At 38.0% G+C, this 121,896-nt stretch overlaps 9 protein-coding genes, 3 long non-coding RNA genes and 1 other non-coding gene across 21 annotated transcripts in view; 6 read left to right on the forward strand and 7 right to left on the reverse strand.

Moving 5' to 3' along the window:
* The window catches only part of filip1l (filamin A interacting protein 1-like), a 73,303-nt gene extending 62,241 nt beyond the window's left edge, over window positions 1-11,062 (reverse strand). The window contains exon 1 of the mRNA XM_051427409.1: window positions 10,739-11,062. The gene's annotated coding sequence lies outside the window, so the exon portion shown is untranslated. The remainder of the gene's footprint in view (window positions 1-10,738) is intronic.
* Window positions 11,063-18,319: 7,257 nt separating this feature from the next.
* On the forward strand, window positions 18,320-21,867 carry si:dkeyp-34c12.1 (uncharacterized protein LOC570187 homolog). The gene is made up of 8 exons (XM_051427428.1): window positions 18,320-18,674; window positions 18,776-18,845; window positions 19,002-19,114; window positions 19,210-19,308; window positions 19,667-19,851; window positions 20,633-20,690; window positions 20,764-20,826; window positions 20,963-21,867. The coding sequence occupies exons 1-8, from the start codon at window positions 18,531-18,533 to the stop codon at window positions 21,524-21,526; spliced, it is 1,296 nt and encodes a 431-aa protein (XP_051283388.1). The 5' UTR covers window positions 18,320-18,530; the 3' UTR covers window positions 21,527-21,867.
* An 8,907-nt stretch (window positions 21,868-30,774) lies between these two features.
* On the forward strand, window positions 30,775-59,269 carry col8a1b (collagen, type VIII, alpha 1b). Of its 2 annotated transcripts, none has more exons than XM_051427418.1 (4): window positions 30,775-30,846; window positions 52,061-52,243; window positions 55,230-55,518; window positions 56,180-59,269. In XM_051427418.1, exons 3-4 carry the CDS (start codon window positions 55,233-55,235, stop codon window positions 58,126-58,128), a joined length of 2,235 nt encoding a protein of 744 aa, XP_051283378.1. In that variant the 5' UTR covers window positions 30,775-30,846; window positions 52,061-52,243; window positions 55,230-55,232; the 3' UTR covers window positions 58,129-59,269. The 2 variants fall into 2 exon arrangements, with proteins under 2 accessions (XP_051283378.1, XP_051283377.1); XM_051427417.1 differs by lacking the exon at window positions 30,775-30,846 and adding an exon at window positions 39,554-39,727.
* Window positions 59,270-61,621: 2,352 nt separating this feature from the next.
* jagn1b (jagunal homolog 1b) lies at window positions 61,622-64,266 on the forward strand. Its single transcript, XM_051427435.1, has 4 exons — window positions 61,622-61,699; window positions 63,059-63,156; window positions 63,237-63,309; window positions 63,424-64,266. The coding sequence occupies exons 2-4, from the start codon at window positions 63,068-63,070 to the stop codon at window positions 63,811-63,813; spliced, it is 552 nt and encodes a 183-aa protein (XP_051283395.1). The 5' UTR covers window positions 61,622-61,699; window positions 63,059-63,067; the 3' UTR covers window positions 63,814-64,266.
* Window positions 64,267-68,308: 4,042 nt separating this feature from the next.
* LOC127378539 (uncharacterized) lies at window positions 68,309-71,684 on the reverse strand. Its single transcript, XR_007888072.1, has 4 exons — window positions 71,612-71,684; window positions 70,709-70,756; window positions 70,472-70,512; window positions 68,309-68,473 (listed from the first exon to the last, which is right to left on the reverse strand). It is a non-coding gene; the product is annotated as an uncharacterized LOC127378539 (long non-coding RNA).
* Window positions 71,685-72,758: 1,074 nt separating this feature from the next.
* LOC127378537 (uncharacterized) lies at window positions 72,759-85,109 on the forward strand. 4 transcript variants are annotated; one of them, XR_007888066.1, is made up of 9 exons: window positions 72,759-73,024; window positions 73,278-73,368; window positions 73,475-73,521; window positions 74,030-74,101; window positions 74,663-74,748; window positions 74,933-75,029; window positions 76,384-76,455; window positions 76,636-76,701; window positions 84,938-85,109. It is a non-coding gene; the product is annotated as an uncharacterized LOC127378537 (long non-coding RNA). The 4 variants fall into 4 exon arrangements; XR_007888067.1 differs by having other exon boundaries at window positions 72,760-73,024; window positions 73,278-73,363; XR_007888068.1 differs by having other exon boundaries at window positions 72,760-73,024; window positions 73,278-73,359.
* Window positions 85,110-85,829: 720 nt separating this feature from the next.
* On the reverse strand, window positions 85,830-90,881 carry LOC127378540 (uncharacterized). The gene is made up of 7 exons (XR_007888073.1): window positions 90,695-90,881; window positions 89,364-89,411; window positions 88,647-88,778; window positions 88,459-88,523; window positions 87,580-87,625; window positions 87,402-87,450; window positions 85,830-87,164 (listed from the first exon to the last, which is right to left on the reverse strand). It is a non-coding gene; the product is annotated as an uncharacterized LOC127378540 (long non-coding RNA).
* Window positions 90,882-91,054: 173 nt separating this feature from the next.
* Window positions 91,055-95,832, reverse strand: nfkbiz (nuclear factor of kappa light polypeptide gene enhancer in B-cells inhibitor, zeta). 3 transcript variants are annotated; one of them, XM_051427425.1, is made up of 12 exons: window positions 95,536-95,832; window positions 94,821-95,113; window positions 94,617-94,646; window positions 94,412-94,494; window positions 93,748-94,064; window positions 93,381-93,486; window positions 93,145-93,291; window positions 92,936-93,002; window positions 92,684-92,853; window positions 92,423-92,533; window positions 92,171-92,338; window positions 91,055-92,026 (listed from the first exon to the last, which is right to left on the reverse strand). In XM_051427425.1, exons 2-12 carry the CDS (start codon window positions 94,894-94,896, stop codon window positions 91,988-91,990), a joined length of 1,314 nt encoding a protein of 437 aa, XP_051283385.1. In that variant the 5' UTR covers window positions 94,897-95,113; window positions 95,536-95,832; the 3' UTR covers window positions 91,055-91,987. The 3 variants fall into 3 exon arrangements, with proteins under 3 accessions (XP_051283385.1, XP_051283386.1, XP_051283387.1); XM_051427426.1 differs by having other exon boundaries at window positions 94,821-94,955; window positions 95,028-95,829; XM_051427427.1 differs by lacking the exon at window positions 94,617-94,646 and having other exon boundaries at window positions 95,536-95,819.
* A 731-nt stretch (window positions 95,833-96,563) lies between these two features.
* Window positions 96,564-107,629, reverse strand: gk (glycerol kinase). 2 transcript variants are annotated; one of them, XM_051427420.1, is made up of 21 exons: window positions 107,437-107,629; window positions 106,310-106,383; window positions 106,103-106,209; window positions 105,921-105,998; window positions 105,755-105,834; window positions 104,908-105,045; window positions 104,622-104,731; window positions 104,156-104,222; window positions 103,855-103,872; window positions 102,041-102,076; window positions 101,874-101,941; window positions 101,730-101,772; window positions 101,576-101,656; window positions 101,382-101,460; window positions 101,057-101,153; window positions 100,874-100,958; window positions 100,624-100,744; window positions 99,790-99,933; window positions 99,599-99,685; window positions 98,757-98,843; window positions 96,564-98,480 (listed from the first exon to the last, which is right to left on the reverse strand). In XM_051427420.1, the coding sequence occupies exons 1-21, from the start codon at window positions 107,527-107,529 to the stop codon at window positions 98,470-98,472; spliced, it is 1,704 nt and encodes a 567-aa protein (XP_051283380.1). In that variant the 5' UTR covers window positions 107,530-107,629; the 3' UTR covers window positions 96,564-98,469. The 2 variants fall into 2 exon arrangements, with proteins under 2 accessions (XP_051283380.1, XP_051283381.1); XM_051427421.1 differs by lacking the exon at window positions 103,855-103,872 and having other exon boundaries at window positions 107,437-107,627.
* Window positions 107,630-108,184: 555 nt separating this feature from the next.
* Window positions 108,185-108,256, reverse strand: trnae-uuc (transfer RNA glutamic acid (anticodon UUC)). The gene has a single exon. It is a non-coding gene; the product is annotated as a tRNA-Glu (tRNA).
* A 208-nt stretch (window positions 108,257-108,464) lies between these two features.
* wbp4 (WW domain binding protein 4) lies at window positions 108,465-111,734 on the forward strand. 2 transcript variants are annotated; one of them, XM_051427424.1, is made up of 11 exons: window positions 108,465-108,591; window positions 108,764-108,836; window positions 108,951-109,013; window positions 109,362-109,488; window positions 109,587-109,814; window positions 109,907-109,980; window positions 110,096-110,171; window positions 110,292-110,494; window positions 110,616-110,690; window positions 110,721-110,893; window positions 111,018-111,734. In XM_051427424.1, coding segments are annotated over exons 1-11 (1,296 nt in total). In that variant the 5' UTR covers window positions 108,465-108,589; the 3' UTR covers window positions 111,220-111,734. The 2 variants fall into 2 exon arrangements, with proteins under 2 accessions (XP_051283384.1, XP_051283383.1); XM_051427423.1 differs by having other exon boundaries at window positions 110,616-110,893.
* Window positions 111,735-112,135: 401 nt separating this feature from the next.
* Window positions 112,136-114,559, reverse strand: mtrf1 (mitochondrial translational release factor 1). Its single transcript, XM_051427422.1, has 9 exons — window positions 114,038-114,559; window positions 113,789-113,886; window positions 113,621-113,702; window positions 113,362-113,469; window positions 113,065-113,237; window positions 112,850-112,967; window positions 112,604-112,740; window positions 112,418-112,516; window positions 112,136-112,299 (listed from the first exon to the last, which is right to left on the reverse strand). Exons 1-9 carry the CDS (start codon window positions 114,450-114,452, stop codon window positions 112,186-112,188), a joined length of 1,344 nt encoding a protein of 447 aa, XP_051283382.1. The 5' UTR covers window positions 114,453-114,559; the 3' UTR covers window positions 112,136-112,185.
* A 278-nt stretch (window positions 114,560-114,837) lies between these two features.
* LOC127378952 (coiled-coil domain-containing protein 122-like) lies at window positions 114,838-116,887 on the forward strand. Its single transcript, XM_051428332.1, has 6 exons — window positions 114,838-114,865; window positions 115,167-115,279; window positions 115,596-115,994; window positions 116,086-116,202; window positions 116,415-116,488; window positions 116,798-116,887. Exons 1-6 carry the CDS (start codon window positions 114,838-114,840, stop codon window positions 116,868-116,870), a joined length of 804 nt encoding a protein of 267 aa, XP_051284292.1. The 3' UTR covers window positions 116,871-116,887.
* Window positions 116,888-121,896: the final 5,009 nt, after the last annotated feature.

The following is a 121,896-nucleotide window of genomic DNA, read 5'->3' on the forward strand; positions in this document are numbered from 1 at the left end:
TAACCTCTGGCCTTTCACTAAATGACTGTCAGGGACTTTAACAGTGATGTAGAAGCTACCATACCAGCAATACTCTCTTCCCTTTCAGACAAACCCCTCAAACAAACACCATAGTCATCACCACGCACCCATTCATTCACCGATGCATTCCCAGTCTGTCCATCCATCTGTGCAGTGACCCAGGATTGACAGTAGAGGATTACAAGGTCACAGCATCCATCTGCTAGTGCACATGCTGTCACTTTGCCCTCAGTTGGGAAGAGACTGAAGTGTCAGTCAAGTTATCATTGATTCATTGACGGAAAGTGTTTTTAGATAATGCGAATTCAAGAATAAAAAGCATATGCAGCAGATAATGCATCATTCAATGGCAGGTCAGGTACGTCAGTCAGTTGGTCCGCCATTAGGGTGTCTCAACTTTTACATGAATTGGTTTTATTTAGAGATACTCATGTTACTTGGATGAACCTCTGACTTTTCTTCCAACGCCATCAGCATTTGTGCTTTTGACAGAAATATCTCAACAGCTATTGAAAGGACATGAAATGTTATTCTGACCATAAATATACTGTCATAACACAACCCATGAAGAATAGTTAATAAAAAATGTAATGAAAATAAAATATGACTAATAAAGATCACATTCATGACGTTTTTAGATGGGCAGTTGGCGGAGTGTCGCCTCTTCACTGGCTGGTTTTCTGTCCTCCCCTGTGTTTATGTGCTTCAGTTCAAATAATCACCATCAGTTGCTGCACAGACTCTTTAAGAAAAAGCTGGTCTTAAAGTGTCGACTGACAAATAAAGCAGAAATATTTTGGTATTCCTCATTATCTCCCCAACTAATGCCCGTCACGTCCTCTCCTTTTTGCCTGTAATCCAATCTGTCCAGTGGCCAACAAACTCGGAGCTAAAATTAGGGGTCATCCAATCCCCTGCACAGTAGAAGCAAGAAGAAGGCGAGAGCGGTGTTGGACCACGTCCTGTTGGAACTGTACCCTAGTCTGCTGCATTTATCTTTCAGCAGCCAAGGTTTCGTTTATTTAAGTGTTAAAGGCACTTTCCACCAATCAGCCTAAATCACAAATACTGTGGGTTTGTAATTGAGATGCTTCACATTTGTTGTTTAAATGACCTTGAAGTGTAACTGCACCCGTCAATTGCTCCCTCTCAGCAAATTTAATAAATGTATCAGAGACCTGCAAAAGGACAGGCAGTGTAGCGGGCGTGGCCTCGACCCCGACCAGGAATGTGGAACAGCATGCAGGTAGTCGGAGCTAACCAGCCAACACAGTCCACAGTCCACTGGAGCACATTCACGTAGAGGGTTAGCAAAAAAAAATAGCATAAACTCCTGTGAATGCAGCAGCGGTTTCACAGGCAGACCTTTTTATATTAATGTCATGATGTAAATAAGTCCCCAAAGGTCAACTGTCACTGGCCTTGTAAGGTTCAGGGTGATTTAAAACAGTAGATGGCGTGTTGACAAATTTCCAACCCAAGAAATGCAGATTTTAGTCAGTTTTGCAAGAATGTCTAATGTGTTTCATCAAAGTGCAGTCATATAGTTTAGTTTACAGCTAAAGTGTGAGGTACCTCTTGAAATGGGAAATTCAAAACAATCACTTTAACAGAAGTGAGCCGAGAGAAAGTCTGAGTCAGCAAGGATGCTCTTCACCACCTCAAGCGACTAATTTGTTTCTGTCCTACATGACCTGCACCTGCCAGTAAGGAGGACAGCCAAATCACAGACTGTGGCAGTATACATTTTAAGTTTAATGCAGAGTTCTGTGTGTGTGTGTGTGTGTGTGTGTGTGTGTGTGTGTGTGTGTGTGTGTGTGTGTGTGTGTGTGAGTGTGTGAGCAAAGTCAAGGTGTGTATACATTAATTCGTACGTGTGTGTCCCTGGATGCTTGTTGGTATAAAGGTATGAAAATCTGCAGGCAAACTGAAGAATAGATTATCTGCTCCTGTGTCTATTTATTCTATTGAATTATATTTGAATGTACATTTCCTTTGTGCATTATAGTCTGGGATAATATACTCAAAGCCTGAAGAGAATTAGTATGTAGGTCCGTTGAAACGTCTTCACCCAGGGAACAACTCTCTGTGGATGCAACTCCCTCATCAAAACATATTCAGAATGATAATTAAATGACTTAACTTTGCTTCCTTACACCTTATTGTCTCTGCAGGGGAGGGTCCCCAGCTCAGTTGCTCAGCAACCTCCTCAATAAGCTGTCCAATGAGTCACACCTTGGGCTATTTACAAGTCAGTTGACTAAGCTGTAATTAGAGCATCGACTTTATGAGAGCAGGATAATGCACATCAGCAAATCAATTAGGCAGACTGTATCTGATTTACAAACAAACAGGTAGATGTGATTTGTTTATAACGAGCAATTATTCGATTTTGTGCATCCAAAATCTCCTGAAGCATTATGTTGGCACATTATTATGGTGGATCAAGATCTCATTATCTAGCAGCGTTTGAATTTCTCAAAGGGAAGTTGGTGATTTTAATATTACCTGAGCTAATTACCAGTGATTTTGTTTTCTTATCCTCCATCTCTCAAATAATTACAGCTCCAGTTTCCTGCTCCATCACTTCATCAGACAGCGTGCTAACATCAGAAGTAGAACAAGGTTTTGATAACCTAATAGATCACTTAATAACATCAATCAACTCAATGAAGAAGAAAGAAAAGTCCCCACAAGCTCATCAATGTCTTGTCACAGCCGATCTGGCATTCAGAAAGTAGTTGGCAACAAACAATTAAATAGCCGCAACATAATTAACAATATATAATACTTATAGAATAAGAATAATATCAAGGAGAGAGATTTTATTACCCACCTCCCTCTGTATTATTAATCATGTTCAAATATGGCTTTAGACTGAAGTCCAATAGAAGAAAGAATAATTACCTGGATGTTTTTGTCAGCTGCTGTACACAACCATTGTGCACCCTCCAGTTATTTTCACTTGGACTGTGTGGGTGTGTACAGACTGAGCTTGACTTGTTAGGTTGGGACAACTTACACCTTTATCATTATTATTAGTACATATAAATTATTGACATCATGTAATTATTGGCATACATGAGAAATATGGGTGTGCAGGTGTAGAATAAACACGCTGGAAACACAACACTGACATTATCACCTTCTGATTTGATTTGGCAAATTTATCAGATTAATGTTCATCCAAAACTCTCCTTTTAGTTTTGTTTCTACTGTTTTTACTTTGTTTTGCTATGTGGTGCTGGGCAGGTTGTGTAAAGTAGTTTTGGTCCCTGAAAACAGTTGCTGTGTTTGAAAATTAGAGGGTGAGAATGAACCAGAACAGTAAAAGTTCCAGACCAGAAAAACAAAACAGGAAGAAATAGGAAGACAAAACCCCAAATCTTTGTCAAGAGTTTGTCAATATGAGAAAATAGAGAATAATATTGCAGTTCTCTGCTCTTTCTCTTTGTTAATATTCAGTGGCTGTGCTGTTTCCGAGCAGCAAAACAACATTTCTCAGTAAGCTGACTCATGTTTTCTTTCTGAAAAATAATCATTGTACTTCAAGCACAAGCAGCGCTGCAATTCTGTTTTTTGGCAGAGTTTCGGTGCATTGTCTTGTACAAAGTTATAGTGTGAGTCATCAGAACAGAGCGTACATCAGGTGAAAAAATTACCTTTCCTTCCAGTGAGCTTCTTCAGAATTGATGTATTTCTTCTCATTTTTATGCATAGCAGACAGAGTTAGTTAGAGTAGAGTTCGTTTTTGTATCTAGATCGTCTAACATATTGTGGGTTAAGGTCTCTGCAAACCCTAGATCCATGTAGAAAGGTAAAACCAGCCAAAGAGAGGATGCAAAGTTGTTTTGAAATAAAAGTGCTAAATTTTTAGGATGAGCTGCCCAAAACCGCAGTTTATCCTTCACGACTTGGACACCAAACTCTACAGCACTAATGTGGTTTTGGCCCCCTGCACTGCCTCCTTCTCTTGAGTCATCTTGGCAGATGGGTGTAATGCACCCTCCTTCACCCTCACCGACACTATGTGCTGTCGAGCCCTGGGCCTCATCCCAGCAGCACTCCTGCCAAAAACAATCCCACTCTGTACAAATCACGCCCATTTAAGACATTTCCCAAATCTGTCCAGTGTTGTTCGGGCCAAAGTGAGTAAATTAACTGTCACAGTGTGCGACACTGACATTTCTCACCACTGTAATACGTCTGTCCTTTCCTCCTCTGTCCCTCTTCGCTCTTAACATACCTCACTTCTCTTAAATCAGAGGCAGCAGGGAAAATGTCAGTGGGTCATCAGAAAATAGCCCGATAATTGACCCTGTCTTTTAGTGAATGCAAAAGCCCCACAAAGTCACAGAGCCATGCTAAGCCCACTCATCTCAGCTGAGTTCATTACTATAGCAACAGCACAACACAGAGAGGGGCAACAATGGAGGCTTAAGCTCTAAGAGGAGTGTTCACAGCAGGGTTTCTTGGTGCCTTTTATTTTTTTCTCCGGTGCATATTTAGCGTCAGGCTGCCACCTGTGTCGTTTTATCTAATCATGTTACATATGCCAAGAATTTCACAACCAAAGCCGAGTCTCTGGTGGGCATACAATGCAGAAATAGTAGCAAGATGTGAGCTGGTTCACATTGAGGTCGGCATGATACAGAGCTCTGGAAAAGTTTCGTTTACATAATGTATAGCAAGCTGTGCTAAGCTATACCTATGGAGAACTCTCAGTAGCAACGTACTACCATAATCCAGAGTGCTAAAAAGGTGATAATAACACACTACACGTTTATACTTTATTTTCTACCATCTTCCAGCTATATATAAGGCTGCAGCCCGGCAGTCAGTTAGCTTTGTATGAAGACTGGAAACAGGGGGAAACAGCTAGCAAAGGGAACAGATCTGCCTACCAGCTACCATGTTACCTATATGTCATTTGTTTAATCCTTAAAAACACAACAAGGTGTGAATACAATTAATTGGGGTTTTACAGGAGTCTGAAGTCTTTGTGGGTTGCCCGGCAACCTTGTGGCGCCTTCTCCCGGCCAAGAAATAGTCCAGCACATATCTCCCAGTAAACAACAAAGTGTTAATTAGTGAGCTTTAGAGGTGCTAGTAGATGGATTTTGTGACCTTTGGACGCAGCCAGGCTAGCAGTTTCCCCCTGTTCCCAGTCTTTGTGCTAAGCTAACTGCAAATTATCTGCTTCAAACTGCAAAATTGCTGTAAAATGCAATTCCAGATCTGCAAAAACTGTCACTTATTGACCCAAAACTGAATATTCTCGTGTGATGGCAGGTGATTTTACAGAATAAATAAGTAATATGCGTCTTTTTCGCATTGACTTTTTGTTTTTAAGTAGACTAGAACTCTTAGAACTCTACTTATTGCTTACAAAGTAATCTGTCCGCGGCTGTGGTCTTCATTGTGCACATGGCCCTGACTGTTTCTGCTGCATCATGGAAAGCATTGGCTCCATCAAACAGCTTGCAGAGGAATCTGAGTTCAGTGGGCCCTTGCTGTATATTTAACACAGAACATAAGCACTAAGTAAAGTAAAGGCGGTGACGCACGGCCAAATCCGAGCAATGTGGATGACTAACATTAATAGCATCAGGAAATGAAAAGACAGCCGGGGTTAAAAATCTATTTGGGAACTAAAGTAGTACGTTTTATTTCATAACAATGCAGCACGGAGCATTTTCTCTCCGATTAACTCTGAGTGTGATCTCTTTATTGTTGCAGTAACTTGAATAAGTTGTTGCCACGTACATTATAATTTACAAATAGTGAAAAAATAGAGTAAAATCAGCATCCGTCTAGTTTTTAATAGATATATTTTAATATAATTTTATATTTTTCAACTTGATTTTGTTAAAGTTTTCAATCGGGGTTGGCATGAGTCTTAAAATACAAGGCCAGTTTCTTCATTACAGTTTGTTTAATTGATAATCGCAGTCCAGTTGTCCTTTGTTGAACGTTTTCCCAGCTTTCAGTTTGTCCCTGAGAAACCTTTTTATATAACTTTTAATGTTTGAGTCAGAAAACTCTCGCCTTTCATATTCTTTCCTCTCCTTTCTAGTTGTGATGCATAATCATGAATCTCATGAGAGGCGGCACAAACCCTTTTTACTTGTTCTGCTTCTGATAATCTCATGTTTGCTGACTCTCTTGCTGACTCTCTTCCTTTCGTGTTTCCTTATTTTTCCTTTTAAAAGTAAAAATAGTAAATGCAGACGTAATGTCAACGTCATTTGTGTTAAAATTTTGATCTAAGAACAGATTCTCTAAATTTACAAAAATATGACTCAGACATGACATAAAAATTGATTTGAGCTGCCTGAATGAGTAGGTTATTGAACTTTAACTTGTCTGTAGAGGACAAATGTAAACTTCAAAGCCAGTTCAAAGAAAAACATTGGATTATGTAGTTTTTGCAGCTATTCTACTTCTGGATTTCACCATGTTGCATTTTCATACGTAAAATTGGAGCCTCCAGCTATCATCCCCTGCTGACAGTTTTTAATGCTGCATAGGCAGCCATCCATCACTAATGCTCCATGGTGTACTGATGCGGCTACAAGCATTACTCACTTTTACACTTCCACAGATATGAGCAGTGACTGTGTCTGCTGCAGCAAATCACACTGTAACCACTCAGTCCAGCACAGGCTTAAAGATATGTATGTGAATTATTTATGCACCTGGAGTCAAGCTGTTTCTGTAGTGATGCACCTGGGGAAAAGGCTCTGCTGAAGTGAGGCGTCAGCAATAAAATGCAACATAAAGATAATGGAACGGCTATCTACAGTGTTTTTATAAAATGTTTTAGTGTAACATCCTGACTGAACGATATGAGCTGATGTTGAATTTTATTTTGACGACTGCTTTAAAGATTTAAGAACTTCTCACGACGATTCAGGAAACAGTATCCCGGTGACTGAGTCATATGTTACTAGCCGTTCTTCCTAATACAGACTTTTCCCTTTTTATAGTCATCTGTCCCTGAGCCTCTTGTGCTTGTCTTCACTTGCTCTCATGGGAACGGGTTCTGCGAAAGCACCTTCTAACTGATCCTTCAATGTCCACCCCGCTGTACAAACTGATCTCAGCTGACTTATTTTGACTCCACTTGACAGCAGAAGGCTGCGGGTCAAGCTGTGGGACACAGAGAGGGACTAATGTTGGACAACATTGGCGTTTCTCTCATGATATATATATAGTGCTGTTTTCCCAGAGCTCTGAGCGGTTGGTATTCTGTGAGAGAAACAGGATCCCCAGGACTGAAACAAGTTCACTGTTCCCGCAGCCAAAAGCCATGTGTCCCTCAATCCATGCTCTACATGTACTGGTCGACCCCACATCAGCCAATCAGCGCTTCAACGCTACAATACGGCTACAAACATTATCGTCATCATCATCAAAACTGAGCAGGCAAATTAAAGTCTCTGCTACATGTCTTTGAAATTCTCTCTCCATCTTTTGCTGACTCAGCTCCTTCCATTATACAAATGAATTAAAGTCCAGCAACTTCAAATCTTAAAATAACATTAGCTCTAAACTGTTTAATGGCAGGCAGCTAAATAGAAATGAGACCATCCATTTTAAAATGAACAAAATATTTAGAATATGATACAATTTTTTACTCTGGTCAAAGCTCACCTCTACAACTGTCCTCATCATCTCAGCAAGAGACCACTCAGGAATTCTGATTACCCGAACCGAAGTTTCATTACACCTTGATCCAAAAAGTAATGTGACACTTTTATTGATTCCTGCAGGAGAAACGCTCCTGCTCAAGGACATTTCAGCAAGTCTTTGGTGGTTACGAGGAGTCACCGCATCTCAACGAGTCAGAATGACAGTTACGACCCATGAACTTCTCGCCAAGCGTCTCATGTGTTGTGTGTTTTGTGGAGCATGTGTACGGGTACCCTATCAAGAGGTGATGGGAACAGACAAACTGTGGGAAAGCTTTTAATCTCCACTTGAATCATCAGAGAACTTTAAGTTACTTTCCCCTCAAAATCCAGTTGGGTTGTGCTCTGTCGTTGCCAAAAAGTAGTGAGATATTTGCAGCGATTTACTCATTAGAAAACTTGAAACTTAGTTCAAATCCAGGCGGGATGGAAAAGCATTTAAAGCAAGTTTGATCTCTTTTTAAGGGCTAGTCAAGGAGAGATTTGCTTTGATTCGTTCACACACTCTCATCCTAGAGTGGCATACCCCGCCAACGCACTCCCCATTGATGAATCAAACACCTTCAATAAACCCTCACAGCCAGGCTTTCTAATCCAACCTACAGCTGGTAGAGCTCAAGGTGCCAGGAGGTTCGTCTTAATGCGTGTCTTGTTTAATGATCTCTGTCCCACTACCCTCAATCTGTCAATCACCCTGAAAGGAGAGAAGTTTGCAGTGAGGTGCTGCCAGAGAATTATAATCAAGATATAAACTTTTGCTGTGATTTTATACTTGTGACTCTAAATATGAAGTAATGTCTAACTGTGACGCCTCGCCTGTGGTTGCATACTGTTTGCAAGTATTTAGAAGTTCAACCAAAAAGCGACATCATAATTCTTTCATTTTTAGAAGCCCAAAGAGGTAAAACTATTTCAGTGTTTCACAAGAAAATAGCACGTTTTGTGTAGCAGAGGAGAACATGAATGTGTGTACCAAATCTTATGGTGATCCATCCAATAGTTGTTGTAGTTTCAGTGTCAACCTTATGGTGTTGTCAGAGGATAACCAAACTTTATGAAGGCTCATCATGTATTAAAGCAATGGGGTGTTCCATATGACAATAAAAAAAAAAGATTAATCTAGTGGAAAAGTTAGAAATATGAAGAGCTGGCCAGTCCATTCCCATCTCTATTAACATCTATTGTTGTGACGTTAGAGATGAATTCATACAAAATACAGCCAAAGAAACACTCCACTTCAACTCTCATCACCCTACAAACGCCATTCACCGTAAACTTGCTGATCAATCTGTTGGTCGGCTGACTTCTCGTCGGCTTATGGCGGATTATCAACACCAGAAGGCTCTCCATCCCGCTATCGTACGCTGTACTTAAACAGATTAACCTGTCACTTCGAGTCACATGCCAAACCCCAAGCCTTTTAAAGCTGCATCTGGAGCGTGCTTGGGTGTCCTTCTGTCAGCCCAAATATTTACCCACAGGAGGGAGGTTTGTGGGACGAAAGCTCAAACACCTGTTGATTCATTTTATGTTTATTGTAGTTGATGAAATGTCAGGAGGAAAAGGGAAAAGGTTTTATCCAAATAACAAAATCCAAATATTTTATGTATAATATAGGTAGAAGCAGCAGCTTAATATGTGCTTTAAGCCCTTTACGTAACTATAAATGTAACTTTCTTTATTCATAACCTGCAAGTAACTGCAAACCTCAATGCAGGGTGATGATCTTTGAGAGCTACAGTAGGCTAAGCCTTCTTTTTTGCTATGCTGACCACCACATACCAACACATCATCAAACTATATGGATACCAGTGCAGGACATCCCGTCTGAGCACGCGATAATAGCTTTGGCATTTTTTTTTTAAGCTAAAGTGGAAAATACTAAGTCTCACAATTAAGTGAAAATGCTTCATTGGCCTGACATTTAGCTATCGTCCATCTCTCTCTCTCCCACTCCCCTTAGTATGTTTCCAAACTGAGACGTAAGTGCAGGCCTGGTAACTTGACCCCCGTCCCTCCCTCACCCGTCCTCAATGCACTTAGATACTGAATGACACTGTTGCGGGTTCTCATGGACATGCTGCCCTTTGGAAATTCCCTGCCTGCAACCAATATGACTAGACGTGCAACTCCAGCGTCCGCTCAAGACAGTATCACTGCACAGGAGCGGATGAATTATCACCCGCAGCTTTGATGTGGTGGGCGAATTGATCATGGGGCGTGTACCACTGCCAGGATGATATCATGTTTTGCCCTTGTCAGCAAATTCAATTGAAGAGCAGGGGCGATTTACTGTAAGTCTGCAAAACACAAGTATGACTCAAGTGCTCCTTTATTAGCCAAAATTCACATGTGCAAATAAAGGACGAATAAACGTCATAGTTTAGATCTTTTGTCTCCTGGCCAAAACAATTCAAACCAATTTGAGCAAATTAAATCGAGTTAGATTAAATTAAGATCCTCAGAAATTCCCTGTGACCCCAAGACCCTCCGGTAGTCTCTCTCTCTCTATCTTCTGGCTTCTAATCTCTATATCTGTCTAATTAGCAACAACCTTGCAGAAAATCTGCCACAATGCAGATTACATCCCGCTCACGTAGTGCTCTGTAAATCCACTCCAAGTTAGACATTTCAGTGCATCTGTACTTTAAGCTATTGTTCACAGCAAACTGCACCATGTCCTTGCATAATTACAAAATAATACAGAGAAAAGTTTTTGATTAAATGCGTTATTACACATATGTTAAAACTACAGCATGTGCAATAACGCAAAAACATTTATAATGCCAGGCTGAAGCAGCAGTGATTTATTTTTAAAATAAATATTCCAGATATATTGCACATATCACTTTGCATTTGGCAGGCAGGTGATGTGAATGCTGATGAAACCTTAACACACAGAGATGCAGCCTTATGCATTTACATATTTGCCTCCAAAATAAAAGATATGATGTGGATGTGGTGTGTGAGCATGTACACACATCCCCTGACACACACCAAGCACACAGTGTCTCCAGCCTTACCTCTTGCAGTGAATCTTTAGCCCACTGTGCTGTTGTGCCTCTGCAGTGCCACTGGCTGTGTGCCTTCAGCCTGCCGGCTCAGATGAAGCGTTATCCTCACTGTGAATGTTTGCCTTCCGACGGTCTCCTTTTGTCTCCTCTGTTGCGTCCTCAGCTGGCCTCTTGTACAATCCAGGTGGTCTTATAGGTGGGAGAGAAGAAGAGGACGAAGGAACGTGTCCTGACAGACTGAGAGAGCTGCTGTGTGTGTGATGATGTCTGTGGCTTGGGACTGTGAAGACAGACTGTGTGTGTGTGTGTGTGTGTGTGTGTGTGTGTGTGTGTGTGTGTGTGTGTGTGTGAGAGAGAGAGAGAAAGGGGGGGGAGAGACACGACCTGCCATGCAGATATCAGCCCTGTTGCAGTTAAATTTAAACCACCCTCCCTTCTGACACCTTGAGCCACGGCTACCCTCCCTCCTCCAGCAAACACAGAGCTCTGACGGTACCATATGGCCCTTGACAGAAGACTGAGCCCTTGGGAGTCTGTGACGTTCCCTGAGTAGAGAAAGAGTAATGGGGTGGGGGGTGGCAGGGGCAATATTTAGACAGGAATTTAGATATTTGTTTTTCAGTTGTTAGTGGGACTAAAACTGTTATGTTGTGCATTAATTTTACCCTGCAGTCGGACTGTTTGCACACTTAAGTAAAATATGATGTGTCACATAATATACTTGAAAAATGAATGTATCTGATGCGTTCGATTGACTACTGTAACATCGTCGGAGTCGCGATGCAAAATTTAGAACAAAAAAGGACCAAAATCGATGCAGCGGAGCCAAAGATGTCATCTTCTTTTCATCCCATGCGTTCTTCTTTGTCAGAAACATGGCGCCTACATTACCCACAATGCAACTCAATGCCGAAAAGTTCCAGTCGGAGATCCGGGTGCGTTAATGCTAGTAGTGGCTCATGTAGCCTCGAGCAGAGATAGGGGGCCAGCTTCTAGGGATCTCACTTCTTTCTACCTCCACATCACCAGATTTAGTTTAACTTTCAGATTTGTAGTCTTCAGCCGCTGACTCAAGTGACATCACCTGAGGCAATTTTTGCGATTTCACACAGCTTCAACAGGAGTCAAAAAAAGGATTAATATAACTCACATGTGTAGTAGCGCTCACTGAGACCTGTAAACAGTTCTTGGTTTGTAACATCAGTGGAGCTCCCCTTTAACAAACCCCTTCAAGGGATTAGAGCGGGGTGGGGTTGCACCAAAAATAAGTGCCCGACACTTTAAGTGCTGACCGCTGCTCTGGTTTAAAAAACTAGGTTGCTTTCTGATGCAGTATGAGGCAGAAGGGTCACAGACGGTTGAGTCACAGGCAGCGCCTTTTTCTCAGCAGACGTCAGAGCTGTAATAGAATTATGGGCATTGTTCAGCTTTAGATGTCGTGCAGAGCTCAAATAAAGGGCTTCTAAATGAATTGATTTTTCTATTCAAAGGCTGCTTGTGTCTCAGAGCAAGGTAACCAAATAAGGATTGACCTGTGGATACGTACGATTGTGTGTTTCTTTATGCGTGTGTGTGTGTGTGTGTGTGTGTGTGTGTGTGTGTGTGTGACCTGAATTGCGTCAAGACTGAGCCAGAGTCCTCCAGCTGTCAGTGGTTCCTCTCCTTGACACGCTGCCATTAATCTCACGGTCAACCCTTTTTTCTTTCACCTTCATTTACCCAGGTGTGTGTGTGTGTGTGTGTGTGTGTGTGTGTGTGTGTGTGTGTGTGTGTGTCTGTGTGTGTGTGTGTCTGTGTGTGTGTGTCTGTGTGTGTGTTTGGCATGAAAGTGCATGTTAGGTGCTTAATAATTACTTTATTACACACTATGAACTTCCCCTATGCCAGTTTTAATGTGATGTATGTATACGTTATTGTAGAAAGGGAAAGTCTATTCTGTTTTTGTTTTTTTTACATGTATTGTGACTTTTCCCTTCAACATTCACATCTACATTTTACATTTATGCAAAATCTGATGATTATTTTCTTATTTAACCATTTAAATTGTCAGAAAATAATATTATAATTTGCCTACAAATGTCTTGTTTTTTCTCACCAACAGCACAACACTCAGAGATTCAGGTTTGTGTCTTATATGATAAGAGAAGCTTTTGCTTTTTGCTCTCCTACACACTGATCTGAGGTCATCAGCGATTTTCCGTCTAATCCAGTAACCCATGTCTCTTTATCAGTTATTTGAAGTTTGCAGTTAAAATGTACAGTGAGTACAGCGCAGTAGAGTAGATGGGAACAGAAAATATTTCAGAGCTAGTGGAGTGGAGCAGAGAGGAAACGATTCGGAGAAAATCATGTTAAAAAACATGGGTTTTTCAGCCTACAGTGGAATATGGGAAGTGACTCAGCTGTTCTGACTGCAGCTGTAATGAAACGGGGCGCACACCTACGCAAAGAAAATTGCTTCAATGTTAAAAAAACAAATTGGATATGATTGTCATAAGCACAAGAACATGTAACGGCAAGAAATGGTGTATGAGGGTTTGCAAAGCGCTGTAGTGATATATAAGATTTGCTATATAGTGTGTGTGTATGTGTGTGTGTGTGTGTGTGTGTGTGTGTAAAACGATATACTAGGAAGAGATAATAATATGCCACAGAGGGCCAAGAGTATGCAGGGTTTTATTCTGACACCTTCGCTCTTGGCACTCAGTGGCACATAGTTGTCAATCCTTGTCATATATGTTGTCATTCTATGGTGATTATAGCCATACTGAATATCTACAATTTAGCATTTTCCCACCACATTAAGAGCAAATCCATCAACGATAAAAAGCTATTCACACAGTATTTTTTACTCTTAGTAGAGCTCCTCACAAGACAAACCGCTGCAATCACAGGGGAGGACTTTTATGGAGTTAAGGAGTTTCTTTATCAGAAGAGAAAATGGCTGCAGGAGAGAAAAAGGGCAGAAAATGTTCTTTAAACACTGTTTAAACCCAAGTGTTACAGATTACATTGTGCATGGATGGTATTTATGGCTGATCTTAACCTCAGTAGAGCCGTGATTTTTATTTCCTACTCAATGAATCAGACCAGCACAGCAGTAAGTGTTTCACAGCCTCGATTAATTTAATTTCCCTTGTGACCTTGCAAGCTGACAAAACAGCAATTAGGGATACATGTAGATACTTTACGAGTGTTGTCCTAATCCTAGATGGCACATGAATCCACATTATGGGCAGTCTAGTCCTAATAGCTTTGTTATTATACTGCCGTATAACCTACAATGATTATGGATTTTGTTTTGAAACAACCAAATTCAACCAAACCGGGTGTTTCTCTCTGTGTCTTATATTGAGTAGAGTTGTTCCAACACAACTGCCTATAATGTGCCTATATCATGTATCGTCAACTACGCGTCTGTGCACCAATGCCACATCATTTATTATCCCCAAAATGGGACCCTGCCACTTCCCAGCAGAGTCCTGTTGCCATTTACTTCCCCAGGATAGCAAAGTCATGACCTGCCGAACTCTGACGAAGGGTTTAACTTGAGCCAGACGCCATACAACAATCATACAGGCTTCGTAGTATATGCTTGTTGGGTGATACGCAAAGTTCAGGGATCAGAATCGGTATTATTTTGGATAAGGTTTACAGCTTGGGGATAAATGTTGTGCCGATACATTTCACTGGCAGCTCTGCCATGTGAAGTAATGTAAGTAGGTACTAGAAACTAAATGTGTGTGGTGGAATTTCATATCCAATGTAGTCCAAAATACACGTAAACCTGAAACAAGCCTGAGCTCAGAGACTTTATATGTAGGAAAATGTGTGTGGGGAAGTTTGTTTAGGAGCAAGGAAATTGAATTTGAAGCTTTAAGTGCAAAAATGGATCTTTCATAAGGTGCTAGCACAGCAGATGTTTACAGAGGGAATAAACAACAAGCCAGAGACTCAACCTGAGATTACACAAACATCTGAGGGCGCATTACTGCACAATTTACACACTCTAACACACATTATTGTCAAGTCCATACATTTTTTTAAAAGCGTAAGTCCCACGCTGATCTGAGGCGTGCTGTAACTGTACACTGGTCACTAATCACAAACATCACAAAATTAACCTCACTGACAGCTCTGAGAGTGGCACGACAGAAAGTGCAGGCCTAGAAGTTTCCAACTAGCCATCTCTCATCACTTGTGTGTGTGTGTGTGTGTGTGTGTGTGTGTGTGTGTGTGTGTGTGTGTGTGTGTGTGTGTGTGTGTGTGTGTGTGTGTGTGTGTGTGTGTGTGATTTGGACGTGTATATTGCACATGTATGTGCACGTGTGTGGGAGTGTCCTCTTACTTTACGCTCACACTAGTCACTCACTACCATATTCAGTCATCTAGTCTGTTTACTTTGAGGGTGTAAAGAAGTTGGTGAAGTATGTAGTATGTAGTATGTAGTTAGAGAACTATACAGTAAATTACCCTGGAATAATATATAATCTATGAATTTAGTTTTTAAAAAAGTAAAAATTACAATAAAGAATACTAAGTGAAAATATTATAAAGATATAATAAAAATATAAAATATAAAGACCATAATTAAAAATATATACACTATGTGCAGTATGCAAGTAAGAGATATGGATTGCAAACATATTTAAACAGTGTTAACTAAACTATACATGTGCAAATTGTTACAAGTTAGAGTTTATTATCAAAATATTATTATTATTATAATATAGCTGAAATTCAAAGTTCACTCTTGACAAAACAGTCTCACTGCAGGGTCTGATCAGTAGCTGTTCTGAAGCTTTTGATCATTTTGCATCATATTCCTTCACTGAGGAAGATAGAGTGATACAACGGAGAGCTTCAAAAGAGACCCCGTCATGAGATTTTGTCTTTGTTTTGTTTAATTTGCCGTTGTTTCTAATTTCTGAACCTTGAAAATCACAGCTGCTTTATATTTCTTCTAAACTGTCCATCTTATGAATAAATCAGAAAGAATCATAGTTTTTTTTATTATAGCTACTTTTGAGAGTCAGTAAGTAACTGAACCAATCTGAGGGGTTGTGAGATGATTAACGACCCAGGAAACTAACTTTCCTCTCATCTTTGCCATTTCCTACTCAGATTTTTATTTCTTTTTTAGCAAAGCAAAGAAAAAGATCATTTCTCTGTTGAACTGCTCACAGCAGGCAAACACATGCAACCAGTGATGAGGGATTTCAAATATACATTGCTTTGCTTAAAGGGGTCACAAACCAAAAATGATGGGAACCAATGTTCTTAACACTGATCTGGTACCTATTTGATTACTCAATCAGCTGTTGGATGTTTTATATGCTTAAATCTTGAAGTAAAAGCTGTAAAAAGCTTATGTGCATCAAATCATCAACATTAATATAGCAACAATGAGTGAGACACAAACACTAAGACAGTCTAAGTCTTCATACTCATCCTGCAGTAAATTATATAATTTCTTTTGTTTCCAAAAGCTTTTTATTTTTCTCACAGTAATGCCAGTAACCAATGTTACATTAGTCCCTCAGTAATTTAGAACACCTGTCTCCATCCAATCCTCGCTGTCTTGCATCTACAGCCACCAGGGAGCTGTTCTGTCCCTTTACGACCTGTCTGCTTCGCCTGTTCAATACGCTACATGTCGGAGCAGCTGTAAATGGCCTTTTTGGGACACTTCTCTCGGCACTGGAGAGCTTTTACAGGACACAATGGCCGCTGTGGATTTGTTATGTGTCACTGCATGTGTGTATGGGCTTTCAGAGAGAGTATGTGGTCTGAATGATGTCTGGAAGCTTTTGATGTCCGTGAAAGTGGGATTTGAGTGTGCTCGTACATACGCCTGTAAGTGTTTTAGGGTCATTTGGGTTCTTTATTTTCAAAGCATGTGGAGTCCAATATGAAAAGGAAAAAGTCCAATTGTCCCTTGATTTAAGTCATTTAGATGTGTAATGGACCTGATCAGTGTGCATCACTACAGTTTAATGCATTCCTCCTGCTTTTGGCATTTTTTTGTTTTGGAAAACAAATAATTGATTAAAATTAAGCTCAATATACACCAATTCAACGTAAGGAGGAATCTAAAGCTTGCCTGGTTACGGTTGATGAGCTACAAAGTATGATATCTTTGCTGTGTGATTTTGTGTGACATCTATAAGGATGTTGCTGTTAAAACAAGTTTTCCGTAACAGTAAAAGTCACAGTGGCCCACTTAACATTTCCTCCCAGTGTAAAAACATATGGTACACGGTAGAAAGAGATACTTACACCAGAGAGGAATTGTCGGTATGAAGAAGATGAGAAAAGTAATTTTGAATTTGATTTTTATTGAGGAATGATTTGTTAGCTGCAACGTAAGACCATGCAAATGTTTTCCACTCGGCTATGCCAAGTTAGTGTCATAAAACACCAATTTATCTCCGATGCACACACTCTCTGACCTTCTTCCTCCTTCCTCTCTCCCTCGGCATTATGGGAGCGGGCAGTTTAAAAACAGAGGTATTTACGACTCAGCACTCTCCTCTAGAGTTCCTGGAGCTCCACAAACATGTGGGGACTGGCAGTGTGACACCACCAGCTCAGTTTAAAGATAGACAGGTTGGCTATCTGGCTATTTTGTATCAGGGTCCATCTGTCTGTCTGCACACCTGCCTGTCTATCTGTCTGTCTATCTTGTGCAGTTAAAGCAGGGCTGAATATCTTCCAAAAGGACTGTGAAACTTACTCAGCATATGTGAAACCCTGTGACACAATTATGTAAGAAAGAGAATTACACAACATCTTCTTCTCTAGAATTGGATGGTGCACGCTTAAGTTACTTAGTTTTTGCACCTGTGCACTCACGTATATGAAATAGTGTTAATGTGATTCCTTCTGCAGTGGTGTAATACGTGTTTAGATCCTTTAATTACGTAAAAGTAACAGTGAAACAATGTGAAAATTAGGAATGAGCACCATCATCTGTATCTGTTCAACCAACTGAGCTATCTGTATTTGTGCCTTGAAATAGGCAGTGCTTAAAAAGTGGGCAGGACTAACCGGAAGTTGTTAATTTAAGCCTGATATTGATACAGGTTAATCAGAAGTTGCTATTTTTATTAGAAAATTATTTACAGAACAGCCTCAGCTTTTATGAGAACCATTTTACTCGTAAGACTTCATGAAAGGATCATATTTTGTAAATGTATCATTTTAATCTGCAGAGTAAATAACTACAACTGTCAAATAATAGAGGTGAATTACAATATAAAGGATAATATTTGCCTCTATAATGTAGGCCTACTATAGCAGAAGTATGAAATAACAAAATGGTAATACTAAGATTATTAAATGTACTTTCCAAAACTGTCCTTTTGTATTTTATTCAATTTTTACATTACATTTATATTCCATTTCTGCTATACACATAATAGAAACAGCAGGAGTAAAATTCTGGTAGTATTCATATAATAATATCTATTATAAATGTAAAAGATGACCATGATTCACTTGCAACTGTTTAAACTATATAAGAAGTGCACATTTAATCATTTGACTGCCTTTTGTTGGGCTGATTGTTATCTGATGTTATCTCAAGTTTAAAACTTTTACTTCAAAACTAAAAGTATCTGTCGCCATCTACTGGTCAAAATGAGTAATCAGTCAACTTTGAGCAACAGGTGAAAACAATGCAGTGATGACAGAAACGCATCAGCTCCTCCTGTTTAAATGAGAGCAGTGTGGGCTCACCTGAACTCTACAGAGTTGAACTGGTGAGATTCATGCAGGACCTGCAGCTTTCTTGTCAGACATGGCAGACAGATCTTTATTTCTGAGAGAAGGAGGTCATATCCCATCCGGTCGACAGCTCCACAGGACTCCTCCTTTGCCAGATGTAAAGAGACACCTGGATTTTTCTGATGATGATCCCAGTGAGAGCTGTGAGAATATGGAGGTACATGCAGAGATTGTGCATTATTTCACTGCCTCTGTTCATCAGGCTTTGTCTCATTGGCCTGATATGTAATCCTGTCCTCTTCACCACTTTATCAACAGGCAGGTACTAGAGATGAAGCTAATGACCAAAACAGGACGTTTGATTTCAACACTCTTCAGACAAAAACAGGTTCAGTCTGCGTTTAAGATCCCAGGGAATAAAAACATTCTTGGAAACATACTTTTTATTAATTAGATCTCAAGTATTAATTTGTTGTTTTTTTTTTCTTCATTAAACGTTTTACTCGAATGTTTTTGTTTTTTTTGTTCTCTGAAAACATGTCAGAACCAGATGACTCGAACTCCATGCTGAAAGGGATGACTGGGTATGAACCGACAGAAAGTGACTTGGAGTTTATTGAAAAGATGAAACAAGAGAAACTTCTTAAAAAACTGCAGGTAATTTTGGCTTTTTTCACTGACCGCTTGATTACAATCATGTTCTTTAGTTTCAGTGTGCTGCTGGAATTGGTTCTTCTGTTTTCTGTCCTCAGGGAGACCTGGAAGAGGTGCAGAGGTTGTTACAGAAGGAAACGATGGCCGCAGACCTGGCGTGTGCTTCCCTGGGGAAAGCTCAAGCTGAGCTCAAAAAGGTGGGTCTATCTTAATTCTCTGTTGTATATCCTTGTAGTTGTATATACTTGGGCACATCTGACCTTTTTTATCATTCTAATAACTCTTTTTGAACGTTCAAGCCTGTGGTTGGTACAGGCATTTTTATAAGCATTTTATATTACCCCTGAAATAGCATTATTCTCCAAAAAATGTCTTTCCTTTAAAGATCAACGATGGCATAAATGTATAGTTAAAGATGATGGATCTTTTAAGGTCCTTCCTCTGGCATTTACAGTCTGTTAGATAACAGTGGAAATTCACAAAAAATGTGAGGCAGATTGAAATGCAGTTGAGAAGAAGCTCAAAATTCTCCGGATGAATCTGTTTTTCTGTCAGTTCCCATCCTGTGAAGAACTCACCGAGTGGATGAAGGTGGTGCTCAAAATGACATCGCCATCGGCCGAGTTAACAGACCTGGACGCCAAGTCTCTCCTGGCCATGGTGACCAAAGAAAACGTCCAAAGAGCCATAGAAGAGAAGATGATTGAGATCACACGGCTGGAGAAGATGCTGGCAAACAAGTAAGCTGTGTGCCCTTCTCTTGAGTCACGGTCAATGTCTGTTTATTTTCTTTCTACCTTCCAGTTGGTGATTTGTTTCTATTCCATACGGTAGGAAAAATAACCATGGAGACTAAAAACTGTCTTAAAGTAATAGGTTGATGTTCCTAGCATCAGTTGTACCAGTACTGGGGAGTATTTCTTCAAACCATCTGGCACAGTCAGGTTACAAAAAGAGGGGGAACACAGGGGAAACTGAGTGAAAACATGTTGTGGTTTCCAGTCTTTGTACTAAGTTAACTGGCTGCTGGTGGTAGCTGTGTATTTAACGTACAGACATGAATGACTTGTCTAACTCTGAGCAAATAATTTCACAATGTCGAACTATTCATTCATCCATTCAAGGTCCAGTGTGTAACATTGGGGGAAAATATATTATTCATAACTACTGTATGTTTTCATTATTTTTATAATCATCTGAAAATAAGAATCATTAGGCTCGTTGGAGATGAGCGAGGCCAGGCCGGTTAGATTTGTGTCTGACTTGCTGCTGACATGAGATCGAGGCAGTCGCTCTCCATCGCCTGCAAGACCAAGGGCATGATGGGGAAACGCCTGGCTGTTGTATCATCCTTTTAAGATACTGAAAATCCTTGTGGAGAATTCCTTTTTTATGAAATTTATCTTAAAATACCACACTAGGGGGCAAATATGGGTGTGTAGCCTATGATTTTGTGTCCATTGTACATGTTGTGACATTTTATATACGATAAAATACTAACGGATTCCTCAAAAAACATAGGAGGAAGAAAGAGTTAAAGGAGAGAGAGCAGCTTGAAAAACTAATGGCCAGTCAACAGGTAAGAGAGGCTCCAGCTTATACAACATTTTATTATTGTTAGGCGATTTTTGACTATTTCTATCTGCTTTCAGCTGAACATACGGGCGTTAATGAGCCAGTTAACTGACCTGAAATCCGAACTTGAACAACTAGAGGTGAGAATCTGATTTTATCTTATGTTAAACCCATTAATTTTTGTTTCCACACTTGACTGAATGGGGCAAAAACAATGTAGTAACTGAAGGCTTTTAAGGATTTACTGTACTATTAAAGAAAAATTTGGTTTCCTAGGAAGCTTATAAAGAGATTCAGATCAACACCCAACAAGCACCAGAAAACAACGTGGAAGCGGATACCTCAGAGGAACTACAAGCCACTCGGGGCCAAGCTCAACCTCGAGGAAAGGGGAGAAAAAAAGCTGTATCTACTGAAAAGGTGCAAGACGTAGCAAAAAGTGAATCAACAAAGACGAGTGTGAAAGGTGATCATGCAAAGAAAAACACAAGTGAAACTCTGAAGACAAAACAGAAATCTGGTGCTACGGCAGAGAAGCCAGTAAAGTCGGTTAAAGCAGCCAGAGGGCCACAGAAGAAGAAAGTCATGGAGACAGAATCAAATCCACAAGAGTCTGTACAAGCTGTGAGAGGCCGACGAAAGCCTCCTGGAGCGACTCAGGCTGTAGCTTTACAACCGAAAAATCTAAGCAAAGTGAGAACTGGGGAAGCTCAGTCCACGTCGCAGCAGGCGGCTCCGTCGCGCAGAGGACAGAAAGCTGCTGTGGCTGCAGATGATGCTGGAGAGGAGGCACAAAACTCTGGGCTGAGGAGATCCAAGAGGATTGCCAACAGGAGGTGAATGTTTATGGATGTTTCAGTCCACCACTTTGCTCCTCGCACCACCTTGAGGTTGACGTTTGTGGTTTTCACCGAAATGTCTCCACAACTGCTGACTAAGTGCGGCCTCACAGAGCTGCTAACATGGCCACTACTTGTAAATGTGTGTTGTGTATAATTTGAATGGTGGGGTCAGTCATTCTGGAGAAGATGGCTGATTGCTGAGTCTCAATCAAATCTGCATTTCATGGGAATAAGACTTGATTAGCTATCTTTCTCCAAAATGACTGAAAACACCTTGAGAATCTACAGTGTATCGGCTATTTTTATTTTTACTATGAAAATAAAGGAACCTTAACAAGAGATTCACATCATGAATGAGTGTTCATTGGCACTCTGAAGCTGAACTGTTTCCATTAAGGTGACCATTTTAAATACAATCCTTGCTGTGATGGACACTTGTTTCCCAAAGAGTTTAAATAATGTAAAACTTGATTGTGGGAAAGATCTATCAGCCTGTAAGGAGTTCAAAGGTCAGTCAGTAGCAGCATTGGAGCTTGTCAGCACAGAAGCCGAAACCCTCATGACAAACTTGACTTAAATGTGATGTTTAATTTGTGGTTAAAGGAATTAAACTCTTCTGTGCTATTTTGACTGATTTACCCCTCCAGCACATGACACGAATCACTCTGGAACTTCTACATTTTTATAGATTTTTCTGTAGATTAGTAAAGAAAATCTAATAATATTTGATTGTATTTAACACTAAATGCTTTGATTTGTGAGATATGAAATGTTTCCGAAGCTAAAACCCAATTTCTGCCGGAGCCAACAGACATTTTATCACACCTCATCTCTCTTGTTCATCGTCACCGCTGGGAATGAGTCACGAGCGCTTCTCTCAAGTAGTTCTTGGACGACTCAGTGGCAATTTGGGCGTAACATTGTTAATCTTACATTAACTCCCAATCAATCGGTCTGAGGAGTCGGAGAGGGGGGGAGAAGGAAAAACACCCCACATTTGCTGTCTGAGTCTGCAGTGGGAAAAATGTGTGCTGACAGTTGGAATGTTTCATAGCACCTTCTTAAATTACAAATTAAGTTTGAACTGATGGTCAGATTTGTCTGGCATTTGCCAGGATTTGCTTCACAAACAGCCGTAGTCCTGACAACTGGAGTAACATCTATCTTAAATTCTACAATGTTTTTCCACCTTGGGTCTTGATCCTTGACTTTTTTTCTGCAATCTGGGAGGCTCATTTTCAGTCTGACTGTAATCCCCAGAACCTGATTAGGGATTTCCCTTTCCTCCCCCCCCACACACAACTATGCACGCGCACACACACACACCCCTGATGATTGAGATATTTGTCTGATGGTCAAGCACGATGACCCAGCCAAGACCAAAGTAATACAAGCACAGGGCGGGAATCGTGGATTCATATCCTGCCATTAAGTTTAATAGACTAATATCAATAAAGTCAAATCGCCTCTACTGCAAACTTATTGTGAGCAATGAGTTTACTCTAGGAGGGGTTTAGTTTTGGCTGCAGTGTGTTAATCTCTCCTTTTTTTTGTTCCTTATTATTCCTGTTTTCTTCTCTGTGGCTCAGAGTTTCTCTGCTTGTGTTTGCCAAACCTGGAACCCTGAACTGCTTTTCAGAATCGAGGCATGGGAACGTTCCCTCAAACACGTCAATTTCAGAAATCAGATCTTGTTTACGGAAGGAGTCCAAGCAGACAGCCGGGATCCTGGCCCAAGGAATTGTGGGTCATGGATTATATACAAATTGCTCATGTCTTTCGCCTTGCGGCTGGATAAACTTCCCTCTGTGTTCAGGCACTTATGAAATGTCTTCTCAACATTTTTCCTATTTACAAAATAGTTGTATTGTCTCAGTGGCTTCATTATGTTATTGCACAGTTTAGTATATTAAAGGCAATACATAGAAAAATCTGTAATACCTTTTATAATCTATATATTTTAGTGCTATAATGTGCAAGAACAGACTTAACTGATGATACTTTTACAGCATGCTACTTTATGAATTGTATCAATAATACATTTTGCATGGATGGATTTAGTGTCTGTCAACACTAGGGGGCAGTGCTATGGACCATAACCTCCTGCTGCACACCATTACACTGAGTCTCTTTGACCCTTTTACCCTCCCATTTATAAATATGTAAGTACATTTTGCACGCTTCTGATGAGTTAAACGAGATGAAGTGGAGATAATGTTGCATTTTCAAGTTGTTTCAGAAAGCAGATGCTCACAGGGCACAGTGCTGTAGATGCTCAGATAAATGTGACTTTTGAACACCTTGTGTTGTGTTGAACGTGCATAACTCTCTAAAAGCATTTTATTGCGTTGTGTTTTATTGAGTGCAATTCCTGCAATTTGATAAAATGGTTTCTTTTACTTCCACTTGTTTCAGAGGGAAATACTTTAGTTAGTTATTACCTTACAAATTCAGATTTTTGCACACAAAATGTATAAAGTTCTTATGAAATACTGTTGTAAAGGTAAATGACCCATGTAGACATAAAAGAAAATATGTTTTTAAGGCAAAATGCCAAACACATTGTTACAGCTTTTAATTTTAAGGTTTGGACAAGCATTAAGAAGGTGTCACTGGGTAGCTGGGACTGCATTCCTCACTATTTTATCAATTTTTATGAAGTAATCAATCTATACTATTGATAAAATAATCAGCAAAATGAATCCATAAAGAAAATCATTTGTTGCAGTTTAAAATGAGCTCCACCTCAACCAATTACATTCGTAAAATCCTGCTTTAATATTAATGCATGAGTCAAAATAATCTAATCTTAAGTAAGATTTTAAATTGTGGGACTTCCTCTACTACAAGAATTAGTACTTTTACTGAATTAAAGTATCTGAATACGTCCTCTCATAGAGTTTTATTTTTGTATACATTTACTAAACAGTGTGTTTCTGTTTGTTGTGCAGTTGGGCTACGTGTTAGGTCAGTATGCATCCTCAATGATAGAGATGTGTTTTGATGTAAGATGATGGCCAATGCTTTTGCTATAATACTCACTGGCAATAGTGGAAACAGGTACATTTTATGGTGTGAGGGGGCAAAAGGAACCTGATATATTAGTGTTTGGGTTGTTTTCCTGCTGATTGGGAGGACAGTGAGGGAGAAAGGAACAGTTTGAGAGGCAGTTATGTAGGTTTACCCACACAGAGATATCACATATTCTTGGTCTTGATATTCCCTAAACCAAGAATGATATATGTTTTACAGTATTGTGTGAAATGGAGGGTGGGAATAAGAACCAGGAGAGAAAAACATGTAGCCACATTGTAGTTATTATGCTTTATATTTCACACAGGCATGAAAAATGGTAAAAAAACAAAAAAAACAAGGGACTATATGCGTGTTTCAATACAACCTTTTAAATGCACATGTTTGCTTTCACTCAATATTTACTCTACAGGAATCTTATTTTTCTTGGCTTTTGTCCCAAGGCAAAAATATATATATCTGGGTATCGGCAGGGTTTATCATAAGACACAAATCTTGCCAAAAAAATAAGGGGTGAAGTGTTATTAATGCAAAATAGGGCTAACATCTGTTAAAACACTAGTGTCAAGGTTAGGAGAGCGCCATCCAGCAGCACAACGTCTTTGGTATGACAAAGTTATTTAGTTTCAGACTCTTTTGCGTGCCGTCCTGAATCATCTGTCGTCCCCTGTAACGCTTCTCTGTTTAGCTTGGACGCCATGGCAAGACGGTCCCCAATCCTCTGCCAAGGAAAACCCTGTAAAAATATATTAGTGAGAGCGAGGACTGAGACCAGAGGAGGAGAGGCCTGTGACACATGTACGAGCAGGCGCGCCAAGTCTAGCAAGGCAGGTTTGCGCTCACTAAATGCAGGCAAATCTCAGTGTGGAGGAAAAGTGTGAATCCTGCTGCTCAGCTCTTGGGCCAGTTGCACTAAAAATCTAAACTGAGAGAAAGCAATTCACAAGAGGATACTCCTCTTTGAAGCAGTTTTTGAAGCAGAAAAGATGACCACAGACGCGAACAGGCTTTGGTTTAATCATTAGAGGGAAAGGAAGGAATAATGTGTGACTGCACATTTTTAAGAGTAGAAAGCTGTAAATTCCTAATTCATTTGGAGGTCGACAACTTCAAAAGTGTCACAGCAGCTTATTAAATATGTTATAAATCTGTTACAGAATCTGCAACAAGAGAGCAAAAAGGGCCAAGCTAAAGTCATTTGTTTTGCTCCGTTGAGTGGAATCCACCAGGAAAGGGGAAGACAGGAAGGAAGGGAGTCTTGTAGGTGTTTCGGAAGACACACTGAATAATAAAATGTCGTAGACTAAACATTTGGACAAAGCCTGCATTTGCACAGGCAATTTGTGGATAGTGAACATGTGAACAAGTTCCCAAACACTTTTGTCAAACAAGCATCCACCTCCCTAAACAAGGGTGAAAAAGGCAAGTTCTCCACTGGGAGCAACTTACTGCGTCACCATCAGTTTGTAGGCTCTGTAATGTGTGCAGGCATGACTGAAGTGTTGTCAGTGAGGAAAATATCTGAAAGAACAAGAAATCTGATGGCTTTTTGTAGCCTGAGAAAGACTTTAAAGTTTCATTTACTCTCTGACTTCTTATTTCTAGAAGTATCTTTGGGCATCAAAGCTTTTACAGGACACAGTCTTCAGCATTATACTGACACATATCACAAATACAAAAACAGTTTTCAAAATGCATTTCTCTCGGTAACTAGTAATGTAATACATTTTGTAACAAAGTTTTCAAATTAAATAACGTAATTACAGTTACTGAAATTTAAATGGGTTCATTACTTGGTTTTCCGGTTATTTATTAACTAACTACTGGAGCAAAGCTCTGTTAATGTTTACTAACCAGGACAATAAGTGTAGTTTACAGGTGGGAATATAAATAGCTAGATAAATTTGTCTTTGCATGCAGCAACTTTAAAGTAATACAGCTGACAGCTGTGTGGATTAATAAGAGAACTGAAGCAGTAATGTATAAGTTACTTTCCCTAGTAACTAATTACTTTTATATGCAGAAAATGAATAAAGTAATTCAATTGTTTTTGAGAGAAGTAACTAGAAACTGTAACTAACTACTATTTTTCAGTTACTTGCCCAATTTTATTCCCATTTTATTAAGTACCTTTCATGACCCTCTGTGTCTGTGAATCCATCACATCAGCTTCCCTGGTAAAGGACATCTGCGTTTCAACGTCTGTGGTGGTCTGAATAAGGCACATTCTTTAACCTGACATTAGGATGTCCACAATAGGCCAGCAGTTTTTTGAGCAGCTCATGTGAAAAATACCATAAATACCAGTAGCTCTAAAAAGGAAGCCAACTGCCTCCCCACACACCTGCAGTCAGTTAGTCCCTCTGCCTGCTGTATCTCATGTAATAGACTCAAGTTTACTTCAATCAGCTGAGCCTGAATTCTCACACGCAGGATGACTTGAATCGACTGTACAACGCGATGCATGCCAGGCAGTATTAGACCATGTCTATCTCATTGTGTGTCCCATCACAAAAGCCATCAAATGTGTAGATTGTTGTCAGATGTTGCATTTTAAAATCTTTTTTTTACTGACAATCAAACATTTGCATTAAAATCCTCAGTAAAAAGCTGCACAGTTTCTGCATCCTTAGACCTTAAATGCATCCCCCCTTCTCTCCTCCCCCAAAAAAGACCTGCATTATGAAACTAAGGTATTTAATTATAGTTAATAATTAGTAGCAGATGTCATTTATCAGTAAAATTACATAGTGGAACATTCAGAGCAGCTTCACAATAGGAAACAGATAGCACATTATATAGCAGCTGTTGACAATGATTGACACATATTTTGAAGTTTTTGTATTGCATTATAGTTATAGACAATTAAACATAATTTCAGTCCTAATTTACCAAAATCAAACAGGAGCTCTAGACTTTGTGCATGGGAACCATGACTGTTATACAGCGTCCGTATATCTGAGACAGGCGGGAAAACTTGTGACTCTTTGGATTTAGTGTCTGTAATGGGTTCTCAGCAACGTCCTTCTCAGTCAACACAGACTGTGTCTCCGCATGTGACCAAATCGAGCCAATAAAAACTTGTCCCCCTGGCAAATGAAGAGAGAGCGCGCTCAGGCCGTCAAAGCTGGACAAACATGGTCTAGCTGCTGAGGAGGCACAGACCCACTGCGAAGACCAACAGTAGTCTTCTGCCTTTCCTTTTCTGGCCTGGCTACGTTCTTATTATTACTCCGTCTCTGTTTAGACTCGGTCTTTCTCTCACAGTCCTTATTCCTCGTCTTTGAAATGACACTGAAATGACGCTGCCAGAATCCTCAGCGTGATGTGAGGCAGGTTGAGATTAATACATCAACACTGTAGCTGTTGTGAGACGTAATAGAGTTGATAAAGTCTCCCAGAGACTGCTGACTTCAGCTGTTTCCATTGCTGGAAGTCATTTCGCTGGATGTTAAAAAACAGTGAAATGTCAGTGAAGAGGTCAAATACTTACATTCTTTCGTATTTAAGGGCTATAAGGTGTCCAGTCGGGCCTCCCACCAGCATAAATTAAGACACATTTTTATTGTAAAGATTAGAAAGTTTTTCAAAAGAGGCCGTAGTAATCATGACCTTTCTCTGTCAGGAGCACAGGAGGAAGAAGTGACCACAATTGTTGCTTTTGTGTGTAAACCTAAGCAAACCGAGAGAATAAGTTGAATGTGTCGATCTGTAAGTTTTATGGGAGCTCTGCAGATATGCCAGATATCCAGGTGTGAGTGTCTTTACTACAAGGAAGCAAAATCTTACTAATTACCCGTTTTTGGTGATAAAATCGTGACAAAACTCACACACACTGCACTAATCCACACTCAGGCATCAGTGTCTCTGCCTGTGTGGCAAAAGAAAAGGCTGCGGTCAGTTCACTCTGCTCCTCAGAGGAATGCTGGGAATTGTTTGCACTGTCTGCTTCCACTTCTACTGCTTCTGGATTTTTTGTTTCTGGATGCAAACACACTCCTTTTTTGCCTGTCAAGAAATGTACGCATGTGTGTTTTAAGATGCACCCTGCAGAGAGCACAGTGGCTTCGACGTTATGGCTGCAGCCTGTTTGTCTTAATGGTGTCTGAGAAGCTTGAAGCTAGAGTGAGAGTGTGTGTGTGTGTGTGTGTGTGTGTGTGTGTGTGTGTGTGTACGAGGATGGAAGTGCCCTGGTCTGGTTGGCGAGGCGTAAAAGTGAGCCTGTTTGGAAGATTTTAATGCAAATATTTTGCCAAGCGCAGAAATGAAACAGGGCTTTGTGGCTTCATCTGACACACAAGCAGGAAGGAATTTTATTTTTTATTTTTTTTTGCCTCAATCACGTGCGCAACAAAGCATTTCTGCTCAACATCACGCTCTCACATTCGACAAAAGTTCCCGAAAACACATGACAAAACTCTCTAAGGGTACGCTCAACTGTTTCACAACATGGGGCCAAAATACCTGTGGTTCGGTACTCTTGGTACTTCAAAGTGTGTAATGTGCACTGCAATTTACCCACAGAGGAGGTGGCTGTAAATTCTCACCCACCCACTACAGCATGACCTACAGAAAGGCAAAGGAATCCATCATTTATGTGAAAATGATCCCTTAATTAGTCTGGACAGCTCTGACAGTCATGTTTCATGGAAAGGAGGCAGGATTTTGGCTCATTGTGGAGTTTTTTAGGCTATTATATTTCCTACCTTTGCCTCCAACGGTGTGAATGTCAGACAGCTGCCATTCCTGACTCTGGAGAACCCACATGAGCTCGTTCACATTGCAAAATGAAAAGAAGTGTGCACGCACTTCTTGTGAATTAATTAAAAGAATTTTGGGTGTGCATAAACAGCGTGTACTGGAGATTTAACTTGCTTGTCGTATAGTGGCTTGTTTTGTTTGTGGCAAAAGGGATACTTGAAGAAAGCTATATTGGTGCAGAGCAGGATTATATAAATTGGCTTCTTTCATTTTTAGACTCACTGGTTTATTTTATTCCCTCAAAGGTGACCTCTGTTGAGATGGTTTTGAATCGGTCAACAGTGCCAATCTATTTGATGAAATTAACCAAAGTTAATGTGACTCTGGCAGTTAAATACAACTTATTAGTACAACTTATTAAAAGAATTTTAGTAACATGTCAGTAGTAGAGACATGCCTCTAAATCTTTCAACAAATCATTGAAAAAAATATATTTCATGCATTTTACACAGTGATGGAAAGTAGATTTACTCAAGTACTTTACAACTTTGAGGTATTTGTACTTTGAGTATTTCAATTTAAGCAACTTTACGGTTCTACCCCTCTGCATCTCAGAGGGAAACATTGTACATTTTACTTTTACTTACAGATTCCAATTTTTCATACCCCTGTCCATGGGAAACCATGTATCTCCAAATGTGTTGATTTTTAATGTTAGTGATAAACTGAAGGATGAAGTGTTCCTTTTTAAGGGGTTGAGGTAATTCTCCTACTTCTAAAGTAATAATAAACTGTCTAAATAACCCCTTGAGTTAGCTGGAAAATGTGTCATCACAACGCTGAAAACAGAGCTGTTTTTCTGTAGATTAAACAACCCAACAGTATATAAAGTAGTTAAAATTAGCTCAACCTTAAACGTTAATGCAGCAGTACAACACTTAAGTGTTTCTATTTCTTTTTGGAAACATACACCGTTACCCAGAATGTATGTTCAATGAGGCCACTATGAGACAAATATGCTTCTTATTAATCTGTCTTATATTTAGCCGTATTAAGTTTGAGTGTGGGAATGCAGCGTTCAACACTTGTCTGCTGTTCAAAGAAAACATTTATTCGATCCCCTGGACATGACTTCTCATTGCAGGCTAATTCCTGAATCCACACTGTAATGCTCTGCTAATACTACCAAAGGTACTGCTATTAAACTCGTGTTTATGTTCTGTTTCATGCCGTCTGGATCCTTTTAAAATTGCATTGCATGAGGAAGGTGAAAGACTCACATCTTTGTGTTAAAACCTTTATTGCTGAATAATTTCTGGTCTTTTGCTGGCAACTTTTTAAATTAATTACTAAATCCAAGCCATTATATACAGTACGGTAATTATAAGGCAAAGTGTTGCATGCCATGATCATAAATGAATAAAAAAGACCAGTTGTATTTTAAAGTTAAATAAACATTTTAAATATTTCTTAAATATTTTTCACCAGCTTTGTTTCCCTTTATTTCCCAGGACAGCTTGAGAGATGGACAGGAAAAATGACACACTGCCACAGCAAGGACTCAACCCTTACCAGCTCCGTCAGGTGAGACACGATGGCGCCCCTCCTGTTCACTCTTATCAAGGTAGCCAACTTTTGTGTTTGTAACATTGTCTGTTGACATCGAGCTTGAACACTAATATTGTGTCAACCTCCAGAGCAACATTAGCATTGCTGAATCTTCTCCTGAGTGAGGTCGCAGCACGCCTCCAGACACTCAGTTAGCACAAAGCGAGAGAGAGGAGAGGATTGGAGTGGGCTGTTGGGTGGGTGTGATGAGAATCATGAGTGTATATTGAGACACCTGTCTGGTCTAAGTCAAACAGCATTCGCATGAGAAACTCAACATGAGGCCCCGACATATCGGTCTGAAAAACTTATGACCCAAAACTGACAAAGAGTAAAACTGAGTGATAGATGTAGGACTAGGCTAAGGTGTACTCACAAATGTGTATGTACATATACATCCTGCTTGACACTTTAACTGCATAACCTAAGAAGTGTAAATGGTGCCCCTTTAAAGCACAGAGGGGGAAATGCTTTTGAGCTCTAAGGGCACTCTCAAACTTTTGTCCCAAACCCAGTGGGCCCAGACTTTGGCCAGACTGTGGACCAGATGGACAGACAATGACTCAGCTGCTTTTCAAGCTGTGAGCAAGCTCTTCCTTTTTTGGATCCACCTAAAAACTGATTAATCTACTTCCCACCGTCAAACACCGGGGGTTTCCAGTCCACACATATCTGGCCCCCGTTCCAAGGGCAGCAGAGGAATGAAATGCAAACCAAAGAGTTTGGCTCAAACTTGCAGCCAAATAAATAAAACATTTGAGAGGGAGTCTCTCCCAAAGCTGTGGTATTCTCTCGTATACATGCAGTAATCCTGATGGACAGAAATTACCTTCATGTCCAAGGCCGATGAAGTGTGCACTCAGAGAGTCAGATGACAACATAATGTGGATGAAAGAGGGGAAAGTGCTATAATTCTGTGCATATGTTTTGGAAAAGATACGACTAAAGAGTTCAGTTTAGGTATAATTAGAGGCCATGAATGTTTATTTCTAAAACATTAAAGAGTAGAAATAATTGAGTCCCAACTGATTTGAAGACTTAAATTCTTCCAGAATATAGACTGTTATAACTAAATGTCCTTATCCTGTGATTATATTAATGAATATGCAGCAATATGGACCATTCATTTCACTATAATGTCATCCTTTCCAATAAAAATACACTTGACAAATGCATGAAATTATTTAAAATGTTTACAAAGTTGTGTATGTAGTCTTAAAGTCTAAGTACTCTTTAAATGTGTACATGAGTATTACTGAAAGTGACACATTCTTCCGGTACTTTTAATCTTATTACTGTCTAGTCCGGTCAAATTTATTTATAAAGGGTTTTTGGCAGGGTGTGTTCAGGTGTGTGTGTGTGTGTGTGTGTGTGTGTGTGTGTGTGTGTGTGTGTGTGTGTGTTCAGGTGTGTGTGTGTGTGTGTGCGCGCATCAGGCAGCAGCCAGGCAGTGTGTAGGAGTTTATGACTGACTGAAAAAGTAAACATTTATAAATCATATTCGCCATTTTCATAATGTAATTACTCTAATCCTGTTCCTTCCCAGAAACACAGGCCATAAAACTGCACACAGTTGTTCTATTGATGGGAATACCTGCAGGAACTGGGTGGGTGGTTTCTCTTTATGAAGTCTTTGTGCACAAAGTTTCACTGGAGTTCAAAATAATGCACGTTGACAATATATTATGTATTTCTATAAACTCTGGGTTGAATAAAAAGCACTTCTGTGTTAAGCTGGAAATATCGGAGCTGTCTTGGACGTTGAAGTCAGAAACTGACAATTATGCTAATTTCTTTATACATGGCATGCAACCGCTATTGAGTTGCATTATGGGACGTGTAAGATGCTGGATTTTTGGATACTAGGGACTAAATGTCAAGATATCTCAGCCTCTGCAGCCTCAACTTTGACTGTTGACGCTTGACTTTCTGTTTTTAATATCTGACTCTGGCGTGTCCTCAAACTTTATGGAAATTTATTAGAGATGAAAAAAACACATCTGAAAACCTTTAAGTCCTATCCAAAATTAGATTTTGCTGGTCTGCTTTGCATTTCTGCACCTGTTTTGTTGTTGTACAGTGTGTTTTCTTTTAGAGTAGAATTTTATTTCCAATCAATCCAGAATTTAAAGGCTAATAATAAGTTCTCTGCCTGTCTCTGGGGCTGCATTATGGGAAATTCAGAAGGTCAATAATGCCATTGTTAGGCGAGGAATTTTTGATTGAGTGAGTATATAAAAAAGTTAATAACGACACTTCTGGAAACATTTTACATCACAAAATGATAGTATCTAACAGTGTAACAGATTGTAAAATGACCCTGCGATACTCCCAGAACCGAAGCTAACCCAACCATTTACTTTAGGCAGAAAATAGGCGTGAAATATTACATTTTTCCTGGTCTGCTTAAAGTTAGATGATTGCGTCAAACTTAGGAAAACATCCACACAGGGATCCTTACACATTCCACACGTTAACATGTTTCCAGTGCAGTGACAGACAAAACAAGAAAGGGGGCTTACAGCACTTTTGCCCTCATACAACCCTGCTTTTTCTGCCTTCACTGCACACTTAATGACCACAGGAAATGTTGGTAAAGGCAGTTAGTGGCTAATGATCCTTTTCCTGTGATATCACGTGGAACTGGCTCACTTTTGTTTGCTCTGTAATTGGCCTGACTTCACCGAAAAGGAAAACATGCGATGACAAAATGAATAAACGGTATTCTGTTGCCTTTCCAGAGGTGGCACGACCACTCTTATGTCTTATGTTTTCACAAGCTGCCATGAATGGCTCACTCACGGTGAGATGCTAATGATAACATTAGACCTTCTGAGCAATTATTGTTTTTTAAAAAGCAGGTTTGGTGTTTGTGAGGGTTCTTTCTTTTCTCAAAAAGCTTACCACACTCTACTGTAAATTAAAGCTAAAAAAAACATTATTAAAGTGACAACAGTGTTTCAGTCTGTTTGGCTACAAAAGTTTCTTTGGTGTTCTGTGCCACCATGAAAATATGTTTGATCTCACAAGCACATGTGTTGCTGTTCATCAGAAACAGATTTCTTGTGATTTAATAAAAATCACACTCTTGGAAATACAGTAAGACCGCTGTGACCCTGTCTCTGAACTCTGGTGTTCAGAGGCAGAAGGTAGAGGTTTGGAGCTTAAGGTGTGGTTTGGTCAACCATGTTTTTTTTAGCCACACTGGCATTGGTTAGACCAATGTCTGGTCAGTCCAACTATTGACTGGATATTGGACTATTGGTGATCCCCTGACTTTCCGTCTAGCACCACTGTTGGATGGATTTCCATAATATTTGATTAATAATTTGTCCAATACTGGAGCCTGACCAAATACCTGCAAGCTAATTCATCATCAGCCAGTGTTGGCATGCCAAAAAGCTAAACATAGACATTTTACCTGCTTACCGTCTTCACATTATGACTTTTAGCATACTGACTTTAAGCTCAAAAGCACTGTACAGCCTCACAGAGCCACTGGCATAACTGTTGATGTTTCAGCCAATTAAGCTGTCTCATGATTTCATTCCACTGCTATCTGTCACTCACTTGTGCCAGTTACAATAAGACACACTCAAGAGCTCAAAGGAAAAGTGAGAGGGCTAAATGATTTTCTTTGAAGAATGCCTTTGCCAGACCTTGTGCTTTTAACACAGCCCTGCTGGCTTTAATGAAGGGATGAAGACAATCTGTCGTCTCCAGAACCTTTTGTATCCGGTTGCTCCGAGCTCGCTGTCCCTCTGCCAAGCTCTCAAACCTTCCACCAAAGATGGAGAGGAACATTCGAGTTGCAGCCCCGAATCAAAGCGGGCTCTGAGACGACCGGATTAACAGCCAGACAGAAAAATTCAGAGGTGGTCATGAGAGAGCAAACAGCTCGTCACCACATTAAGTAACTGGTTCCAGCAGGAATCAGCTTGTTTCACTGTGAGGAAGTACTCCAGACAGTGTTGACTGATGCATAACCTTTACTTTGTTCACCATATGTACGTTTTGACTGGAAACGTATACATAGTTCTGCCTCATCGCATTAGGACCATTAGCCTTCTTGCCCCGAAGCTGTAACTGGTATTTAGTTTGCATCGTTTCATGCAATGACATCATGTAACCACAGTCAAGACCCGCATCTGTTGACGACTAAAGTCTTTTGGAGCCAAAAAATTGAAAGTGCACTCCACACAGGACAAAAAACAGATCCAGAATGTAAGACCGAGTTCTGTTAGCCATTTACAAATTAGTGCATGTACACGTGCATGCACATCAAACATGGGAGACTCGAGTTGTAGGGAAAGTTTAAAGATGTCAAATTTCCACTTTGGCAAGGTTCCAAACAGAGGTGACAACAGGAAATCCCTCCATATAAGCTTCATGTATGAACATTTCGTGCTGGCAAGGCAGGAAATCCAGTGAGAGCTCATAAATCTCTCCACAAGGCTTTGGGGTTAATCGTAGTCGAAGGCCTGTATGATGGATGAGGACTCAGAGGTACAGTATGTGTTTCTGCTGTTGTATTTCTCAGATTTACATCTGACTGTCTGGCAGTTTGAGGGGTATTAAAAAGTGTATAAATGGGATAATCTTCCTTTTTGTGCAGATACTTTTTGAGTCATGCATGTATTTTGCAAGGATTGCATAACCTCCGAACCTCCTCCGATATGGCTGCTACACAGCTGTCAAGTTTTTAGGCAGGCAGATTTACCACTTAAAATTTAAACAATGGGTCTATGATTTCACACAGAGGCAGACAAAAGCAGACTCATTTTGTAGCTACCTACCTATTTAGGCCAAGGTTTGTTCAAAGAGTTAAAGGCGCCAACCTCTGGCTGACTTTTTGTTTCAAGCTGACTTATTTTAAAATAAGAACCCTGTAAAAGAGATCTTAAATATGCACTCGATGGCCATATGCATACTCTATGAAAGTCCAATAACTAGCAGGATAGAGCGGCTAACATTATCTTAAACTCACTCAGATACAATGGAGAAATACTATACAGTGAATACGCTAGTTATGATTATTATTAAAAATGTTCTCATGTTCAAAAGAAAGATTACATTGTCGTTATTTGTCAAAAAGTAGAAATGAGGCCTTGGGAAAAAAACTGGAACTATAACTCACTGAAATGCAAAGAAAGAAAAACTCTGTTCTTAATTTTTATTTACAGACACATTTGCCAAGTCAGTGGTCACATTTTACAAAACCTGACTTACTGGTTGCTTGTGAAATAGGTCATTGGCTCCAGTCTGAATTCTCACACTTTTCCAGGGATCTATAATAAAATGCCTGCACACAAATTTTAACCACAGTCTCTCAACACAAAACTTGAAGCTTTAACATTTTTCACAGCTGATCCTTTTTTCCCATCCTCACTGCTATGGTCAATGACTTCCTGAGTCCTTTCTCTACCAAACAACCAAGAGTTAGCCTACGCTGGAGGAAGGGGAACGTCTGCATTTTTCTGAGTCGTTAGGTGACTTTATGAGATGTTCTAACAGACGGGTCCAAAATCGACAGCTGTGGGTCAGCTAGAAGAAAAAAACTCAGGCAATGTGAACAGAAGCTAAGAGAGGTACTCAAATCTGTGGTGGCAGAACTGGAGCCAGGGTACTCAAATTTTGTTCCCTTCTCCAACATCTGGGTCTTGTCTTTCCTTTGAGAAATGCACACTGAACAAACAACCGTACTCTGAAACCCTTTGAGGCATCAGAGTGAAGGTTTAAATCTGGTCTTTGGGCCTCAGTTTGGAAAGCTGTACTCCAAGATATAGTTGTGTCAAATGCATGATCATACTGCTGTGAAAACCATGTAGATCAATTTCAGGAACATTTGTGGTGCGTCTCTGTGGACAGTCACCACTTTGGTTCCAGACTGAAATATCTTAACTATTGGATGATTTGCCATACAATTTTATACATTTATGTCCCCATTAGGACGAAATAACTTTGGTGATCCCTTAACTCATCCTCTGTCGTGACATGTGTGTGCATGGCTGTTGACTCCTAAGTCTTGGACGCATCTGCAGAACTTCTTGGTATTTATTTTGGCGCCAATTCTTTTCTTGTATTCTGATCAGTCGAGGGTGTTATTTTATTAATATCTTAAAATTTACATGATTGTTTCTTCGTTTTGAATTTTATCGTGAAGTATTTGAACATGGGTTGTAAGCAAGGCAATAAGCTTTAGGAATCACCATTAAAAGAAACAAGCAGTAGTGAGGTGATCAAGGAAAAAATACACAATGTGTATGACATGACCTCCTGTTATCCTTGAATATTCATGTCAGAGAGAGGTGCCAGAAAAATAAATAAAAAGAGTGCCTCCATTGACAGTATTTTGCGTCCACAAAGAGTTGATTTTTTGTTTCCGATGTCCACTTCACTTAATTTCAGTGTTTTGTTGGTTTGGAGCACAGCATATTTCGAAAAAAAATGCCCACAAACAAATTATATTTATGTTGATTAATCACATTTCAGTCAGTCGCATGGAAGCCATTTCATAGCTGCTGCAGCATTAGAGAAAGTTAGGGCTGTTTGACACAGTAGGCTTTAAGTTTGAGAAGGATGCCCATGCACAGTGCCGATGTTTGTATTTTCTGTAGACCAAAATTTCAGCAAATAACATGAGAAGTGGTACCTAGTGAAACAGCACATACAAAACCAAACTCATGCTATTGTAACAGTGCATTCACCTGTTAGCATTACTCATGACTACAAGCTGCCAATCCCCAGATGAAAGAAAGTTGATTGAGGAGCAGGAAACAGGGAGTAATAAGAAGTCATTGCCAAGGTTGTCTGCGTTTTTCACGTTGCTGCGGCAACTTGGCCTTGACATCTGAGTCGCAGGTTAATAACATGAACAGGAAGTCTGCATGCAGACAGGTATGAGGTCAGTGTTTCCACACAGCTGACTACTTGTTGTTCTCTCTGGTGTCTGTTGGGAACACAGTTTGCTGCTCTGGACTTCATTAAATTGAAAGTGATGACTGCGAGATGGACAATGAAAACTGAAGAATAGGTTAATCTATTAGAAGTTTCTAGGTGAATAAGGGACAAAAGAATGGCGTGACTGTCTTTTCTGTCCATGTTAACTGACCAGTAAGTGAAGTCATGACTATTTGCACTGTAAATTACTTTAACAAGCACAAATTAGCTCAGTGAATTTCAGCACAAAGAAACTGTCAGTAAAATCAGTCAAGGGGGAAACCAAAATGTTTTCTTTATAAGCAATCCCTGCATGGGGATAACATGTTAAAAGAACTGAAATAGCAACATAAACAAAAACACAAAGAATAATTCCTCAAATGTGAACCAGCTGTTGCGAGTGTGAATGTGTTCCCATATGTCTCTGCTTGTTACTTCCACACAGTGAAGGATCTGAACAAAAGCTAAATATTTTTGACATTTTGCACCCACAGCTCTGGAGAATAGTGCAAACCAGTGTTGCCAGATTGGGCAGTGGCTACTTTTTCTTTAATGATGTGGGTATAAAATGATTTGAGCAGGTTCATAATAACTTTTTGGCCAGTTTCCACCAACAAAAAGTTACATTGAATAAAGTGTCCCCTCCTCTTATCTGAGTAAGTTAAATTGGCTTAGACTGATCACCGTTAAAACTCTTTTAATATTTAATGTAAAATGATCTTAAAGTTGTATTTTATTTAAGTAATGTTTAATTGTTATAACTTTTATTTTGAGTTTGCCTTTAACTCAGCCTAACTCCTCCCATTTGGTATGTTCATCTTGACTTTCATTGGCAGACCGTTGATTCTAACTTTACTTTCCATGGCTACTTTCAGTGTTACCTCTTATAAACATCTACCTGCCAAAGCCTGAGATAAAAGGTTTTCTTGAATCATCAATTTTAGCCACTTGGGTTTAGACTGAAAACAAATATTGGATGCATTGTCATGAATTTGGCAGCATATATTCATAGGCCCCAGATGAAGAATCCTAATGACTGTGGTGATCCCCTGAACCTTCCTGTAGCGCCACCAGCAGGCTGAAGTTTTAAGTCTCAGCTATACACTAAACTTGGTAAACTTATACCTGCCAATCTGCATGTTAGCAATCTGGCGTTAGCTGTCAGTTCAAAGCATTGCTGTGCCTCACAGAGCTGCTGGCCTGGCTGTTACTGCAGGAATAAAGGGAGAAAGAACAAAGAGAAATTAATATTCCAATACTGAGTGCATGTGAGAAATAACCAGGTCCACTGTCTTGTGGCCTAAAAGTCCTGTACATGTAAACAATCTACAAATCTATGGCAACTGGGAAAACTCCATCCCCCTGAGGAAGATTGTGTAATACAATCGAAAGCTCCAGAACAGCTTGTAAATGGACCTTGTGGTTTTGTCAACTACTGTGTGTGCACTGTGGCAGTCACAGAAAAACTCTCCTCTCAGCGAGCTCTTGACCTCAGCCAAAACCAAAGTGAGACCCTGCCCTTAAATCTTTCTGCATGCAAAGAATGCACTGAGAGGTCCAAGTCAAACGAGAGTCTTCCTCCTTGTGATCTAAAGCTGTGCAGCTGATTGGGCTCCCTCTTTTGCCTCAGTTTGATTCTGTCTCTAATAACGTCTATTACTGCAAACATGCAGTTCCAGTAGTGGTTTCTCTCTATCACAGATCCACTTTTTTGTTTTCCTCCCTTCTCCTCTCGCATGCATGCACAGATCCAGTGCTTCTCCGCTCTCTGCTCGTGCAGCTCCACCCACCTGCAGATAAAAGCCAAACCCTCACCAGAGCTGCTGTTCAGTGTCTGTCCCAAACTCCTCAAAGCATTGTGATACTTCCACCCTGCAGCAGCAGCAGCAGTTGCACACACACACACACACACACAAAGGTAAGTGATGCGTCACCACTGGCACAGCAGGATTTGATGATGTTTTGGTTGGCATGGCTATCATGTTTAGACTTTTTGATGCAGCAGTCATTCATGTATGAGCTTTACAGGCATGATTAAGATAAGCTTTTCAATGTGTTGTGTGGTTGTCTGATTTCAAAGCCTTACTCTGGATAATTTTAACTTTTCTCTTGGAAAAAAACTAACAAATCATGTTTTGAATTGTTTGAATTTTTGGAACAATACCAGAGTAACTTTTGGGATGGCACGTGATTCACAGAACTGGGTCTGAGGAAAAGAAAACAGAGATAGAAAGGCAAAGCAAAAAAAGAAAAAAAGATTAATTTTCTTCCAAAATGTTTCATAAGACGTCCTACTGCACAGAGCTCACTGCTGTGAAACCTCTGCTGACAGAAGTCTCTGCAGAAAATGTCTGAAAGTTTTCCAAATGCAAAGAAAATCCAAAAGAGACACCTGGGAAGAATAACTTGGGCTTAAGCTTGTTAAAATAAATGCACGGTGCAGCATCTTGACAGGATTTAGCACCAGTTAATGGAATGCCTTTACATTTTAGAAATGTTAGTTGCATGTCTTTAAACACAAAAGGAAAAATGTAGGCCCTTTTTATTCAATGTGTGAGAAAGAAAAGGATTCTTAGATAAAGGTATTGTAGTTTTTAACACAAAAGTATGGATGAAAGCTTGAGAAAGTGGCTTTCTGGCAGCACATTAACAGAGAGAAATGAGTCAGAGATGGAAAGTTTGGCCTCTGGGAAATCTTCTAGGCAACTTTTTTTTCTACCTATCTTCTATCTTAAACATGCAGAAGTGAGAGTTTTTAACCCTGAGCTAGATTTTAGATCCGATATGTGTCCCTTGCTGAAAATGGATTTTTTACAGACATTGCCAATCAAACTTAAAATGGCTTTGATAATGTGATAATTCACAAACGTCTGTCCAATGCAAACTTACCAGAACCTCCAAAGCAGGCAGATTTTTTTTCCTCTCCTGTCCTTTCAGCATAACTTGATCACAGAATATCTGAGCATGCACCTGCCAAGAAACAGTTGGGAATCCCTGCTTCACGCCCGACAAGGATTTATCACAATGTTAAACATGTCCAAGGTGAAGCTGTTGGACTGTTTTCTGCTGCAAGTAGGTGGAAACGTGCTGTAATAGCTACTATATGTTGCATGCAGACGTAACTTGCAGTAGCATGAAGCCGGGTATGTTTTGATGCGAGTAGAAATGTGGAAATGTGCTTCCAGCTAATGAGCTTCACAGGCCTGTCTCATGAGCTGATGTGATAAGCTTCTTAATACAATTTTAGATACCAAAAAGGCCAGTCTTTAAGGAACTGAGGGAAAGTTTGTTAGATTTTCTGCGGCTGTTTCTAACTTTTCTTGAGTGCCATTTAAAGTGATCATGTTTTTCCTTTCTTTGGGAGAAAACTCTTAATTAGGGGAAAATGTGGTAACCTCACATAGCTGAGGTTGAACAACTTGTACAATTAACTTGCTGATAGTTTTTGATTACCGTAACTCTCACAGTGTAACCCTTGTTGCATTCAGAGGACTGTTGCCATCAGCAAAATGTTGTTATGGCTTTTTGTCATTCAGTGCTAAGCAGCAGCACCGTGGAAACACACACAACACCGTCCTGCAGATGTGAGGAAGTCCAAGTTCAAATCAAGGAAATCTAGAGCTTCACAATTTTGGGTTTTGGGTTATGCAGCTGTACTTTTGGTTTATGCTTCTTTTAGAAAATGTTATGGATGGTCTATCTGTAGAGGTATCATCTTCTACATCTGCATGCTTTTTCCATATTAGAAAGAGTAGGTGGATTCCCCACTTCATGCAGTTAGTTCAGGGGTACAATTTTGTTGTTTTATTTTATTATTTTATTATTTTATCCATTTTTGTGTGTGTGTGTGTGTGTGTGTGTGTGTGTGTGTGTGTGTGTGTGTGTGTGTTTTTGTTGCGCATTTCCAAGGGCCTTAGGGTAGCTGGACCTTGTCATGTGAACTCTGAGTTTTGGCCACAGAAAGGCTTCACCACTCCAAGAACTTCACCACTCCTAATTCTCCAAATGTTCTACATGTTTCTTTAAAACCAACCAGCTCTTTAGGAGTTGACTGCATTTGCCATCTCTTTAATGAAACAGCAGACAAAACTAGTGCAAATAGCAAATGGAGTGTTTTATTGACTATTGTTAGAAGGTTTGCTTTAGCAATATTTTTCATTTGCACAAGCTTGTGTGATTGTGGAGAAAAACCTAAACTTGATAGATATAACATGTTGATTAGCGAGCTTTAGAGGTGCTGGTAGGGGGGTTTGGACAGATGAGAGTGGCACCAGTCCTCCCCACATCTAATACTGAGCAAGGAAGTGTGTTAAGGTTGCAGTTATTCCTTTGTTTCAGATAAGCAACATTTTTATATCACAGTGGGAGCTGGAAACCACAATAGAGGATGTGAATGTCTCTTATATAGGTTGTTGTGGAGGTTGCAGAAGCGAGCTGGAAGCTGTAATCCCAAAACGGTGTCGGAAAATCTGTGCAAGGAGGGAATCAGATGCTTCTGTAGGCAGGCTGTGACTTTATATATTTGTTATGCTGTTAATGTCTCTTGACAGTATTTTCCCTGTCGGTCTCACACTCAGGCCCCTTCACACTTCGCACCTACTGAACAGGAAGTGTTTATGTAGCTGAAAGGGAATGTGTCTCTTGATCCCTCAGCTGCAGCCTCTGTGATTTGAGACTGTGTGTCCGGACACTCTCCTACTACCGTGCAGAGGCCTGTAGGTTATGAAACATCTCAAAATATGAAATGCAAATAACTTTCAGACTGCGGTTGTGGCATTTATTTATTTATTTTTGCAAGGGATTAATCTCTCACATTAGCTGCCATAATGATCCATTTTACTGCCTTTGTGTGCAACAAGTTGCAGCTCAGATTAAAAGCACCACTCTTGAATTACAGCTTCAAATTTAGCCGATTTATTGCAAAGTATCTTATCTAAAGTAGACCGAGTCGTAGTTCTTATTATCCGTCGTAAATACTCCACTGTAAAAACATCTGGACAGTAGGGAAAGGCAGGATCATATTTTTTCTCTGAGTGGCATATTTTACGGTGTGACTGTATAACACATTATGCTCCCCGGGACTGTCGTCATATCCCATTACTGTCACCGGTCAGACGATGCATGCATGTTGCAGCAAGCCCTAAATGATCCCTGGCCATTTTACGATCTCAATAAATCGAGATTTCTTTAAGAAAGTAGAAAGTTTGCAGACAACCAAAAGCCTCTGTGATTGATCACTCGTAGGGGTGTGTACATAAAGTAGAGTTACAGTTGCTCTGGTGAAACCATCATCAAAGTGAAATTGTCTCTAATTAGCTCAAAACAACACATAATCACCACCTAGTCATTTTTTAATACTGCTCTCATGCTCCAAAATTCACCAATTACTGCTCTTCTGGAAGGTTTCATTTGCCCACTTGCGCTGTATTTTTGACATCCTGTGTGTTGGAATTGCAAAAGTATTCATCTTAGGATGTTGGAAATCTTCCGAGGTATTTGTGGTCAATTTGGGAGCTTTTTTGTGCCTTCATCAGATTCATTGGCAGTGGTGGAGGAAGTATTCAGATCCCTAATTTAACTACCAATGTAACATTATAAAACATACTCCATTATAGAGGAAAGTTCTGCATTCAAAATCCTACTTGGAGTACAGAAGTGTTATCAGCAAAATGTACTCAAAGTACTCTGTGATATATTATTGACATTAGATTGTTAATACTGTTGCATCAATGTGTAAGCAGCATTTTACTGTTGTAGCTGCTCGAAGGGGGAGCTAGTTTTAACCACTTTATATGCAGTTGGGTAGATTAGTCCTTTGGTTCCCAAGCCTGGGGTCAGGTCTCTCCAGAGGGTCACAAGATAAATCTGCAGGGTTCTGTTACACAAATGTATTTTTAGACTTTTTTTTAGAGAAGTTTACAGGAGAAATCGGTATCTGCTTGAATGGAGATGCAAGAGTTTATTTTTTTTAAAAGGGGAAATGTCACAAAAAAGTTCAATGGAAACAGACTTCAGACTTGCGATGCAATCATCAGACACATGACCACTGAAGCCTATGCTCTACTGAAAAATGTAATGCATGTGGAGTAAGAATTACAATATTTCGACTGAAGGAAGTATAGAACAGCACAAAGTGGAAAAGGTACAAGTACTTAAATTTGTATTTATGTGTAGTACTTGAGTAAATGTACTTAGTTCCTTTCCACCAGTGTCCTTAAGGTTCAGAAAACAGAAGACAGGAGGCGACATGTGGCCTCTTGCACAGTGTGTGCTGTTCTTTTCTGATTTACACAGTACACAAAATATATTTATGCAGCTGCAAACTGCAGAATTCCCCACTGGAGTCTGTGGTTTAAGCATAGTATAACCGATCAGATCTGATTATTAGCCAAATGTTTTTATTGCCCATAAAAATAATCATTCACTAGTGGAGTGTCCCTTTGAGAGCCAGCGCAAATATGAGCGAGAGCAAGAAAAAATGTGGTAAGACCACATGAAGTTCAGGCGAAAACTTGGATTAAGTTTGCGAAAGTCTAAAAAGCCTCACAAGTGTTTCCTTCCTGCTGAACGAGATAGTGGAACATGTCATGTAAAATAAGCTGTCTTCAGAGTAAATATTTTCAGATTCAAAAATGCATTCTTCCCATTGATCTTTCTCTCATAGCATTTGAACAACTTCTGTAACGACCTGAAGTGCTTCTTAGTTCTTCATTGTTATTAATGCTGTCCGCAGACACCAGATACGCTGTTTTGACAGAACTCAAAGCTAATAGGAAAATAATTCTCCTTCTGTTCCCGATCTTTGCCTGAAAAGAAAATTGTGGCCAGACACTGGGTGAGCTGTGGTTCCCAGAGCTGTGTGAGAGGGAAAATCTGTCAATGGGATAGACAAAAAGGTAGGACAGACTGTGTGTGAGTGGGGATGGGTGTGTAGGTGCAATTACGTGCATGTACGTATGTGTATGTCAAAGGTTAGAGGAGCAGTAAGAAAACACTGCGTTGCCAATTTGAAACTCATCCGGATGCTGCTTGCCTTTTGCGGTTACTTGGTTATTTGGAGCATCTGTTTGAAATGTGTTGCCATCTTAAAAATAAGGCTTTTCAATCCAGATAAAGGTCAGCTGACCCCTCGTCTGCCTCGTCCAGTTTGAGGCTATAGACGCCCCCGAAGGCGACTCCGGCCTTCGCTCTGCAAAGAGATCAAGTAGGTGTGAAGGAATGCTGAAAAAGAGCAAAATAGGTTGCAGAGGAACTGGAGCGTGTGGAGCAGACGTGCACTTTTTGCTTCCTTCTGCAACTTATTATGAGAAAACTAAGTGACATTCCCTTCCCATCAAGATAAACTGAGCTGTGGGAGAAAATGAAAATGTTACGTGATGATGGAGGCGGGATAAATCACCTGCTTGGAGACAGAAAGGGCAGTGAATGTAGAGAGGAAAAACAGCTTCAGGTCCAGAATGTGCTCAGAATATGACTTGTGGTTTGTGAGAATAATGCAGCGAGACTGTTGTTGCTCTGTGGATTTTACTGCTGGAAAATGGCAGGCGTGATGCACATAACCAATGTCCAGTATTAATTACAGACAAAACAACAATAAATCTGATTGTACAAAAGCGTTTAAATCAGCCAGAAAACACAGTTTTTCTCAGGATATTTTGCTCTTTTCTTGAAGCACATTTCGTTCTCCACCCAGTCTGTGGCAAACATCAGTAAACAAGACAGATTGATAAAAGTATTGATGGGTTGAAAATCAAAATGGACTTTGGCGCCCTCTATTGAACGGCCAGCCTCATTACTGGCTTTCTGACCCAGAGCCCAAGAAGATGTCAAAAAACTGCTTGTTTTGTCCGGCCAAATATCCAAATATATTTCATTTTATATCATATAGTTCAAAGAAAAGAAGCAAATCTTCACATCTGAAAAGCTGGAACGAAGAATTTTAATCAAAATTGCCAATTAGATTTACTACCAAGATTTACCTCAAGATATGAGTTATCTCTTGTGATAGCTGCCCGAGAGAATCACTGTGGAGTGTTTTTATAAAGGTTAGGTCATAACAGCAACATCTCACACACACATGCATGCAAATAGTCACACGCACTCACACACAGGTGCATTCCCCAGATGTTGTCTTGGCGCTTATTTGACCTTCTGTCAGCTGATCGTTGCATTCCTGTGTGTGTATTTGTCTGTGTGTGTGTGTGTGTGTGTGTGTGTGTGTGTTTTTGTTTCACACTGTGCTGAACAGTTACATGTATTTTGCATTATTTCGTGAGTACTGCTGTTAAAAATATTGAGAGGGCTTATTGTTTGCCAAATACTGGCATGTAAAAATACAGGGTTGTCGCAAGAGTTGATAAAAAAAATAGTAGTAATATAGAGCCAGTACAAGAGGTTGTTGTTCTTGGGTTTGCTATAGCTCAGGTGATACAGCGGTTCAGCTATTAATTTTAGGGTTGGTGGTTCAATCTGAATGGGAAGAATTTGAACAAGAGTGTATGCCAAATTAATGTAATGTAATATTTGCAAATACTTAGTTTTTCCCTGAACAGATTTATTTGTTTATCAGTGCTGGAAATGTACTGTAAAACACTGTACTAATTGTGAGGTACTTGTACTTGAATACTTAAATTTTATGCTGCTTTATGCTTCTACTTCACTACATTTTGGAGCAAATATTGTACTTTTACTCCACTGCAAATAATTCACAACATTAGTTACTTTGCAACAAAGATACATTTGTATTGATCCCTTGGTGAAATTCATGTTATCTGCAGTGTAGATACAAAAAAATTAGTCCCACCTTTACCAGCTGCACAACATAGTGCATCAATAATTATAAGCTATCTAGTTATGGCAACTTTTCAACCATCAGCAACAACTGCAATGCTGGATGGCAAGCTAATGTTAACTTGTAAGAGTGTATCCATTTTCAAGTATTTGTACTCAAAGTGTAAATGTTACATACGAACGCCTTTCAATTTGGTGATATTTGTTATTTTATTATCATGTAAAAAAATATAGATAACACTTACACGAATCAAAGTAAAGTAAAATAAAGTAGTGGTCACAGTAAAGATTAAAGAGGTGTCTTCATTTAAAGCAGGTATAACAGTGTTTTGAACCCTGTCCTGCAGCGTTGTTGTCCTCTCTCTTTGGAAAAGAAAGACCCTCTGCAATCTGTTTAAAACACAAAAGCCAGGCCTGACCACAAGCAATTGGGATTGGCACCCGTATCTGTAAGCAATGACATGCCTTCGTTCCTCATCGTTTGTTTATCGAGCGGGAGAGTCCCCCATCTGGAATCGGTCAGGAGAGGAACACAGAGGAGAAATGGAAATTTGATTATTTTCAAAGGCAAGCTGGAGGTGATAAAAGACTTGTGGCTCATCACCAAGTGGAGCCGACTGTGGTTGTAACTGTTGGCAAAGAGGTTCAGAGGAACCAGCATCCATTCTGGGGCAGGCAATCTTTGTTGCATGGGATTGTCATCAAGCGAGTGGTAGTGAGGTGTCTGAAGAGGTTTCATCAAAGTCGAGTTCATGCGCACAATAAAAAGGCAAAGAAGAAATAAGCAAGACAGTTGTTAACCCTGTTTAGTCTCACGCAGTGAAGTTACACACTGCAACTGACTGAACACCGTTTGCGTCTGTATTTGACGACCTGGGAATGTGAACGGGCTGTGAAGTGTGTAGAAGAAACTAAGGTGGTTCAACAGAGGTAAACACTTTCTCTTCTCAGAAAGTCTGGAAACCTTCTCCAGTTGAATGAAAATACATTTTATCTGGTCCGTACACACTACAGACTACACACTACAGACTACAGACTACAGACCTGCAGCCATAAACCTCTGATTTGATATACAAGATGAAATAAAGTCTTTCATGTCTTATGTTGATCACAAAAAGGTCATACAGTCTTTATTATCATCATGCTCAGCTGGTTAGCAATACTCCAAGAAGAAAAAATACCCCTAAAACCCACAACTTGACCTTTGTACATTTAGTTTTTTGTACAAATTAGTGAGATTTAGAGGCACAAGTAGGCAGGTTTTGTTACCTTTGAGCAGAGCTGGGCTAGCTGTTTCCCCCTGTTTCCCCCTGTTTTCCAGTCTTTGTGCTAAGCAAAGCTAAGTGGCTGCTGGTGATAGCTTCGTCTGTGGTTCATGTAACTAACTCCTGACTTAAACTCCAGTTTAATTTCTAATATCTGCAGACTGTATTGACTAAACTGAGGTTGCTGAACAGCACTCTTGCATTAAGTAATCATCTCTTTTGTTCAGGTTAGGGTTAGGGGATGTTTTGGGTGATGAGCAAACTATATGATTTACAGCAATTACTGTAGGCCATTTTTAGGTTGAAAGCAAAAAGGGTTCAGTTTTATATGATCATTGGGGTTTTTAGTAGTAAGTGCTGAAGCAAAAACTTTTACTCTGTTGTTTTACTGGCCCTATTCTGATGTTTTCTTTGTTTTATTAAACTGGTAAACCACGGAAAACATACAGCTCCTGATATGTCCACATGCGTTTGGGCTGCATTTATTGAAACAAAATCTTAGAAGATTCACTTTTCATTTACAATTTTTGTCTAATGGTCTCTGATCAGTCTCCAACACCATGTGAATGCCTAAACTTCAGTGCCTTGATGATATCCCAGACTAAACTCTCCAGCAAATTCTGGTAAGAGTTATTTTGTCAGACCGTGAAAGATCAGAAATGACGTGGAATTTCTCCTCCACAGAGCTATTACTTTAAATAGTTCAATCAATCCTGCCCCATCATCACTACACTGTCTGATCAATAAGATACAATTGAAAGTTCATGTTGTGCTACAACAGTTAATTACCTGTTAAAGAACCACAACAGGCATATTTAACTACCTGACCCCAAGCCAGACATGGATGATTTAGCTAAACACCTTTATTTGTTGCGTTGAAACGTTTGCCATACAGAGTACTCAAAGCTAAACATACAGAGAGTGTAATGTCCTCATAATTCAATACTTTTCCCAGTTTCAGCCTGTGGTCCAGACAATTGCCTTCCCATTACACTGTCTGGAAACCAAAAGATGACTGATGATATGGACTTTCTGTAATCAAAGCCTCTCTCTTCAAAGTAATTGGTAGCTACATTGGAGTAAATAGCATTTTTGCTTTCACATGCAAGAAGCACTCAGGCATAATGTTCCAATGGAAATATTAAAGTACAAATACCACAAGATTGATCCATTTTTTTTAACCACTGTTATTTAAAAAACAAGCACCATGTTTGTGTATGTGATACCGCAACCAAGCTAAGACTCTCCATTGGCCGCTGGACACAATAACACATGTTCTTAAAGGATGAATGTTTAGACAGTTTGTGTTAGGCTGTTGACTCAGTTCTGCAGCTGCAGATTGATGCATGTGCAGAGTTTGACACTAGGGGGATGTTTTCGCATTCAAAAGTTTCTCTGTACTCATTAAAAAAATGATTTTGAGGGGTTAGTCTTGGTGCAATTTGCATCTGACTCACCTTCAGTTTTACCATATGTGGGGCGAATATTATATTGTAGCCCTGGGTTTTGGCTCTTAGGCTGTACACAAGCCACCATATCTTATAAGTGAAGACCGTCTGGGATATAAACCTGAAATTAGTACCTGCAGACACTACCCAGAGCTTTAAAAAGTCACTTTCTTTGGTAATATTCTTAGACTTGTGGCATGCAACTAATGCTTTATTATATTATATTTTTTCTTATTTTGTATTGATTTATGCATTTTCTTGTTTAATTAATACTGCGTTAAATTGTTTTAAAATGTTTTTTTTTATTGTTTCTGTTCTTGTGTGGACCCAAGACTAGTGACCACTTTATGGAAGCTAATCAGGATCCAGTTTAAGAATAAAAAATGAAGTTGAAGTTCTGCCAAAAGCTGCATCCAACTTCCCAAATGAGCTCTGTTACTCATGCAGCTCATCCAGTAAATGGAGTAAGATGTGTTTTTGTCTGCTGTGTCTCTGTACACCATGAAGACTGACGTATCCTTGCAGGTTGGAGGGAAACATGTGTTTCAAAGCACAGGCCTGTCCTCTTTGTTTTGCTGACTTATTGTAGTCTCGTTTCTTCGCCAAGCATATGTTCCTCCTTTATCTGCAGAGAATTTGTTGCATTGTGGGAGTACAAGAGGGTTTTGACTACAGCGATGATCAGTTCAACATCCCCATGTGTGAAATCATGTTCAATTTAAAAGATCAATACTTGAGGATCAATCCCTTGTGGATTTATATTTGAAAAAGATGTTTGACAAATTTGCTCCAGCACTTGGGAAACACATAAAAACGCTATTTAGTCTGGCCATAATAGCTGTATGTGGCACTGAAACACTTACATGACCGAGTTTTAGTCAGTTGACAAGCTGTTTTCAATTAAACTTTCAGATTGTAACTTTTCAGTGCAGGAGCAGATCTGGATAAATATTCTTGGGGTGGCCAGAGGGTGGTATGCAGACATTAAGGAAATAGAAATATATGCTGATTTAATTAATGTCTTAAATCTGTCAACGAACTGGAGTGGCAAAGCATGCCACCCCTCTATGTTTGCCCCTGTTTCATTGTCCCATTTTTCTCGTCCTTTCGCTAAGCCCCCCACATTTCTTGGCCTTTTTACAGCCAGTTAGTACTTTAGATCTGACACATGCAAACTATTCTGTATAGAGCTGTGTGGCTGCAGGTTTCTGTTCCAACCAACCAGCACATGAAGACTGAAATCAGTTGATTAAATGAGTCGATCCGGGTGTGCTCGTGCAGCCACACAGCCTTGTGTGGAATAGTTTAGACATGCCAGTTAAATCTAAAGTACGAACTGTTTTGACGTGCATTTCACTAGTTTAAAAAGTAGCGAAGGAATTGCATCATTTCTCTATTATTTTTTATTAATTATATGATCAACTAATGGTCTTATGCTCGCTTGTTTTGAAGTTAAGCCAAAGCATAAACGATAGCAGTGAGCTTAGTTTTTTTTAAAGGAGCCCTGCAAGATGTGCAAGATAGAAAAAATATTTTAAAAATCTATATTTAACTACATTCATAACATCAATCAAACAAGGCAGACATAAAAAATAGAATTTAGCTTATATATGAATACAAATAAGGAACAAAAAACAGTTAAAGAAAGTCCAAGTAATAATAATAAATTAAAGATACATAAAAATAAAAAATGAAAAGGGACAACTACCGTGTTAAAATTTTTAAAATGTAATAATATAATATACTGCATTACGGCATACACATTCTGTATGTGTCTGTGCTGCAAACCCCAAAATTCTCAAACTTAAAAATACTTTGTGTGCATTTTCATTAACACAGGAGCTATGGAGGAATGATACCTTCATCCTGTAATGTTAAATCCATATTCTGCTGCTGTGGTTATGAAGTTGACAAACAGTGAAATAGATCAGAGGTCAGTCACAGAGTGTACAGACTTTACAGTGTTCAGGCTCTGTCCATGGTGCTGGATTTATACATCGTATACAGCTTCTTTCACTTTGAGAGTACGTTCAGTCAGAGGTGTGATTAATGATGATTGAGTCTTTCATTTGAAGTTATGCCTTTTTAAGACAGTTTCTACATAGTCCCCTTCAGTGTAGTTTTCTTGACATTATTTATATGAATGTATTTTTACTGTATGATTTAACACTGGCTATGATGTACAATACTGAAATGTGACTAAGGAAAAATTCCCATATGACTTAAATTATAAAACTTAAATTATAAAACTTATAAACTGCTCCTTTTTATTTATCTTATTTTATTCACATGTTAATCTGGTTTTCATTTCCATATGCATATACATATTATTGTGTGTATATCTTGTAAATATATGTATAATTATTCACTTATTTATTTATTTATTTGTGTCTTTTTACACTGGATTATGTAGTGTACACACCTCTAAAGAGCGTTGGGGATTTGTCTGCAGTGTGGGCTGCAGTAGATAGGGGACTGAAGAGAGGATTATGTTGGTTGTCAACTGGAAATACTTAGCTCTGAGACAGGTTGCAAAGATACAGTTTTATGATTTTACTGTCCTGTTACATTTATTTTTAATACCCCCGTTCCTACATTCCTCAAGGAAAAAGGCGTGTCTCAGCATAACTTTATCAAGGCCAAAATATGTCTACCAGGTGGACATTGCAGCTTAGTGTTACAAACCCCAGGCCTCTGCGAAAGGTCACCACCTGACATTCATCTAACCTGACATTCATATTTTCACAGATCCCAGCAGGACTGCAGCTAACACCTGGCTGGATCCTGTGCATGGCCACCGTCCCACTCATGCCTTGGAAAAGACCCAGAAAAGCGGCGTAAAGAGAGGGGAAGAGGAGGAGAAACCAGAGGAAAGAGGCGCCGGCCAGAGGGAGAGACAACCTTCAGTTTGAGAGGAGGAAAAATCAGAAAGTAAGAGAATTTGTCGTTTTGCTTGGTGGCTGTAAACTGATGAATGAACACTGCACTCAATACAAATCAAATCAAATAAAAAAGATGAATTGCATGTCAAGTTCTGTTTTGAACATTAACATTAATATCTACTATTTGAAATTGAAATATTGTACAAAAACATAATCAATTGGGATATTTTAACGGCAACCAGTAACAGTTATTGGATCGAGGCTTATATTTATTGCTTTATGTAGGTACCCATGGGTTGATGGTAAACTAGGAATTGCAACAACATCACAAAAGTACAGTAAATATGAAATTGATATGATTGATAATCAGGGCCACAGCTATACATTTAGAAATGCTGTCACCAGTCTTAAATCCCACCCACAAACCCAAACAAGTAAAGTAAAGCCACCAACCAAACTCTGTACAATTTTCTGAGAATATAAAATTTTTAGCAATAAAATCTCAATAAATTAAGATCTAAATAATACGCAGATTAGGAAATGTGTGCTAAAAATATTCTACATTTAACATATTCAGCCAGACATTACTTAGCTTGCCTTTTTTTTTTTTTTTTTTAAGATAATTGCTCAGAATGTAAGCAAGTCTTATTTCCATTATTTTGGCTCTCCAAAAACTTTGATCTCTTTGGGACTGTTTCAGGACGCACAAATACCACAGCAGAGGAAAACATACATTCACCCATCGCCGTTTATTTTTGCACCGTGCTCTTGGCAGCACTTAACCAATCTCTTTAGCACAGACATGTTTAAAGGATTAAGGATTATGTTCAAAAGTGACCACGTCCCCTGTGGGGCCTCTTAATTACAATATAGGATTTAGCAGCATGTGCTCTGTGTAATTCACCTCAAGGATATGAGACTCGGGCTTTTACACAGTATGTTTGAAAAGATGTGTAAACAAGAGGAAGTAAGGACGACAGGGAGACTGACCAAAGTCAGGCAGCGGAGGGGTTTTTGTTTCTTTATTGGTTTGACCACAGTGGGTCTCATAAGAGCCGCTGTGTTGGCTTTTGAAATTATTTCTTGACTCAGCTGCAAGATGGAAGAGCACAGCCTGCTGGTCGAACACGAATGCTGGTTCTCTGCTTTAATGGCAGGCTGCAGGACTTCTAGGTTGCAAACAATGAGCTTGAGTGACTTCAAGTGGTGAGAGAAGGAACATCAGTAACCATTTAAAGGGGCACTGCACCTATTTTACAATTTAACATCAGTTTACTAGTCGTGACAAGTTCAGCTTTCTTTCTTTTCATTTAAATCCTTATTGATTCACAGTTAAATTTAAACAATATAACAACATATAAACAAGTTTAAAGAACAAAAACTGGACACAAAGTGCAAATTCAGTTAAAACATAAAAACTAAATCAAACTTTCAAAACAATATAAAAGACTTAAAGGTCCAGCATGTAACATTTAGGAGAATCTGTTGGCACAACTGGAATATAATCTTCATAGGTATGTTTTTTAATTAGCGTGTAATCACCTGATAATAAGAATCATTGTGTTTTCATTACCTTAAGAGCTGTTTATCTACAGAAGGAGCGGGTCCTTTTCCATGGAGGTTGTCATGTTGAACTGCCAGTACTACAGTAGTCTAGAACGGACAAGCCAGACACTGGCTCTAGATAGGGCCTATCATGTTTTTGTGAGTTTTGTGGCCACAGTTTCTCCTACACACCTGGAAGCTGTATTCTAATGGTTGCAACCTGAAACTTCACATCTAGATCTGAGCACTGATCGTTCAAAGTCAGGATGTCTTGACTTCTGCTGCTTTGATTTTCTTTCAAGTCTCCTGGTACAACCTTTTAAATACAGGACTCTGGGTGTTGCTATGCTAACGAGCACAAGTGCCAACAATTAAATACAATTACACAGAATTAGGAGAACACTCAAAATTCACTCAAAAACACTCAAATTAAATGCTGAAAACCGCTGATAGTATTTCTGAATCTGTGGGGTTGTCATGTTCATCAGTCACTACTATTAGTATAGTTGTTGCTAGTGTTGTTGCTGTGCACCTGTCTGTCTGTCTCTCTCTCTGTCTCTCTGTCTCTCTCTGTCTCTCTCTGTCTCTCTCTCTGTCTCTCTCTCTCTCTCACCCCAACTGGTCGAGGCAGACGACCACCCACCTAGAGCCAAAGGGTCTGTCCTAGGTTTCTGCCTCTTAACAGGCAGTTTTTCTTTGCCCCCGTCCCCAAGTGCTTGCTCATGGTGGTACTGTTGGGTCTCTGTAAATAATGTTATAAAGAGTTCGGTCTAGATCTGCTCTATTTGAAAAGTGTCCTGAGATAACTTCTGTTATGAATTGGCGCTATACAAATAAAATTGAATTGAACTGAATGCTTAAAGAGACTGCAGACCTCCACCCATATTATTTTTAAACTTGATTTATTATTTAAAGAATTGGTCTTCTCTTCGGGTACTCCCACAGTGCCATCCCCCAAAACTTCCCCTACTGATCCCCTAACCTCTTTAAATTTCTCTCATCCCACACAGATTTTTAATACAGATTAATATGGATCAAAATCAAAACATCTGTGACATTTATAGCTTTCCAAATGGACATTTTAAGCCAGATTTTTGGGGTTTACTGCATTGTCTTTAATCAGTTACCAGAGCCAGAGAATCATACAGACTTTCCTTGTCAGGCAACCACTGGTCATCAATTCAAATGTCTCTCAAAACTTTACATTTTGAATTAAACTAAAATTACATTTTCCATTAGTTAGGAGTTGCAAAAGAGTATCCGGTACAGAAAATGTGGCCTACTTTTTTCTAGTCGGAGGGTAAAATGTGTCAGTATCCATACAATTTACAATTAGTCCCACCCTCCTCTGGTTCACCCATTATGAATATGAATACAAATACAGATAATTTAGTTTGTTGAACAGATACAGATACAAATAATGGTGTACTCACACTTCCATACTATACGACACTGTGTTACATGTTTACTTATTTCCTTCTCTACTGCAGAAAATGGTGGCCATACCCCTCCAGTCTTTCTATCTGCTCATCACAGTGTCCCAACTGTGTTTATCACGCCTCGCCCATGGCGGGGCGTATTATGGACACAAACAGCCGCCTCAACAGCACCAGCCTTTGCCACAGTACAATGATGGGTATCCTCAGCAACAGTTTATGGGGAACGAGATGCCACACCTGCCTTATGGCAAAGAAGGGCCATTACTGCCTCAGTATGGGAAAGAGCTTCCTCAGCTGCCTTTACAGATGGGCAAAGAGAGACCACTGACTGATGGCAAAGGTGAGGTCAACTCGAGGAAAACTGCTATATGTTATTCTTGATGTTTGATTCGATAAGTAATTTAACTAATATACTACTGGTCAGACAATTTAATTATGTTTTCATTATTGTCTGAAAATGTGTACCAAAGTCAGTTATGGTGGTTGATGGAGGTTAAAGAAGTTATGAAGTTCTTTATTGTATTCAAGTCTTTAAACTACAAACATTATATGCTGTTTGTTATTGGATTACATTTATTTATTATTATTACTGGTTGCTTTTATTAGTTAACAGTACGATAAAATAGATTATAGTCCTACAATCTAGTTGTGTAGTTTACAATCATTATATATATATATATATATATATATATATATATATATATATATCTTTAGCTGAAATAGAAGAAAGAAACTTTTGATCAACTAATTGATAGACGTGCTCCTGATTAAAGGGCCTCTTCTATGGAGGCCACCATGTTGAAACGCCATATTTGTACAGTAGCCCAGAATGGACAAACCAAACACTGGCTGTAGATAGGGTCTTTTGTGTTTTTTTGAGTTTGAGTTTGAGTTTTCTTGATAACACAAATAAATAGGATATCAGATCACATCAGGACCATTTGTGATGGATCTGTTTTCAGTGTTGATTGATGTAGTGAAATGTTCCTTTTTTTTCACAGGACAAACATTCCCCAGAGGGGCTAAAGGTCCACCTCCCCTTGGTCCTGGAGGAGAAGGTCTCAGGGAGGGACCACAAGGAGTACAGGGCCCCCCTGGACCAACAGGGCCACCAGGACCAAAAGGCCCCCCTGGTCTACCAGGCCAGGGACTGCCAGGGATGCCAGGAAAGCCGGGGCCTACTGGTCCTCAAGGATACCCAGGAATTGGAAAACCTGGCATGCCAGGATTGCCAGGAAAACCTGGAGGACCCGGATTACCAGGACCAAAAGGTGACCTTGGTCCTGGTGGTGGTGAAGGACCAACTGGACTTCCTGGGCCTCAAGGACTCCCAGGTCCCCCTGGACTCCCTGGGATTTCAAAAGCAGGAGGTCAGGGGCTGCCTGGACACACAGGTCAGCCAGGGGAGCCTGGCCTAAAAGGAATACCTGGACTTCCTGGTCCTCCAGGCCCTAAGGGGGACAAAGGACTTGGTCTACCTGGTTTTCCAGGTTTAAAAGGACCTAACGGACCACCAGGGCCACCTGGAAATGTGGGCAACCCTGGGGTTGGTAAACCTGGTCTGAATGGTCTCCCTGGACAGCCAGGGATACCAGGAAAGCCTGGTCCTTCTGGAGAGCCAGGGCTGGCAGGGCCACCTGGTGATAGAGGGCAACCAGGACCACCAGGCTTGCCAGGAATTGGAAAACCAGGAAAAGATGGTTTCAGAGGGCAACCAGGGCTCCCTGGAGGGAAAGGCGAACTGGGCCCTCCTGGTTTACCAGGGGGTCCAGGCTTGCCAGGCTATGGTAAACCAGGGTTTCCAGGACCTAAGGGTCACAAGGGACATGCTGGTCTCCCTGGACCTCCAGGCCTAAAAGGTGATAAAGGTCATGGAGGTATTCCTGGGGTCATTGGTCCGACAGGTCCTAGTGGTATGCCTGGCCCACCAGGTCCAATAGGGCCTCCCGGTAGTCTTGGCTTCCCAGGGCAAAAGGGAGAGGATGGTGTTGCGGGACAAAAAGGATATCCAGGAATGAAGGGTGAAATAGGGCCTCCAGGTCTTCCAGGACAGCATGGTTTATCAGGAGCAGGTGGACAACCAGGACCAAGGGGTTTTCAAGGGCCCGTTGGCCCCAAAGGAGCATCTGGTATGAGGGGTCTACCTGGTGCCCCTGGAAATGGAGGACTATCTGGACCAAGAGGAGAGGGGGGGCAACCCGGAGAGAAAGGCCACCAGGGACCACAAGGTATTCCAGGGCTTACAGGACCAGGGGGACCAATTGGACCTCCTGGGCTTCCAGGGCAAAAAGGCGAAATAGGTCTACCTGGTAAAGCAGGCTATCCTGGTGAGGGAAAGCCAGGACTCCCGGGTCATATTGGTCCTCAAGGTAACACTGGCCCAAGTGGCCCCGCTGGATTTCCAGGGCAACCAGGACCACCTGGACCCCCTGGTCCTCCAGGGCTACCTGCTACATCTCCTGACCTCGGACAGATCCTCCCTGTGAGTGGTCCATACAATGGCCAAGGTTACAAGAAACAAAAGAACGGAGGCGAAATTGGTGGAAACGGCCTGGAGATGCCTGCGTTCACAGCTAAGCTCACAAATCCGTTCCCTCCTGTTGGCTCTCCTGTCATCTTCGACAAACTCCTGCACAATGGCAATCAGGACTACAATCCCCAAACCGGTATTTTCACCTGTAGCATACCAGGGATCTACTACTTTGCTTACCACGTCCACTGCAAGGGGGGTAATGTGTGGGTGGCACTGATGAAGAACAATGAGCCAGTAATGTACACATATGATGAATACAAAAAGGGCTTGCTGGATCAGGCGTCAGGGAGTGCTGTACTCCCGTTACGAAATGGAGACACTGTAAATATACAGCTGCCATCTGACCAGGCTGCAGGACTTTATGCTGGTCAATATGTCCACTCCACATTTTCTGGGTACTTATTGTACCCAATGTAAGAAATGTGCATAAATAAAGGCGACAGTAATGACGTATTGATGGTAATTTTTTACTATATTTGTGGTGAAGAAAAGGTACAATGTAGGTCAAGTTAAATGGTTTTCAATGATTGAATGCTATGCATTACATCTGCATTTAAATACATCAGTGGAGTCTAAGTCATTGGTTATGATATGTAAGAAGAAAGGTTTCTTGTGAATGCTCTTGGTTTTGGAGAGCAGAGGTAAAAAAAAAGATACAAATATCTCAGTTGTCATAATTCTTGTATGTTTACATTGTGCATTTATTCTTATATCCGTCCACATACAATATATCATGACATGGCTGGAGTAATTTCTGGAACAAAGAGGCTTTAGGTTGCAGAATTGTATTCACTTTTCACTCATTTCTTTTTTTGCTTTACAGTTATATACTGTATACTGGGCACATAAGAACGTATTAGTTTCATTGTACACTGCATTTACTCTCAGCTATCAGTACATAATGTTGGGTTATGTATTTGGGTCGTCATACAGTTAAGTTATTGTTAGTCTTTTTATGTTACTTTTAAACACAACTTAATCTTAATACAATTCTTTACACATTCATCCGACAGTAAAATATTCAGGCGAGTTTTTATTCCAATTTCAAACCATATTTCAGTCCAGAACAGAATGGAAGAAATGCTTTGCAGTTTTTCCCACAATTTGGCAGTTAAACTATCTTTTGATTCTTTGTTCTTGACCATGATTTGTCTTGTTTTGTTTGTGATAGATATGAATTCTTTGAAAGGTTTTTGTCAGTTTGTCAGTATTCTCTGTAATTTATTTGTTTGACTACTGATTACTTGGGATTGTGTTATTTCTGTGTGTTGACAGTAAATGACAGGAATTCACTCCAAAATGCAGAACACAACATACACGAATAATCACAAATATTCAAAAATATGCTCATGCTCATACCCATTCATACCTCTGTGTCTGTTTTTTTTTTAACTTTATTTCTTCAAACTGTGGATGTGCAATTTGTGTTTTTTCACTTCCTTTTTTGCTTTACTTTGGACAATCGTGCACAGCACTAAATAAGAAACTGTGCCTAGAGTATGTGAATTTTGATCTTTGTGAATGGTTAGATATTGGTTTAATAAAGAAATAAAAAACATTTGTCTTGACTTGACTTTCTTTTTGTTACACTTGAGCTTTCAGTTATATTTATGTGCGGCATACAATGGACATTGTCCCATCAGAACTATTACTTATTACAGTTATACAAAATTTTTGATGCATTGTTAGAAAAAAACAAAACAGTTGTCTTCTTTATCAACACAATGTATCAAGTTATAAGTTAACACCTGGAATCATTTAGTAATATTACCCCATTTCTTTATTAAAACCAGGTCACATCACACTTACTTTATTATTCTCACCTGAGATAAAAATCCTTTGCAATCACTACAATGTTGTTATTTTTTTTTTTTGGCCTTTTTGATTAATGGTGATAGGAAAGGTGGGGAGAGAGGGGATGACATGCAGCAAAAGGCCACAAGTTGGATCTGAACCCTGGGCCGCTACAGCGAGGACTCAGCCAACCTCACCTCCTGACTACAATGTTACAATGCAACAATGAAAAAGGACTTGAAGATTGGACTGCTGCACCACATATTAATGGAGCCTCAAATTGTTCGATATGACACTGTAACAAGGTATCAACTGCTGACCCTGCAGAGATATTTCAACCTTACATTTGCACATTCCTGCAGTGTATCACAGCTGCAAATGTTTAGTACCTCTGCATATTCTGACACATTCACATGAAATCTCCACTTAGTTGTTAAATGTTTTGCAATTCATGTTTGGTATGTGGTAGCTGTAGCAAAAAGAGAAGTTGCATTGCATTTGCAGTTTTACAACTTAAAGCGGAAGTAGGTAACTTTTATTAAAAAAATACTTTTCGTCATATTTGCTTAAATTTTCTCTATATCCTGACAGTGGTACGTCATCAAATACCAACGTTTTGGGTCCCTAGGAACGAGACTCAGCAATCAAGCTATCTTTCTTGGCTCTGATTGGTTGTTTTCAAATGCCACTGGGAGCACTAGGAGGAGAAGGAACCTGATTTTACATGATTATCTCTCATGTACCACTGAGAGAATTTTTTCCCAGTTGAAAAGGTACATCTTAAGTTTTGTAAAAACATACTTAGATTTATAGAAACTGTCCAAATCACAGTTGCAGAGCAAAGCTGTGCCAATTTCCCCTCTTAATTAAAATGATAAAAGAACAATAAATCAATTCATATTCCCATCAACACAGAGCATACTTAGAACAAGAAAGTCCAGTCAATAAACAAACTAGAAAGTTCAGACAAGTTTTCTTACCCTTCCAAAAAGACTAACTCAAACTCTTATGGGAGAAGACAGCATGACTGTAAAACTATCAGGAGAATAGGAGTTACTGCATGTCAGTGTTTTATTTAATTTAATAATATTTTTATATTAATAATTTTATATTATGTATTTATATATTATTTTATTATTTATTTCAGTACAGTATTAGCAATTATTTCAGTATATTATTATCATTTTTTTTAATTGTATAGTAGTATTCATTTCATTGTATTATTACTATTTATTTTTGTGTATTATTACTATTTATTTCATTGTATTATTAGTATTTATTTCAGTGTATTATTAGTATTATTAGTATTTATTTCAGTGTATTATTAGTATTTATATCAGTGTATTATTAGTATTATTAGTATTTATATCAGTGTATTATTAGTATTTATATCGGTGTATTATTAGTATTATTAGTATTTATATCAGTGTATTATTAGTATTTATTTCAGGTTATTATTAGTATTATTAGTATTTATGTCAGAGTATTATTAGTATTTATTTCAGTGTATTATTAGTATTTATTTCAGGTTATTATTAGTATTATTAGTATTTATATCAGTGTATTATTAGTATTTATTTCAGTGTATTATTAGTATTTATTTCAGTGTATTATTAGTATTTATTTCAGTGTATTATTAGTATTTATATCAGTGTATTATTAGTATTTATTTCAGTGTATTATTAGTATTTATTTCAGTGTATTATTAGTATTTATTTCAGTGTATTATTAGTATTTATATCAGTGTATTATTAGTATTTATTTCAGTGTATTATTAGTATTTATTTCAGGTTATTATTAGTATTTATATCAGTGTATTATTAGTATTATTAGTATTTATATCAGTGTATTATTAGTATTTATTTCAGGGTATTATTAGTATTTATATCAGTGTATTATTAGTATTTATTTCAGAGTATTATTAGTATTTATATCGGTGTATTATTAGTATTATTAGTATTTATATCAGTGTATTATTAGTATTTATATCGGTGTATTATTAGTATTATTAGTATTATTAGTATTTATTTCAGGTTATTAGAGAGCGAGAGTAGCTAGAGAGAGTCTGACCAATCAGACTTTGAGACGTCATCCTTCCTGTCTCCCCCCCTCCCTCCCCCCCTGTAGAGAGTCAGCTCTGCCTGTCAGCCAACACATCGATGGTTTAATGCTCCTGCTGAACACCAGATAAAAAGTAAGTGCCATCATTAATCCGACATGTCTTCACCAACGTTACCGGATAGTTTCTCCACCGACCTTCCCGTGTGTCTCTCACAGCTACAGTAACCTAGGCAACTCTCCCCTCAGCCCGCAGCTAACAGTCAGCTAGCAGTAGCTTGTGAGCTCAGCCGACGTATCCCCGTGCTTAAACCATTTAAGTTATTATTATATATATATATATGAGTGAATGCACCTGGGGTGAAGTGAAACCAATGCGGATACATCTGGGCTGACATGCAAACGATTAGGATTAAAAATCCAGGCGTTAATCCGTGCTAACCTAACGTTAGCTTCCAGCGGTGGAAAGCACATTTTACTCGAGTGACAGCTGAGGTTACTTTAGTCTTTTCTTCTCACGACACCACTTCTACTCCACATTTTCAGAGGGAAATATTGTAGTCTTTACTCCACTGCGAGGGTCCGTCAGCTACGACGCTGAAGTTGGCCTCCGATTCGGCACTTAAGGGGAAAGTTAAGGGGAAATTAATTTATTGTGCAGTGCGACTGTTTGTCCACTGATTGTCTGTTTTTTGTGACACTTCTTGATGTGAAAACGTTTTAGACATTTTAGGTAAGACATCAGCTTCGCCTGACACCTACGATTGTATCTGTGAAACTTTTATTTTATTTGGGAAAATGCTAAAGGGGAGATTTCACCGTTTATGTTTTACACCAAGACCTCATTAGACCAGGTCCAGATCCAAAACCACTGCACCTAGACCTCTCAAATCTGGACTGGATTGATGTACAGACCCTGTAGATTCATAAAAACACATCTCTGATTTGTGAAACCTTTATTCTATTTGTGAAAATGCATTAAAGACACATTTCACACTTTTTCAGCACATAGACCGCATTAAACAAGGTCCAGATCCAAAACCACTGCACCTAGACCTCTCAAATCTGGACTGGATTGATGTACAGACCCTGAAGATTCATAAAAACACAGTCTCTGATTTGGAAACCTTTATTCTATTTGTGAAAATGCATTAAAGACACATTTCACACTTTTTTCAGCACATAGACCGCATTAAACCAGGTCCGGATCCAAAACCACTGCACCTAGACCTCTCAAATCTGGACTGGATTGATGTACAGACCCTGTAGATTCATAAAAACACACTCTCTGATTTGTGAAACCTTTATTCTATTTGTGTAAATGCATTAAAGACACATTTCACACTTTTTTCAGCACATAGACCGCATTAAACCAGGTCCGGATCCAAAACCACTGCACCTAGACCTCATATCTTTGTGGTTTTCGAGGCTGTTGTGGTGTTGCAATTGGACAGGGACAACTCTTGTGTTACACTTTGTTATATTTTGATTTCAGATATCCATCATGGCTTCTCGAGCAGGTCCGAGAGCGGCAGGCACAGATGGCAGCGACTTTCAGCACCGGGAACGGGTAGCCTCACACTACCAGATGAGGTAGGAAAATCAAACTAGTAGAAACATCAGATCTGTTGATTAAGTTTGTTAACCGTACCTATCTGTCTCATTTGGCGCAGTGTTGCCTTGAAGTCTGAAATCCGTAAACTCAACATTGTCCACGTGCTCATCTGGGTGCTGATGGCGGCTCAGGTAACGACAAACCTTTTCGGAAACTGTCTCGAACCTTGAAAATAAGAGTTGTTTTTGACTGACAGTTGTAGCAGTGTGTCTAGCCGTGACTCTGTGTTGTCTCTCCTCTCTCAGGTGACAGTGAGTCAGCTGAGCTTGGTGTCCCACAAGGTTGTAGCCTCTCCGTACCAGTGGGAGTACCCCTACCTCCTGAGCATAATCCCTACAGTCTTCAACTTCTTGGCATTGCCCCGCAACAACATCAGCTACCTGGTCATCTCCATGATCAGCGCCGGGCTCTTCTGCGTGGCCCCGCTGATCTACGGCAGCATGGAGATGTTCCCTGTTGCGCAACAGCTCTATCGGCACGGCAAGGCATACCGCTTCATCTTCGGCTTCTCTGCCGTGACGGTCATGTACCTGGTGATCGTCATCGCTGTGCAGGTGCACGGCTGGCAGCTCTACTACAGCAAGAAGCTGCTTGACCAGTGGTTCACCAGCACGCAGGAGAAGAAGAAGAAATGAGTGCACCCGAAGCACACTTAGCACTGAGATCCTCTGTGTTTGTTTGTTGGCTCACGTGGACAAAGAGGATCTTAGAGCTGAGGAAACTAGTCGCTGAGCTGGTGAATCGAGCCAGCCAAGACTAAGAGAAGAGACTCCCAAAAGTATTCTGGTCCTTCGTCATCTTTTTCTATATTTATATTTGACAGTGAGAATATCATTGTTGTATTGTGTGAAGAAAATCAGTCCCTAGACGGCTTGTGACTGCTTCCACCACTCTGTACATTGTTCCTCCGGGAATTTCATCATTCATAAATAATAAACTGCAAATGTTTTCTGTTTGTATGTCTGTACCTTGTTATTTCAGGTACTTAAAGTATAAACAGACCAAGGGTAACTGGAAGAAGACTGTAATAACATGTGAGTCTTTATTTTGGAAACAAAAGCAAAAATAAATTTGAAGACCAGACTGGATTGCGGGGCAGTTGTGAATATTTTTGGCTACTACTAAGAAAATATCCGAGGCTATTTTGCATTTTTTTGTTTTAGATCTCAGAACAGAGTTTCACTTCTAATCCTCTTTATCACTTCTCAGAAGATTAGTGTTGTGTCTGTGCAAATGAGCTTCCTTGCCTGACCCTTGGTTAAATTTACAACACAACCTATGTGCTTTCCCACCCTGTTTGTGTGTGTGTGTGTGTGTGTGTGTGTGTGTGTGTGTGTGTGCAGTCAAAACACTCCCTGTAGGGCGAGGCGTGTAAAAGAGGAAGGAAAGTGGGAGTTACAGTGAAATGAAGGTCACAGCTGACCAAGCACACAAGGTCAGAGGAGCAATGTTTTTGAAAGATGGATTATGGATGTCGACTTTTCTAGAGACATTCACATCAGTTAAAATAGAATCAAAAGGTTTTATTGTTATGATTATTATGATTTTAAAAAGCAGTTAGTTAACCATGACATCAACTAAACCACATAACAAAGGCCGCAGTTAAATGTGTATTTGAATCAAATTCAAAAGCTCTCCAGTAGTTCTGATAGTTACCTTTGTCCCAAAGGAGGCGCCAATGAGCAGCAGTCTTAATACATTCAACATGCTTCTGTCTCCTCTGCCTCCACCTCCCACTAACGTCCTCCAGATGCTCTGTGGAAATAAATTTGTGAAGAAGAAATCAAGATAGTATAGAAAACAAAATATATTACGATACAAGACAGTTCTACACAGGTATACTTTAACAGACAAATGTGACTGTTAAGGCAAAATGTAACTCGGTTTTAGTGGATGAGTGCACAGTTGTAGGAGTTGTGAGCAAGATGTGGGTTAAATTCCAAGTTTATTGGTAATTTTCTTCATCACGTGATGAATCAAACGTCTATGGCTAAGACACATCTGATAAACTAACACAACAGACCTTGTGTTTCACATTGATAGCACTAATGTACAGTTACAAATTAACAAGATAAGCTGCACGTTACCTAGCATTCAGCAGCATTTACTCAGCCAGGTTGTAAAGCTAAAACCTGGGTTCAGCTCTGAGTCAGTCAGTGAAACATCTGAGGAGAAATTGTTATAAAAGTCAAATCTCAGTGTCTCAGTGGGTTAGATTGTTAGTTATGTGAGGTGATGAAAACCAGTTTCCGTTCTCATTAAGTAGCTCAAGCTGTACAATCCTTAAATTCAGACACCCTGTTTGAAGATTAAAAAACTCAGACAGAAACACCTGAACAGGAAGTTTAACCTTGCCGTCCCTATATAGAAGTAAAATGAAAATGTGAAGCGTAATTAACATAAATAATGTTGTAGGTGTTGTAGGTGAGCTACAGGAGAATTTAAAGATTGGATGCTTAAACAGCAGACAATTTTGCTTTCATATGATGTCTTGGTCCATTGTGACACTGTTGCAGGGAGAACTGACTGCTTTTAATCTCACAAATCAATGACTGAATAATAAAAAAAGATGTGGGTTAAGGCTTGAGTGCACTTTTAAGTTTTAAAAAACAACATCAAGGTTGAAATCTCTGTTGAACAATAGCTCCACCAGCAGCAGCTGATTCCACCAGTGTATCTGACAGGAACATAGTTGGAAAGTAGAGTTTGTCTTTATTCTTGAGGCAGTTCATAGGATACAACAATATATGTTTGGTTTTAGTATTTAAAAGCTCTTTTTTATTTTATACAATTGGCCACAAAGTCTGACTATTATTCCAATAACAGATTTCAGACCCCAATGTCACCTTCAGGAACTTATTGTCACCACTAAATGGTGACCATCAATGTCAAATGAATTGTCTGTTATGGAAGTTGGAGCTGGATTCTTACTGAATATGTTTGCTTGATTACTTTCTTACAGGTTGAAGGCTGATGTCCAACTTTAAACGTTTGAGTAAAATTTCAGATGCTCATGGTTATTTATTCTATAACCCTCTGCTTCTAATCCAGATCAGCCAAGAACCCCACAGAGGTAGACTTACTCACTGGTACCGTGAGCCTTCCACTCGTCAGCTGGAGCTGGATTCAGCGACACATCACCAGACCACATAAGTTGACATCTTTGTGGAAGGGACCACTGCAGCTGCATTGTCGACTACTTCGCTGAAGGGACTGTGTGTGTTTGATGGTTGCAGGAGGACTGCTGTTGACACAGTCTGTGGGAACTACTGAAAGAGTCTTTAGGTTGGTCCACTTTCCAGTGTTTAGTATATTTATCTTTCATATCACTACTAGTAAACATTCATGAGCGAGACAGATTTTTTGTCTTTATTTTTTGCAGTGTATATTCTGTAAATGCGTGAAAGGTACAAAAGATCCAAAATGCAATTCACCTGCATTCGTTAATAAAATAAATGTTAAATCTACATTAATATTCAATAATAGACTCCTCTCTTTCTCAGTTAAATTAATTCATTTCTTGTCAAGAGTTATGAATTACGTGAACGTTTGTCAGTAATCAACAATAAGTTAGCGAACTTTAAAATTAACTTGTGTTAAGTGTTTTATAGTGTTGCAGTTCCTCACTCTGACCACTGGAGGGCACCCTTCATTGAACTGAACACTATTATATTATTAGATTTCAATTCTTAACATTTATAATTTGAAATTAAATGAAAATCAATCATAAGATAATTTATTAGTGCAAATATCCAGTTTTTATTTCCTACACCAATGTTGGTTTGAATGTGTCCGCTGAGGGATTGTGAATGTAATGATAGATTATAAATGAAGTTTTTAAAAACTTCAAGAAATGTAAACAGAAAGTAAATTGTCTAGTAGAACAATGACCCAGCATCAGGAACAAGAAGACACAGATTTTGTCCAAAAAGAATCCTATTGAGTCTGTATAATTGGTAAAAATGAAACTCCAGCACCGAGCGAGACTCGAACCAGACACTGATGTCCAGTTGGAAGAATGGGGATCCTCCTGAAGCCCCAGTCTGGACCAGGAGGACCCACCAGAGCTGCCACACATACAGTACTGAGGGCAAGACTGGGTTCAACACTGATCCATTCAAACCTGTGGTCACTGTAGTTCTGCTCTTTATGATCAATGTCACAGACACAAAGTATATTTTTTTTGTCCTCAACAAACGCAACAACATATAAGTATGAATACCTTGATGTGTCATCTTTTTTTTTACTGAAGATGGTTACTTAATTATCTAGTAATTATTCTCATTCTAATGGATTCTTCTTAAATAGTTCTTCAGTTTTAAAGACACACTAACATTTTCCGTCTGAATTCTTTAAATCTTTGATAATTTCGTACAGCTGGAAATTGTAATTTAATCAGTAAAAAGGTATAATATTAAATCTCTCCAAAGACTGGGAGAGTTGGTTTTAATCCAGCTGTACTTGTGGAGTTTAACTGTATCAGTAATGTACAAACACTGAGAGACTGTCTGGGAATTATAATGCAGAATGAGGGATTGAACTACCAACCTTGTAACTCCACACCCAGATGTCTAACCCTGAGTCTATCCAACCAGATATTATTGGTTGGATTCTTTTAACAATAACCTGAACATGTTCCTAAACAGAGGCAGACTCAGATGTAACTCTGACTTCCAACCTTAGAGTGGATCTTCTGGTATCTGAGCTACAACACTGCTATCATTAGAGAGGAATATTAGTGGGAATAGCTCAGTGAGATAAGCAGCTGATGTAGTTGTTACCTGAGGTTGAAGGTTCAAACCCAAGATCACTTGTTCTTAAGTTTTCTCCTCAGTAATATGAACAATAAATACAACAACGAAAAACAAATTCCTGGCCTCAGGTATAGCTCAGGGAGATAAAGTGATGCTATTTGATGATCTGAGGTAGAGAGATCAAATCCAGGGTGTCTTTTAATCTCCTCAAAGAAGTCAAGAAAAACTAACATGGACTCTACTGTCCTCATGTGTAGTTCAGTGAATAAGCAGAATGTCTGATTGGAAGTTTTGAGGATGTGGGTTCGAGCCTCGCTCAACTCTGAATTTTAAATTCAATGTTCAAATAAACTCTGTGTCTCAGATCAAATTAAGGTTATGGATTTTAAAATAATTTTATTGAACAGTGAAAGAGCATTAACACTGGCAACACCACCGGAGAACCCTCCGACCAGTTGCCATTTTCCACAGAGAAGACTTCCTTGTGGAAATTGCCAATTGGTTGTCCCAACTGGCATCCGGCAGCTTGCTGGAGGAGGTGCTGTTAGAGAGAGAGAGAGGGAGAGGGAGAAAGAGAGAGAGAGAGAGCAGTTAGTACAAGTACCAAGACATCATCCAGCACAATTCAACAACGTGTTTTAAAAATTTATAAAGGGTCACATTCACTTCATTTACTTTCAAATTATTTCCACTGCAGGGGAGGTAAGGGGGGGCCGTGTCCCCCTGATGAGTGGAAGAAGATGCTACTATTTATTACTGCTATATTAAGATGTTACTATGTTAAGATGATACTAGATTACTACTATATTAAGAAGCTACTATATTACTACTTTATTAAGATGCTATTATATTAAGAAGCTACTATATATTGATACTATATTAAGATACTACTATATATTGATACTATATTAAGATGCTTTTATATTAAGAAGCTACTATATATTGATACTATATTAAGATACTACTATATATTACTACTTTATTAAGATGCAATTATATTAAAAAGCTACTATATATTGATACTATATTAAGATGCTATTATATTAAGATGCTTCCTCTGACAATAACAGCAGGAAAACAACAACAACAACAACAACAACAACTACTGTAGCTTTTAGCTGTTTCACTGACCTTATAAGTCACAACGAACTCCAGTTCTTCATTTTGTTTTCTGCGTTAGTTGGCTTTTTGTCACTCCTCATTAACCTGATTGAGTCCACCTGATCCTTATTTAAAGGCTGCTCTCTCTTTCGCTCACTCTTTAACCTGCATGGCAGCAGTTCTGGTAAGAGGAGTTGATCTTATGCTTTGGTGCTGAGTTCATTTTAGTTTAACTGAGAACTTTATTTATCCTTGTTTAAGATAAGACGATAAGCTTTGTTCCTAGAAAGTTTTCTGCCTTCTTGGTGCACATGTTTGTGTGTTTAGTCTTCAGCACTGATATTTTCACTGATAAATGATCTTTAATTTCGTTTCAAATTAGAGATGGAGAATTATGGATTTGGATTTCTGATCTGAAGGTGACATTGGGATCTGTCTATAGTTACTGGAATAACAATGGTAAAAGGAGATTATCTAAGATTAACTAATTCTGATCTTATGTTTGTCTTCTTTCAGAGTCAACAGTTCATGTGTTTTGTTTTGTTTTGGGGAAATGTATAATTCCTAAATGCAACTTTAAGTTGTAAAATAAAATTTTACAATTTAAAGTTGCATTTCAGAGAATTGAAGATTGTTTGTCTTCCAGTTCCATTACAGTTCATGTATTTTTGTTTTTTTCTCATAAATGTAACTTTGAGTTTTGGGAAAATAAACAGTTTCTTCTGATCTGATGTCCACGATGGTCAAATCATTATCTAATTTACATATCTCAGAAGTTCTGTGACAAGCTAATATACATACACAAGAGTGAGTCCTCTAACTCTGGCTTTTAGATAGTTCTTAAGTGAGTGAGTATAAAATGGCTAACGCTGGCCTTTATGGAAGACTTACTAATATTTAAAACGTATTATATGATAAAACAGCCAGTAATAAATGCCCCTGTTCAATTAACTTATTTTGGTTAGACGCTCTGGAGCTGAAATATACATAATATAATTGATTTGAATTGAACATGGGAGGGTGTCATTAGTTTAATGAAGTAAAATAAAAACTGACCGTTCAACTTTACATTGATTAAACACAGAATAATTACCTCAATTATATTTTATTTAATCATATTTAGCAGTCCTCCTAGCTTTTCTAGCTAATATATTTTGATACAGAAATTCATGTAAAACATTTAATTGTTACTAATGTTTTTATGTAAAAGATAGATCTAATAGTTTAATGAAGAGTGATAATGAAGAGCAACACCATGAAACATGAATTAATATTAAAGCCGTTAACTAAGTTAGTGTTGATTACTGATAGAGGTTAACGTAACTCTTGACCAGAAATTTCACTTAGGAAGTGAAGTCATTTATTGGAAATAAATATGTAGATTTAACATTTATTTTATTGACCGTTCTCCAACATTATGACTGGAAAGTGGACTTACCTGAAGACTCTTCTGCAGTAAGTCTAAGGTTCTTGGTTGATCTGGATTAGAAGCAGAAAGTTATGCATTAATAACACCGAACACTCGAATGTTTAAAGTTCTGTTGGAGATTTTACAATGAATACTGTGCAAGAACAAGTGATAACAACATAGATGACAACAGCTTTGGCAGTAGATTGTAAGGACAAGGTGAAACATACTTTTTATAATCAACATTAAGACAGAAAGTGGACCAACCTGAAGACTCTTACATAGTTCCCACAGAGCGTATCAACAGCAGTCCTCCTGCAAACATCAAACACAGAATAAATTATCCCAACTTTGAGTTGCATTAACTTAAAGTTGAACCACGGTTTTAATTTATCTTTTAAACTTTTTTTTTTTTTTTTTAAACTTTGGATAATAAAGCAACCAACTTCAGTAACAGACATCACTGACATTGATTGCCACCATTAAGTGTTTTTAGGATTTCTGTTCCTGAAGGTGATACTGGGGGTCTGGAATCAGTACAATTATTGGAGGACTTTGTGGCCAATTGTATCACATTAAAAAGAACTTTTAAATACTAAAACAAAATAGATATTGTGACAATAGTTGTATCCTATAAACTGCCTCAAGTATAAAGACAAACTCCACTTTCCAACAATGGTCCTGTCAGATACACTGGTGGAATAATACAATCAATAATAATAAGTCAGTATATCTTATTGGAAAGTAGAGGATGTGACTTTGTTGTGATCTCTGTGGCGCACACTCTCCAATATGCGTAATTTACGCACAGCTTCATTTATTATCTACCAACATGTAGTTGTGTCATATGGTCCAGAATTATTACAGAAATCATAAAGCTACAACTAATTATTGACAGAGCAAACAGCCACTGCACAAACTGTTTCCATGTCAACAAACAGCAGCCACTGCACTGCAGCAGCTGCTTCATGGTCACAATCTTCCGCCAGTAGCTTTGTTGTTCGAGAGGCTGTTCGCTTGTCGCTTTCGCTGAATGCTCATTAACAGGTGGCGTTGATTTCCTCTGACAATAACAACAGGAAAACTAGCTGTTAGCGAGTTATCAACGCAGCGAGCCTGTGTTTGTTTGTGTTTGTGTTTGTTTGTGTGGCCGTTCAGCCTCTGACTGACCTTATAACTCACAACAAACTCCAGTTCTTCGTCTTATTTTCCTCCAGTCTCTCTCCTTTCTTCCTCTCGTCCCCACGTGAAGCAGGTCATGTATCCCGAGTGGCCGCGAACTTTCCGCCCAGCTGCTGCCGCGGATGCGTCATCGCGTCAGTTCGCCTGAGCAGCCAGGTAGGGAGTCTGTTCCCTGGTGGGGGAATACTGGGAATACCAAAGAGGGCAAAGGGGAAAACAATAATTTTTAGATGCATATTTTATGGTATATGCTGTATTTCTATTTTCTGGTTTTGTTTTGTCCTGAAAATGCCAACATTGATTGAGGGGTGTTGATTGATCTGTATGTATTTTATGCTAATGTAGAATATAGTTTCATTCCCAAGCCAACCACGCTCACAACCCTCTCTGACAGTCTATTAACTACTTTAAAATTGTAAATGTATGCTCTTAGCCTCACAACCTTGCAATACTTGTGTTGAATTGTGCTGGATGTGCTGTGGAATATAGTGTCTTACTCACTAAACTCTGGTTTATTCAATGTTTGAATCACAATAATACAACTACAGCTTTAAATATAATATAAAATATCCAGAAAATATGTCACCTCAGCAGGGGTTGTCAGTTCACTGCTGTTCCACTGCTTTACTTCAGTCACTGACAGCTGTGTAATGGCATCAGGAACATAGTTTATAGGCTATATTGCCATATGCCATTCTTTCTACATGTCCTTTTCATGTAGCTTTGCTCAGTTATCGTGGAGATGTGCATGGGGGGGTGAAGATATATAAAAGTACAATTTCTGTTGTCAAGAATGATCCTTTGATGACTTAGTGTCCTCTAGTGGTGTAGTTGCAGATTGTAAGCATCTTAATACCGCTGAGTCTTCCAAAGGCTGTAGGATAAAATGTGGCATTTATGAATATAAAGAGGAGGAAACAAAAACACATGGACTGTTGACTCTGAAAGAAAGGAGTGAGGAGTGATCAGGTAGACTCCATCGGTTAATGAGGAGTGACAAAGGCTGAAAACAAGAGCCAATCAGTGACAAGGAAAAGACAGGAAAGGAAGTGAGGTAGATGGAAAAGGGAAGTGAATAAAATAAAAAATAAAAATACATTCCTCAGGACATAGACACCAGAATATAGTGAGATTAAAAAAATATGCATCTAAAAATTATTGTTTTCCCCTTTGCCCTCTTTGGTATTCCCAGTATTCCCCCACCAGGGAACAGACTCCCTACCTGGCTGCTCAGGCGAACTGACGCGATGACGCATCCGCGGCAGCAGCTGAGCCGGAAAGTTCGCGGCCACTCGGGATACATGAACCTGCTTCATGGAGACGTGTGGAGGACGAGAGGAAGAAAGGAGAGAGACTGGAGGAAAATAAGACGAAGAACTGGAGTTTGTTGTGAGTTATGAGGTCAGTCAGAGGCTGAACGGCCACACAAACAAACACAAACGAACAAACAAACAAACAAACAAACAAACAAGCTCGCTGCGTCTGTTGCTAGGTAGCTAACAGCTGTACTAGCGTCTGTACAGTTTGCGATTATAAACAACAACAAGCGGTCAAATTCACTCGAGTTACATAAGGGGTGAAAATGGGAGGTTATTGTGAGAAGGAACATGAAGTTTTAGACTGTTTTTTGTTGTCTTTCTGCTGTTATTGTCAGAGGAAATCAACGCCACCTGTTGATGAGCAATCAGCGAAAGCGACAAGCGAACAGCGTCTCGAACAACAAAGATAGAGACTCCGTTTGTACAGTGAATGTTTGCTCTGTCAATAATTAGTTGTAGCTTTATGATTACTGGAATAATTCATGTTGTTAGATAATAATAAATTAATTTATTGTGTGTTTGATGGTTGCAGGAGGACTGCTGTTGACAGGCTCTGTGGTAACTATGAAGAGTCTTCAGGTTGGTCCACTTTCTAGTCTTATTGTTGACTATAAATGTGACTGAACTGTTTTTATATACCCTAAAACAACATTTCATCTGTTCATCAGGATCACATCTTTTTAAATACCTCATTTTAAGTTAAATCCTATCTGGAGACTTTGGATCTAAAATGAAGGTTTTGAAATAGTGGACCCAGGTCCCGGTATTGGGATATGGATTTGGTAATCCAATCCTACTTGTCATCTGTAGCCCCTCGTTCTTGCACAGTATTGATTGTAAAATCTGCACCTCTTCTCTGGCTAATTGCATTAATAATAAATAGTGTACCCACTTCTTCAGGCACCACTACGCCACCGACTGTGTGTCAGTCTTAAGGTTTTGGGTTTGATCCTCAGGTGATGCTGTTTAAACTTCAAGGTTTTAAATGCTGGATTTTCACAAAGAAGAAATAAAAAGACAATAACTTTGGTTCTGCTACATTCATTTGAATTGTCTGACAATTTTATAAAATGTTAATTTCTTACAGTTTGAAGGCTGACAACATGTGGCGGAGGACTGCAGTTGACATGCTCTGTGGTAACTATGGAAGAGTCTTCAGGTAAGTCTAATTTCCATTGTTTATTATTCACGTTGTTGTCACTGTATTACATCGCTAACTGATTAAACACTGTAACGTTGCTCTTGTGAAGCAGTAATCAGATTACATTTGCTCTGTCAATAATTAGTTGTAGCTTTATGATTTACTGGAATAATTCTGGACCATACTACATGTTGGTAGATAATAAATGAAGCTGTGTGTAAATTGATTAAGTGTTGGTTGAATTATTCCACCAGTGTATCTGACAGGAGCATAGTTGGAAAGTGGAGTGTGTCTTTTATTCTTGAGGCAGTTTATAGGATAGAAATTATACAAACTCTCCTTCTTATGTGATAAAATTTTTTATTGAACCCCAATATCACCTTCAGTAACAGAAATCCAAATTCATAATGTAATGTTTCCTAAAAACACACTTTCATACAAACTGAACTGTATTAAAAATGTTCAACATTCATCATTCATTGTCAGAATTAATTCTCTATTGTTGAGTATTTTATTCCACTTAACTACAATGTTTTATTTTTTTCATTTTGTCTGTTTTATCTTGTCACAAACTATCAGAGTTCAGTCTCTATCTGGGAGAAACAACAATGTCGGAATGAATTGCAGTGACAGTGAAATACAACAGAAAACCAAATCCAACCTCAGTAAGTGTTCTCGCTGTGCTCTGCTTTGGTTTCTGGGAGCTCCGGCTGCAGTTGTTTTCACTCTTCTCATGCAGGAGCAGGCTGTTTAGTAGAGAATACGGTTTGTCTTCACATCATCACAGTTTACATCTTAAATAATCATCTAAACTTTAAAAATAAGTATTTCATTTGGTTGTTTTCACAGAAATGAAGGAAACTGCTGGACCTTCAGATCCCACCGCTCCAGAGCCCCGGACTCTCACACACACGCTGCTGTAACCGTCCTCCACTGTGATGCTGTGGTATGTATCTTACATTATAAACACCTGTATAGGTTTTCTCAGATAACGGATTAGGAATGTAACAACTTGTTCTGACTTTATAAAGTATTGAAGTAAATTTCACTCTTTGCTGTATTGTTTAACATATATTGTTTGTGGCACACTTTCTTGTGTCTTACATTAGTCCTTTATGGTGTAAGTCATACTAATGTTTGTTTAGTGTAAGAGTGTCAAATATAGTAGTTTTAATATACTATAGTAGTTTCTAATGTAGTATAGTAGTGTTTAATTTAGTGTAGTCTTTTTTTAACATAATATAGTAGTAGTTAATATTCATCATCAACTATAATTTCAATAAAATAATAATATATAAAATAAATAAATATCAATTCAATAACACTAGTGAACAGCTTTAATATTAATTCATGTTAAGTGTTGTATAGTGTTGCAGTTATTCACTCTGACCACTGGAGGGCACCCTTCGTTGAACTGAACACTATTATATTAGATTTAAAATCTTAACATTTATAATTTGAAATTAAATGAAAATCAATCATAAGATAATTTATTAGTGCAAATATCCAGTGTAAATGTAAACAGAAAGTAAATTGTCTAGTAGAACAATGACCCAGCATCAGGATCAAGAAGACACAGATTTTGTCCAAAAATAATCCTATTGAGTCTGTATAATTGGTAAAAATGAAACTCCAGCACCGAGCGAGACTCGAACCAGACACTGATGTCCAGTTGGAAGAAGGGGATCCTCCTGAAGCCCCAGTCTGAACTAGGAGGACCCACCAGAGCTGCCACACATACAGTACTCTTTACTCTGACCACTGGAGGGCACCCTTCATTGAACTGAACACTATTATATCATTAGATTTAAAATCTTAACATTTAGATTTAACATGTTTCTTGTACATATGAACATATTGGTGACAATTACATACAACATGTTCTACACTTAAATTTAATTTTCACATTTGGTGCAACATAGCAGAAGATTGATAATAATTATTGTCTTTCAGCTACTTAGGTTACTCAGGTCAGTTCAGAATAAAAAATAAGAGGTTGAAAAACTTAAATTTATTAGTGCAAATATCCAGTTTTTTTATTTCATACACCAAGGAGCATATTGTCTTCTCTCCCCTCACAGGAAATAATCTGCTAAATATTCATCCAAATCTTTGGTTTTACACAAACAACATCTTTCAGTAACTGACTGAATTATAAAGAGCACAGCTGGATAATGTAATCTGGCTCCATGTCTGTACTAATCACCTACACTCTCTCTTTCTTTAATAACTTTAAACATTTGAGTAAAAGTTCAGATGCTCATGGTTATTTATTCTATAACCCTCTGCTTCTAATCCAGATCAGCCAAGAACCCCAGGAGGAGGAGAACTGCTCTTGACACGCACTGCTGGAACTATGGAAGAGTCTTCAGGTAAGTCCACTTTTCAGTGTTTATGTCTGTCAGCTATATTGCCATATATTAGTATTGGCATCATGCCATTCTTTCTACATGTTGAAAATAAACCTTGAATTGTAAAAAGTACAGCTGGATAATGTCCTTTCTGGCTCCATGTCTCTACTAATCACCTGCACTCTCTCCTCCTGCCTCCAGGGTGTGCTCCAGTCAGCGTTTTACACAACAACACTTCAATGGTTCCAGTCGACGCTTCGAGAGAGAGTGAGTGAAACTGTCTTATTTCTAATATAATATAGTAGTGTCTAATATAGTGTCTAATATAATATAGTAGTGTCTAATATAGTACATTAGTGTCTAATATAATACAGTAGTGTCTAATATAATATAGTAGTGTCTAATATAATATAGTAGTGTCTAATATAATACAGTAGTGTCTAATATAATACAGTAGTGTCTAATATAATACATTAGTGTCTAATATAATACATTAGTGTCTAATATAATATAGTAGTGTCTAATATAATATAGTAGTGTCTAATATAATACAGTAGTGTCTAATATAGTACAGTAATGTCTAATATAATACAGTAGTGTCTAATATAATACAGTAGTGTCTTAATGTAATACAGTAGTGTCTAATATAATATAGTAGTGTCTAATATAGTACATTAGTGTCTAATATAATATAGTAGTGTCTAATATAATACATTAGTGTCTAATATAATATAGTAGTGTCTAATATAGTAGTGTCTAATATAATACAGTAGTGTCTAATATAATATAGTAGTGTCTAATATAATACATTAGTGTCTAATATAATATAGTAGTTTCTAATATAATATAGTAGTGTCTAATATAGTACAGTAATGTCTAATATAGTACAGTAGTGTCTTAATGTAATATAGTAGTTTCTAATATAATATAGTAGTGTCTAATATAGTGTCTAATATAATATAGTAGTGTCTAATATAATATAGTAGTTTCTAATATAATATAGTAGTGTCTAATATAGTGTCTAATATAATACAGTAGTGTCTAATATAGTGTCTAATATAATATAGTAATGTCTAATATAATATAGTAGTGTCTAATATAGTGTCTAATATAATATAGTAGTGTCTTATATAGTACATTAGTGTCTAATATAATATAGTAGTTTCTAATATAATATAGTAGTTTCTAATATAATAAAGTAGTGTCTAATATAGTACAGTAATGTCTAATATAGTACAGTAGTGTCTTAATGTAATATAGTAGTGTCTAATATAATATAGTAGTGTCTAATATAGTGTCTAATATAGTATAGTAGTTTCTAATATAATATAGTAGTGTCTAATATAGTGTCTAATATAATATAGTAGTTTCTAATATAATATAGTAGTGTCTAATATAGTAGTGTCTAATATAATATAGTAGTGTCTAATATAGTAGTGTCTAATATAATATAGTAGTGTCTAATATAGTACAGTAATGTCTAATATAGTACAGTAGTGTCTTAATGTAATATAGTAGTGTCTAATATAATATAGTAGTGTCTAATATAGTGTCTAATATAGTATAGTAGTTTCTAATATAATATAGTAGTGTCTAATATAGTGTCTAATATAATATAGTAGTGTCTAATATAAAATAGTAGTGTCTAATATAGTAGTGTCTAATATAATATAGTAGTGTCTAATATAATATAGTAGTGTCTAATATAATACAGTAGTGTCTAATATAATATAGTAGTGTCTAATATAATATAGTAGTGTCTAATATAATATAGTAGTGTCTAATATAGTACAGTAATGTCTAATATAGTACAGTAGTGTCTTAATGTAATATAGTAGTGTCTAATATAATATAGTAGTGTCTAATATAATATAGTAGTGTCTAATATAGTGTCTAATATAATATAGTAGTTTCTAATATAATATAGTAGTGTCTAATATAGTGTCTAATATAATATAGTAATGTCTAATATAATATAGTAGTGTCTAATATAGTGTCTAATATAATATAGTAGTGTCTAATATAATATAGTAGTGTCTAATATAATATAGTAGTGTCTAATATAGTAGTGTCTAATATAATACAGTAGTGTCTAATATAGTACCGTAGTTTCTAATATAATATAGTAGTGTCTAATATAGTGTCTAATATAATATAGTAGTGTCTAATATAATATAGTAGTGTCTAATATAATATAGTAGTGTCTAATATAGTAGTGTCTAATATAATATAGTAGTGTCTAATATAGTGTCTAATACAATATAGTAGTTTCTAATATAATATAGTAGTGTCTAATATAGTAGTGTCTAATATAATATAGTAGTGTCTAATATAGTATAGTAGTGTCTAATATAGTGTCTAATATAATATAGTAGTGTCTAATACAGTAGTGTCTAATATAATATAGTAGTTTCTAATATAATATAGTAGTGTCTAATATAATATAGTAGTTTCTAATATAATATAGTAGTTTCTAATATAATATAGTAGTGTCTAATATAGTACAGTAATGTCTAATATAATATAGTAGTGTCTAATATAGTGTCTAATATAATATAGTAGTGTCTAATATAATATAGTAGTGTCTAATATAGTAGTCTAATATAATATAGTAGTGTCTAATATAATATAGTAGTGTCTAATATAGTGTCTAATATAATATAGTAGTTTCTAATATAATATAGTAGTGTCTAATATAGTAGTGTCTAATATAATATAGTAGTGTCTAATATAGTAGTGTCTAATATAGTATAGTAGTGTCTAATATAATATAGTAGTGTCTAATACAGTAGTGTCTAATATAATATAGTAGTGTCTAATATAGTAGTGTCTAATATAATATAGTAGTTTCTAATATAATATAGTAGTTTCTAATATAATATAGTAGTGTCTAATATAGTACAGTAATGTCTAATATAGTACAGTAGTGTCTTAATGTAATATAGTAGTGTCTAATATAATATAGTAGTGTCTAATATAGTGTCTAATATAGTATAGTAGTTTCTAATATAATATAGTAGTGTCTAATATAGTGTCTAATATAATATAGTAGTTTCTAATATAATATAGTAGTGTCTAATATAGTAGTGTCTAATATAATACAGTAGTGTCTAATATAATATAGTAGTGCCTAATATAATATAGTAGTGTCTAATATAGTGTCTAATATAATATAGTAGTGTCTAATATAATATAGTAGTGTCTAATATAGTGTCTAATATAATATAGTAGTGTCTAATATAATATAGTAGTGTCTAATATAATATAGTAGTGTCTAATATAGTAGTGTCTAATATAATATAGTAGTGTCTAATATAGTGTCTAATATAATATAGTAGTTTCTAATATAATATAGTAGTGTCTAATATAATATAGTAGTGTCTAATATAGTATAGTAGTGTCTAATATAGTGTCTAATATAATATAGTAGTGTCTAATACAGTAGTGTCTAATATAATATAGTAGTGTCTAATATAATATAGTAGTGTCTAATATAATATAGTAGTTTCTAATATAATATAGTAGTTTCTAATATAATATAGTAGTGTCTAATATAGTACAGTAGTGTCTAATATAATATAGTAGTGTCTAATATAATATAGTAGTGTCTAATATAATATAGTAGTGTCTAATATAGTAGTCTAATATAATATAGTAGTGTCTAATATAATATAGTAGTGTCTAATATAGTGTCTAATATAATATAGTAGTGTCTAATATAATATAGTAGTGTCTAATATAATATAGTAGTGTCTAATATAGTAGTCTAATATAATATAGTAGTGTCTAATATAATATAGTAGTGTCTAATATAGTGTCTAATATAATATAGTAGTTTCTAATATAATATAGTAGTGTCTAATATAGTAGTGTCTAATATAATATAGTAGTGTCTAATATAGTAGTGTCTAATATAGTATAGTAGTGTCTAATATAATATAGTAGTGTCTAATACAGTAGTGTCTAATATAATATAGTAGTGTCTAATATAGTAGTGTCTAATATAATATAGTAGTTTCTAATATAGTATAGTAGTGTCTTAATATAATATAGTAGTGTCTAATATAGTACAGTAATGTCTAATATAGTATAGTAGTGTCTTAATGTAATATAGTAGTGTCTAATATAATATAGTAGTGTCTAATATAGTGTCTAATATAATATAGTAGTTTCTAATATAATATAGTAGTGTCTAATATAGTGTCTAATATAATATAGTAGTTTCTAATATAATATAGTAGTGTCTAATATAGTAGTGTCTAATATAATACAGTAGTGTCTAATATAATATAGTAGTGTCTAATATAATATAGTAGTGTCTAATATAGTGTCTAATATAATATAGTAGTGTCTAATATAATATAGTAGTGTCTAATATAGTGTCTAATATAATATAGTAGTTTCTAATATAATATAGTAGTGTCTAATATAGTATAGTAGTGTCTTAATGTAATATAGTAGTTTCTAATATAATATAGTAGTGTCTAATATAGTAGTGTCTAATATAATATAGTAGTGTCTAATATAATATAGTAGTGTCTAATATAATACATTAGTGTCTAATATAATATAGTAGTTTCTAATATAATATAGTAGTGTCTAATATAATACAGTAGTGTCTAATATAGTACAGTAGTGTCTTAATGTAATATAGTAGTTTCTAATATAATATAGTAGTGTCTAATATAGTGTCTAATATAATATAGTAGTGTCTAATATAATATAGTAATGTCTAATATAATATAGTAGTGTCTAATATAGTAGTGTCTAATATAATACAGTAGTGTCTAATATAGTGTCTAATATAATATAGTAATGTCTAATATAATATAGTAGTGTCTAATATAGTGTCTAATATAATATAGTAGTGTCTAATATAATACATTAGTGTCTAATATAATATAGTAGTTTCTAATATAATATAGTAGTTTCTAATATAATATAGTAGTGTCTAATATAGTACAGTAATGTCTAATATAGTATAGTAGTGTCTTAATGTAATATAGTAGTGTCTAATATAATATAGTAGTGTCTAATATAGTGTCTAATATAGTATAGTAGTTTCTAATATAATATAGTAGTGTCTAATATAGTGTCTAATATAATATAGTAGTTTCTAATATAATATAGTAGTGTCTAATATAGTAGTGTCTAATATAATATAGTAGTGTCTAATATAGTAGTGTCTAATATAATATAGTAGTGTCTAATATAGTAGTGTCTAATATAATATAGTAGTGTCTAATATAGTACAGTAATGTCTAATATAGTACAGTAGTGTCTTAATGTAATATAGTAGTGTCTAATATAATATAGTAGTGTCTAATATAGTGTCTAATATAGTATAGTAGTTTCTAATATAATATAGTAGTGTCTAATATAGTGTCTAATATAATATAGTAGTGTCTAATATAAAATAGTAGTGTCTAATATAGTAGTGTCTAATATAATATAGTAGTGTCTAATATAATACATTAGTGTCTAATATAATATAGTAGTGTCTAATATAGTACAGTAATGTCTAATATAGTACAGTAGTGTCTTAATGTAATATAGTAGTGTCTAATATAATATAGTAGTGTCTAATATAGTGTCTAATATAGTATAGTAGTTTCTAATATAATATAGTAGTGTCTAATATAGTGTCTAATATAATATAGTAGTTTCTAATATAATATAGTAGTGTCTAATATAGTGTCTAATATAATATAGTAATGTCTAATATAATATAGTAGTGTCTAATATAGTGTCTAATATAATATAGTAGTGTCTAATATAATATAGTAGTGTCTAATATAATATAGTAGTGTCTAATATAGTAGTGTCTAATATAATACAGTAGTGTCTAATATAATATAGTAGTGCCTAATATAATATAGTAGTGTCTAATATAGTGTCTAATATAATATAGTAGTGTCTAATATAATATAGTAGTGTCTAATATAATATAATATAGTAGTGTCTAATATAATATAGTAGTGTCTAATATAGTGTCTAATATAATATAGTAGTTTCTAATATAATATAGTAGTGTCTAATATAGTAGTGTCTAATATAATATAGTAGTGTCTAATATAGTATAGTAGTGTCTAATATAGTGTCTAATATAATATAGTAGTGTCTAATACAGTAGTGTCTAATATAATATAGTAGTTTCTAATATAATATAGTAGTGTCTAATATAATATAGTAGTTTCTAATATAATATAGTAGTTTCTAATATAATATAGTAGTGTCTAATATAGTACAGTAATGTCTAATATAATATAGTAGTGTCTAATATAGTGTCTAATATAATATAGTAGTGTCTAATATAATATAGTAGTGTCTAATATAATATAGTAGTGTCTAATATAGTAGTCTAATATAATATAGTAGTGTCTAATATATAATATAGTAGTGTCTAATATAGTATATAGTAGTGTCTAATATAATATAGTAGTGTCTAATATAATATAATATAGTAGTGTCTAATATAGTAGTGTCTAATATAGTAGTGTCTAATATAGTAGTGTCTAATATAGTATAGTAGTGTCTAATATAATATAGTAGTGTCTAATATAGTAGTGTCTAATATAATATAGTAGTGTCTAATATAGTAGTGTCTAATATAGTATAGTAGTGTCTAATATAATATAGTAGTGTCTAATATAGTAGTGTCTAATATAATATAGTAGTGTCTAATATAGTAGTGTCTAATATAGTATAGTAGTGTCTAATATAATATAGTAGTGTCTAATACAGTAGTGTCTAATATAATATAGTAGTGTCTAATATAGTAGTGTCTAATATAATATAGTAGTTTCTAATATAATATAGTAGTTTCTAATATAATATAGTAGTGTCTAATATAGTACAGTAATGTCTAATATAGTACAGTAGTGTCTTAATGTAATATAGTAGTGTCTAATATAATATAGTAGTGTCTAATATAGTGTCTAATATAGTATAGTAGTTTCTAATATAATATAGTAGTGTCTAATATAGTGTCTAATATAATATAGTAGTTTCTAATATAATATAGTAGTGTCTAATATAGTAGTGTCTAATATAATACAGTAGTGTCTAATATAATATAGTAGTGCCTAATATAATATAGTAGTGTCTAATATAGTGTCTAATATAATATAGTAATGTCTAATATAATATAGTAGTGTCTAATATAGTGTCTAATATAATATAGTAGTGTCTAATATAATATAGTAGTGTCTAATATAATATAGTAGTGTCTAATATAGTAGTGTCTAATATAATATAGTAGTGTCTAATATAGTGTCTAATATAATATAGTAGTTTCTAATATAATATAGTAGTGTCTAATATAGTAGTGTCTAATATAATATAGTAGTGTCTAATATAGTATAGTAGTGTCTAATATAGTGTCTAATATAATATAGTAGTGTCTAATACAGTAGTGTCTAATATAATATAGTAGTTTCTAATATAATATAGTAGTGTCTAATATAATATAGTAGTTTCTAATATAATATAGTAGTTTCTAATATAATATAGTAGTGTCTAATATAGTACAGTAATGTCTAATATAATATAGTAGTGTCTAATATAGTGTCTAATATAATATAGTAGTGTCTAATATAATATAGTAGTGTCTAATATAATATAGTAGTGTCTAATATAGTAGTCTAATATAATATAGTAGTGTCTAATATAATATAGTAGTGTCTAATATAGTGTCTAATATAATATAGTAGTTTCTAATATAATATAGTAGTGTCTAATATAGTAGTGTCTAATATAATATAGTAGTGTCTAATATAGTAGTGTCTAATATAGTATAGTAGTGTCTAATATAATATAGTAGTGTCTAATACAGTAGTGTCTAATATAATATAGTAGTGTCTAATATAGTAGTGTCTAATATAATATAGTAGTTTCTAATATAATATAGTAGTTATATAGTACAGTAATGTCTAATATAGTACAGTAGTGTCTTAATGTAATATAGTAGTGTCTAATATAATATAGTAGTGTCTAATATAGTGTCTAATATAGTATAGTAGTGTCTAATATAATATAGTAGTGTCTAATATAGTGTCTAATATAATATAGTAGTTTCTAATATAATATAGTAGTGTCTAATATAGTAGTGTCTAATATAATACAGTAGTGTCTAATATAATATAGTAGTGTCTAATATAGTACAGTAGTTTCTAATATAGTGTCTAATATAATATAGTAATGTCTAATATAATATAGTAGTGTCTAATATAGTGTCTAATATAATATAGTAGTGTCTAATATAATATAGTAGTGTCTAATATAGTAGTGTCTAATATAATATAGTAGTGTCTAATATAATATAGTAGTGTCTAATATAGTACAGTAGTTTCTAATATAATATAGTAGTGTCTAATATAATATAGTAGTGTCTAATATAGTAGTGTCTAATATAATATAGTTGTGTCTAATATAATATAGTAGTGTCTAATGTATATGTGCTGGATGACATCTTGGTACTTGTACTAACTTCTCTCTCTCTCAGCTCCTGCGTCGTCCAGCCGGATGCCAGTTGGGACCGCCAGCGGACCAGTTGGCATTTTCCACAAAGACTTACTTCTTTGTGGAAAATGCCAACTGGTGGGAAGGAGGGAGGAGAGGCGCTCTCTTTGTGTTGGCAGTGTTAATGTTGAATAAAATTATTTTAAAATCCATAACCCCCTGCATTTGTCTCTCTGGAAACCCGGGAGGGGACACGGCCCCCTCCTCTCCCTCTGCAGCGGGGTGACACTCCAGGAACCTGGCATCCGGCGCCGAGCGAGCCTTGAACCAGACACCTCTGCATTCTGGCCACTCCCATGCACACTGCGCCACCAAGCTCCCTTCATACTATAACTCCTTCTCCGGGCGCTTTTATCATTTTACTTTGGCTGCTGGACCACAAAACTCACTCAGCCTCATAAGAGAATCGAACACACAACCTCTCATCTCCTGATCACTCTTCTAACACTCTGCACTATTTGATCTGAGACAGTCTGTGTTTGTAACAGCTTTTGACTTGTTTATACAAACATCTGACTTCATAATTCAGAGTTGAGCAAGGCTCGAACCCCACTTCCAATCAGACAATCATCTGCTTATTCACAGGCAGTACCACCGACAGTACAGTCTGTGTCAGTTGTTACTTTTCTTGATCTCTTTGAGGAGAGAACACACAAAATGTAACCTTGGATCATCCTTTTGCAGCTCCTTATCTCACTGAGCTATACCTCAAGTTAGTAATTCACTGCTTCGTAGTTGTATTTATTGTTCACATCACTGAGGAGAAACCTTTAAAATCACCAAATGCATGAGATTGGATTTGAACTCTTAACCTCAGGTTTCAACCACATGAGCTGCTTATCTCACTGAGCTATTCTTGCTGCTTGGAGTTTTTTTTTTTAATTCTTTCATTTACTTTAACTACATTTAATTTAGGTTTTACACTGGACAGACAACCCTGGGGGTTATATGAACTATAATGGAGCTCAGGTACAACAGTGCTGCTTTGGAGGAACAAGCCCCTGCCCTCTCCTTGCATCTTCTTTGCTGCGGTGTCCTGAGGTGCTGGCATCAAGGCAAAGGATGCCAACAACGCATTCATGGACGTCACAGATATTAGGGCTTTAAAAAGAAAAATCCAACTGCAGAAATAGCTCAGTGAGATAAGCAGCTCATGTTGAAATCTGAGTTGCAAGGTTCAAATCTACACTCACTTGAGATTTTTGTCTTTTTTATTCAGCAACATGAACAATAGATATAACAACGAACCACTGATTGTAACCCTCAGGTGTAGCTCCCTGAGATAAGGTGCTGCTACCTGAAAATCAAAAGTGGAGGGATCAAATCCAATTTATCCTCTGATAACCCTTTTCTGAGTTTTCTCTTCAAAAATGTAAAGAAAAGCAACAACAACTTATACTCTATTGTCCCAATATATAGCTCAATGAGTAAATGGTTGTCACTGTTGGTTCTCCACACTCAGATTGAGGGTTCAAAACCTGACTGTGTTCTGACCATTTTCAATGTTTTCTCCTTCAATGTGAAATACAAGAATTACAACAACATGCACAGGTTCAACTTCAATTATAGCTCAGTGAGATAAGACGCTGACAGGTCTGTAACCGGGACCTGGATCTGGGAGTTCAAGTCCCTGTTGGGAAACCCAAACCCAAACCCACAAACCCAATAGTTAGTCCCTGATTCCCATGACACGCTCCAAAACCATTGAACACACACAGTAAATACAAGTGATACAAAGTAGACTGAACTTAATAACAACATCACATAACTGACAATGTATCCGAAATAAGTAGAGTCATTGATCGTGTATCAAGCAGCCAATCAGTAATCAGTAAGTAGGATTAGTAGTAATAAATAAGTAGAAATCAAGTAGGATTATTAAAATATTGTCCACCTGTAGGCGGCGTGCAGCTGCAACAAGAAGCTCAATGCTCAACCCCCACAGTCTGTAAAACTCCAGCTGGGTGGAGTTTCTTCTTCCATAACCCTCTGCTTACAGGTCTCTGGGGGGCGGAGGAGGTCACGGCCCTCCTCCTCATCCACTTCCGTGGGAATCGCGTTCCAGGTGACGGGGTCTCACGGGAATCGAACTTACTGCTACATGGTAGCAGGTGCTTTCGGAAGCGCTTTCGATGCCGCTGCTCCACCGGACCATCCGCACTCGGAGCTCTTCTCTGACGGACTTTCAGTCCACTGCTGAGGACGTCTGCCTTTAAATGAAAAGCACAAGGCAGGATCGAACCAGCGACTGCACATTCACAGACAGCTGACAACACCACTGGACCACAGAGTCAAACACACTCAGACAGCCTCTCTGACAGCTTACTAACATCAGGAAACATTTCACATTTAGCTTTGTGTTCTCTACTTACATAAAGAAGGTAACAGTTTCTATAATGTATAAACTTTACTTTGGAAAGGTTTTCTTCAATAGAAAAATATCCTACCAGAGGAGATGTTCCTTCTTCAAAGATGTCCTCCACTGACACTGCAAATCTACAAGTGTGAGACAAATTAAAGTCTTAACATACAACACAGCTGACAGTGAAAGTAAAAATCATACAACAATAATAAACTTGATTCAGTTATGTTTATAGTCAACATTAAGACAGAAAGTGGACCAACCTGAAGACTCTTCCATATTCCCACATTAGTGTCAACAGCAGTCCTCCTGCAGCCATCAAACACAGAATAAATCATCACAACTTTAAGTTGCATTAATCATAGGGCTGGATGATATGGCTAAAAAATCATATTGCGATTGTATTGATTGCAACAGATTTTACAATTACAATAAGATTCACAGTTAGTGGGTCTGTAATAACAAGCTTTGTAGCTGAGGACAGCTCTGCAGAACTACTGCAATTTATATATATTTTAATGAACTGTGCATTGTCATTGTCATTTCTCTTTTTACACATATTTTTTAAATATATATTTTTTGAAATGTATTCTAATTAGTGGTCTAGTTAGTGGATTTACAGCTCCTACTTCAGTATGTATCAGTGTTTCTGCAGGTTTTCAGACCATCATGTGTACAATTCAAAACCTATTTCATGTCATGTATATAGATATATATATATATTAATTATATGACCCATGTCAGAATTAAGACTGCGCCGATTCCAGCATCTTTTTCCAGATGACATGGTTTCTTTATCTGCTCCATATATATATATATATATATATATATATATATATATTCTAATTTTGTAGCTGATATTTTTTCAACAATATCAAAGAAGTTCAATAACTTATTGTTGATTACTGATAAACGTTCACATATAACTCATAACTCTTGACAAGAAAGCAGTCAGTTATTTATTTATTTAATTATTTTATTTATTCATTTATTTTTTAGATCTTAGATTTATTGGATCTGTGAAAGAAAAAGACTTTTTGAAATCTGTCTTTAAATATGAATGGTACTTGTCAAGTACTAGTACTGATATGAAAACTAAATATACTGTGTTCACCAACATTAAGACTGGAAAGTGGACTTACCTTGCAGAGTCAAGAGCCAAGAAGTGAACAACGGTGTGGACTATGTCTACCGATTCTTGGCTGATCTGGATTAGAAGCAGATTTTAAAAGCAGCTGTTTTAAAGATGATATTGGATATATGATAAATATTACATTTTTTAAAAAAATCCTTGTGCTTGATGATGTCCTATCTTTTCTGTACTAATCACCTTCTCCTGCCTCCTCCAGCGAGCTACAGGACGCGAGTTGGGACCACCGGCGGACAAGTTGGGTTTTCTGGGGGGCGGAAGAGGTCACGGCCCTCCTCCTCATCCATAAGTACTCCTACAAACACTGAACCACTGACAAAACAACAACAACAACAAAGAAAATAAATTTCCAAAGACGTCTCAGTCCAGATAATGTGTACACTTTATGAAATGATTTAACAACTGCAATAAGATTAACAGGTTTTTTTGTGTCCCAATTTTCATTTTAACAGAAACTTTCATTAAAATCAAGATTTTTTAATTAATTGTGCTTTTTTTATATATATGTAAAAGATAAATGTTAAGAATTGAAATCTAATATGTGTTCAGTTCAATAAAGAGTGCCCTCTAGTGGTAAGAGTGATGAACTGTAACACTTTACAACATGAGTTCAAGTTCAATAACTTATTGTTGATTGTTGATAACTCTTGACATGAATATGTCATTAATTTCACTGAGGAACAGAGTGGAGTTATTTATCCAATATTAATGTATAATTCATATTTATTTGTTTAGTTTTACACAAGCAGGTGAATTGCATTTTGGATCCTGGATTTGTTATTTAAGCAAGAAATAAAGACTTTTAAAAATCTGTCTCACTAATGAATGTTTACTAGTAGTGATATGAAAGATAAATATACTGTGTTTACCAACATTAAGACTGGAAAGTGGACTCACCTGAAGACTCTTCCATAGTTCCCACAGAGCGTGCCAACAGCGGTCCTCCTGCAAACAAATCATATTGTGATTGTATTGATTGCAACAGATTTATAAATTGCAACAAGATTAACAGTTAGTGGGAATGATCATTTTTCTGTCCCAATTTTCATTTTAAATGATTAAAATCATGGTCTGTAAGAACAAGCTTTGTAGTTGAGGACAGCTCTGCAGAACTACTGTGATTTATATATATATATATATATATTTTAATGAACTGTGCATTGTCATTGTCATTTCTCTTTTTACACGTATTTTTTAAATATATATTTTTTGAAATGTATTCTAATTAGTGGTCTAGTTAGTGGATTTATAGCTCTCACTAAAGTATATATCAGTGTTTCTGCAGATTTTAAGACCATTATGTGTGCAATTCAAAACCTTTTTCATGTCATGTATATAGATATAGATATATATATCTATATCTATATATATTAATTATATGACCCATGTCAGAATTAAGACTGCGCCGATTCCAACGTCTTTTTCCAGATGACATGGTTTCTTTATCTGCTCCATACATATATATCTATATATATATAGATATATATTCCAATTTGGTAGCTGATACTTTTTGAACAATATCAAAGAAGTTCAATAACTTATTGTTGACTACTGATAAACGTTCACGTATAACATTCATTTTAAATGATTAAAAAGACATTTCAAGGACTAAAACTCTGATTTTATTCTTGTTAAAACCCTGCAGTTTTTTGGAAACACTAAATTAACTGTTTGGATTTCAATTAAAAACAATAACAGATATTGTGACAATAGTTTTATCCTATAAACTGCCTCAAGAATAAAGACAAACTCCAGTTTCCAACTATGGTCCTGTCAGATACACTGGTGGAATAATACAATCAATCAATAATCAATAATAGTGAGTTGTCCCTCTACCAACATGTAGTTGTGTCATATGGTCCAGAATTATTCCAGAAATCATTAAGCTACAACTAATTATTGACAGATCTTCATGACCACTATCTTTGTTGTTCGAGAGGCTGTTCGCTTGTCGCTTTCACTGAATGCTCGTCAACAGGTGGCGTTGATTTCCTCTGATAATAACAGCAGGAAAACAACAACAACAACAGTTTAAAACAACATGTTCCTTCTCACAATAATCTCTCATTGTCACCTCATGTAACTCGAGTTTGACCGATTGTTTGTTTGTTTACAGTCACCTACGTTAACATAGCTGTTAACTAGCTCGCAAGAGACGCAGCGACCGCGTGTTTGTTTGTGTTTGTTTGTTTGTGTTTGTTTGTGTGGCCGTTCAGCCTCTCACTGACCTTATAACTCACTTATTTTCTCTTTCCTCTCCTCCTTGAAAACGTCTTCATGAATCAGGTTCATGTATCCGGAATGAGAGCGAACTTTCCGCTCAGGTTGATACTGTCAGTAGTGTCAGCCGCCGCGGACGCGTCGTCGCGTCAGTTCGCCGACCGGAGCGAAGTCAGGAAGAGAGTCTGTTCGCTGGTGGAGTCATTGGTGCACTAGAGGGGGAATACTGGGAATACCAAAGTGAGCAAAGGCGGAAACAACTATTTTTGGAAGCCTGTTTTATACTTGGGTTTATTTATATATTCCTAAATCTGTTTCTATGTCCTGTAAATGCCAACATTGGATGTGCTCAAGCATCATTCACACTCTGGGATCAACTCTTTATTTACAATATTGTATACATACACAGTTCATACAATTATATATACTGTCTATGTGCATCATTTTGTTTAACTTCATCAACATAAAGAACTTTATTGAAAAATGATTACAGTATTTTCACACACTGACACAAATAGTCAACAGAAACAATGTTGAATACAGACCAGGGGTAACTGGAAGATCGAAATGCAAAAATTAAATTTGAATACCAGACTGGATTGCAGGACAGTCCTAAATATTATTGGCTACTACTAGAAAAATATCAGTTTCACTTCCAAACCTCTTCACTGGTCTTTCTCATGAACATTTTGACTTTATAGACACCAAAAGACAACTTTGCGTCAACTGTTTCCATCCCCTTTAACTAAAGAAAATCAACATTTAAAAAAAATATACAGAATGTTGAAATCTCTTAAAACTATTTGAAAAAGAAATCTCATGACATAACATAACTTTTCACAATAAAATGTCATTCAGTGGAGTAATAGTACATTTTCTCCAGGAACTACAGATGATTTAAAAATAACTGTTGATATATGACATGCAGTACAACATTTCCATTCATACCTCCAACTCAACCAAATAAACAACAATATGCAAATGGTATAGCAGTGAAATTTCAAACTGAACTAAAAAAAAACACCAAAACCCATGATTCAATCCTCCATAAATCTAAAAAACAAAACTTAACTAATCATGAATCATCAAACCTTAAAAAATCTTAAACGAATCCGATTATTGACAAAAACAATAACGTATACACTTTATTTATAGAGCTAAAACACAAAAACCTCTTCTATTTGGACATTACATGGTAATGAACAATGTGACATGTTTCACTGAAACAACCACAATCTGCCTTATTTTGGCAAATAATAGTTAGTGTGGACTGTCTGACTGACAGTGTTCTTGAGCTTCACTTAAGCATGAAAATATTTCCCTTTCAGGACCTGCCGCACCTGGAAAACAAAGAAAAATAAAATAACATCATGTGCAAGAAGGATCTTATCACATAACAAACTTAGTTCCTCAATCCAGTGTGTTTTCAAATGCCTCTCATAGTAGCGAGGCCTTGTCTTTGTTCAGATAAGATAATCTGATACCTTTTCACCGACGGGGCCTTCAGGCACCAGCTGAGACGGCAGTTCATTTTCAAAGTTCCTGGTGCCGGGGTCGGCTCCCTTTCTCATCAGCAGCTTCACTGCTTCCACTTGAGTTTTATGATTTTGCAAAGCGCTGACAATGTGCAGGGCGGTGTTCCCACTGAATGTCTGAAGCATACGGACACAGAATTACACATTACGGTCAATTCATTCATTTCACTCCGGTTTCATTACAACAACAGGGCAACTTACCGGGATGTTTACGACGGACAGTGAAGATGGCTGGTCGAGGAAAATGCTCAGAAGCTCTAAATTTGCCTCCTCAGAGGCCATGTGAAGACACGTCCGTCCACTTTTAAGATCCTGCGGAAATCAAAAATAAACCAGAAAACAAGGTTGTTTTCATAAGGTGGAGCTTCTGTGGGTGCAGGGAAATAAAAGGAAATATGATTTCAAATGAACATAAACCAAACATCAAAACAAAGGCAGCAGTTAAGGAGTTCTGATAGTTACCTTTGTCCCAAAGGAGGCGCCCATGAGCAGCAGAGTCTTAATACATTCAACATGCTTCTGTCTCCTCTGCCCCAGCTCCGTTTTCATGTATGAACAAGGGTTTCCCAGACTCCTCAGCTCTTTAACAACGGCGTTGTGAGTCAGGACTGCTGCATGCAGCGGAGTTAAACCTCCAGACACAGAACAGCAGTGTTTCATTACAAACAAGTTTTACTGAAGAGGTTTTTTAAAGCTAAATAAAACTAAACTCACCATCATAATTGAACATTTCAATATCAAGTGACTGCCTGCCGCCTCCCACTAACGTCCTCCAGATGCTCTGTGGAAAAGAAATCAAGATAGTCAAAACAAAACACATTTTTGGCCATAACTGAAGAATTGATGCAGTAACTATGACGACATTTCACAGAGAGAGAGAGAGAGAGAGAGAGAGAGAGAGAGAGATGTTGATGCATTTTTACCTGAAGACTGAGCAAGTGGCCTTTCTCAGCACAAACATGCAAAGGAGAGCGGCCCCAGAGGTCTCGAGTGTTGATCTGCGCTCCGTGTGTCAGCAGGTCGTGGACAATCAAATGCTGATTGGTGGCAGCTGCTAACTGAAGAGCCGTCTGTGTAGGTGTGCATTAACAACGGACACTGAACAACATGCACTTGAAAACCACGAGTCACTGAAACAGTACTTGTGTTTGCTTTATACCTGCCCGTTGTGTTCTTTCACGTCCACAGAGCCACATCTGGCCATATGTGCAGCGAGCACGTACACCAGAGCACGTCTACCTTGTGCCACTGCTATGTGAAGAAATCTGGTGGTTGGAAAAGAAGGTTGTTTATCCACAAGCAATATATATATATGTATATATATATATATATATATATATATATATATATAGTATGTCCATGTGTCAGTGTTTAAGGTTAGGTCTGTTACGGCTGGACATTCATTACTTTTATCTTATTCTCTTCATTTATTATTTAGCTCACTATTTCAGCTGTTTATTCACTTTTAGTTCACTATTTCAACTGTTTTCAACTTGTCTAAATTGACTGTCTTCATCAATACATACGTGTCACCATCCACATCTTGCATGTTCAGCAGCTCCAGAGAAATTCCTTCAACTTTCTGTGCCTCTTGCTGTATTTGCCAGTGAAATAAAGTCATTTTCACCTCAGCAGTCGGAGCCTCTTGTCCCCACAGAGCTGGACATTGCGTTAGCTGTGGGGTAATATTACCATTTTCGGGAGCCCATTGATTGGTAATATTGAAGTTTACTGGTGCTGGATGCCCAAACCAATGACAACTCATGTCGTTGGAGAAAGCTTCAGATTTTGCAAATTTGAATTTATGCTCCATGTTGTTGTCGTCCCGCGAGCAGTTCCATTTCTAGAACAGAAAAATTTCTGAGCTGTAATTTAATTCAGTAAGGGTATTTAACAAACCCACATTTGGCACTGTCTTTCAATTATTTGCATACTAACAACCTGTACTTTTATTGAAGTGGAGGAATGCTTTTTCCTTATACTGAAGGAAGTCAAACTCCATCCTCAGAAACAAAACTAGACAGGTGAACAGCTTTTAAAAGAAATAAAGCTAAAATTCCTACATATTCTTCTTTTTCCAAACAACTGTAGATAAAAACATATTGGAGTTGATTGCAACTTCCAAATCCTTCAGTCAAACTTGTCCTATCATGCTCATGTGTTTAAATACCTGTTCTACCGGGGACTAACCTGGCGTCTCAGCAATAGCAGTTCCTTCACGGTGTTCTTCTTGTGGACGGCTTGAGCGTATTCTGGTGGCTTGGGATCAGTGCCTGAGGAAAAACACAGTGTGCATGATCAGATTAAATCACAAAGGTGAAAGAAACGTTGAAGTCTGCAGGAATATACTCACACACTTTTACTGAAGTAAGGTTTTAGGTGTTTGTACTTTTACCTAAATAAAGGATCCGAATCCTGCCGTTCTCTAATGCAAACAGAAATAAGTTAAACTTCCTCGTTCCCCCTGTGTCTCGAAAACAATGCAAGTGGAATCAAATGTTTAGGAACCACAAGATTAAACAGTGAGCTGTGGGTAGAGTTTCATTTTATTGAAAGTGGTGAATGGTTATATCAGATTACAGCGATTATAAAAACTGACCTGTATCGTTTATGAAGTTGGCCCCCATTGACAGACTCTGGCTTCCTCTGGTTTCATGCCCTCTTGGATCCAACATGTTTACAGAGTCATCTATTAGCAATCAACTCCACTTGGAACTTTTCTCCTCTCACACAACTGGAATGTAAAACAGTCAGTGATCAATTAGTCAGTGACAGGGTGTGACAAGAAAACGCACGAGCGACTCACCTGTCTGCAGCTCTTCCACTTGTCACCGCAGGATCAGAAATGAGGAACAACTGCCTCACAAAATGCCCCACACCTGGCTCAACTTCCTGGTTGACAGGTTAGTGAGATGAGTCCAGTGTCAGTTTCAAAATAAAGGTCTTGCACATTTTGTCACAGCTGAAAGTTAATCCTAGAAGGTGAATGCTGCAAAAATTCAGTTTTACCACTTTTTATTTGCAGTTTGCATTAAATTGATTCAAAGACTAAATAGTAAATCATTTATAAAGTGAATCCTTATCTTAAAAGTCCAGTCCTCTAACAGAAAAACTAGTTGAGGGTCAGTTGATATGCAAACGAGGCCAATGTACTGCACACAAGCAAAGCCACTGAACAATAAAGCCTTCATAAGTGAATCAGTAACCAGACTGCAGAGCAAACTTGAAAAATAATACTCAATACAGCAAGAAAAAAACAATGTTATTGAACATATATTACACAGTAATAAATATATTTATGTTATTGTACATACCTGTTAAACTTACTGATCAACCTGTGCACCACTGGAACATCTGCAGAACTGAAAGACCCAACGTGCAATAAAAGGAAGGGCAGGTGAGTAATTTGAGGTGTTGGTGGCACAAACGCCTTCCCTGCTAACAGCTCAGAGAAAGGCATGTTGGGTTTGGCTTGAGTCCAGATCCAGTGTATGCTTGTTTGTCCTTATAGCAGAGGACTAGCTGAATGTGGTGGTAGTGCAAAGTTCGATTTATGGTTAATTTTTACTTTTTGGTCCATAAGATTAGAACATGGCTTGTTGTTGCTTTCTTACATAGTTGCGTAGTTACATCAACAAATTAAACCTTTCAGTCTCATTTTGTCGAGTGACGAGCAGTAATCTAATCACCCGGATTTATAAGTTGTTACAGGAGTATAAATTATTATTTTTTTATTATTTATTAACTTGCTCATTATTTCATAAATTATTCAACTGATCTGAAAAAATCAGAAAATAGCAGATTAAAGAAAGTGTCATCACAATTACCCATAGCCCAGCGACACATTCTCAATGCTTGTTTTGTCCAAACAATAGAATAAAATTGAAAGTTACTAAAATAATTAAAAGGAAAAGTGGCAAATCTTCACATTTTTAAGGCAGAACCATGAAATAATTCGCTTGAAAAATGACAAACGATTATCAAAATAGTAACAAATTGTTGTAGCTTGCACATTTTCACGTTTTTGTGTGCAATAATCTTAATTTGTAAAGTAACTAGTAACTGAAGCTGTCAAATAAATGTATAAAAAAGTACAAAGTTAAGCACAAGTACCTCAAATTTGTACTTTGAGCATTTGAGAAAACATTTATTATTTTTATTATTATTATTAAATCAGAACTAAATGAATCTATTTTGATGACATTTACTTTCCCACACAACCTGTTTCCATACATAAAGAAAATAAGAAGTGTTTCCTCATTTCAAAGCCCTTACATTTCCAACTGAACAGTGTTGGCCAGATATTAGTTCCTCCTTCCCCGAAGTCAACACATCTGGAACATCACATTTAGGGTTTAATGCCCCCTTTTAATTTATTAAGGACAGTATTGTACACTTTTTATATTCCACTGTGAATGAGTTGAAGGTAATGCCATGCAGAGTGCAAGAGTGTGGAGTAGTTTCAATTCATCATTAAAACCAGCAGTTTCACAGTTAAAAAGGTCTTACATGAGAATTGGTAGCGTACTTTGCTTTCATGCTTAAATCTATTTCTCAAAATGTAAACACTTAAGTCAAAGCCTCCCAACTCATGATGACTTTTCGCATATATTCAATTCATTCATAAATATACATTTGTAAATGGTGTTTACATCCCGGAAGAGCACTTTGAGCCTTTGAACGCAGAAATTTCATACTTTCAGTTTGACAAATAATAGCCTGACAACGCAGAGCAGACGCTTAACCATTTCTTAAACAAAATACCCGTTCTGCTTCTATCCAGACGAACACTGGTTCTCTATTTGTTCCAACACAGAAAGACAAATACAACAACCAGAGGCAACAGATTAAACACTGACGTTTGTTTACTCGCTTCTACTTCTGTCAAGGTTAACTCCTCCGACCTTCTCTACAGAGCAAAAGGAACGAATTTCTGTCCCTATGGATTCATAAATCTTATTTTAAATTAAGCATTAATTTAAATAATTTAATCAGAGACAAAACACTGCACTCTTAACATTTTAGTGCGACAGACGTTCACCAAGAGTCTTCTTTAACAATGCAAATAAAACATTTGCGTTCGAGTTGTTCTGCACAAGATTTTTGCATATTTGACGTTTTGCACGTCACAGAAGTTAATTAAACTTTTTTTTAAGCATTTGACGTTGATAAAAGAGTAACTAGACAGCTATGTGTAAATTCCCCTGATAAACACCAGAGGAACAATACTACATTTTTTTGCCTATTTCATTACATGTGGAGAATGTTAAATCTGAATCTGAACCGTGACAGGCCTTAAAAAATTCATACTGTAATGAAATCGAGCGTCCGGGGATGAAAAAAATCTGAGACCAAAATAAATAACTTATTAATAGCTGCGTCAGTTTTTGTCCCTTATGATGTTCTTAGTTGGTTTCTAGCTTTGGGAGATTTTTTTTAAACGTGTCAAATTCACCATTTATTCATATACGTGAACACAGAAATTCTAATTGTCTGCCAATTCATTTTTGCCCTTCATAGCTATTACACAACACGTATTATTCCTGCTTACAAAAGCATAGAAGCAACCTCGTCAGTTCAGTCCTTCCTTTGTTTTCATTTAACCACAAACTAACTCTTTCTTTCTGTCTCTTAATCCCAACTGTTAGGAAGAAAAAAAAAAAAATATATATATATATATATTAGACTCTGTTAGTACACAGCTCCCACAAGACAAAACAAAAATATAAAGTGCTCTAAAAATTCTTCTGTAGCTCATAGCGGAGGGTCTCCAACAACAAAACATTACAGGATGCCCGTTAGACTACCATTCAAGGGTAACAGTGAATTTGACGAACAGCAAATAAAGCAAATTAAACAGCAAACTTCACTTGACACAGCTGTGGACAACAATCTGCACTAGCATTGGTTTCTACATAAATAAGCTCAGAAGTTCATACCATCTCAACATTGTAAAAAAAAGAAAAAGAAAATACTGCATGCACACTCCTGCTAAAATAAATCTAATGTACCAATGTGTTCTTGTCTGCTGCTGAAAAAAATGCATTCAAATTAAATGAAAAAAAAAAAAACACAGGGAAAAATAACAAAGTTCAGTGAGTCAGGTCAAACATTTTCCAGTAAGATTCAGCAGGAACGTCTTTATCCTGGAATTCCTTTTGGAAACGAGTGCAGCTGAGAGTACAAGTGGTGGTCCAGCTGTTTGTCTCCACTTCCCTCTTTGCTTCAATGCCTCCGGGAGTCGGAGCCTAGTTGCGGCCTAACAGAGAGAAATACATTTCAAGAAAGGTCACCATCACTGACATTAATTAAACATGGCACACCTAACATGCTGCTCAAGTATGTGACAAAAGTCTGAAGGTGGCTCATAAACAAACAGGAGCTGGTGTTATCATGTAGTGCGACTGCTTCCTGGTAAAGTACAGCAGGATCTAAAGTCATAGCATGTAATCCTGTCATTCACATTAACAGAACCAGTAACATCTACGCCTACACTAATATTCTGCTTCATACACGTACTGAAGAAGACACTCACCTGCGAGGTATTTTGCACCAATTAACATCAACATGCTGCCAATGATGTAGAAGCCCAGCGGGGCGCTGCTGAAGATACTAGTTTCACCTTTTCGGTCATTTGAACAAACAAATAAGGGAAAACAGTGGGGAGACACAGAAGAACAATATGTTTAAAGGACAAACGACAATTCAGTCTACTTTATTATTATTATTTTTTTTAAAGTTAGTTTTAGTTCAGTTATATCTTTTTATGTCAAAGCAGGATAAAGCTTTTGTGTCAATGTTAACTAATAACCATCTGCACGACTATAATTTGGTTATTTTACCAGTTTTTTACCGTCTTTTCTCTAAATATGGAACGGAATAATTAATTAAAGAGCAAGAGGATCAGAAATGTCCTTTACCTGCAGATTAAGCCTCAAGTATGTTATGGTATGTTATTAGCGGCAGTATTATGGATTTAAAGGAGGGGTGGCTAAATATTTTCCCTTGGAGGGCCCAAACAGAAACTTCATGGAAACATAAACACTGCAATTAATAATTAGTGATCCTACATATTTAAAGAGCAATTGATATTATATTTTTAATTTATTTTTACAGCAGCCCTGATTTAAATGACAGAGCAGCAGCATTTTATTGGTAAATGTACTAATAGGAATGTGTTTTTGTCCCCCATCACTTGCATTAACATCTAATGGATTTAATGGGTTTAATGGATGGACAGGAGGAACAATTACAGCTCCCAAAAATCCTTATAATCCTTATCCATACAGGCATGTCTGCATTGTCATATTGGGCCCCACATTGACAGCGAGCGTTCAAGTTCTTCAAGTTATTTGGCTCCAGTGTGATACTGCCTACCGTTTCCATTACAAACAGGCTCTGTCGTCTCCCAGTTCATGGATTTCTGCACCGCCTTCTTCCACCGGGCGTACCGAAACTCACTCTCTGCAAGGCATACAGAAACACCATTACTTTTTAAGCAGCAGCTACTGAACACACATACTTCGAAGGCGTGTAGAGGCGGCGGTGGCGGCAGCAGCCCACTGTACCTTCAGTGTTGATCTGAGGCTCGAACTTCTCAGAGGTGACTTCACTCAGGTCCTCTGGGTTCAGACTCCACACGCTCACCCCCTCTGCTGCTCCCGCTGCCATCGCTGCACCGAGCGCTGTGGTCTCAGGCATGGACGGCTTCACTGGAAATAAGAACAGTGTGAATAATAGTCACATAGCAATACAAGTTACTGTAAAATAATCATATTACTAGAAGTAGTAATAACAACACTGTTGTGATTTAATGATTATTTTAACTCAAAAACTTTAAGTTATAAAAACATTCCCGATGAAGTACCTTTAACTAAGTATTTTGTTTACAAAGTACAAATAAAGATTAAGTCAGTGTCACTTAAAATTACAAGTAAAAACTGCTTAATCAAGAATGTTTTTGAGTTAACTTAAAGGTTTTACAGTGAACATTGATCACTGTGATCAATCTGGATATATTTAGGGGCCGCTGTGTAAGACATGTCTCCTCACTTCATCATTTATTCCACATGATGCCAGCAGAGGGCAGTGAGGCTTCTAGTGTAGATACAAAAGGACGTCAGTGTGCGAATAGTGTTGACATAGACTATTATTTATGACATATATTTCCATTAAACATCCTGTATCTGTGGGTTGTGCGTGCGAGACGAATGCAGGCTGGCCTCTCTAAACATAATTAAAACGTAGTCAGTTGCCTTCACATCAGATAAATGTGTCATCTGCTCTGAGGGTAAGAGAACCAGTTTGGTTGCCAGAGTTTGTTATGGCTGTCAACACTTTCACTTTGACACACACGTCACATAAAACCTAAAAATATGATAGGACATTAATGGAAATCTCACCGACGGGGATACAGAGAATGTCTGCCTGCAGCTGCATCAGCAACCTGTTGGACGTCATTCCTCCGTCCACCTGGAGCTGAGTTAGCGGGATGCCGCTGTCCTGATTCATGGCGTCCAGTATCTGCATCCATTCAAATATCCCAATAATTACACAAATACCTCCTTCTAGTCAAATAAATGTATTCAGAAATCCCAGTTTTGTGAACTACTCCACAAAGCAGTTAAACTTAAAGAGATATTTCTATTTTACCTCTCGTGTCTGGAAACAGACAGCTTCCAGAGCAGCAAATGCGAGGTGACTCTTATTTGTAAACTGAGTTAACCCGCAAATGATCCTGTGACACAGAGAAAGCAGTAGGACTCCGGATTAAAGCAGGCTGTGTGAATCATATCAGATGTGTTTACAACTATACAGAGAAGTTCTTGGTCTTACCCTCTCGCACTGGGCTCCCAGTAAGGTGCATAAAGACCCGAAAATGCAGGAACAAAATAACAGCCGTAGGACGTACCGACGGATGCAGCCAACTTCTCTGCACGGGAGAAAAAAAAACAACAGAAAAGCAGGTTGTATGAAGGGAAATACCTATGTGTATTTCTCTTAAATAGCAGTTTTAGCTTCTTAAATTGCTCTTAATTGTTGTTGTTGTCGCTGTGTATACATACACATTTTACTATCCCTGTACAGATACTCTAGAGATTAAATCACACCACAGCCCTGAAGATGCCGCTCGTCACGTTTGATTTTTCTTCAAACATACCGAGCTCTTCAGATGATCCGATGATCCCGAGATTGTCCTGCAGCCAACGAACCACAGCTCCTGCAATGGCCACAGAGCCCTGCCAAGAAAAACACAAATCACCCTAAACTGAAAGGCTCTCGGAGTGCACAGAGTATATTTTTGATTATACAGTATATTATAAAAGGAATAATAGGTGTTTTGAGATACTGTACCTCCAGTGCATAACAGGCAGGTTTATCCCGGCCGAGTTTGTACGCTACAGTGGTGAGGAGGCCGTGATCAGACATTACAGGCTGCAAAACAACAGAAAGGTGTCACACTAATGCAATGTATGAGTGTTTAAAACACAAATCTTCAGTAATGTACCTTAGGTCCAGTGTTTCGCAGGAGAAAGCAGCCCGTTCCATACCTGAAACACATAATAAACCTTGAATGTACTTGAATTTCTAACAAAGGAGAATCCAAACATTGGAAGGAAAGTCCAGAAAAAAGCCACACAAAGTCACTTACGTGTTTTTCGCTTGTCCATCCTGAAAGCACATCTGTCCGACGAGTGCTGCTGACTGATCCCCGAGACACTATTTTTAAAAAGGTCACACATAAATCTATCAACAAACTTCAAAGCACATCAAGCACATGGAGACAATGCTGGGAAGTAAAACTAGAGATGAACCTACCCCTGAAATGGGAATACCTGAAAGAGCTCCAGATTTCTGTCAAAGGGAGAAGATGGTTTTGTTTAATAAGTGAACTGTGTATTTTAATGTTGTGACATTCAAAGAACATTTTAAGTGTTTTGTTTCATCTGCAATTTGTTGTATTGTTGGTTCTAACGGCCTCTTGGGATATCAAATAGAGAGATTAAAACTATTCAATTTTGGATGGATTTGATTCAAATATCTGCTCATTTGGTTAGTTCACATTTATAAATAAAAATGTGTATGACTGATTAAAAACTTGAAATTATACATACATATTTGTTGCCAAAATATCAAATAAATATAAATAATTTACCAGAAATTCCAAATACAATCAGTCATCAAGGGGAAAACGTAGTTTTTAATCACTATGAGCAACAACCTTGCCCGACAACAACACTGAAACAAAAGGGAATTACTCATTATTTGGCTACCTGAAGCCAAATAACTCAAATATTTTAATTCTACCACAAAGTACAGTAACATCGAGGGAACCTGTATAAATTAAAATGTCTTCACTCCTACGTCGTTTTGGTGAAATGTTTAAAGGCAAAGAGTGAAGAGATTTAGGTAGACGTGATGGGACGCAGCAGAGGATGATGGTCTGCTGTGGGTGTTAATGACAACCAGCCGAGTAGCATGCCACAACAGAAGCAATGGACACGGACCATCCAGCACATTTCCAATGAAGCTTATATGTTCGCCCTCGTGTTTGTGTACGAGTCTCTGCAGGGTCCGAAATCACTGAAAAAACGCTGCTAAACCTTCTCTGTGAATGTGATGGAACTATTTGTTTGGTTAAACCTACAGCAAGCTGTGATCACCCAACACAAGAGCAAATATTAGCATTCATCTGGAGCCCAATATTCACTTTCATTTCGGCTGTTTCTTAACTCCCGAGGGCTCTTTTGCTGCTAAATGCTCCACTATGCTCACTTTGTCTGTCTGTCGCTTAGTGCTGCAGAGAGCGGTGGCAGCGAGCAAAAACAGCAAAAACGGAGGCAGGAATACAAAAACTAAACAAGCTTAAGTTGCTATGAAGCTCCATTGAGCCGAGGGAACCCAGAGAGTCACACAGAGTCGCACAATAGATGCCTTAAGCAGCCTAATGTGAATTGAGCTGTGCAATATTAAATCAAAACTACAAACCTGCTTTAATCTCTCATTCATAAAATATTTTAGAAAGATTTTCCTATAACAGAAAACAGGTGTTTTATTCTATTGTTTTACCAACTCAGTTCAACGAAAGAGTGAATTGTGGACTCGTAATGAGCTTGTTGTTTATAATAGGGCACATGGAGGAAAAGACTTAATAAAAACGTACTTTAGGTCAATTATAAAATGTTAAACTTCTCCTTCTACTCACATGAAACTGGTGTCAATACTTTTTTTGGTAATATGTTTTTATAAAGTCAGTGGCAAAGATATATGATAGCAAATTAATCATGTTAGTTAAGAGTTAGTTACAACTAAGCAAAAGAGAGTGATGTGCATCAAAGGCTAATCATATATATATATATATATATATTTTAATAAATGCTTGGCTGTTAAATGCCTAATTTCAATTTATAAGACAATAACAGCAGGTTGAAAACAGACCAGAATCTGACCCGCTTATACAACTTCCCGACATTTAATAATAAAACAAAGTAAACGAACAGCTGAGCGATATATCAGCCTTTGTGTGAATCTTGGAAATGCACTGTGTGATCATCTAATCACTTTGGCCACAGAGAAGCAGTATGGGTTAACTTTTAAAGATGAGCAAAATAGTGATGGCGAGTATTACTTACCCGGCTAGAACATATTTTCTACCAGTGAGAGAAGAGAGACAATGGCACACACACAAAAAAAAAAGCCTAAAATAATTTCTCAGTCAACCTTCATGCACAATCTGAAAGCACACTGAACAGAAATAAACACACAAACTGCTTTTATCTCATTAGTGAGCTGTTGCACGAGACTTTTAACACAACACTAGAGTCACACTAGACACAACAATGAAATCATTAGGATAAAAGAAGTTAATATAAACACTACAATTTAAAAGTAGATCAGTGTTGGCAAGATACTGAAAAATGTATGCATGCTCACCATGAGGCCATATATTTCTGAAGAACTCCTCACTCTGGGCAAGATCTCCATGGGAATACCAAAATATCTGATGGGAATTAGAGGAAAGAGCAACAGCACTTAAATAATTAAATCCACTACAAGGAACTTTAATTGATTTCAAGGGGAATCCAAACGGGTGCAGGCATTAAAAATAACTGCTCCATACCCAGTAAAAAAATCCTCCATGACGTATATTTAGGCCAAATGTTTTCCTAACTTTACTTCATGTTTAATACCTATACTTTGTTTGTTGTTAAATGAGGCACTGAACTCCCAAAAACCACAATTTTAGTTTTGTTTTGGACGATGCATTATTTTGTTTTCTTCCACATTTCTGTGCTACATTAAATCTACAGCGTATAAATGACGATGGCACGAATTTCAAAGTAAGAGCTCATCTCTTTGAGGCCGTATTTTTCAAATAAGAGACAGTCTACTGTCGTACTTGCAAAGTTCTGGGTCCCACTCCATCGTGTGAATGTTAAACAGCATGGTTCTGCTGGCGTTGGTCACATCTGTGCAGTGGACACCGCCTGACTTCCCTCCTGTCAAACACTGTTGGACAGCCATCAAACACACACACACACACACACACACACACACACACACACACACACACACACACACACACACACACACACACACACAAGTCAGTTTTTTCAAGGGTCAGCTCTAAAATCATCACTAGATGTAAAAGTCCGTCTGTGTTGAAGCAGGGAGTCTTCTCTCACCCAAATGAGCCAAGAGTCCACGGTGCCGAACATGGCGCGGTGAGACACGACGGCTTTGTGCACGTCGTCCACGTTGTCCATCAGCCAGCGGAGTTTCACCGCGCTGAAGTAAGTGCTGATCGGGAGCCCCGTTTTATGCTGCAGGACGACAACAATGTAATGAACTCTACCAGAGCAATGTTATCAAAAATCTGCATTTGTAAATGAAATATATAGAAATAAAATATGAATTAAGAAAATATGAGATAACAGCCAAGTTATTGCCAACTATTAAACAGAGGCCATGATGACAACCGATACAACCTCCTTAAAGGGTAACTGGAACCTTTTTCAAGGTTCAATCAATATGATAACTGATAATTACCGGCTTCTCATGTCCGATACCAATAAGATAACCATCATTTTTAATTAATAACCTGTAGTTCTTACTAGACTAAGATGTAGTGAGCAAACATGGATGATTTTATAGATGTAATTAATATCACTATTGTTCTGACTCTTCAAATGTTCATTTATTTTATAGTAAAGTACATTAAAAAAACATAAAAAAAACATAACAAGCTTTGGCTTTCATAGAACATAAAACCTATAAAAAATATATATATATTATTATATTATTATGGATAATTTATCAGTTATAGTTTAATTATTGGAATCAATTTATAATAATATACATGTCCCATTATTGACCCTGATCGTGCACTCTAACTTATTTTCCCATGTGTCAAAGTGACTAATGGTGACAACTACAATCCTTAAGAGCTGATGTGCACCCATTAACAAAAGGCTCCTGTTTTTTCAACTGACCGGAAATTAAACAACTCTTCGGGGACAGAAAGGAGCTCACCTTCAAGTGGTTCTTATTCCTTCCTGGAGTTTTATTAATGAGACGCTCGACCGTTGACTGAGTCCGCAGGTCCAGCCAAACTGAACAAAATGATCCATTCGTTATTTTTCATGGCAACAAAGAGGGAAACAAAACAAAGTGGTGGTACAGAGATTCAGAACTCTACCGATCGCATTGTAGAGAGGCTCCCCGGTCTCTTTGTCCCAAACCAGCGTGGTCTCTCTTTGGTTGGTCACTCCGATAGCTGGACAAATCCAAGCCACACGTTTCCAGAGATTTTAAAATCATGAAACACCTCTTTGAAATAAATGAAAGTGAGAGGCGGCGTCGTGAGCAACGTGCGGATACCTTTAATGTTTGAGATGTCTATGTTGAGCTGGGTGAGTTTTTCACACGTCCGCTCCATGCACTCGTACACCGACTGCAGAATCTCTTTGGGGTCCTCCTCGACCCATCTGGAAATCGGGATGGAAAAAAAATCACAACAAATGAAAATCTACGCATTTCTAAAACCGCGTGTGCATCTTGCAGCAACTGTATCTGGATCTTACTTACCCTTCTTTGGGGAAGCTCTGTTTGATTTCCACCTGGTGATGGCTGAGGAGCTCCGCTGTTTTTGAATTAAACACCTTCAAAAGAGAGAAAAGACAACTACACATCACTTTATTCATCCAGGGAGGGTTGGTCACTCTAACCCTGCTCAAGGCCTCCTCTTTAGTCGTTCATCCTGGAGGGAATTTCTGATTCCCCCTTTTGATCCCACAATTTCCCGGCAGTTGTGGGATCCACACTTAAATCCCAAACCTGCTTTTCAAATACAAACTGAGCAGCAGTCGGGTGACGTTTATACTAAGTTATGACTCTGAAAGTTAGAATATTGCACCTATTTAATTCAATTCAATTCAATTCAATTTTATTTGTATAGCGCCAATTCATAACAGAAGTTATCTCAGGACACTTTTCAAATAGAGACTCAACAGTACCACCATGAGCAAGACCTTGGCGACAAGGGCAAGGAAAAACTGCCTGTTAAAAGACAGAAACCTAGGACAGACCCTCCGGCTCTAGGTGGGTGGTCGTCTGTCTCGGTCTCTGTCGTCTATAAGAGACCGTACAGCAGCAGTGTTGTAAAGTATCACCTTTAAATGGCACAATTATCACAGCTAAAAATACCTCTGCACACGTCGAGTGGCATTTACCAAAGTGAAATGAGAAGTCACAGTTAGTGATTACAAAATATTAAATGAGCAACTAAAATTAAAGATTAATTAATAATAATAATAATTTAATTCTATAACAATCCCCCAATTTGTTCTTTCCACTCCAGCAGGTAGAAAAACAAAAACACAATGTGGCCTTCCGCTTATATAAGAAAAAAATATCATAAAACAAATTAGAAATAAAAATAAAAACCCTGGATTAACAGTAAATAATCTACATTTCATGCTTCCACATATACATTATTATAGATTTATAGAAGTAATTCACACAGACAGATGTTGATTTTGTCCCTGAGGTTCAGTTTAGATCATAAAAAACTACTTTTGTGACTAAAACCTGACTGATTGAACGTGATTAAGCAGCGAAAAGGCGGAATACAGACATCTAGCTGGCTTTAATATAACTGGACCGCTTTGGTTCCGGTGGTTCCGGTGGTTCCGGTGGGTTCCGGTGGGTCTTACCAAGAACCGAGTAGAGCTCGTCCCCTGGTCAATGGCAGCAACCAGCGGGCCCAGCATTATCCGGTGTGAGGACGCGGCCATGGCACCGTTCATGGGCAGCAAACCGATTACCGACGCCGGTAAAGCGGCTCAAGCTCAGCCAAAAGACGGACGGTGGGTCAGTCGCTTGATTCAAACGTAACGGCTCGTCCGTCCTGGCCCACTGTGATGACGTTCTTGGCGACAACCATGGCAACGACAGTGCAAAGAGCTCACGTTATTGTGTTAAACTGTATAATATTATATATATATATATAAGTTTTTTTTAGTAAGTTACTGCTGTACATATCGTCTACTTATTTTATTCGTTACATTAAAATTAATAATTTGATTTTTTTTTTTTTTTTGTAAATTATTAAATTAATCGTCTACTTCTTTTATTCGTTACATTATAATTTTAATATTTTTTAGTGGAACACTTTTTGTAAATTATTAAATTAATTAATAATCAATAATTAATGATTAATTAATTTTGTAATTTCTCCTTAGGGGGATAAATAAAGGCATTATCTTATATTAAATGCATCCCTATCACAATACGTGCTGCTGTTCTATGTCTGCTGGCGCAACTTTTACTTAAAATAAAATAGTATTTTCATATTTTTTAACATGGTTATAAATAATTAAAAAATAAGCTGGCGGTGGTTACTTTACATAAAATATATACCTTCTTATAAAATACTCATATATTAAAGGGCAAAAGGAGAAGTTCCCATACCGGGAGTCGAACCCGGGCCGCCTGGGTGAAAACCAGGAATCCTAACCGCTAGACCATATGGGAAGCCATGATGTCCAAACATCACTAACGGAATACATCACAATACATTTTAAAAATGCGTGAAAAAGAAAAGTATCCACTGTTACTGTCATCCTTTTGTGGTACAGATTTCCTGTCGTCCCACCTTTCCCAAACTTCAAATGGATAATTGGGAAAACTGGACTCTGAAAAACAGAAAATAATAATATACAGTCAACAGCGCTCGTCTGTACGGCGACTGGCGATGTCGTCATCACAAGTTGACCCTGTTGTCATCCCGGTAATGTGGGACGCGGTGGTGTTTCTATCCGGTTGGTTTTGACCCCTCCGGCTTGTGTTAACCACCAACACTCAAAGATGTAAGTATCGAGACACGCTCGGAGACACTTGATGTGTGACGTTGAATCACGATAATCTCACACAATGTTAAAATAATGAACTAACTCGGCCTGTTAGCCGCGTTAGCTGTCCGTGCTAAAGGTAATCCAGTCATGTTTTTGTTTACTATCTAACAGTCTTGTCCATTTTCAGGGCTGACTACTGGAAGTCACAACCCAGGAAATTCTGCCAGTACTGCAAGTGCTGGATTGCAGACAATAAACCTGTGAGTGGGTGGAAAAGAAAAAGAAAAAAGAAAAAAGAAAGCTGCAGCTCACGTTGCTGAGCACAGTGTTTACATGCTGCTAATGTTTGTCCTCATGTTTGTGTTGCTCTGCAGAGCGTTGAGTTCCACGAAAGAGGGAAGAACCACAAAGAAAATGTCACTGCGAAGATCTCTGAGGTATTATCGTTTATATATAGCTTTTCTTTCGGTGTTTTTAACCATTAAATTGAAGTGTTACAAAGCCATGTGATTCTGGGTTGCTGATTCACAAGCACACAGACGACCATAGATTCACATGGCTATAAAACCCAGATAATACATAATCAGTATTCATTAACGAGGCTTCTCGGGGACTTAAACAGGCATGAATTACTGACAGCCAAGAAAAAAATGGGCACTTCTTGGCACCGCTCTCAGGACTGGCAGGAGAGATAAGGTCCAGACATAACCATCTGACTCTCAAGCTCTCTTGTTATTGGCTGCTAGCCGGAGCCACTCATTTCATCCGATCTTTCTCCCCCGTAGATTAAAAAGAAGAGCATTGATAAGGCGAAGCAGGAGGAGCGTATGTCTAAAGAGTTTGCGGCGATGGAGGAGGCCGCGCTGAAGGCATATGAAGAAGATCTGAAGCGGATGGAAAGGGAGTCATCAGGTAATTTTTGTTTATTGAAATAATGTGTAACACGGAGGCTACTTTGGGGGGAGATGTTGTTTACTGATAACATTTTAAATGAAGTGTTTTTGTCTTAGGAGAAGGTTCACTGGCCCAAACAACACCACAGCCACAACCTCGGGCACAACCTCGGGTACAACCTCGGGTACAACCTCAGCCAAAACATCAGCCAAAACCCCAGGGCAAAAAACAACAAAAGAAAAATAAAGCCAACAAGAAGTTCAGAGACCAAATGGAAGCACAGGTTTGGATTGAAGGACAAACAGATGATGGAAACACATACTATTACAACACGCTAACTGGAGGTGGGCATAACCTGAAAACACAACTCCTCTTTGAAAGGATCCTGTATGCGAACACATTACCTCAATGTTTTTGTTTGTATTTTTTACTACAGAATCTCAATGGGTAAAACCAGAAGAAGGTTTCCAGGGAGGAAGTTCAGTCCCTCCACCGCCTGGACAGACTGGGGTTAATATATATTTAGTTTCTGTGCATTTTTTGCATATTTATTTTAAACTAGGTATTATGCTCTGTTGGTTGCTGATAACATGCATTTATACTTTAATATTGTTTCTTTCTTTAGAGCTCTTCAAGCTGTCCTTGGATGGAAGCTGTCAGTCCTGAAGGTTACACATATTACTACAACTCAGAGACTGGAGGTAGAAAAAAATGTCCTCATCTAAAATTAACTTAAATTACCACTGAATTCATTCAAGTTGTGGTGTTACTGTTTCTGGATTCCCCCTCTTATTCTTTCTGATATCTTCCTCACCCCTTAGAGTCCAGTTGGGAGAAGCCAACAGACTTTCCTTCTGATGAGGCTTCTGGATCTGGCTCCAAGATAGAGGGAGAGCCTTCAACCCCTCAGCCGGAGCCACTCTCGGGATCAGAGGAAGGCTCCAATGAGGCCCCTGCATCTCAAGAGGGTGAAGTCCCTGAACAAGCCAGCCAGCAGCCTAAAGTCCCGAAGATCAGCTTCAGGGTAAGAGGAGTCCTGGCAGCGAATGAGAAGAATTTTAACATCTGCTTGTCAAGATTCTGTAGAAACAAAAAATTCCAAACCTCACAGTTTTTCTACCTTGTTTTTTTTTTTTTTTTTTCAGAAAAGAAAAGCAGAAGACGAGCCCTCAGAAAAAGAGGGAGAAGATAAAGCAAGTGATGATTCTCCTAAAGAGGAGGCTCCTAAAGAGGAGGCTCCTAAAGAGGAGGCTCCTAAAGAGGACGCTGAAGAGGCGAAAAAAGAGGAAGAGGTCCAAAGCACGACAGCTAAACCTGAGGAGAAGAAAGAAGAGCCGATACAGCGGAAGACGCAAGCCAAAAGGCCGAAAGCTGCAAATCCATATGGGGTCTGGGAACAGATCCAGGAAGAGAAGGATCCATAGTAAGTGTTGTTTAAATGGTTGATAAGGATACTGATATATTGATCCACCAGCCTACAGACCCTGATAAAGAATAAATATGTGTCAAATGGGCTCTAACGGTTCCCTTTTTCCTTTCCTCTACAGTGCCAGCGTGGACTTACAGCTGCCCCAGGTGGAAGGAAACACGGCCAGCGCTCCCGCCGAGCTGCCGCCAGAGCCAAAACCGAAGTTCAAGGAACGCATCATCACCTCCCTCGGAGAGGAAGGCGGACCCACTTCGTTCAGGAGAAACAAGACACAGAACGGCAAATCCAGGAGCCTCCGACAGAGAGACGACGATGACTGACCCGAACATAGAACAACTTCAAGCCAGAACGCAGGAGACTTTTACACAAATAAAAACTCTTTCTTGGAACCGATGCACCATTTTTGATCTTGGACGTGAATTAAATGCATTAGGAGTTTGTTTTTTTTAACCAAGATGCACAAATATCTTTTTTTTATCAACATTTTTGGGACACATTGACCTGAGAAACCCTGTTTCTTAAAAAAAAAATCCATGTTCTTTTCTTTGTACTGAGGTCTGTCATAATGAAGGTGTGCAACACCTTTTATAGTCTTATACAATATTGTCAGCATCCCAGTTTGATCATTTTATTAATTTCTTCATAAAGTCTGGTAGCAGATGTACATATACAGAGCAACTCAAAGAATTTTTTGTATTTTTCATATCTGTATTTTTTTTTTTTTTTTTTACCATTGTAAGCACCTCTGTGAAAATATCATTACAATGTGTGTCAGTTAAAATGTCATACTTTCATAAAGCAGTTTGGATAGAAGTGATTAAAGATGTTAAATTTAGGATGTCTGTATTTTATGACTGTTCAGATACCGAAAACATAATTTTGCGAGCAGAATTAGTTTGAAAACAGTTCAGACCGCTGAGGTGAAGAAGAAAACAGTTACTAAGAGGTTAGATGACTTCAGGTTGCTGGTCAGCTGGCACACACACACACACGCAGGGTGTGACATGCTTTTGGGGAGAGTGTGTATAAAGCTGATAGATTGGTTTTACCACACCCTGATTGGCAAATAACCACGAAGGATACTTACTGACAATAAACAACCCTGATGTCTGTTTACAGTCAGTTTAATAGGTCAGCTTTACTGTGAAGTTTGTACCAGTGTATAATAGTTGTATTTTAAAAGTTTAATAAGAAAATTGTACTTTGTCATTTAGGGAATTACCATAACACAATATACATAATTTAATATTTTATTTAAAAAAAGAAAACACAAGCACAAGCATACATTATACTGATGGTTTCAGGCTCTTCTCCACCACCTCTATAAAAGCCTCCCTCTCTGTGTGTTCAAGTACGTCACAGATCAGATCATCAAGAGCCTCCCCTCCTCTCATGAACTCCTAAACACAGACCAGAACCACAAAGAGTTAATGAACCTGACTGTTTACATCAGTTTTTAAAAAAAATTATATTACCAAAACACAATGTGACATGACTGACACTCCCTTAATATCTAACCTTAATGTCTCTAGTAACATATCCAGTCCTGTGGTCTGTGACACGATCCTGGCTGAAGTTGTAGGTGCGGATCCTCTCCGACTGAGAGCGTGTGCCCACCTGAAGTTAGTTAACAGATAAGAAAGATGACATAAAAAGATTTCTGAATATTACATATATTCACTGGTACACAAGGAGTTCGCTCACCTGCTGCTTTCGTTGCGTATACCTCTGCTCCGTCTCTTTACCCAGAATGCTCTGGTAGAGCCTGGCCCTCAGCAAACCCATGGCGGTGTCTCTGTTTTGCAGCTGAGAGCGAGTCTGCTGACACTCAGCTATTATACCTGTTCAGATAACAATGAAAAACAGATGGTGACGAGGCCTGATTTATATTTTATATGAAATGAAAGCAGAACTGTCTGTAGGCTGGAGCGGCTTGAGAACAAGCTTCACCTGTGGGAAGATGAACGATGCGCACTGCACTGTCTGTTGTGTTGACACTTTGGCCCCCAGCACCTCGAGACCTGAACGTGTCGATGCGAAGATCCTTTGGATCAATGTGGACGTCGAACTGTGAACACGAAACACACGTGGGACAAAAATAAAGACGCTGATAAACACAGACTGATGATAAAAGCCAGTCATAAAGAGACAAGAGCGGAGTGTACCTCCACTGGCTGCGGCAGGATAATGACAGTCATGGTTCCCGTGTGGATACGCTGCATCCTGGAGGAGAGGCCCACCTCGGGGATCCTTTGCACCCGGTGTGTTCCTCCTTCATGCTTCAGGTATCTGTACACATTCTCCCCGGCTATTCTCACCGCCGCATGGTGCAAACCACCTGAGACACAGACACAGCCAATGAATGCAGCTGTAGACGATAAGCTAAAAACATTAACAGTGACAAAATATCCCTCTGCAATGTCTCTGCACCAACACGATTAAATAGCCATAATATGACTTACCATACTCAGCATTTGTGTAGTTAAAAACCTCAAAGTCCCAGTTCTTGTAAGAGGCAAAACCCTTGTACATGTCAAACATTTCTCTGGTGAACTGCTGACAGATGTCACCTGAAACCACATAAATGGATAGTAAGAGGCTGTAAAGACTGTCAGCAACATTACGTATTTGAAATGGTAGTTTCCAATCATACAACTAGATACTTGTATGTTACAGCTGGAGACATTTTTACTGTGAGAAACCAAGTAAGCACATTCATACCTCCTGTTGTTCGTCCTGATACAACCTCCAGCAGAATATCACTGGAGTCAAGAGGGTCAGAGGGCACAAGAGCTTTGATCAGCTGGAGAGAAAGAAGATAAACTCATCAACATAAACTGTTCAATAACACATTTATACACATATTCGATCCCACGTTTGTGTTCTCACATCTTTTCTCAAGGCTAAAATCTTGTGGGAGATTTGTGCTTCCTCCTCTTTCAACAGCTGGGTCAACTGAGTATCTTCATCCTTGGTACCAGAGGAACCTGCAGCAGAATATGGTTAATTACATTCACAGATATTTTGGAGTTAAAAGACCCTGCAGTACCTTTCTGCAAGACTCTGTAATACTGTGCAAATACCAAAGAACTACTTATAGTTGGACAATTGTTAGACAGAAATACAGAAACTCCTCACTGTGCAGAAGTGACAGGACCTCCTCAAGGTCTTTCAGGGCCTGCTCAGTACTCTCAAACACATTTGCCAGAGGCAGCAGCTCTGTGTGTCTCTTCATCAGCAGCTTTCTGTCAGACTCGCTGAGATATGGGTGCTCTAACTTCTTGCTGATGTCCCTGTGCTCGTCCATGAGCTGCTGGAGATACCTCTGAACAGACTCGCTCTTGTACAAGTCCTCCACATCACTGTGGCAGAGGCGTTTAGGTGCTGCTGTGCCCCAGCGTTGCCCCACTGTGGTGTTAGCATATTTCAGACCGGTGTGTCCTGTCAATGTCCTCCTTCCTCCTGCTCCTCCTCCTCCTCCTCTTCCTCTGCTGCTGTTATAAACTACACGGCTACATAGAGAGCACAACCGAAAGCAGCGGCTGGCGAGCATTTGACTTCATTTACCGAACAATGAGTGAATTAAATCACTATTCACACGGTGATTACAAAAGACCCTCAAAGACTACAACAGCGGTTAGCCCGTAAGAGATACCGGAAGTAGTTTAGGGCGCAAGGTCGAGGAGACTCACGAACTGAACTCTGGGAACTGTAGTGCCATTGTATCGGCCGTTGGGCTAATTATTTTTAAAGTTAATATTTGTAGTTTTTTTTTAAATTAAATCACACTTTACATGTTCAGTTGCTTAACATGCAAACATAATTTTATATTTATTTATTTTTACTGGTTAAAAAAAAACGTTAACTAAAACTACGGTAGGCCTTTAGGATAACTGACGGTTTAACGGTTTAACGGTTTAACGTTGGCTGATGTCAAAATGTCAAACTTCAGAGCCAGTGATAATGGTAAGATCATAAATATCATTAACTGTGGCTAATAACTTGTTAATACTTGTTCATTGACAAAAAATAATATATAAAATTGTGTTTTTAGCCTATAAAAAAAGCTTTAAACCTGTTTTGACACCGTTAGTTAACTAGCAGCCACTCCCTAACATTTTGTTTTCTGTGTCTAATCTATGTCAGCATTTACTGCTAACAAGACATAAATTACCGTCTTTACTGTCAAATTAGGCTTCATAATTGGAAATATGAGTACCTACATTAACTAGAAACCTTAATACACTTTTATTAACTGTCCCTTCAGGAGCACAGAAGAAGCAGTTCTCGTTAACCAAGGCGGTGGAGGATGTCAGTCAACACGGCTTTGCCCAGACTGAGGCCCTGAAAGAGAAACAGAAGACACTCAGCTCCCTGCAGGTTCACCTTTAACCCCTTTTTAATTCAAATAATTAATTTGAATTACTACATATTTATTTAACACATAGCTTATAATGTGGTGGCACTGATACCCGTGTGTGCAGGTTAGTTTAAAGTCAGTAAAGGACTTACTCATTAATATTTGCAGTATGTAAGTTGCATATGTAGTTACAGAGAGTTGTCTGCATCCATAATAGACAACTTTGTATATATGTGCGGCCCTTAAAATCCTTAAAATTGTTGGGAAAATGTTGTATTTTTTCCCTTTTCATGCAAAAGACAAAAGCTGATTTGGATGTCGTGATTTCTTTTCCAGGTAATTCTTTCAGACGTTGAGAAGAAAGGTGAGACGGCGGAGCAGGAGCTGAGATCTAAAGCGAGGGAGATCCTGATGCTGGAGGGCGAGCTGGAGCGCCTGGAGCGGCAGACAAAAGTGCTGCCTGCTCGCTGTGTATCCATCAGCAAGGAAAACACAGAGCTCCAGATTGGTGTAAGTGAAGAGGAAGAGAAGGCTCGCATGGCATTGGAAAGGTTCAACACTTACCGACACAAGATGGAGGCTCACAGAGCAGCAGTTTTGCATGCGGCGAGCCAGACGCAGGCCTATAAAGAGCTTGCAGAGAAGAGAGCGCTGGTCAGGATGCTGGCACAGAAGAAAGAGGAGCTGAGGGAAGATCTGGAGAATCCAAATGGAAACACAGTGCAAATGGCAAAGGTGGAGAAAATGAACTGGATGATCCTGAGTTATATTCACATTTTAAACCTTACATAACATGTTGTTGTTTTTTTTGATGCATTATCTGCAGAGAGAGATTGATGCTCTGAAGGGGGAGATCTCTGTGAGGAGGAAGACTACAGCTGAGAGGAAAGAACGACTACGAAAAGAGTTTGAGACTCAGGCCCAGATAAAGAAAGATGTCGAGGTATGGCAAAGAGAAGTTGTGAATTTAAGATATTGTGTGTTTACTATCACAGATGAGCATGAAAAACAGAAAATATTCACATTTGGGAAGCTGGAAATTGTGACTTTTTGCCATTTTTGCTTATAAAATTACAATAATGGGGAGACACATCATGTTTAAATTAAGTTTTATTCCCATTGAAAACGTATCAAATTGAATTTGTGTGTTTCCAGATTCAGAATAGGCGCTATGAAGCCATCATAAAGCGACTCCACTGCCAGCTGAGCAGGGCTCAGGCTGTCCACAGGTAAAAAATATATGCAAATACATGATACCATCTTTTTTTTATAGACCTAAAAAGTGCATATTTAGGGATGGGAATTTCTATTAATGTTTCTCTCAGATGTTAATTCTAAATGTATAGATAACAAACCAAAAGCCATAAATAGGGAACAAATCTAGTCGTTTTTTATGCATTTAAAGTAAGAATTTTCATATTAATACGACAGGAAAATAATTTACTGAACCACCCAGGAGGTTGTTTAGAGGCAAATTGCTCCAAGCTGTGGCAATAAGGTTCCACATATTAAACATTACTGAACTGTGTCTGCTTTAGGCAAATGTCTGAAGATATCTACCACATGGAGAGACAGCTAGCAGAGCTCAGGAGGCAGCTGAAGTCATCATAGGACTCAGTGGTCAGTGGTCATTAAACTGTACTGTAGTGGATAAACATAGATTATAAGATTACCACCTTATATAAATTAATTGTTTTATCATCAGATTAAACCCAAGGTCTGTAGTTTTACTATGGGTCTGTTTAATTGTTGCTGTTACTATAACTGACCAGCAGGGGGCATCAGTGTCAAATACATGTCTGTTATCACAAAACCCTCACCTAGGCTGTTAAACAGTAGTTTGATACCAGCTGGTAATTGTGAGTGTTTTATCAAAGAGAAAACAGCAGCAATATTAAAACATTTGTCTGTTATCACATTATTTGAGTTACTTTAATAGCAGGACAGGATGCAGGAGTGTTTCACTTTCCTGCGGCGGTTCTGAGACCAAATCAGGGTCATCATCAGCAGGGCGTGGGATGGGATTTTAGGTTGGGTGGTGACAGTGAATCGGTTTTTGTCCGGTCACTGTCCACCACGGTGACCCGTGCTGAACAAAAGCCAAGTGTCTGCTCTAACTGTCGATGTTGATGATGGTGTTGTTTTGGTACACGCTGTTCCAGCTTCCGCTTCACTGGGTCACTTGATGGTCTGCGAGGTGACAGTCCCACTGCCAGCTAACAAGGGCGTGACTGTGCTACTTCAGCCATAACTCTGAACTAATTGAACAATGAAACTGCCTTTTTCAGAAAACCACTCCATATCTGAATGTATCACGTCAGCCTCTGAGACATTAAGCGTGTTTCCCTCATTTACACATTTTAAGTATGTCTCTTTGCATTATTGGAACAATTATGAAAAACCATCAAAAGGCATGGAATTGCATATTTGGGGCCTGGAGAGGTTAACTAAAGATGAAACAGTGGCAAATTAGATTTACAAAGCTTAAAAAGACAAGAAAAATATATATATTACTATTATTCTACATGAACGTGACAATGGTTAGAGCACACATGAATTCATTTTTTCATCTTTTTGTGCAGATTTGTAAACTATCATCTGCAAACATTTGATGTTTGTGTCTCCTGATGTCTGCCAGCTGTCCAAAGCTCAGCTGCCATACGAATATACATATATAGCTAGTCAACAATTAAATACTATATGACATTTAAAAACAAATTTTCCAGTAATATGTGTAAAAGTTATCGGTTTTGAGCAGCAAACTGTGTAGTTACCCATGGTTCCTACAGCTTTAATTTACAATCATTGAGTCTGGTTGAATGTGTGGGAGGTAGAAGGACAACGTGTGATGAATTTCCCAAAAGTTAAGACTGTTTTCGTTATCCACTCATCCACAAATTGTAGTTTAGTAGGCCATTACCTTAAAGGTGTGCCAGGGGAGTCTATCCAGCCTGCTATACTGCAGCATCGTTCTGTCTGACTGACCTTTATTAGCATATTCTCAGCCTGACAGCCCTCTGCTCTTTCCTTACACACACTCCCAGTATTACACACAAGAGTTTCAGACATAAAGTCAAAGGGCAAATGTGTAGCAAACTTTCCAAAACATCCTCTTAGAGCAGTCTGATATATATAGAAACATACTGCAATGCCACTGGCGGAGTGAATTTATATTTCTCCCTTTAAGCGTTCACAGCGTACAGCACAAGCACGTGCCTGTACACTCTCCACTGCACGACCTTTTAAAGTGCACGAGACGTGGCGGCTTCTTCTCTACGTTAGGTTATGCATTGTTTGTGAAACAGTGGGTTTCCACTCTGAGGAGCAGCTCCTTGCAGCACGCACCTCCTTTGCAAGAAACTCTTTAAATAAACGCCAGTCATATCTTCCTATACAGTCCAAGCTAATTAAGCACGAGCTAATTAAGGAACCAATTCAACACCAGCCTTCTACCACATGCTGGTTTTCCTTATTTGGCTTGGACATTTTGTCTACTCCACTTTGGCATCAAACATCCCTTCAAAATATACTTGGCTGCTGAAACAGATAACAAAGAGGGGGAGTTTAGGCATTAAAAAAGAAATAACTGAACATATGTCAGTTTAAAGATTTATTCAACAGGTGTATCACCCTTAAAGGACATTTTTTTACAGCTCTAAGATGTACTTCAGCATTCTCATCCTGCCAGGAGATTGTCGACAGTAACAAAAACTGTGATCCATGGATCTGTGTTCTTTGAACATCAACACAACAACGCTCTATTGCTAAATATTTCAAACTGGCCTGCCTTCCCCTCCAAAAAACATATTTTTGACCTTGTGTTGGTCTTTTGATAAACGAGTGTGCCAATGAAACATGCTTGGCAGGCTTTTACATCGACTGAGACGCTCTCTGCAGAATGGCTGAGCTCATTTATTTCTCATTTTGAGTAGGTGCAGTGCACAGTTTATTAACTCTGCTTCTATATTAAAATTGGGCTTATAGAGAAAGAAGTAGAAGATGAGGAAGGAATATCGATATAATATTCATTACAATAACTCAGAAATTTGGTATCTATTCTGAACCTTGTCTCCTTTTGCATTTTCTCACTGAAAAGATTCCCATCAACTGGGATCAACAAGATTATTAGAGATTAGTTAGTTACTGTGTCATGTTGTACAAGTGCCCAGCCCACATGAACGTTTTCTGGTGGAAAACTACTGTTGCAGTGTTGAAACATGCGCCAGATATGAACATAACCTCTTACATTACATTGCAAACAAAGAGCTTTGTCTTCTCTCCCAAGCTCAACAAATAAAATCAGCCATCACAGCTCAAGTCTTTTTATAATCGTCCATCCAGAAGAACTCATCTGAAATGTAGGAAATTTTACTAAAAAGTGTATCCTGTAGCAGTAAAACAGGAAATTAGTATTCAGGGAGACCTTTAAATCTCCATGTTGAGCTCCTGCAGTCTTTTGTACGGTTGATGTCAGGCTATAAATCTTTACTTGCTATAGAAGCAGAACAGAACATGACAACCTGTAATTTCATACTCCAGCCTCTGCTGCATTTTGTTTTGCACAGTTGCAGCGCTGCATACCTTCCTATTAAACCTGTACTCCATCTGGAGCATGTTTTAAGATGTCTGACTGGCACCTTTATGGTTGCAAGATCCTCCTCTGGCATGTTGCCCATGTATGTTGCATTGAAGCAAACACACCAGACCTGTAGTGTGTGAGAAATCCTTAGGTGCATACCTCGAGTGTTCGGTTGTGTGTAATAAATTCTTGAACTCTTACTACTGCAGGTGGAGGTGTGTTTACTGCAGAGTTTGGCAGAGCGGGAAGCATAACGATAGAGGTATGATAAATAATAACAGCTGCTGGTTGTGTGGGTTTGTGAGAATTGGCTGGTTTCCAATCGTCATATCCAGTTTTGGATCAGCTCACCTGTGCAATCGCAGTGTGTACGTGTATGTGCAGGTGCATACTGAGACGTTATCTCTGACTTCCTTGACAACCATTTTGAAAACATAATCCGCTTATGAAAACATAACGTCTTCTTTAAGTCTCACTCATGTTCTTTGGGTGGGTCTGCTACTGAAAACACCGCCTGCCATTTGACTTTTATAATAACAATTTGAGTGTCTGTCTGCTCAGCAATGTAAATCTGGGGCCTGTTCCGAGAAGGAGGTTATTTCAACTGAGTTAGCTGGAAAACCTTTCTGAGAAAAACAATGGACTTCTGACACAAGCCCAAGCTCCAGATTTTAGATGCTTCAAGGTTTTAATCAGCAAAGTCATCCAGATAACTCAGTAAACTTGCTTCTTGGAACAAAATAGAGTCTTATCAGCATATCTCACAGTTAGCAAGAATTCCCATAAATAATCAATGAGAAAGGACCTCTGAAATCTGAAGCTAAAGCCAGGATGTTATGAGCTTAACTTAGCATAATGACCGGCAGAGCCAGACTAGCTTTGGCCCCTGTTTAAAGGCTCCATATTTAGGGTGCAGATACATGAGTGGTATCAATCTTCTCATCTGACAAGAAAGCAAATAAGGGTAATTCCCCAAAATGTTCAACAATTTAATAGAGCTTTGGCTCGGGCTGCACCAGACTGTAATTTAAACGGGAAGACAAATAGCAGGCGGCTGCTTTAGTTGGTTTTGGCTGCAGTGTGTGTTTGCAAAGCTAGAGATAATTGATTGTCGAGTTGTAAAGCGCTCAAACAATCCATCAAGTCCATCAACCAAAATTAAACAAAAAAATGTCACAATCGATAAAATGCTAAATATTCTTTGTTTTTGTTTTTTTCATTTCTTTTTAAACTTAAAGAGATTCAGTTTCCCGTCATAATAGACGAACTGCCCTTATCAAACAAGACAATTTGCATTATGTTATCTCATGGTCAACAACAACTGACTCCCACCCAGCAGCTGGTGAATGGTGGGTGGCACTTCACCTCAACCGGCTGTGTGTGAGTGAGTGTGTGTGTGTGTGTGTGTGTGTGTGTGTGTGTGTGTGATACACAATCAGCTGAGTCGTTGCGTCCATAAACACACTGAGCAAAGTTTTCCCAACGTCAGCAGTTTAATCACACCCAAGAAAATGCAGGGGGAGCTTTCCGAGAACACACTTCAAACACGGCCCAAATGACCAACCTCTCAGGAGAGAATACGGGATTTGTTTGCTCTTGATCTCGGAAAGATGAACTCAGTTTCAGTTTCAATTCCCAGAAAAGACATCTCGGTGCTAGCTGTAATTGTTTTGCTGTGGCTTAAAGACGCTTAGGGCTTCGTAGACCCCACAGGCAACAGCTCAGTCCACTTGAGACCAGAGGGAGTTTATTTACCCTCTTTTGTTTGTAGAAGTAATTACTGTCTCTGTAAAGTTATCAGACAACTCAGAGAAGGTCCTGTCTGAAAGTATGTAATCCTGATTTACGAGACAGGTCTCTGGTCTGTGTTGTTGTAGGAAAATAAGCATGTTTGTGCATGGAGATCCAAATTAAAAAGGAGTGAGGAGGGGATAGCCCTCAGAAGGCAGGGTTGAACACACAGGGGAAACCACTGTGACTCTTGCTGGCCTCTAATTGCTCCCATTGGTCCTTGTTAGACTAAACAGCATATCACCAGCTCACCAGTTTACCAACAAA

This window comes from Dicentrarchus labrax, unplaced genomic scaffold, assembly GCF_905237075.1.
Source record: "Dicentrarchus labrax unplaced genomic scaffold, dlabrax2021, whole genome shotgun sequence".
NCBI classification, from domain to species: Eukaryota; Metazoa; Chordata; class Actinopteri; family Moronidae; genus Dicentrarchus; species Dicentrarchus labrax.

What these genes read in the sequence shown, in the direction of transcription:
- wbp4 (XM_051427423.1), top strand. An exon ending in GGATTGCAGACAATAAACCT is followed by an intron (nt 108,837 to 108,950) that starts GTGAGTGGGTGG and finishes GTTGCTCTGCAG; the next exon opens with AGCGTTGAGTTCCACGAAAG. An exon ending in TCCCGAAGATCAGCTTCAGG is followed by an intron (nt 110,495 to 110,615) that starts GTAAGAGGAGTC and finishes TTTTTTTTTCAG; the next exon opens with AAAAGAAAAGCAGAAGACGA.
- gk (XM_051427420.1), bottom strand. Translation starts at nt 107,529, where the DNA reads ATGAACGGTGCCATGGCCGCGTCCTCACACCGGATAATGCTGGGCCCG. An exon ending in GGAATAAGAACCACTTGAAG is followed by an intron (nt 105,046 to 105,754) that starts GTGAGCTCCTTT and finishes GTCGTCCTGCAG; the next exon opens with CATAAAACGGGGCTCCCGAT. An exon ending in GCCTGTTTGTAATGGAAACG is followed by an intron (nt 98,844 to 99,598) that starts GTAGGCAGTATC and finishes ATGACCGAAAAG; the next exon opens with GTGAAACTAGTATCTTCAGC.
- jagn1b (XM_051427435.1), top strand. Translation starts at nt 63,068, where the DNA reads ATGGCTTCTCGAGCAGGTCCGAGAGCGGCAGGCACAGATGGCAGCGAC. An exon ending in GCCTCACACTACCAGATGAG is followed by an intron (nt 63,157 to 63,236) that starts GTAGGAAAATCA and finishes CATTTGGCGCAG; the next exon opens with TGTTGCCTTGAAGTCTGAAA. An exon ending in GGGTGCTGATGGCGGCTCAG is followed by an intron (nt 63,310 to 63,423) that starts GTAACGACAAAC and finishes CTCCTCTCTCAG; the next exon opens with GTGACAGTGAGTCAGCTGAG.
- mtrf1 (XM_051427422.1), bottom strand. Translation starts at nt 114,452, where the DNA reads ATGCTCGCCAGCCGCTGCTTTCGGTTGTGCTCTCTATGTAGCCGTGTA. An exon ending in GGTCCTGTCACTTCTGCACA is followed by an intron (nt 113,887 to 114,037) that starts GTGAGGAGTTTC and finishes ATTCTGCTGCAG; the next exon opens with GTTCCTCTGGTACCAAGGAT. An exon ending in ATACGCAACGAAAGCAGCAG is followed by an intron (nt 112,517 to 112,603) that starts GTGAGCGAACTC and finishes AACTAACTTCAG; the next exon opens with GTGGGCACACGCTCTCAGTC.
- LOC127378952 (XM_051428332.1), top strand. Translation starts at nt 114,838, where the DNA reads ATGTCAAACTTCAGAGCCAGTGATAATG. An exon ending in ACACAGTGCAAATGGCAAAG is followed by an intron (nt 115,995 to 116,085) that starts GTGGAGAAAATG and finishes CATTATCTGCAG; the next exon opens with AGAGAGATTGATGCTCTGAA. An exon ending in AGATAAAGAAAGATGTCGAG is followed by an intron (nt 116,203 to 116,414) that starts GTATGGCAAAGA and finishes GTGTGTTTCCAG; the next exon opens with ATTCAGAATAGGCGCTATGA.
- nfkbiz (XM_051427425.1), bottom strand. Translation starts at nt 94,896, where the DNA reads ATGTTGGATCCAAGAGGGCATGAAACCAGAGGAAGCCAGAGTCTGTCA. An exon ending in GATTCGGATCCTTTATTTAG is followed by an intron (nt 94,495 to 94,616) that starts GTAAAAGTACAA and finishes GTTTTTCCTCAG; the next exon opens with GCACTGATCCCAAGCCACCA. An exon ending in TGAAAGAACACAACGGGCAG is followed by an intron (nt 93,292 to 93,380) that starts GTATAAAGCAAA and finishes ACACCTACACAG; the next exon opens with ACGGCTCTTCAGTTAGCAGC.
- col8a1b (XM_051427418.1), top strand. Translation starts at nt 55,233, where the DNA reads ATGGTGGCCATACCCCTCCAGTCTTTCTATCTGCTCATCACAGTGTCC. An exon ending in ACCACTGACTGATGGCAAAG is followed by an intron (nt 55,519 to 56,179) that starts GTGAGGTCAACT and finishes TTTTTTTCACAG; the next exon opens with GACAAACATTCCCCAGAGGG.
- si:dkeyp-34c12.1 (XM_051427428.1), top strand. Translation starts at nt 18,531, where the DNA reads ATGGCAGACAGATCTTTATTTCTGAGAGAAGGAGGTCATATCCCATCC. An exon ending in CTCAAGCTGAGCTCAAAAAG is followed by an intron (nt 19,309 to 19,666) that starts GTGGGTCTATCT and finishes TTTTTCTGTCAG; the next exon opens with TTCCCATCCTGTGAAGAACT. An exon ending in AACTAATGGCCAGTCAACAG is followed by an intron (nt 20,691 to 20,763) that starts GTAAGAGAGGCT and finishes ATCTGCTTTCAG; the next exon opens with CTGAACATACGGGCGTTAAT.